General features: G+C 36.1%; 1 protein-coding gene across 23 annotated transcripts; it reads left to right on the forward strand.

Annotated features, from left to right (window-relative positions):
- Positions 1–7,062: 7,062 nt before the first annotated feature.
- On the forward strand, positions 7,063–102,011 carry LOC105492110 (C2 calcium dependent domain containing 5). Of its 23 annotated transcripts, none has more exons than XM_071072049.1 (30): positions 7,063–7,406; positions 7,639–7,757; positions 16,789–16,875; positions 24,752–24,923; positions 26,938–27,033; positions 28,020–28,175; positions 29,026–29,224; positions 34,486–34,637; positions 37,445–37,636; positions 39,225–39,310; positions 39,922–39,954; positions 45,456–45,564; positions 49,466–49,531; positions 58,878–58,992; positions 61,965–62,060; positions 65,680–65,871; positions 67,841–68,027; positions 72,057–72,221; positions 75,528–75,668; positions 77,624–77,687; positions 78,062–78,123; positions 78,349–78,447; positions 78,940–79,029; positions 79,518–79,605; positions 80,640–80,726; positions 91,065–91,115; positions 92,017–92,118; positions 93,465–93,655; positions 96,578–96,724; positions 100,712–102,011. In XM_071072049.1, exons 2-30 carry the CDS (start codon positions 7,668–7,670, stop codon positions 100,841–100,843), a joined length of 3,447 nt encoding a protein of 1,148 aa, XP_070928150.1. In that variant the 5' UTR covers positions 7,063–7,406; positions 7,639–7,667; the 3' UTR covers positions 100,844–102,011. The 23 variants fall into 23 exon arrangements, with proteins under 23 accessions (XP_070928150.1, XP_070928151.1, XP_070928156.1 ...); XM_071072050.1 differs by having other exon boundaries at positions 92,047–92,118; XM_071072055.1 differs by lacking the exon at positions 92,017–92,118.
- Positions 102,012–144,179: the final 42,168 nt, after the last annotated feature.

The raw sequence follows: 144,179 nt of genomic DNA on the forward strand, positions 1-144,179 counted from the left end.
TCTGTGCTATAAGTTCCAAATATTATGAGTAACATTCAATTTTTCATTTTTTCATCTAGCTATCCAGTTATCCCAACATCAATGATTAAGAAATGGAATATGGTGGTTTTTATGCAATTGAAATAAGACCAATATAGTTGGAATAGGGCAGTTGGAGAGTCCTGTGAAATAAAGCTAATAAAGTAGATAGGGACCAGATCATAGAGTCTTATGGTCTACCCTGGAAATTCTGGTTTTTATCTTAATAGCAGTAGACAGCCACTGAAGAGTTTCAAGCTAGGCAGTATGTATCAGGGGATGTTTGAGCAAATCTCCTTTAGCTGGGGATTGTAGGTTTATTTGCTCAAATATGAGGCAAGACACTGAGGGCCCGGTAACCAAGCCACAAGGGGCAGAAGTAATGACTAAAGTTCCAGGGTATGCATCTTTAGTATTAAAGATACTAAAGCCCCAATAGCTTTAGAATTAGAAGACCTGTATTGATTTTTCTCATTCTAGTATGTTTCCCATAAGTATTGCTACTTAGAGCTAAAATTTCCACTTCACCTCATCTGAACTGCAGGAGCTGCCTGCATGATGTGTGACCTGTAATGTGTGAAGCTACTCCTTCTGTGGGAAGCAACACAACCTGTAGCAAGTTTAGAATTCTCTTCTGCAGCTGTCTGGAACAAACTGGATAGGTGCCATATTGCGTGGGCTGTATAGGGACATTAGCCATGGATTCAGCTCACTTGCTCTTCCCATCAGTTGCAGTAATTTGTAACTGCCCACTTGTCAGCACTCCTTTAAATGACGCTAGTGCATAGCGAGTTCAGCTGAAGGGTCACGGTATCCTAGTCTTTACAGATTTAGCAAATATATCTAGCTTTTCTTTTCAAGGTACATTGGGTATGTTATTAGATTGCTCCTCTAACAACAGGGAAAGACTGGAAGTTAACAAGTGGGTTGGGAAATTACATGTCAATTTAATTAATCTAATTAACGTTACGGTTAGTGCCTCTGTGAAGATAATGGCTTATAGGACTATAAAAACTCTAATTATTAGTGCCATCTAATTGGCAAAGGGAAAGGGGTGTGCATAAGAGAAAATATGTAGTGTTGGATTAAAATTTTGGGGTTAAAAATTTTAAGAGTCAGGAGTACAACCTGGATCCCATGAACTGAGGTGAACTGGGACCTCCTTAAGTTTGTAGATAATGTTAAATTAAAATGGAACAATCTAGCACTAGGTGATAAGCTAATACAAGGTGGAGAAGCCATAGAGTTTAATTTTAATTTTATTTTTAAGTTTTTTTGAGACAGTCTCACTCTGTTTTCCAGGCTGGAGTGCAGTGGCGCAATCTCAGCTAACTGCAGCCTCCACCTCCTGAGCTCAAATGATTCTCGTACCTCAACCTCCTGAGTAGCTGGGATTACAGGTGCCTACCACCATGTCTGGCTAATTTTTGTATTTTTAGCAGAGACGGGGTTTTGCCATGTTGGTCAAGATGGTCTTGAACTCCTGATCTCAAGCGATCCACCCGCCATGGCCTCCCAAAGTGCTGGGAGTACAGGAGTAATTGGTCAGGGGTGAGGAAGAGTCAAAGATAAGTGTCAGTTCAGACTAGAGTTTCCACAAAGCCCTTATGTAGACATAAATGGAAAACCTGCAGGCTTTGCAGTACCAGCATGAATAAGGGGAACTTGTTTTGGTGCTAACACAATAAGGAAGTGTCTGCCTATTTATATCTCAGTACCATAACTCACTGAGTGCATTGATAGGCACTGATAAAAAGCAATGTGGGCCGGGTGTGGTGGCTCACGCCTGTAATCCCAGCACTTTGGGAGGCCAAGTTGGGTGGATCACCTGAGGTCAGGAGTTTGAGATTAGCCTGACCAACATGGTGAAACCCCGTCTCTACTAAAAATACAAAAATTAGCTGGGTGTGGTGGCAGGTGCCTGTAATCCCAGTTACTTGGGAGGCTGAGGCAGGAGAATCACTTGAACCTGGGAGGCAGAGGTGGCATTGAGCAGAGATCGTGCCACTGCACTCCAGCCTGGGCAACAAGAGCAAAACTCCTAAAAAAAGCAATGTCTTTCACTGTAATAATCTTCCAATTTAGAGAATATTTTACTTGATGTGGTCCTTATGCCCATGGTACATTAGGTATGCCCTCATGAGATATAAGGGAACTAACAAGATGATGAGTTTACCTAGATGCCTACTTATCTCATTTTTACTCCTTAATCAAAGCAAAAGTGGGCCACACGGTGGCTCACACATGCATTCCTAGCACTTTGGGAGGATGAGGCAGGCGGATCACTTGAGCCCAAGAGTTTGAGATCAGCCTAGGCAACATGGGGAGGCCTCATCTCTACCAAAATATAAAAATTAGCCAGATGTGGTGGTGTGCGCCTATAGTCTCAGCTACTCAGGAGGCTAAGGTTGGAGGATCCTCCTGGGAGGATTGAGGCTGGGAGCCTGGGAGATTGAGGCTGCGGTGAACTGTGATCTTGCCACTGCACTCTAGCCTTGGTAACAGAGTGGGCCCCTGTCCCAAAGGAAAAAAAAAAAATCAAAGCGAAAGTAACTGAACTGAGCCCAAGTTGTCATTTGTATAATTATACTTCTAATCCCAGCCCACCTTCAAACTTAAAATCAGTGAGTTTCTGGCTTGAGCAATTGACTATGTAGTTGGTGTTGCTGTTTAGTAGAAGACCACCAGGTCTTTTGTTGTTGTTGTTGTCATTGTGGTGGTTGTGGTTATGGGAAAGGCAAAGAAAATCACGTCAGTTTTGGACATCTTGACATTTGAGGTCACTTTGATACTACAAATGGAAATAGTAACTTGGCAGTTGCATATATGGGTCAAGATCCCAGAAGTGAGTTATAGACTAAAGATAACGATTTGAGAGTCCTTGGCTAAACAGATGGAAATTAAAATTATGAGCATGGATGAGATCACCTAGGGAGAGAGTACAGTTGGAAGAGAATAGAGACAAAAACTGAACCTGAGAAAAACACATATTTAATAGTTAAGGACAGGGAGTAGGCTGAGAAGACAGATGTATAAACCAGAATAGGTAAGAGAAGCTTGGTTTCTGAATACCAAAAGGAAGATTATTTTAAGGAGAGCGTGGTCAACAGCATCAAATGCTACTGAGAGTCATGTAAATAAAAAACTGAAGCCAGGCATGGTAGCACGTGCCTGTAGTCTCAGCAACCTGGGAGGCTGAGGCAGAAGGACTGCGTGAGCCCAAGGGTTTGAGACCAGTCTGGGCAACATAGCAAGACCCCATCTCAAAAACAAAAACTTAAAACTAAAAAGTGTCCATTGCATTTAGCAACCAGAGGTTATTGATGGCATTAGTGAAAGCTGCTTTTGTAGAATGGTGGTGGCTAAACCCAGATATTAATAGTTTTTGGAGTGCTTAGGAAGTGAGGAGAGGGCATTAAGTACTGACAACCCTTGAGAAATTTAACCTTGAAAGGATGGGAAAGATTAACAGGAACATTTTAGGAAGCCAGTAAAGAAGAGCGATCCAAGTAGTAATAGCATGCATATTAACTGTTAATTTAATTCCACAATAATTTGTTGATCACATGAAGGGCACAAGGCAAAGAACTGAGAATTGAGAGATGAGTAAGAAGCAATCCCTTCCCTCAGAGTGCTCGTGGTTTAGTGGGTGGGGGGGAGAGATGGATACATAATTATTGCATGGAAAGTATAATAATCAATGTATTAGATTTAGTAGTAGCATAGGTGAGAGTGAAGAGCATATTTATTAGGAAGGAGATCAGAGAAGACGTAGAAGTGACTTCTGTAAAAGGCAAAAGATTTATACGCTCTAAAAAGAAACAGAGGATTGACTTTTGAACTGAGTTATGAATTCATACGTGTTTGGTAGGATGACTATGAGAGAGATACTCCAGGAAGAAGGAAAAGTATAGTTTTTTGGAAAACTACATGTAATCTTTAAAGAGGTGGGTTCTTGGAATCACATTGTCTAGATTTAAAACCTGCCTCTATCATTAGCAGCTTTGTGACCTTGGGTAATCACCACAGCTTTGAGAACCCACAATTTTCTCATTTATAAAATGAAGGCTGATAATTCCTACCTCAGGATTTTAGGGAGCCTTAAAAGCTGTGAAACTGAATTCAGTAGCTAGCATGCAGCAAGCCAATAATACATGTTAACTCTTGTTATTGTTAATTTAAAATGCAAAGAGTGGCAGGGTATGAAGCTAAAGAAGGTAATCAGGAGTCACATTATGGTAGATTTGTCAGGAAAGTTAGCACTGTTCCCAGCATTAATTAAAATAAACGAGAACAATTATTAGGAAACAGTTCAACTGAAGTCAGGCTTAAGTCTACTAAAAATAGTTTTCAGGAAGCATCTTAATTATAATCTCTTGTTGATGAAGCCTAAGGCAACAAGTATGTACAAGTATCTAATTAGGAGGCTGAGATTGCTAACCTCTAATTGTGCAATTTGCAAATTTTTTTTACATTACATTTTGTAACGCAATGCATTATTTTCCATTAATATTGGTGCTAAACTTCATTTTTCTAGTTTTTTTTCTTTATACATTTCATATTTTTAAAAATGAGTTGGTAATATGGTAATACTTCGATTTTATCACAAAAACCATTTCAACCCTACCACCAAATACAACAAACAACACTGATCATGACGGGCAAGATGGCTCATGCCTGTAATCCCAGCACTTTGTGAGGCCAAGGCAGGAGGATGGCTTAAGCCACGATTGAGACCAGCCTGGGCAATACAGGGAGACTCCATCTCTACAAAAAATTAAAAAAACTAGCAGAGCATGGTGGTGTGTGCATGTAGTCCCAGGAACTTGGTGGGCTGAGGGGAGGATCGCTTGGCCCAGAAGATTGAGGCTGTAGTGAGCTATGATCCTGTCACTGCACTCCAGGCTGGGTGACAGAGACCTTGTCTCAAAATAAATAAATAACCTTGATCACACAGTGTAGCCAACCTTCAGAATTTTGGCAAGGGTATTTTAAGGGTAGAGTCAGACTCCAGAAAAAGCTGCAGGTGGACCTAAGGAAATTTGCATGGGACCTATGACCCCTATCCTTTGACATAGTTCGAATTGATAAAAGTTTCTCTAGTCCAAAAAGCAAGCGATGTTTTTAGATTTTTATTTTGAGGAAGTCGTTTTCTCTGTAGGAGTTCAACTTCTCACTTATGTGAACAATATTCCTGTCATAGAAGGAATTTTTGTCATGAAAAGATAATTCGGGATCACTACTGTTTGGAGTATTTAATCTACTCTATTGAGTATTTTTGAAGTTAAAAAGATCATACAGATATCTTCACTTAGGAATGAAAGGTTATAATCTTTCAGCCGGCATGAGCTCTGATTTTGTTGATACTGGGTATACTGTTAATGCTGATTTTGATATTTGGTAAGTACTGGTTTATGTTATATCCTGTGTGTGCCTCCATTTCCCTAATGTAGTCTGAGCCTGTAGATAACACCTTACTTTATGTCTAGTTGAGTCAATGCTTCAAGATGTTTAATGCTCTCCGGGTTCATTTCTTGTGCTTGACTATACTTTCCATGGTAGGAAGTACTGAACTTCTGCTACTACTGTAGGTCTTTTTTTTTTTTTTTTTTTTTTTTGGAGACGGAGTCTCGCTCTGTCACCCAGGCTGGAGTGCAGTGGCCGGATCTCAGCTCACTGCAAGCTCTGCCTCCCGGGTTTACGCCATTCTCCTGCCTCAGCCTCCCGAGTAGCTGGGACTACAGGCGCCTGCCACCTCGCCCGGCTAATTTTTTGTATTTTTTAGTAGAGACGGGGTTTCACCGTGTTAGCCAGGATGGTCTCGAACTCCTGACCTCGTGATCCGCCCGTCTCGGCCTCCCAAAGTGCTGGGATTACAGGCTTGAGCCACCGCGCCCGGCTTACTGTAGGTCTTATCTTTAGGCTTGCGGATGCTTAAGAAAAACACTGTGACGATCTAAGAGTGCAGGGCAAACCTCTTTTTTTAAATTAAAAAAGTTTCTTTTAAGAGACATGGTTTCACTCTGTTGCCCAGGTTGGGATGCAGTGGTGTGATGACAGCTCACTGCAGCCTCAAACTCCTGGGCTCAAGCAATTCTCCCAGATTCTCCCACCTCAGCTTCCTAGGTAGCTGAGACCACAGACGAACCACTGGCCCAGCTAATTTTTGCATTTCTTGTAGAGAAGGGGTCTTACTATGTTGCCCCTTCTCCATGTGGCTGGTCTCGAACTCCTGGCCTCAATCAATCCTCCTGCCTCAGCCTCCCACAGTGCTGGGATTACAAGTCTGAGCCACCGCACCCACCAGCAGAAACTTTATTTCAAGAGGCGACTTTGGATTTCAAGGTGACCTCCCCCACCCCGCCCACAGTAATATCTGTGACCCAGTAAACAATACAAGTGCCTATGACTGAATACAAAATTTCACCAAATAATATTTATTTCACTATTCGAGATGTGCCTGGTATCTCTATTTCTTTCTTTTCTTTTTTTTCCTGGAGACAGAGGAGTGATCTAGGCTCACTGCAACCTCCGCCTCCCAGGTTCAAGCGATTTTCCTGCCTCAGCTTCCTAAGTAGCTGGAATTGGAGGCACTTGCCATGACGCCCAGCTAATTTTTGCATTTTTAGTAGAGTCGGGGTTTCGCCATGTTGTCCAGGCTGGTCTGGAACTCCTGACCTCAGGTGATCCGCCCGCCTCGCATCCCAAAGTGCTGGGATTACAGACGTGAGCCACTGCGCCCCGCCATCTAACTCTATTTCATAGAAAACTGAAACCACCACACGCAACTGTACCCCTTCCAAGTAGAAACCAGCTAATTTGGTTTTACGAATCACTAAAGGGGTCACTAAACGCCGACTGAAAACGCTCTTCTAGCAGTCTTCGCTGCTACTCCATCTGTCACAGCCCATCCGAAAAGCGGCGTTAGCAGCTGGGAAGGCCGCGGCCGGAAGCTAAGTCACAGAGCCGCACTCGCGCTTCAGCCCGCAAGATGGAGCGTTTCCCTCCAGGGAAGCAGCGCCGCACCTATGCACAGCCTCGACTCGGTGGATGATGCAGGACTCGGCCCATTTCCCTGCCCTCCAGCTTTCTCAAAGTTAGCCCCGCCCCTTATCTTTCCTCGGCGAGTTTAGTTTCGCCCCGCCAAGTGGGCAGAGCGCCGAACGATCGATGCTTTCTTCAGTGCCCTGAGAGCCGCCATTTTTGAGGGCGGGGGAAGAGAAACAAGCAGCGGCGGCAGAGGCTCAATGGGATGCTGACTGGGTTTTGCTTCTCGTCCCAGCCCTGTGGGGCCGGGGCAGAAGAACCCATCAAAGCCCTTCCTCCGGCCGCCTCTTCGGAATGAGGTCTCAGCACCCGCGTGGGACAGCACCCTTCCTCCTGCCTGAGTGAGTGGCGACCTCCGGCGCGACTGCCGCGGGGGCCGCCGCGCGCCCCCGCGCGCCCCCGCGCGCCCCCGCGCGCCCCCGCGCGCCCCCGCGCGCCCCCGCGCGCCCCCGCGCGCCCCCGCGCGCCCCCGCGCGCCCCCGCGCGCCCCCGCGCTGTCAGTTACCCCGCGCGCCTCCGCCCCTCTCCCGCCGGCCTCGCGCTCGGCGCAGACTCGTTTGTTTGTTTCTGCAGGAGCCCAAGAAGAGGCCGAAACCGAGACCATGCCTGGGAAGCTGAAGGTGAAAATCGTGGCTGGGCGCCATTTGCCAGTGATGGACCGTGCAAGTGACCTGACTGATGCCTTCGTGGAGGTTGGTGCGGGGTCCTGCCCCTCAAAACACAGGGAGCGCCAAGCCCTGTGAAGGATCTACCCACCTCGCCCCCAGCCCCTCAGCCTATTCCCCCCTCGACTGCCCTCCCGTCGGCCGTGATTGTCCAGCTGTCCCACGAGGGATGACCGCCGAGACTTCAGTGCGTGCGATGGGTGCACGGCTTGCAGGCGTCCGCGGCACAGTCCGCTGCGCGGGGAGGCTTGTACTGTTCTGCATGCGGGGGTGACCCTGATGTCAGGACTCATTAACAGGCCACCTGCCACTCAGGAGATCCCAAGGCGTGGCCGCGCAGCCACCGACACACACACACACACACACACACACACACACACACACACACACACACGAATGCCGGGGTGACTCTGATGTCAGGACTCATTAACAGGCCACCTGCCACTCAGGAGATCTCAAAGTGTGACCCCACAGCCACTGAAACACACACACACACACACACACACACAGAGACAGACACACACCCCCTTGGAAGGGATGGCCAGAGTGGTGGACATCATGTTTAAGAAGGTGCATGAATCCCTTTATGAACACTTGGAGTCCCACAGTGCGTCCCACATGCCTAACATTTTGTGAATCTGCCGTGCACGTTCTAAAACACAACTGTAACACTTCCTGCTCTTGCATAGACTGGTAGGTCTGATGAGGTGTTTCAGAGTAATTTAGCGCCTTGAGGTAGGAAGTCAATTAATTGCCATGGACTTAAATTGCAAAATTGCTTTTTAAGTCTAATGATTAGTTTAAAAGTCATGCAAATTAGTAAAGGCCTAGGGCCGGGAAGGTAATAACCCAGAGTCTGAAAGAAGCCAAGTGAAGATTGTAATAAAAATTGGCGTGATGAGCCAGAGCATTAGAGCAGTAATCATTTGGGCTATTAGTGCTTCGAGTTGATGGATAGATATATCATAATATATAGCCCGATTTCATCTCAATATTCCTGATGTTTCCTAAGTGTTCTCTAACCTAATAATTGCAGTTCACTGCCCCTCCTCATTGTCATGGTGATTCTTAATCACTTCATTGGAGAAAGTTTTTGAGTGCTGTTGTGCCAGATGTTAGGTAATAGGAATCCACAAATAACTGAAGCGCATAGTGTTTGCTTTCCGGTAGTTCAGACATCGACCCACACAGCCTATTTAATAATTAATAGGTAACGTGTTGAATTTAATGATTGCCTGATCTGTGCTAAGTACTTTTAAATTCTTAGTTTTCACAACAGTCCTACTATAGGAGTATTGTTATTGTCCCATGTTACGGTTGAGGTAACTGAGGCCCAGGAAGGGTAAATAATTTGCTTAAGGTTACATAGCTTGCAAACCTCCATAGCCTGACAGTTTGTTCTCTTAACCGCTCTGCTAATACAGCCTCACCAGACAAAGTGATGAGTATTGTATTAGAATATGGAAACAATTGTCTCTGAAGGTTGAGAAAGGCTTGCTGTGAAAGTGACATTTGAAATGGGCCTTGAAGGACACCCAGGATTTTACCGGGCAAAGGGAACATCAAAGGCAGGCATAGGATGGAATATATAGTAAGTTCAGGAAACTGCCTTAGTTTGGTATGTGTCTGGAGGAAAGGGTATGAGATATGTGGGTAGTGGAGCTTGTTAAGGATGAGGCTGGAAAGCCCTATTTTCTATAAAACCTCCTTTTCTGTAGTATTTATAAGGAGGAATAAGGAAGCTTTTTTTTTTTTCTTTCTTTTTTAAAGACAAGTTTTATTCTGTTGCCCAGGCTGGAATGCAGCTCACTGCAGCCTCCAACTCCCGGCCTCAAGCCATCCTCCTGCCTCTCCCTCTTCAGCCTCCCAAAGTGCTGGGATTATGGACCTGAGCCACCACACCTGGCCAGGGGAGTTTTTAAAGCAGAAATAAAATAAGATCATGTTTGTATTAGTTTGTTTCTTTATAGGATGGCCTGAATGGGGATGCTATTGATTGACTAGACAGATGGGAAGTGAGGCAGGGAGATCGGTTAAGAAGGTGGTAAAATTATCCAGGTAATATGTGGGAATGTGCATAGGAATGGATTTGAACAGGAAGATTTGTGGGACATTTCTTAGGTTAAAATTGTCAGGCCTTGATAGTTACGTGGATTTTGCTGGTGATGAAGGGGCTGATTCACAGGTTACTTACTACTTCCTTCTTTGAACAAATTGAGTGTCGGCTGTTTGCCAGGCTCTGGGCTAGTCACTGGTCTAGCCAATGGATAAACATGGTGAGTAAGACAGACTTGGTTCCTGCTCTTAATGCAGCTTATATTTTAGTAGGAGAGACAGATAAATTTAAAGGTAAATAAGGTAAATAAATTTTAAATGTATTTAAAATTATTTAAATAAAAAGGTAAATAAATTATTAAATATATAGTTACAAATTGGGATGGGTGCCATGAAAGAGAACAATAGAAAGAGAACAACAGGGAACACCTACTTTAGGTTGAGTTATCAGAGGAGGTCCCTGAGAAAAGTGTTTGTCAACCCAGAATCTAGTGGATGAGAAGGAGCCTGCTGCTGAGGGAGCATATTTGCGTGTGTAGGGGAGTGGGTGGACAGAAGGCAACCCGGATATCTCATGTCGAGATTTGGTGTGTTTTAGGAAGTGAAGGAAGATGCCTGTGGCTGGCACATAGTCAGTGAAGGGAAGAGTAGTATAAGATAAAGTTGGAGAGTTAATCAAAGAGCCAGTCTTGCAAGGACTAAGGCCATGATTAACAGTTTGAATTTTACCCTAAATTCATTGAAAAGCCCTTGTTAAGATGAGCACTGTTGTTATATGGAGAATGGATTGAAGGGGAAAGAGTAGAAATCAGGCAGTTAGGAGATTCTGTAATAGTTCAAATAACAGGTGATATGGGCCAAGGTGATGGATTTGATAATGCAGACAAGTGGATGAATTCCAGGTGTATTTTGAAGATAGATTAAAAGATGACTCCTAGCTTTCTGAAGTATTGGGTTTTCTGAAACTCCATGGAGATGGTAAAGATTGAGGTGGATCATTTTCCATTTCAGCATGTTAGGTTTGTGATGTCTGTAGGGCCTTTAATTGGAGATGTTAAGGAAGTGATTTATGACTGTGGCATTCAAAAACAAAAAGGTCTGAGTAAAAATGAGGACACGAACCAGTGTTTCTCAAGTCCTGTGAGACCCAGGACTCCCTTTAGATAGCCGGTATTTTACCCTTTCTATCCTGGCATGATATTTTTTAGTTAATATATCCTGTGTATTCTTACAATTAAAAACAAACCAGTACCATGGTCTAACTATGACAGAGAAATAGAAGTTGTTGTTGTTGTTGTCATTATTATTTTTTTGAGACAGTCTTGCTCTTTCACCTAGGCTGGAGTGCAGTGGTGTGATCTTGGCTCACTGCAACCTCCGTCTCCTGGGTTCAAGTGATTCTCCTGTCTCAGCCTCCAGAGTAGCTGGGATTACAGGCGCTCGCCACCACGCCCTGCTAATTTTTGTATTTTTTAGTAGAGACGAGGTTTTGCCATGTTGGCCAGGCTGGTCTCAAACTCCTGACCTCAGATGATCCACCTGCCTGGGTCTCCCAAAGTTCTGGGATTACAAGTGTGAGCCACCGTGCCTGGCCTGTTGTTATTATGTTAATATGGAAGTACTTTTTCATGACCATAATAGAAAACATGAGGTAATCAGATGAATCAATGAATATTTATTCAGCCTTTGTATGTATTAGACACTACTGGATGCTGGGGCTATGGCAGTAAATTTAAAAGAACTTCAGTCATGGAACTTACATTTTAGTGGGAGAAGAGAGTTCATAAATAAGGTAATTAAGTAAAAGATATAGTATACTGGATCAATGAATATTTATTTGACCTTTGTATGTATTAGACACTGTACTAGATACTGGGGCTATAGCAATAAATTATAAAAACTTGAGTCATGGAACTTACATTTTAGTGGGAGGAGAGAGTTCACAAATAAGGTAAGTAAATAAAAGATATAGTATGCTGGATGTTGAGAAATGCCCCATATGGAGAAAATAAAGCTGGGACACGGAAAAGGCAGTGCAGCGCCTATGTGAAAATCACGTGAATATAACTGCTTCTCAAACAGAGCGAGACAGTTGTGTAGTTTTGGCATCTCAGATCTTTATTGCCATTGGTTATCTGATTTTTCAAAATAGTCAACTCATGGGAAAAAGCAGAGTTGCCTCTTGATTTACATGATGGTTGTAGTTCTTGACAATTATGTACACTGAAACCTGATTGTAATACTTTTATCTGTAAAACTGAGGTTCTAGGTAGGTTTCTTTTTTTTTCTTTTTCTTTCTTTTTTTTTTTTGAGACAGAGCTTTGCTCTTGTTGCCCAGGTCGGAATGCAATGGCGCTGTCTCAGCTCACTGTAACCTCCGCCTCCCAGGTTCAAGCGATCTTCCTGCCTCAGCCTCCTGAGTAGCTAGGACTACTGGTACACCACCATGCCTGGCTAATTTTTTGTATTTTTGTAGAGGCAGGGTTTCACCATGTTGTACAGACTGGTCTTGAACACCTGACCTCAGGTGATCTACCCGCCTTGGCCTCCCAAAGTGCGGGGATTACAGGCATGGGCCACCGCACCCGGCCTTCTAGGTAGGTTTCTTACCCATGTGATTGTCTAGTGGGACATTTGAAAATCATGACATGGTAAAAGTCTTCATTGTTGGGAACTCACTTGCATTGAAGAATACCTAGCATTTCTGGCCCTTCTTCACTTAATGCAATTACTATTTTCCGCAAAAACACTGCTAGAAATTTCTAAAGCTTCTTTAGGAGTTGGTTCTTTTTTGCAAACCCGTGACTTAGCGGAAGGGAGAGAAACAGGATGAATCCTTGAAAAAACTTGTTATTAAGAGGTTTATTAGAGGAGGAGGACTAGGGGAAGGAAACTGAGATTGTGAGCCAGTGGGTGGGAGAAAAATGGGGAACATAATGTCTTAGAAGGCAAAAGAGGAAGTTTCTTTAAAGAGGAAGCTCAACTGTCAGATGTTACTGGGGTCAAATAAGAAGATAGAAAAATTATTGGATTGGACAACATGGGGGTGTGACAAGAGGCATGATGAGGATGGAATCCCATCCTGTAGTGATTTAAAGAGAATTAAAGTACATGGGAAGTGAGGAAGTAGAAAGAGCATGAATAGGCAACTGTTTCAAGGTGTATGGCTATGAAGGGGGGAGGAAAAATAGTGTGGTATTTAAGAAGTAGTTTTAGTACTTAAAAAATAAATGAAAAGATACAGAAACTATTTGTGTGCTAATAGGAATAATCCCGTAGAAAGGGGAAAAATTAATGCAGGAAAAGGGGGATAATGAAGGATTACAATATGATAAAGGGAAAAATGCTTGATATAGACTAAGTTCATAGAAGAGGCAGATAATGAAGCATGGGCTAGTCATGAGAAAGCTTTATCCTGGGCCTGGAGGATGGTAAAATTTCCAAAGGCAGAGAGAAAAAGGAAGAAAAAATTTTCAGGTGACTAGCACAAACTTGATAAAAGCAAAAGAAGAAATAGGGTATGTATCGATGTAATTGAATGTATTTCAATTGAATGAATTTCATTCATATGTAATCGGAAGGAGGATTCTTGTTGAACAGAAGTGGGAAATAAATCTGGCTAGGAAAGGGGGATACAGATTACTGAATAGTCCAAAAATTAGGAGGAGAAGTCTATACAGTTGAAGCTGTCTTAACAACTTCCATTAACTGACTCATTGCAATCCTCAGTGCTCTGCATTCCTTCCATAAAGCGTATTCATAAATACTCCTCCGGGTAAGACTACTCTAGTGTGCCTGGAGTTTCCCATCAGTTGGCTGATATACTTTACCAAGAGGCAGTTGTGTTTATTCCCAAATCTGCTATGTCAACTGTATTTGTTACTATATTTTATTTAAAGCTTATATAAATCAGTGAATGTAAAGACATGGAAATGGTCACTAAAAATTGCTCTTGAATTAGGTGGATAAAAGATTGTAAAAAATAGAGGATTAGTGAATGTAAAGACATGAAAATGGTCACTAAAAATTACTCTTGAATTAGGTGGAGAAAAGATTGTAAAAAATAGAGTATTCTTTGTTCATGCTTTTTAAAGTATTTTATTTCCCAAACTGGAAATCAGAGATGACTGTGGCTTATGCAAAAAAGATGACTAAACGGTTGACTTTTACGCAAAGAAGAAGTCTTAGCCTTAAATTAAAAGACAGGAATGAATGTTTGTTTATATGTTTTATCTTAAAATGTTTAGTTTGTATTATTTTTAGTGATCCTCTAATTTAACCAAGTTATTTGATTAACTGATCAAGTATTGGTCCTGGTTGCATTGATTGAGAGAATTTCCACTATACATGATGTCAGGAGTGTAGGGACCCAGCGAAGACCAAGTAATACTTAAAGATGATTAGTCTTGCAGGAATCTCTAGAGGGAGATGGGGTTCTGTATAAGGGAAGTATTAATGGAAATATATCTCAATATTAACGTGTGTTACCAATTGTTTGGCCAAACTGCATTGTCATCTTGTGTTTTTCTAGGAACCTTTGAGGGAACAGGGAGAGGAAAATAAATATTTAATGAATATTTCCTGCATACATACATTTTGCTAGGTCTCTACATGTGTTATATCATGTAATGCTCACTTAACAATCCCACTTTTCAGAGGAAGAAGCCAATTTAAATAACAGATTAATAACTTTCTCAAGGTAATTTAGCTAATGAGTAGGTAAAGAGAATGCTTTACTTTACTGGGGGAGATCTCCATTAAAATCCCTGATGTTCTTTAACAAAGTTATAAGGCATTCATTTAATTGCTGAGTAATAAAATGTCCTTTTAATTAAATAAGACTAAGTGAACCGAGATTCTCCTGTGACAGAATGAAAATCATCTAATGTTGGCAAAATACACACTCCAGCCTTTTTCTTTTTGTTTCTTGTCCTTTATTTACTTGTTTGAGAGACTGGATCTTGCTCTGTCACTCAGGCCTGAATGCAGCCGCCTTGAACTCCTGACTTCAAGCAGTCCTCTTGCCTTAGCTTCCTGAGTAGCTGGGACTGCAGGCACGCACCACCTTGCCTGGCTGATGCCTTTTCCTTTTTTCTAAAGTCTTTTTTGTTTGTTTAATGCAGTTTGTGGACTATCAGATCTTTATTTAGAATGAACAGTTGCACAACAACAAAAAGGCACAGTATAGCGAAACTGTTATAGTGGGACAAAACTGTAGAGTGCTTTAAATTTGTCACTTAAAAAATCATGTGCTACTTTTGGCAGTTGAGCCAAAACCCTTAAGTATATTTGGCTTTTGAATGATTTTGAATGTTTTTATAAATCCTAACAGTATTTTACTTCATATAAAGCAACTTTAGATAAATTAGACAGTAAGTATTTCCATCATGCCTTGAATATTGAAATGGAATGAAAATTAAATTAGTAATTAAGCAAGAACCTCTATTCTCCCTAAGTTTTTCCTTATTAAGTTTCATTTCTTTATTGTTGTGATTTTAAAAATTATGCAAGTAATACTTGAATGCTCACCATTAAAAAAGATTCAAACACTCAAATATAACTTGAAAACCCCTTACTTTCTTCTTACAACACTGTACTCTATTCCCTACACCCGATCAGTCCTTTCTACAGAGATAATTGCTGTCAGTTCTTTGGTTTATGTTAATCTTTCCTTCATCCCCTTAAAAAAATACTTGTATATCTATATTGCATTTTTAGAAACAAATATAATCCTACTTTATATATTCTGCTACTTGTTTTTTCAGTTATTATGTAATTAATATCTTCTCATGACAGTATGTATAATCGACTCCATTCTTTATAGGGCCACATGATTTATTCAGTCACTTTCCTGCTGAATGACTATATTTTTGGTGGGGGGGGGGGGGCGGCTTATGTGAAAGTACTTCTGTAGGTTAAAATTCCTGGAAGCAAATCTAGGATTCTGCAATTTGAATGAACATAAAGTTATTGCCATTTGAATTTTAATTTTTGCTGTTTTTTAATTTTAAAATAATGCATTTAAAATAGGTAGTATCATGCATGGTTCAAAATTCAAAAGGTACAAAATGAGTCAGCTTCTCTCTCCCAGCCTTTCCTCTGCTCTTTCTAGTGACCACTGTTACTATTTCTTGTATATACTTCTAGAAATAATGTGCACATATATAGACATATACTTATTATATAAATTCTGTCCTTTTTTTTTTTTTTTGCTATAGAATGCCATATATCTGCAGTAGAAAGGTGTATCTTGGAAGTTGTTCCTTATCAGTGCATGGAGAACTGCTTTATTCTATTTAGTGCTACATTGTGTTGCTTTACCATAAATTTAGTTAGTTCCATATTAATAGATATTTAGCTTGTTTCCAAGCTTTTGCTACAGTAATGCTGCTGATATATGCCATTGTGTACCTCTGTGGGATAAATTCTAAGAAATAGAATTGCTAGCTTAAAAAGGATTTAAGGCATTTAAAATTTTGGTATATGTTGTCAAGTTGTTCTCTGTAGAGATTTTTCTACACTCCTACCAGCAAAGTATGACAGTACCTCACGAATTCTGTGTTCAAACCTTTTGATCTTTGCCAGCCTGATAAGTAAAAATATTTTAGTTTGTATTTCTTAGTGTGAATGAGGTTGATCATCTTTTGATGTGGTTAAAGACAGCTGTATTTCCATTTCTGTGACTTGTCTGATCATATCCTTTGCCTGTTTTTTCTATTGGGTGGTTGATCTTTTACCGCTCTGTACGTGCTCTTTAGAAATGGGGGAAGTTAGTTCTTTGTGATGTGTGGAGCTGGTCAAGCAGAACAGTGGGTAATCCCTTGTTGTAAGTGTAGTCTACAAGCTTACCTGGATCCATCTGTACTTTCTTCCCTTTGTCTCAGAGGATAATAATCTTTTGTCCCCTTTATGGTTAATCCTTCTATTGGTTGGCTGACATTAACATTTACTTTTATTCACATTTTTGATATTTATATGTGAATAATTTCTTATTCATTTTTAGGTAAAATTTGGTAATACCACCTTTAAAACAGATGTGTACCTTAAGTCACTCAACCCTCAGTGGAACTCGGAGTGGTTTAAATTTGAGGTAAGTTTTTAAATGTCAACATTTTTTAGTGTATTTTTTTGAGGTGAATCTTTTCCCTCAGGAATAATGAGAACCTTTTATTTCAGGCATAGTAGTATTTCTACATCATAAAAATATTTTCTTTTCTGCTTACCTAGGAATATTGAGTATAAAAATGTTATATTACATTTAAGAAAATATAGTATATGATAACACATGAACAAAAGAAGTCCTCAAATGTATTATATTATTATTATTATTGTAGTTTTCTCTAAATTTTAGCATATACCAAAAATGACTTAAGAATAATATATGGATTAAAATAAATTTTTAAAAATTATAGTACTATATATTGTGAATATTGCCATTTAAATCATTTGTAAGTGTACAGTTTGGTAGCATTAATTACATTCACAGTGTTTTGCTACCATCACCACTATTTCCAGAACTTTTACTTTACCCTAAATTGAAATTGTGTACCCACTAACCAATAACTTCCCATTCCCTCCTCTCCCTAGACTCTGGTAACCTCTAATCTACTTTCTGTTTCTTTGAATTTGCTTATGCTAGATATTTCATATAAATGGAATCATATAATACTTGTCCTGTTGTATCTGCTTTCTTTTACTCAGCATAATGTTTTCAGGGTTCATCCACACTGTATGTATCAGAATTTTATTCCTTCTTATGGCTGAATAATATCCCATCGTATATGTATGCCACATTTTATTTTCTAATTGAGTTATTTTTGTTGTTGAGTTGTAAAAGTTCTTTATATATTCTAAATATTAACTTATTATCAGATATATAATTTGCAAATATTTTCACTCATTCAGTAGGTTGTCTTTTTACTTTCTTGATAATTTTATTTGATGCACAGAAGTTTTTAATTTTGATGAAGTCCAATATATTTATTTTTGTTTTGGTGTGAAATGAAAGAATCCATTGTCAACTCTCAGGTCATGAAGATTACCCCTATGGTTTTTGTAAGAGTTTTATGGTTTTAGTTTTTATGTATAGGTCATGGATTCATTTGGAGTTACTTTTTATAATGGTGTGAGGTAAGAGGCCAGCTTCATTCCTTTTTTTTTAAAGACAGAGTCTTACTCTGTTGCCCAGGCTGGAGTGTAGAGGCGTGATCTTGGCTCACTGCAACCTCCGCCTGCTAGGTTCGGGTGATTCTCCTGCCTTAGCCTCCCTAGTAGCTGGAATTACAGGCATGTGCCATCATGCCTGGCTAATTTTTTTGTATTTTTAGTAGAGATGGCGTTTCACCCTTTTGGCCTGGCTGGTTTCGAACTCCTGACCTCAAGTGATCTGCCTGCCTTGGCCTCCCAAAGTACTAGGATTACAGGTGTTAGCCACTACGCCTGGCCCCAACTTCATTCATGTATGTCGAAATTCATACATGTAGAAATTCAGTTGTTTGGGCACATTTGTTGAAGAGACTGTTCTTTCCCCATTGATTGGTAGTCCACACAGAGACAGGAGGTGGTTATGTTCAAATGGCTCGTGGCCTGGTGATCTGAGGGGATTTCTCCAAAAGGGGAGCCTCCCATCTCCTCACCCAGGTCTCTTTTCATTCCTCCCATCTTCCCACTTGTGCTTCCTTCCTTGAGACACTTGAACGTAGAGGTCCCTATCACTCATGTTTTCCTCTTGTGCTCTTCTTAGGAAGTCCATTGTGTTACTGTTGGAATGTCTGTTTTATGTTGCACCCAGCCACCTCCCTGCAGTTTCTGCTCTCTTTCTCGCTATATCTGTTTATTTTTTCATGCATTGATTTGGTCTGTCGGCATGCCCCGATCCTCCAAGAGATTATAGGGACTTTACTAGGCTTTGGGATCAACAAGGTGACATACAAAAGGAGATACAATTCTCACTTACAGACTGCTTATTATAGCCCAGGCACTGGTGAAGTGCTTTACATGTGTTAACCTCATTCAGTTCTCACAATGCCGTGAAGGCACCTTTATTTACTTATTTATTTTTGAGATGGAGTCTCACCCTGTCACCCAGGCTGGAGTGCAGTGGCGTGATCTCGGCTCACTGCAAGCTCTGCCTTCCGGATTCACGCCATTCTCCTGCCTCAGCCTCCCGAGTAGCTGGGACTACAGGCACCTGCCACCACGCCCAGCTAAGTTTTTGTGTTTTTTAGTAGAGACAGGGTTTCACTGTGCTAGCCAGGATGGTCTCGATCTCCTGACCTCGTGATCCACCTGCCTCGGCTCCCCAAAGCGCTGGGTTTACAGGTGTGAGCCACCACGCCTGGCTGGCACCTTTTATTTTAAGATGACTCAGAAGTCCAACCCAGAGCTAGCTAAGTGGTAGAGTAAGGATTCAGACCGAAGTCGGCCTGACTCCAAAGCTATTACCAGATCACCACACCTCCATCTTACATTCTCCCTTTCTACCCACTCCCCTTCCCAAATTAAACATCCTTGTCAGTTATTGTTCCCTGTGCCAGCAGTGTTTTCCCTGCTTTTTTTATTCTTCACTACTATATCCTCAACCCCCAGAAGAGCATGTAATAGGCTTTCAGTAAATATTTGCTACACATATTGCCCATTTCTCTGATAACCACTTCCTTCACCTCTCAGCTGCAAGAGACATTTTCTTCTTTGGAATTTTCTTTGGACTACTTAAGAACCTTGTGAGGACCAGTTTGGTTTTTCCTCCCCTGCTATTTCATGCCAGCCCTTATATTGGGCAGCACTGTGGCTGCTGTGCCTTTTCTGAGGCCTCTTTCATAACCATTATGGAGCCTGGGTAAAGTTTAGCTCTTGCAGGGTAAGGTGTCATTCTTCAGTGAAAGAGAACAAGGGAAGAAAAGTATTGGGTTGCTTGAAAGACGCTTTGATCATGCTGGGGAACCTGCCAAACTCATACCTGAAGATGGAAGAAATAACACTAGGATGTTTAGGCACTGCTTTGCTTATGGTTTATGTTAGGACCGTGATCTTTCTTTTAGTTGGAAGGCACATTCAGTAGTGGTTGGGATACTGAGTAGCAGCCCTCTATTGGAAAAGCTTAAAGGTCTGGATTAAGAGAAAACACATTCTATTTCTGGTGCCTGCTAATTTGCAGATGACCTCAGACAGCCTTACCATTTGGAGCCTCTGTTTTTTTCAAATGTGAATCCTTTCCAGAGTAGTATAGAGGTGGCTATGAAGCATGTTGTATGTTAATATGAGTTGCACTAGTCAAAAAAAAGAGATTTTTGTGTATGTGTATGTGTGTGTATATATATGTATATATATATATATATATATATATTTGTTTTGTTTTTGTTTTTGAGATGGAATTTCCCTCTTGTTGCCCAGGCTGGAGGGCAGTGGTGCGATCTTGGCTCACTGCAAACTCTGCCTCCCGGGTTCAAGCGATTCTCCTTCCTCAGCCTCTCGAGTAGCTGGAATTAACACTCATGAGCGACCACATCCTGCTAATTTTGTATTTTTAGTAGAGACGGGGTTTCTCCATGTTGGTCAGACTGTTCTCAAACTCACGACCTCAGGTGATCCACCCGCCTCGACCTCCCAAAGTGCTGGGATTACGGGCGTGAGCCACTGTGTGCGGCCCAGGAATAATATTTTTAAATCACTCAGCATTTTGGATAGGCATTCGGTGTTTGGCAGAAAGTGGGTTTGAATATTAGCATTTTGGGGTATATCTTCTGTTCTTTCGTTAATGTATAGTTTAGTTAGTCTGAGTGGCATAGGTGTGCTAAAAAAATAGAACTGCAGTTTGAAAAGATTTTGTTACCAAACTTAATCTCAGTTTGTATAAGAAAGGTGTACCTCATCTGTAGACTCAGAGCATTTATGGGCAGTGACAGCTTTTATTTATTATCTCTGTGGAATATAACTGTGTTTCTCAAAATTACTACCTCATCAGAGTAGCTTGGCTGTGTCTCAGTCTTCTACCAAAAGGACTCAGTTATAGAAACTGTTATTCTTAACCTCCCAGTAGCTTTCACCGAAAGGTTTCCAAGCAGATGGATCTCTCTAAGGAAGATAATTCCTGGTTTCTGTAAACCCCTCCTCTTTTAAACTGGACTTCCATGTTATCTGCTAGAACATTGAACTGGAGGTCAGTAAATTTTTTAGGACTTTACCTTTGAGGCGAGTTAAAAAAAAATCAGTTGGACATAGATGTGAGGATTTATTTCTGGACTCTCAATTCCATTCCATTGGTCTATATGTCTGTCTTTATACTATTACCATACTGTTTTGATTACTATAGCTTTGTAGTGAGTTTTGAAATCCGGATGTGAGAGTCCTACAAGTTTATATTTTTAGTTGATATTTTCATCATGAAATATTTTGATTCTCTTCTCATTTTCTTTTATGTTATGTACAGATTTTTCTTTTAGCTGTTTCTAAAATGCCACTATGTATTTTGAAAGACCTGTTGCACATGTATTCAGTCTATTGTGACATTTTAAACTACATTATTAAAGGTGTGGAATATATGAGTCAAAAAATAATTGGAGTACCTTCCTTGTATGATTTCAGATGGAATTAGAATTACAGAGTCTATTTTCATTACCCAAGCAATACACTGGAATGTTTATATAGTTTATTTTGATGCCTTTCCCCCAACTATAACCTAGAAATTGTTAAAAACAAATAGTTTTAATTACATTGTTATTGAAATGGTGGGAGGAGGCAAGCTTCATATGTCGGAGTAATTTTCATGATACTAGGAAATATTAAAAAAGTGATATTTCATTTTAATGATGATGGTAATAAACTGATATTTTTTAAAGCCAATGAGTACTCAAGCAGCTTACTTAACAATTTGAAAAATAATATATTTATTTTCTGAAATAAGGGATTTACCAGGCAGTTCCCTTAAAATTTAGTAAGTTAGTGGCTGGGTGCAGTAGCTCACGCCTTATCTCGGCACTTTGGGAAGCCGAGGCAGGTGGATCACCTGAGATCTAGAGTTCAAGTCCAACCTGGGCAACATGGTGAAACCCCGTCTCTACTAAAATACAAAAATTAGCCAGGTGTGGTGGTGCGCATCTGTAATCCCAGCTATGTGGGAGGCCGAGGCCTGAGAATCGGTTGAACCTGGGAGGCAGAGGTTGCAGTGAGTCAAGATCACACCATTGCACTCCAGCCTGGGTGACAGAGTGAGACTCCGTCTTAAAAAAAAAAAAAGACATTTAGTAAGTTATTGTTTTGACTAGTCTTCCTGAATAATGTGTATGCTGTGAAAAATGTTTAAAACTTTGTGTTTACAGTTAACATTGATTATGTAGTCCTTTTTAAACCCTTTTTAAAACCCTGTTTATCAGTTGTTAATTGCATTCAGTTTTTTATATATATATATATTCAGTTGTATAGATATATACACACACAGTTGTGTATATATACAGTTTATATACACAGTTGTGTATGTATATATATACAGTGTATACAGTTGTGTATATACAGTTGTATATACATATACATATATATACAGTTGTATTATACAGTTATATATACACAACTATATATATACAACTGTGTATATATGTACAGTTATATATATACACAACTATATATACACAACTGTGTTTATATATACAGTATATATATACAGTTGTGTGGAGATCTATATATATATATATATATAGCACTCAAATAAATGTCTTAAGCAAAATAGATGTTTTTATCTTACATGAAAGGAATGTTGTACTAGGCAGTGTAAGGGTAGTATGGTTGCTCCACGCAGTCATTTTGGACTCCGTTATCTATACATAGCCTGTGGCTTCTCTTAAAATGATTCAAGGTCCTTTTGGCTCCAGTTTAGCACCTGGAGTTCCAGTGAGCACATGAGTATTCCAGGCTGGCAGAAGGAGCTAGAGTGAAGGGGAGTCCAGGAGGAGGAGCTGATGAGTTAACATAACACTTTCAGATGAGCAAGCCGTCTTTAACAGGTTTGCACCCTCCCTACCAAACTCTATGTAATGATTTATGCTTGTATCACATTTAGTTGCAAGGGAGGCTAAGAAATGCAGTATTTTAGCAGTGCATATTGCTAATTTAAACATTTAAAACATCTCTCAGAAAGTCCTAATTTATAATATTTTGGGATTCCAGAGAGGCTCCATTTACTCTACTAAATATTCTTAATTACTTCATTATAATTAATTCTTGAATTTCCCTATTCATATTAGTCATATTATTAGCTATCTATGTATGTATCACAAGCTATATTTAGTCACTTAGTTGTTAGTTTAGCGCCCCCTAATGTCAGGGAAGGGATACCTTAGTGTACCATGAGAAAAAATGATAATACTCAGGGGTGAATGTACAGGTGGTTAAATAAGTATATACAGAGAGTATTTTTAGTGGAGTTAGAAATGGGGAGAAATGTCTTGGAGTAATGGTTAGTGGTTTGTTTTATGATTCTTTCTCTTTTATTAAATGTATACGTAACAGAATAGTACTGGAGAGAATGCCATTGGATGACAGTTGATTCGGAATGGGTTGGGATTCAAAATGATCATTTTATTTTAACATTTCATTATGGAAAATTTCAAGCATGCATAAAGGTAGATTAGTATATTGAACCTCACCTACCTTTAACAGCTGTCTACATTTTACTGTTCTTGTTTTGTCTTTTTAACTCCCGCCCACCCCAGTTTTCCCTCTAGTGGGGATATTTTAAGGCAAATGTGAGATGTTGTATGATTTCATCTATAAATTCCAAATTATATACCTCTTATAAAGAAGGACCCCTTATAAATAAATAAAACCGTATCACATTATCACACTAATGATATCAGTAATTCCTTAATGTACTTTAATTCTTAAACTAATCTTCAGAGGCTGGATTATTAGCTTAACATGAACAAGAAATTAAATAGGGAATAGGGAAAGGCATAATGTTTCATATCCAAGTTTAAAAAACCAACCAAAGTATACGGGTTGTAGAGTTATCACTTGACTAAAGCATATGTAAGAGTGATACAGAGATTGTAGCCAACCACAGACTCAATCTTAATAGTATGGTATGTCTGATGTAAAGAAGAACATCCATAGACTGCATTTTAAAAGTGTAATTTTCTTATTATAGAAAATAATCCTTTTGCATTCTGTCCCAGTCTTAATACTGTCTATAATATGTTCCCTTCTGGCCACTATATTTGATGAAGGGGGCTGGCAAATTAAATAATGGCATGATATCCAGACGGTGGCAGCCAAAATAGTGAACGTGTCTTCCGTGAGGGAGAAATCGTTTTGCACTGTTCTCCATTGTAAATCCCTCCGTTGGGCACAGTGTTTGGCATATGATAATAACTCGATAATGACTAAATAAAAGGGGAAAGGGTAGACGTTTATATCATGAACTTAATTTGTGAACTTACTTAATTTGTGAATTTGTTACACATAATGTTAGTTATGTGTAACTACACATAACTTACACATAATGTTAGTTTCTTACACATAATGTTTCCTACACATAATGTTAGTTTTCCTTATGGTTTTGTTCTCTGAAATCACCCTTAGAAATTGTGGTGTCATTGTACTCAATTAGCATTCTTCTCTCTATAGATACTACATGAACTCTAATATGACATTCCTTAGGCACTTTTGCTGTATATCTTAGGCAAAGCTGTAAAACACAGAATGATATGTACAAAAATTGAGATATAACTTTTTCTGTTGTTAGTCATCCCACTCTTGTGCTGAGAGATAAACTTTTTTTCTTTAGAAAGATGGGATATTGTGTAGGAAAAGGAGCTATAACTTTTTGTGTGTTAATTCTTTTCTCTACTTTGGTGCTTAGAAATCTGTAAGATTTTATTTGCAGATGGTCATCCTTTTCATTTGATATAGGTGTACATTTGTGGTAATTAAGATTTAAAAACTATGTGAGATTTAATTTTAAGGTATGCTTTTAGGTGGATGATGAAGACTTACAAGATGAACCTTTACAGATCACAGTTCTTGACCATGATACTTACAGTGCAAATGATGCCATTGGTAAAGTGTACATTGATATTGATCCTTTACTGTATAGTGAAGCTGCAACAGTCATCTCAGGATGGTTTCCAATTTATGACACCATACATGGTAAGGAATAATAAGAAAGTATTAAAAATAGCAATCTTAATCTTTTTTACTTGTCTTTAAAGACATTTGTGCTATATTTGGTGGTTTAAAATAAGTATCTTTAGGCTAGGTGCGGTGGCTCTTGCCTGTAATCCCAGCACTTTGGGAGGCCGAGGCGGGTGGATCACCCGAGGTCAGGAGTTTGAGATCAGCCTGGCCAACATGGAGAAACCTCGTCTCTACTAAAAATACAAAATTAGCTGGGCGTGGTGGCTCATGCCTGTAATCCCAGCTACTTGGGAGGCTGAGGCAGGAGAATCGCTTGAACCCGGGAGGCGGAGGTTGCGGTGAGCCGAGATCACGTTCTGTGCAACAAAAGCGAGACAGTTTCAAAAAAAAAAAAAAAAAAAAAACCATATATACATATATGTGTGTATGTGTGTGTGTATATATATCTTAAGATGATGCCTTTTTAAAAATAAACAAATAATAGTAAATTATTGTTAGTAAAATTGTTGCTTCTCAACATAATTTGAGATAATGCTTGCTAAATTTGTACAGTATGGTAAGTAAATGCATGATTTAAAACTGATCTAGTGTTGATACTGTGTTTCTAAAACACATTTTCAAACTGATTAATACTGATTTTTGTGCTTACAAATTATTTAAAAGTTTTTTGTTGCCTGAAGCAGGACCTTCTGGGCAGTTGGGATTACAGGCACATGCCGTGACACTTGGCTGATTTTTAAATTTTTTTGTAGAGACACGGTTTTGCCATATTGGCTAGGCTGGCCTTAACTCCAGAGCTCAGGTCTGCCTCAGCTTCCCAGAGTGTTGAGATTTGCTTTCTTAATATTTTAGTAGGTAAATTATTGAGTCAGTTTTCTTAGGTCTTCCACCATAAGTATGAATTTGACATGAAGTCAGGACAGTCAAATGAAAATATTTAGTAAATGTTTAGAGATAAGAGCTGGGTCATTCTTATTTATCAGAGCATGTTTTGAAAACCCGTATTCTTGGAAATTTTTATTTACTTAATTTTTTTCTCGCTATGTTGTCCAGGCTGGTCTCAAACCCCTGAGCCCAAGCTGTCCTCCTGCCTTGCTTCCCTTTACAGGCATGAGCCACTACTCCTAGCTTGGAATTTTTTAGTTAGCTTACTTTAACTTATATTCATTGAAATGAATAAAACTTCTTTTGTTTTAAATCAGATTCTTGCATTACTTGTTAAGAATATATAATCTGGGATCATAAAGATCTGAATTTTAATCCTGGATCTGCCACTTAACAGCTGTTGACACTATGTTAATTCCTTCATTTTTATTAAATATTAATTTCTTCCTTTGTAAAATGAGGATGATGCTACCTTATTGGGTTAATGTGACCACTCTGAGATACTACCTGTAAAACATTTAGTACATCCTCTTTCACTGCTCAGCAAATGTTGTCACCATAATCATTACATCATCATCAATTCAAATGGGACTCCTTTCTAATTCGTCTTGGGTCAAAGTGGAAACTTGTGGTGAAAATGAAAATTACTCATTTTCTAATGCATACATGTTGTGCTTCAGAAAATATACAGAAACTACTGAGAATGAAAATAATTAGGAAACAAAGCTGCCATTACTATCATGATCAACACATTACAGATGCACCTTGATTTGTGATGGGGTTATATCCCGATAAATTCATCCTAAGTTGAAAATGCATTTAATATATCTAATCAACTAAACATTGTAGCTTAGCCTAGCCTATCTCAAATGTGCACAGAACACTTATATTAGCCAACAGTTGGACAGAATCAACTAAAACAAAGACTAGTTTTTAAATAAAGTATTGAACATCTCATGTAATTCATTGAATTCTGGACTGAAAGTGAAAAACAGAATGGTTTTGCACCCTGGTAAAGTTCAAAAAATTGTAAGTTAAATCATTGTATTTTAAAATCATTATTTAGCAGTAATTTGCTTCATTATTTAATTGTACATTACTTTCTTAAGGTAGAAACTTGATTTTCTTTTTAAATTTATAGGTATCCGTGGGGAAATCAATGTAGTTGTCAAAGTAGACCTCTTCAATGATTTAAATCGATTTAGGCAGTCATCATGTGGAGTCAAATTCTTTTGCAGTAAGTAAACACATTCTGTTACTCAACAGGAAATGTAATTAACTGTTAAATATGAGAAATCAAGTTAGCATTTCAGAAGGCAAGTAGAAAGGGTATTATACTTGGTTTTAATGCCAAAGAGAAAATTGTTAATTTTCTAGAATAGTTACAGTAGTTCTGATTTGAGTATAAATGGTATCTAGTTTTTGAACATTTATAGAAAGTTTTATTAGAAAAATCCAGTGACATTTTACTGTAGTATAGGACACTGAAAGAAAGGAGCAGAACACTACGGCTAAGCACTGTGGTGCTGTCCCAAAATACACAGGCTTCTATGGTTATTGGGTCTAGGGAACTCCATGAAATATATGGGTCTGAAATGGGCAGATCTTGGTGACTCACAGCCAGCCTGCAATAGTAGGATTGAAATCCCTAACTAGCTGACTTAGCTTCAGTGCACTAATGTTTATTTTAAGAGGCTAATTTGGTACAGATGTATTCAGGTTCTCTCCTTTTTGAATCTGAACTTGACTCCTCAGGTTATGTCAGAAAGGTAGTGGTTTGATTTTTGAAACTGTGCTATGTGGTGTACAGAAGTGCTTTCACAAAGGGCTTTGAATAATTGAAGATTTAAAAAAATTCATTATCTGCTTTCTACCTATTTATGTAATAATTAGCTAGCTGACCTAAATTTTGATTTTTTAAACTTTGTATTGAATTCTGTTTAAGGTCATCTATAGCTGTTTTCCAATTTATACAAATACAATTTATATTTACTTTGCTTACGTGAGAAAGGTGAGAGGCTCCATGAAAGAAAATAATTATTTCTAAAAATGAAATAGATCTTGGAAGACTGATTGGAAGTATTATTATAATTACATTGAGAATATTACAGTAAAAGATGTTCTTATATTATGTATCTAAAGGTCAGAAAACTGAGATGAACAGTTTTTAAAAACTGAGTTTTACCTTTTGATAAACAGAAGCATAATAATTTGTTTTAACAGCAACATCTATTCCAAAGTGCTATAGAGCTGTGATAATTCATGGATTTGTAGAAGAACTTGTGGTCAATGAAGACCCAGAATATCAGTGGATTGATCGAATTCGCACACCAAGGGCATCAAATGAGGCCAGACAGAGACTCATTTCGTTAATGTCAGGTATTTAAAAAAAATAACTTTATTACTGACTGATTTAATACTCTTAAATTTTTCACTTTCCTTTGCCATGCTACCTCAACTTTTACAATGAAGGGTATGAATTAGCAGTGACTGAATGCCTTCCCCGACCCAGCCTTCCTGAACACACTTGCATTGCCTTCTTTTAACAAGTGGAAATGCAAATCAGAAGCTTGTAGTAAAAGGAAATTGTGTTGATGAGGTAGTGTAGTGGAAAGAGCACTGAACAAGGGGGGTTCAGGAAGGAACCCTGAATGGGAACCTGGATTCTAGTTTTCCTCCCTCTACCATTTATTTGTCAGAGCTTAAGCAAATCACCTTCTTCTGTCTCTCATACTTTCTGTTCAAATGTTGCCTTTTCACAGTTCTTCCCTGGGTAGTGTAGTTCCCTCTACCCATTTGACCACTTTCCCTGCCACTCTGACCTCCTTCCCTTTTTAAATTTTTCTTTGAAAAACTTGTTTACCATTTTATTTAAAGTTTATATTTATATTAAGAGTTATATATGTATATGCATGAATATATATGCATACATATGTTTCACACAAAGTATCAATGTTCTATTTATATAGTAAATATGTATATTTGTTTTTGTTCTGTATATTTGTGCTGTATAAGTATATATTATATTTTATAATTATGCTATATTATAATAGAATTATGTTCTATATTCCGTAGAAGCTAAACCAGATTATCTTTTTAGTTTCCTTCAAGTTCTGAAAATCTGTGATTTTCTTGGACTTTTTTTTTTTTTTTTTTTACCACTACCATATCCAGTCTTATAGTATGTAATATAAAGAGAAGCAAGAATGAGATTTCCCACTTTTTGTAGGTGAACTGCAGAGGAAGATTGGCTTGAAAGTACTTGAAATGAGAGGAAATGCAGTTGTGGGGTACTTACAGTGTTTCGATCTGGAGGGCGAATCTGGGTTAGTGGTGAGAGCCATAGGAACGGCGTGTACTCTGGATAAATTAAGTAGCCCAGCAGCATTCCTTCCTGCATGTAATTCCCCATCCAAAGAAATGAAGGAGTAAGTATGAATCAATGAAATTGTTCTTGCTAAGATTTTTATCTTTTATCTATGCTTTTTCATTTGATTTGAAACATTTTAGTAGGGTGGTTCAACATTTTCTCTGTGATGATTTTTATTGGCAATGACTGTCAAAATTTAAAACTTAAAAATATTTAAATATTCCTAATATTTTATTTATACCATCTTATTTATTTGTATTTTTATTTTTTGAGACAGGGTCTTGCTCTGTTGCTCAGGCTGGAGTTCAGTGGCACAGTCTTGGCTCACTGCAGCCTTGACCTTCCAAGCTCAGGTGATCCTCCCACCTCAGCCTCCTGAGTAGCTGGGACTACAAGGGCACGCCTGCATGCCCAGCTAATTTTTGTATTTTTAGTAGAGATGGGATTTTGCCATGTTGCCCAGGCTGGTCTCAAACTCCTGATCTACCTGCCTTGAACTCCCAAAATGCTGGGATTTACAGGTGTGAGCCACTGTGCCCAACCTATACCATCTTACTATGAAACAAATTAAGTAATATAAAATTAAACATTCCAGATATTTAGACACTGCATATATGAAGCATAAAATGAATATTCATGCATTCTGTGGCACTTTATTTTCTGAGGAATGCTTAAAACCCTCTATCAGATAATCCAATTATACTTATTAATGGCCACATAGTATATAAAGCAGGAAAAATTGATTTGTGCGGAAGTCTTAAACTCAAATGTCTAGAGGCCAGGGAATTTATATGAATAAACTAACCGAGTGTAATTAAATAGAGTATACTACTGCCTGCAAAGCCAAGGTTGGCAAACTTTTTTTGGGAAAGGCCAATATTTTAGGGTCTGCCCATATGATCTCTTGTCTTTATTTACAAAAAAGGGAGTTTGCTGATCCCTACTAAAGAAATTTAGAGTCATACATTTTAGAAAATCTATGTGTGATCCTGCAAAACACTTCTGTTGACTTGATTTGGCCTGTGTGTGTCATCACTGTGTCAGAGGCAGAGATTTTCAGCATGATGATAGTGGTGACTGTCAATACAGAATGTTTGGAACAAGATTTTTCTGTCATAATGATTAGGGGGCTAGGTCCTGTTGGGGACTAGAGAGACTGACTATTCTGCAAAGCAAGGGACAACCCTATACAATGAAGATTTGTTCCATCCTAAATGCCTTTAGAACTTCGGTTGAAGATCACTCATCTAGAGATTCTTCTAAGTCAGGGGTTGGCAAACTTTGTCTGTGAATGACAAAATGTACAGGTAAATAATTCAGTTTTTGCCGATGTTGCTTCATAACTGCCATTGTAGCACAAAGGCAAACATAAACAGTATGCAAATGAATACAGTGTGACTGTGTTCAAATAAAACTTACTTACAAAACAGATGGCAGGACACATTCGGCCTGCAGTCTGTAGTTTGCGGACTCCTGTCCTAGATAATCAGGGAGTCAGAGTTGTATAGTCAGGAAACCTAAAATGTTCCGCAGTTCAGCAGTAGTCAGGAGGGGTTGAATAGAAAGGTATCGTAGTATGAAAAAACATATTTTTTCACAATCTTTTTTAAAATGAAATTTTCATCTTAAGTGCATTCTTTTTGTTTAGCCATTTTGTTTCTGCTGGCTATTAGTCATTTGGGTTGAATTTTATTCATAAGAGGAAGCACAGTGTTACATACTGCATAATTTTATTTGGAAACACATTGGCAAATGAAATAATTGTTTTAAATAAATTGAAGAATGAATTTGCTTTATATTCCATTTGAAATATCTCCTAGAAAGATAAGAATTGCCAGCTACCAGCAGTAGAGTCAGATTGCAGGTTTAGCTTTTTGAGTGATTCAGATTGTTTTTCCCTCTCTCTGTAGCAAATTTAAGTAAATATTTAGTAGCAAATTAAAGTGAAAGTTTAAGCCAATTTAAGTAAGTTACTTAGTTGAAAGAGAATGAGAAAGCTATATTACCTGTTGCTTTCTTAGAAATAAGGATAGCAGGGGTATATGTTTTGCATGCATTCAGGAAGAGTTCTATTAGCGTAAATCTTCTGGGATTGTATGTGTCTTCTCCTTTTCTAATCTTGTTGTAGCCTCATGATGAACCTAAGTTCCTTCCTTAGGATTTTCTGAAAGGCATCTTACTAATAAAGTCAGGTTATTTTGAAAAAACCCTCAATACTCAGGCTGTTTTATTTCAACTAGCTTCATTGTATTTTTGATAATGAAGCAATTTGGGTTCTATTTCAAAGCCTATTTTATGATTCAGCTGATTATAACTATTCTGGTATTTAATTATCATGTAATATTGTTAATTCTAGACAGGAATTTGATAAAAGGTTGTCTAGATTAAGTTATTGACTGACTGGAAAGGAATATTAATATTATAAATACCACAGGTTATTATTATGAGGCATCCTTTCATGCAGAGACACTGATCGAATTAGAAAACTCCAAGAATACATTATGGTGATGTTCCAGTGCATTTGAATTTTAATTTGATGCCATAATTTGAACATTTTACACTGTTCATTTTAGTTTTTCATTTTATGTTACCTATATTAATGGTGTGTTCTACTTCCTAAATTTGTTTTTTTCTTTTAGATGTTTAGTGTCATGCACACTATAAATCCCTTTGGTGTTTTCCAGCTTAACTCTCTTGACGATAGAAAGTGCTTTTAAGTATGAGTTATTGCTTCTTTACTTAAGAAAAGTGCTGAGAGACAAATTCTCCTGTGTATAGTACTGATTATAATAAATATAGCTTTGTTTATTTTTAAGTCTTGGATTTTTAAATTCTTTTTGAGAATTCTTACACTTTTTCTCACTTCAGCAGAGAAATAAAAACAAAAACAAAACCTTACCCATTTTTTTGTGTAAAAGTAGATCACCAATGAATTCTTTGATTTTTATCCATTGTAGTAAATATCTTTTAATTTCTATTAGCAACAAAAGTAGAAACATTTCTGCTATTGTAGAATCAGTAATATTTTCCGAAAGTAGTCTGTAGACCTTAGGAAGGACTATTATGATCAATTAGTGATAGCTCATGTTTGAACCTTGACAAATTGTGAATTGGGGATTGTTCTTGGGCAGTCAGTAATATAGCAATGGAAAAGAAAAAAAAGGTCAGGTAAAGTTGGGCTCTTGGCCTGCCTTTAAAGTGGGGATGATAGTTTTTCAGAGTGTACTCACTTATGATTCATATGGTTCTGTTTCCCTCATTGTGTGTAAGCAAAGGCATTGCACAATGAAATAATTGCTGATATTAAATTCAGGATTCTTATTTATGTTAATATACCTTTTTACAACATTCAGTGTAATCCTTTTAGCCAAATTTTTTCTTAAAAATTTAAAATGTTATATATCAATGTATTCTCGTATAACTGCTCCAAATATACACACACATAGATATGGTTTATTATAGGATGTAAGTTGATATCTTAGAAAATTTTGATTTGGAATATAGTTTATATAATATATTCTGTATGAGAGCCAAAGTTATTGACGTTGTTTTATGAAGGTGTCTTTAAAAGCAAGGTCCCCTTGTTTTGCTTCCAGTGTAACCTGATTTTAAGCTATATATTTGGTGTATAGAAATACTAGAATATGTTTATCTGCATATATGCGTTCAGTTCACTCATTTCTCTTTATGCCGTCATCTCTCATATTCTTAAGTACCCCATCTTAGTAACCTAGACAGTTATTTAACTTTCTTTATAGAAAATATAATTAATTATATCAGCAATTCATATCTCAGTTTCAAAGGTAATATAAGAACTTCATATTTGATTTTTTACTTTTATGGGTGTCCCTCCCCATAAATAGTGCATAGTGAGTTCTGTTGTGATGAAAATAATAACAAATATGTTAAGGAAACTTAAAATACAGATCTTAGTCTTGTTCTCACTTAATTTCATTGACTATTCTGCTTGCCATTTTCTTATTCACAATTAATAAATTAATCGCAATTAATTTATTAATCGGATACTTTAAAACTATGACTATATCCTAACAAATTAATATTGAGCTATTTTTCAATTTCAACTTGTTTTTTGCATGCTAGGGATTAAAAAAAATAAGTTCTCTTCCCTAACTAAAGCTCCTTTGAAATTATTTTAACATAACTCTGCAATCTGTTGTATGTATTGTTTTCTTTTCTTCCACTTTGACCGCAAATTCCCTCAGGTCTCCGCTGGTTCATCCTCCAAGCCATGGATGCCGCTCGACTCACAACAGCCCAATTCACACTGCTACTGGCTCACGACTTACTCAGAACTTCTCTGTGTCTGTTCCCACTCTCATCTATACTGGTACGAGACTGCTCAGACTCCAGAGCTGGGGAGATGCAGGCCACGGGCAGAGTGGCTGCAGAGGCAGGCAGGCAGGTAGTGTAGGCAGGTACCACAAGTCTTTGCTTCATCCTTTTCTTACTCGAAATCCAGCTGCAGTGAGGAACTTCTGTATTTAGCTGCCACAGAGTCTCTAACTATATGGAAGTGAAGGTATTTTTCCAGCTTCCAAAGTCTCTTCCACAGATCCTCAAATAATGCTATTTTGTGTATGTGTACTGTGAGTTTTGAGGCGAATCCTCCCATACATATTTTATAATTATTTCTTCATTTGCTTAAAAATAAAATTGATGATTAGATTCTAAATGAAGTAGCTGCCAAAGCTTCCAATTTGCTTATTTTCTTTATATACAAAACCTACTACAGTAGGTTCTATTTCATTCTGTGGAAGAGAGCTATTGGAGAACAGGTAAGCAACTATTCTGCATTAAAGGCAATGTTTCTGTGTAGCTGTATTCATTTTTCTCTCTGCTGTGTTTTTAGCTGTGGCACTCTTGCTGCTATAGGATAAGGAAACATTTTTTATTTTGAGGATATCTCTGTGTGTGTAAATATAAAAACAATTATGAATATTTACACACACTGCTTGTAGTTACCATTTTTCTTTTGTAACTTACAGCATTATTTGAAAATATTTTGTCATATATTCTTTTTATTTCTCCTTTTGATATTTTTTATCCCCTTAGTCTGTCATTTCATGCTTTTTTGCTTTTTCACTTGGCTTATTAACTGTTTCAATGCAGATAATATTTATCTGGAGAGTGATGAATGGTTAAACAGCAATTGGTTGTCTTTGGCCTCATTCCCAGCTCCACACGTAAGAAATGACTGCTGGCCCTGTCCCAATTCTTTCCTGGTGTTTGGATCATGCTGCCACCCGTCAAGCCCTTTGGCACATGATTACTTAATATTTCTCCACCTTCTTCTGGCAGGATTCCCTTCAATGAAGATCCCAATCCCAATACTCACTCATCAGGACCCTCAACCCCTCTGAAAAACCAAACCTATTCCTTTTCACCTTCCAAGTCCTACAGTCGACAGTCCTCTTCTTCTGACACAGATTTGAGTTTGACACCCAAAACTGGTAAGGCGCTTCCACCCACCTTTTGTTTTTTCTTTTTTAAAAAATTTGTTTCTATTTCTTATTAGCTTTCCATCCAAATCTTTCCTCTTGTTTTTGGCACTTAAGTTAAAAAGAAAATGTGAATACTGACCATTTTCAGTTACTGCAATTAAAATATGAAAATTTTGTATAATTCAGAAATTATCTTGTCTACATTTCATTGATTTAATCATAGTGTAGATATCAAAGTCCACGATTTATTTTGGCATATAGACATTTTTTATTTTATGCTCAAATTAAGAGGAATAACATCTTAAAACATTTGACTAAAAAGTAACACTAGTAGATTGTAATCAGTTGCATACAAGCATTTTTGAATTTATTATTTCTGCCTATTAATGAATATAATTCTAAGATTTTATTATGAAAAAACTTTTAACCACTGAAATGGTTGTATTAGAGTACATCTATCTATTAACTGGATATTTAAAATGTTTGGTTTTACTAGTCTTTCTAGGTTAGAAAATAGCATTTTTACTTATTCTTAAATTTTTCTGTTTATTAAATTTATGTCTTTTTCTTTTCTATTGTATTTTGATGAATGATTTCTGGGTTTTTATGAAAATGTTTTATGATAAAAAGTTGATGAAAAAATCAGATTAGTTCCTTATACCTTAGAATAGAATTAACTTATTTAAATCATTAAAGTATTATTGTTTAGAAAAATTTAAAATAAATTAAAACTTAATGGTGTGAAATTTTTATAAATAGTATTTTTGTCTGACAGTTTTCCCATCAGATGATTAAAAGTTATGTTATTTTTAATTAATATTTTTAATAGCCCTATTTGTATGTTAGAAATTTATAAAACAATCCTAGATTTTTTGAAAACAAGGAAAAGAAGTCTAAATCCAAAGCAGTGCTACTTCTAAGGAAAGATCATTTTTTAAAAAGGCTGTAGATTTAATTTCTGTTTTTATAAATGAAGTCATAAAATATAAAGATAAACACCTGTTTTCTTGAAGATAACAGTTTCATCTTTCTAGATAATTATGAATAATGTCTACACATAATGTAGTTATTTGATAGTAATATATGCTTTGGAATTTGGCACCTTACCAGGTTTATGCCGTAAAAACTGAACCATCCAGACTGTAGTGAAAAAAGATTTTTTTTTTTCAGATAAAGCGTAAAAGACTCTGGCCTTAAAATTCATGACAATCAAGACAAAGACTTACATTACTATTTGAGTAATAAGTTTAAAAAATATTTTTGAGACTGTGGTCCACTGACTGCATATTCCAAGCCTTTATTTATTTATTTTTATTATTATTTTTTATTTTTTTGCCATACCATAGATACAATTTGGAAAGCATTTCCTTGGTCTTTCTGTTTCTTTTTTCTTTCTTTTTTTTTTTTAAATTCACCAAAAAGGCCAAGTCTAAAGAAGATTGTCAAGTAATAATTATTAATGAACTTTTCATATTTTATCTTCTGGTTCCAAATTTTTAGTTTAAAAATTTTTATTTACAAATGGGGTGTTATTCCCATTTATTCCTGTATTTATAAGCTGCTTCTAAATAGTTTTGTTTTTCCTAAAATTATTTATTACTTCAATAGCTTATTTATATAACATTAGCAATTTTCAGCCCCTTGGCCTTATATTGTGAGTCCCTGAATCTCTCTGAATTGTCCTGAGGAACACTCCTATCTCATGGAGACTTCAAATGGAAAAATTGTGATTGTTATAAAAGTTCTAAAACTAAAATTTCAGCCTGTATTTCATGATTTTCTGCCTTCTAATTTACCTATATCAGAATCAGTGTCTTGAGAAATAATGGACAGACATAAGCTGATTATAATTTATTTGGGAATCCAAAAGTAGAATAAATGACATTTAGACAGAATTTTTTTTTTTTTTTTTTTTTTCCTGTTTGTAGTTCAAGCTACATTATCTTTTTCTGGTAGGTCTCTTTTAAAAACTTTTATATTTATTTCTCTAGATACTAATTTTGACATTTACAAGGTTTTATTTTTATATTTTTTCCCAAGTATTTAATAGTGGAATTTTAGATTTACTAGTGTTAGAATATTGATTTGATACCTGATTTTAGCTAATATTTTTAGCCAGTCTTTTAACTATGTATAGTTTTTACAGAGGGTGTTTGACCCTTAGGGTACTCAAATCTCGGTAAATGCAAATAATACTATGATCAGAGTAAAGTATTAAACATTTTAGAGGAAAAAGAAAAGCATTAATATGTATCTCAAAACTGGACAGAAAGAAGTTAATATTAAAATTAATACTGACAACTGTTTACCTAATCCAGTACTGAATATTTTTTATGGGTATTCAATTAAAGTGCCCATAAATGCTATCTAAAGTTAGTAACATTTGAAGTACTGCACCTTTATAACTTTAAATAAGTGTTTATATTTTAGGCAGCAAGTCTGGCTCTAAACATTTGAAAATGTGGTATATTTTAATCTTACAAATTCTTGAGCCAAAAAGGGCAGGCAAGTTAAGTATTTTGAAGACGTCAATTAAAAGTTATTAGAATCACATAAAATCCTAAGTTAGTGATTTAAAAAATTTTAGTGAATGTGAAGTTTGTAAAGGTTTTGTTAAGTTTTAGACTATGCCTTTTATTTACATTATGTGGGATAGATGGTCTTGCTAGTGACTTTTCATTTGCTTAGTGTAATTTGTCTGTACATTTTAAAGTTCATTTTTATTGTTATATTTTGCCTCATCATTGCTTTCCTTAGCTTGCATTTTTTGATCATCTTCTGAATCTGCATCTTTTCTCTGCTACTTTCCTCCACAGCACCTTACCCACAGGGACCTAGGATTTACCTGTGTCCCAGCTCCCCCTCTCTCTCTTGTGGTTCCCTTCATCTTAAAAAGTCCTGTCTCCTCCTCTCGGAATCTAGCCTTACCCCTCATCATTCTAGCCTTGTCAGCCCAGTTCTGAGGAAAAGTGTTTCTTTCAGTGAAGAGCTGTTCCTGGCTGCTTCTGGTAGGATCACATTATGTCAGCTTTTTAATCCCTTTATTTTTCATGCTGTAAAGAATTATTGGATATTTTATACAAGATGCCTTTCTATTATTTTTATTACTGGTAGACAGTTAAATAATTGGAATTATAAGGATATAATTGAGGATTACTTGATGGCTAATCATGAATATTCTGCCAAATTATTTTATATATTAAAAGATTATATGTCTGAGGACATAGATCTGGGTATTTCTAATATTATTAGATTCTTATTACTACAGTTTCTGTTTTAGATGCTTTACTTTCTTTCTCTTCATACCAACTCCATTCACATTGGACCTGTATCATCATGTTGCTAAACCAGTTGGTTACATTAGTAAATTATTCTGTTTGAATCAGTTTAAGTCTCATTTTGGTGGTATTCTTTCATTATCTTTTTTTTTCTGTCGCATTATTAAATTTTTCTGATATATTTTCTGATATTTCACTTATCACTACAAATTTACATTTTATTTTCTGGCTTTTAATATGCTTCATATAAAGATCTTAGTTTCATTTCTATGTTTAGTATTGTATAGTCTCTAAAAATAATGTTCAGATTACTATAAGAAAAATCTTTTTTTTTTTTTTTTTTTTTTTTAAGAACAGAATGGGACTATACATATGCTAACCTTTGTTTCCTTATCCAAGAACAGCTAAAAATGTAAAAGTTAGTTTCTTTTTAAGTCATTGTAGTAAATTTGGCTGTATGCATTTCAGTTTTGAAAGGGATGGGATTAACTCTAGTCTGTAGAGCACTGGCTTCTTACCTGTCCCCTGCTTTCTGTGATTCTTTGACCATAGTTGATCTATTGGCATGGTCAGAACAATAAAATAAGGTAGGGAAAGAAATTTAAAATGAAGCCATAAAAAATATATCTAAGAGCTTGGGAAAGGTACTTCTTTCATTCATAACTATGTACATTTGTGATGTGTCTATTACATGTCCGTGGTTTTTTGTTTATTTAAAAAAAGTTTATGTTGATTTTTGTGAATGAGTATTGACAAGTATGAAATTAATACTGTTTTGTCATGATATGTTTAGAAATGGGAAGTTATAAGAAAATAGATTTGACTATATTTCAAAATCACCTAAATTTTATGTTTTTTAGAGAATTTTGGAATATTTTAAGTGAGCACAAGTAGTGCTTTTGTCTCTATATTTACATTTAATCAGACATATTATATTTCTCATTTTTTAGTATTCCTAAATTGTTAGCATAGTAATTGTTATTATCTTGATTATTTTAATTAATTAAAAGACTCAGCTTTTAAAATGGAATATTATGGAAAGTTTCATCACCTTAACATAATTTTTCTTATAATTTTCAGAAAAAATTAAGTCCAAAACTAGCTGGGGTCCCTAGGGCTCTGACATCTTGCATCTAAAGAAAACTTTGTGAATAAAAGTAGAGTAAAATATGTGCTTTAGTTGTCATCCCCAGTGCTTTAAATGTTTCGATCATTTTATCACATTTCAACTCATGATGTTTATGAAGATGAATGCAGTTAAACTTTGTTTCTATAGTTGTTTTTTTTTGGTTGTTATTTATGTACTGATGTTCTGTAGGAATGGGAAGTGGTAGTGCTGGAAAAGAAGGGGGGCCCTTTAAAGCTCTTTTAAGACAACAGACTCAATCAGCTTTGGAACAAAGGGTAAGATTCACTTGATATTCTTTATTCTTACACTGTTAATATGACTTTGTTATCTTATGCTTCCATGTACTTACATGTTTTCATGAACTGTTTTAGTTACACATCTATAATATTGCAGTTTTGAAGTCCAAAATGGATTTAAGATGTCAAAGTAATTTGTTTATGGATAATTACCTTTGATTTGGAATAATTGCATAATAATAATTTTTGTTTTGTCATTTAATCTTTTATCAGAAATACTATTTTTGAGAATACCTATTGAATGCTGAAGTAATTTTCCATTACATTTATTATTGGAAAGGCGATGGTAAACATTTTTGCAGAAAAAAGTATTCCAGTAGCATTTTATTATATTAAAAATAGTTTCTTAGTATATAAATACATTTGTTTGCTGAGATTACTTTTATCATTGGCCAGTCTCTTAGGAATGAGAAATGTACAGATTCTGTATTTCTAAAGATTAATATAATGTGGTTATTCATTATAATGCATCTATTTTAGTTATTGTAAGTTTGATATTTAGCTATGTTTGTTGATTGGGAAAATAAGCAGTTACAGTTTTTGGATGATTTCTCTCTCTCTTTTTTTTTTTAATAAACTTCATTGCTAAGGGAGGATCGCCTCATAGGTTCTGTAGAAGGCGGGTATGTTTCCGAAAAATGTGTGAGAGCCTATTTCTTGTATTGATAGCTTTTCTAGTTTTAATCTTGGTCTTTTAAGTTTTATTTAAGCTTTTAGCAAATGTTGACAGCATTTGTCTTTTCATAATGCAAAGTTTTTTTTCTTTTTAAATTTAATAGCACTGTGAGGCTCATGTTCTTTTTTCTACTAACTAATATGGTGCATGTTATATATGTCATGTCAATAATTTTAAGACATAGTTCTATAGCTTTCATTATGTCTGATTTGGAAGCTATAAGCATTCACAGAATTTTCTTTTACATGTTCTATATTACACTAGCATTTGGGGGAAAAAAGGTGAAAGAGTAAATACCTGTAAAAGGATACATTTCATAAAACTAAACTATTTCTCCTCTAGAGGTTGGTACAATTTGTTTTCTAGACTTTTCCCTCCTTATGCTGACAGTATCTGTGTATGCACTGTTTACTTAGACAAGGCTGGAGAGAGCAGAGCTGAACTAAGCAATGATGAGGCTTTAGCTCATTTTTTGCTTCATGCTCTATCAAGCAGCAGTTACCTTCCAGCTACTCTTGCACCTTGCAGGCAAACCTACAACTGCCACCAAAAGGCCCACCTAAACATTCAAATCAACTATTAAAACCAAATGTAACAAAAGACTGAAAACATTGAAGAGGGTCAGAGTGAAGGTGTGTGTGTGCATTCACTTACCATTTTTTTTGGCCAGAATGCTCTTATCTTTTTCCCTGTTCCATTATTATGTTCTCTACAGAGTTTTTCACAATAGGAATATGCTTGCTTATAATCAAATTACCATTCCAGAATTCACAGTAACAGAAAAATGTGGGTTCCCTTGAAATTCTATATAATAAGATTTTACTTGTATGTTGTGCCTGTGACTTTACTGTCTGTACCAAGAATCTTTAAAAACCATCTCACTTTAAGGGAAAACAATATTAAGCAATGAAAACCATTTTGAATTTGGTTTGGATAAAATTTGTGTTTTCAAATATGCATTTAAACATTCTTAAAATTTTGGACACATTTATTCATTGGACATAGATTACTAAATAATCTTCATGGAGTTAACAGCAAAGGTGTAGAGAACTATAGTTTCATTTACAACTTTGTCAGTCCTGAGTTGGCAGTACATCTACATCGTCTAACCTCGAAGTAGCAGTTACTTAGGTTTATGAAACTACTTCTCTACCTTGTGTACAAAGTAAGCAGCAAAAGCATTATCATCTTTGGCTTTCCTATTCACTTGTGACTGCCATTAGTATGGCTTTTGTTTTGGGAAAAACAAGAAGTATGAAGAATTCTCCCCATATGTGTTCAGATATGACTTAATTCTGCTAACCTGAAAACTAGATTATGTCACTGACATGATCTACTTATATGATGTTTCATATTCATTTCTATCTCTTGGTAAACAACCCTTAATAAATTATATGGCTTTTTTTTTTTTTCCTTGAGGAAAGAGAAACTTTATTTGCCCAATCTCTTTTACGGATTATTCAAGTAGTAGTTATCAAAATTAAAAGTGTTATTCTTTATTCTCACAGAAGCATTGCCGGGTTTTTGGTAGATGAGAAATAGAGATAAAAGTTTTGTTTAGATTTAACTTCCACCTATGAATTTTTTGATGTAAAGTAAATAGATATTTAATTACTTAATTGGGAGAGAGGCTGTCTTTATGATGCCCAGGCTGGTTTCGAACTTCTGGGCTCAAGTGATCCTCCCATCTCAGCCTCTTAGAGTGCTGGGATTAGAGGCATGAGCCACTGTGCTCTGCCAGATGTTTTTCAATAAGACTTTTATTTTACCTGTGAGAAAATATGGGAGTACTTTTTTAGTTCCTTCAGTCAAGAAACCTAGTTAACTTAGTTTAACCTAGGATTTCCCAAGTACATTTTATTAGAACTTTCCTTTTAAAATACCTGTTAGTGAGGAATGCATTTTGGGAAACATTGATATAAGGTAAACTCTTGAAGAATTTTGATCTTTTTAGAAGTGAGAGTAAAATTGTACAATAAATCATGGTAGAAATCTGTTATTGATTTTATATCTAGAAAGTTTAGTCTTTTGCAATAATAAAGAGTATTTGATTTAAAGAATAAACTATTTAAATATCTCCTAAGAAAAATCCTATTTAAATCTCTTTTTAAAAGAATACTCCCATTGTGCTCTCATGATTTTTCAACTAACCTGTCTTTGAGCACACACTATTAAATATGTTTATGCTGCCTGCCCTTGGCTTATGTCAGATCATCAGCATGTAACTTTATCTAGGTACCACAGGGAAAGCTACTTTAAATATGAAGACTTTCTGAAGAAATTTCTTCTGCAGTTCCTGAAATTCACATCTAGGCGTTGAAAGCAGGATGTGCTTGGGCTGATCTTCAGGAAGCTATTCTTTTTTTTTTTTTTTTTAATTGAGACGAAGTTTTGCTCTTCTTGCCCAGGCTGGAGGGCAATGGCGTGATCTTGGCTCACTGCAACCTCTGCCACCAGGATTCAAGCAATTCTCCTGCTTCAGCCTCTCGAGTAGCTGGGATTACAGGCATCTGCCACCATGCCTGGCTAATTTTTGTATTTTTAGTAGAGACAGGGTTTCACTATGTTGACCAGGCTGTTCTTGAACTCCTGACCTCAGGTGATCCACGCACCTCAGCCTCCCAAAGTGCTGGGATTACAGGCGTGAGCCACTGTGCCCAGCGAAAACTATTCTTTTAAACAGAAGAAAAATCTATAAATTCATCAGGTGTAATAAAATCAAATCCTTAACTCTAAATGACAGTGAAACCAGATGATAAAGTTTGTTGCTCACAAAGAATCTAGGAATACAAGGCCCTCTTGAGTTCAGTTTTTCATATAAAAAATGGAGATAATAGTACTTCCCTCATATGGGAAGGGTTATAAAGCACAGACTACAGGGCCTGGCACTTGGAAGTACTTGACAGTAGTTGCTAGTTATGGTGGTGATGATAGGTACTTAACAATCTGCTATAGATTTCAGCAGTAGCTCTTCTAATAAGAATTGTATGAAGACAGAGTTTTGGTTAAATAACAATGAGATTTTTTATTTATTATAGGTTTAATTTTGTGTTTTAGAATGAATTGGTGTGCCGAGTAAGTGAATTGGGGACATGTAAGGTGGAGAGTGAGTTGTGGCCTCTTTGGGCAGCCATTGCCCTGTGTGTTTCTTTCTGACCAGCTCCACTACGATGCTTCCCCTCATTTCTTTACCCCAAACAAAGAACTTTGGGGAGAATGAACCCTGAATTGAAAAGTCATTTAGGTTCATTTATTCATACTTATATAAAATCTTATATGAAAATGTTTTCTAATATATAATGTACCTATTTAATTTCTTTAGAAGGGAAAAGAAAGTACTGTCTTCCATTTAGCTTACAAAAATGTTACTTTCAGTATCTCTTGTCTAGATATTTGAAAGATTTAAGTAGAAAGATTACATATAAAGTGATTTTTTATTCTGTGAGACCACCACATGCCTCAGATATTTTGAGGAAGTATTAAAATGTAAGTGATCCTAACACTGAACCTAACTACATTATTAATAATATAAGCTTACCTATACATTTCTCATTTAAAACTCACATTTATAAAATTCAAATGGACTTGCTCAGTGACTACCAAACTGTTTTCCCAACTTCTTTCTTAACACTTATATTATTGTGTAATTACCCCTGTGTGTGCTGTGCCTAACAATAAATCCATTCAAATATTTTTATGACTCAAAACTTCATTTACATTCAAATTTCTTAACAATAAATATGAATTCATTATGAGGTAATCTTCTAGTTTGCACAGTTTTTATTAGATTTCCAGGAAGAAAACTTGGAGGACAGAAAAAGAAGTTTAAATGGAAATAAGGATGCATTTTGACTAAACATATTATAATACATTTATTATAAGTGACGTACTCTCCTTCCATCCTCTTCCTTATCTTCCCTCTACCTGTCTGCTGGGCCAAACCTAACCACTTCCATAGAGTAGTTTTTTTACGCTTTTCTTACGTAGCCTAGATTTTTCTTTCTCTTGTTTAAAGATTACTTCTAAATTTGAACTGAATTTATTTCTAAATATGTGTGTGTGTGTACATGTTTTTTTATACTCAACCTTCATGGGTTACTGAGTGGCACAGGACTGATTGCTTTTGTGCTAAATGATTCCAAGTTGCTGTGCTTTGTGATCATGCTTTTGTGAGTTTGTATTTTCCATGCTTGAAGCAGCCAGTGAATAATTCTTGCTGCTTTTAATGTGCCTGCTTCTGGTGGTATTCTGTATCTCTTTACCAACTTTTATTTGTTGCATTTAATCTGCGGTGGTCTTGAAAATAAGATCATGATAAATTTTAGAATTGTTTGTTCTTAAGATAAAAATTTATAACTACTATAATATAGTATGAATATGATCTGTGGGAGTCTCCTATGAATAAAGTATATGAGCGTTAGTGCTTGAGACGGTAACAGTTCTTTTGACTGTTGAGAGCCCCGTTTTGCTTATTTTTCTCAATTATGCTCAATTATGTTCTAAATAGCTGAGGCTACTGGTAAGTGATTCCAGTTAAGTGAACTACATTAATCTTGCAGCCAGACAGGTCAAACATCAAGTTATCCTTACTTGCATCCAATTTGTATAATGTGAGGGGCCTCCATGTTTCCACAGGAGCTCTGTTTTCTTATTGGGTGCTATTTCAATGAATTTCCTTTCTCGGCTTTTTCATTTCTCTTTCTTGTGTTTCTCTTTGTCTCTAAGTTGATGAATTTTATGTCTTTAAGAGAGAAGGAGAGAATAAAGCGTGCAAGAACTTGTGGAGTTTTATTGCCTTCCTGTTATCTATGTACCTGTCACCTTTCCTTAATGTACCTTTATGCTCTTGTATTTGTTCCTGCCACATTGGTGTTGATAGAGTAACCTCAGGCAATGATTCTTTAACCACCTCAACTTGATATTTGCCCCTATCCTCTTTCTCTTAACCCACACTGCTTAGCCTCTCACTTACCCTCCCTTGGTCCCACTTTCATTTAGATCTCTTGGCCCCAGGTTTTTAGAGTCTTTACCAGTGTCTTATACTGGGTGTTCATGTGAAGGGGGTGTCTATGCCACTGAGAAATAGATAATGGGGTAGAGTGATAGGGCAGTTCCCTCATCTCATTGAGAAGTTCCATCAGAGTTGGAGATTCAGAGGAAGGAAGAGTATGTTTTAAATATCTTAAATTGAAAGAACACTTTTTTTTTCCTCATTGAGAACTGACGAAATGGGTCTTTGGATTCTGTATAACATTGTATATATGGGGAAATGGATTTGAAACTCTAAACATTTAATAAAATTTTTAATTACAAAGCATGTGTAATGTAGAATGGGTGGCCTTTTATTTCAAGGGATGTAATACATTTGCTTATGACAAGCTTTTTAATCAGCAAATTTTTTACACTTTACACACGGTAAGTTTATTTTTCCCCTATTCTTTCCACTAGGAATTTCCATTTTTCACCTTGACGGCATTTCCTCCTGGATTCCTTGTACACGTTGGGGGTGTAGTTAGTGCACGTTCTGTGAAGCTTTTGGATCGCATCCACAATCCTGGTATGTTCTTAAAAAGTTTCAATGTTTCCTTTATTTAAATTGTGATTATTAAAATTGATTTTCATGATTTTTTAAAGCCAAATCTATCTGAAAAGAGAAATGAAAAGAAAGTATAAACTAGCATGTTACTTTAATATATTTGTAGTGATCTTAATTATAAATAAACTAAGTGTATTTTAGTTACTTTTCTGTAAAAAACAAATCTTAATTTATTTTTGGTCACAATATCACTTTAAGGAAATCCTTAAATAACTTTTCTTTGACCCAGGGGAGATAAACATTTTTATAAATTGACCATTATGGCCATTAGTTTAAGATGTGAGTTCTTTTCATTAGCAGTAGCTCTTTATAGATTGCTTATTTTCATTTTTCTTAAAACAGATATTTTAAAAAATATAATGGTAAAGCTGGGCACAGTAACATGTGGCTGTAGTCCCAGCTACTCAGGAGGCCGAGGCAAGGAGGATCGCTTGAGCCCAGGGCAACATAGCCAGACCTGGGCAAGAGCCTGGGCAACACAACAAGACCTGTGTAAGCCCTGTGGGTGTCATAGGAACAGATAAGTAGCAGAGGGAACCAGATGAGTCCATGGGTCAGAGACCCTCTTCCTGAGCAGGCGACTGGAGCTGTCATTTCTGAGAGTTCATTGTGTAACTTGAACACACTGGGACTGTCTTTGACCATGGCCACCTGTCCCCTCCAGCCTGCCCAGGCAGCATTTAGGAGACACAGAACCCAGATCCCACCACTGTGCTGGGATTCCACTCTGTCATTGGTGGTGGAATCCAGCATGGGCTACAAAGTAATTGTAGACTTTGTCTAGAGTAGCTAAGAATTGAAAAACAGACAGACAAACTAACATCTGGTCCTCAGTTTCTTTTATGTAGCTATTTGTTCTGTTTAAGCAAACAAGTAGGAATAGTAGGTTACTTCTTTAAAACATAGGAACATAATTAAAAGCAAGTAGGCATCAAAGTCCTACTGGATTCAGGCCCTTGGATCAGAAATACTCTGGTGATTTTTCTGTGTCTAAAATAAGCATGATAAATAGTGGGAACTTTCCATATGGAATGTGTTCTTATATTTCTCGTTGACTAGATGCTCAATCAACATACATTGATCCTGAAGTTATATTAGTATTCCTATTTGGCATATAGACGTATATATTTTTGAAAATTTTAAATTGTCACATCCAGTGACCTCTTTGTGAGGCTTGTATTGACAGCTATAAAAAGAAGGGTGGCCGGGCACGGTGGCTCACACCTATAAAATACTAAAAATACAAAAATTGGCTGAGCATGGTGGCAGGCGCCTGTAATCCCAGCCACTCAGGAAGCTGAGGCAGAGAATTGCTTGAACCCGGGAGGTGGAGGTTGCAGTGAGCCAAGATCACTCCATTGCACTCCAGCCTGGGCGACAAGAGCGAAGCTCTGTCTCAAAAAAAAAAAAAAAAAAGAAAGAAAAGAAAAAAAGAAGGGTAAAATGCTTTGAAGTTATTGGACCAAAACATTGTAAATAATGACTATTTTTGAGGATACAGAGCATTACTATTTTAAAAAATTTTTTTAAAGTTTATGCCCTGTAGTTTGATGTCATTTGAGTTTATTTCAGAGAAGACTGGAATTCTCTGGACCCTGAATGAGATTTCAGAAAAACAGTGCAAGTCAGGATCATTTAACTCTAAAACTGGGCAAATACATCTTTTAAGCACTGGTTTTCTCTTTTTTTTCCCTTCTTTAGTTTTTTTTCCCCCCTGTTTCTTATTTTTGTGGTCAATATAAAATGTTTTCTCCATTGTGGTATTTGTGTACAGTACTTAAAGAAAAATTCAGACTGATGCCAGTTTAATATATTGGGATCTTGAAGACTATGCCAAATTCTACATCTTTGTGTTAAGGAACTTGAATTATTTGGAAAATGCAAGGAAGTACCGAGTTAACATACCTGACATCAACCTTGTAACCCAAGGCCAGTTACCTGTGTTTCTATGGACCATTGACTCAAATATTTTAATAGATGGCACCCACTGATCTAATGGTTCGAAACATGGTTTCAGGAATATATTTAATTACTGGATATCTTCTGCTTACTGAAAAACATTTTGGGCTGGATGCAGTGGCTCACGCCTGTAATCCCAACACTTTGGGAAGCCACTTTGAGGCGGGTGGATCACTTGAGGTCAGGAGTTTTGAGACCAGCCTGACCAACAAGGTGAAACCTTGTCTCTACTAAAAATAACAAAAATTAGCCAGGCCTGGTGGCAGGCGCCTGTAGTCCCAGCTACTCGGGAGTCTGAGACAGGAGAATTGCTTGAAACCGGTAGTTGGAGGTTGCAGTGAGCTGAGATCGTGCCACTGCACTCCAGCCTGGGCGACAGAATGAGACTCTGTCTCAAAAAAAAAAGAAGAAGAAAAACATTTTGATTTTATTTTCTTGCTTCCATGTACTCTGAGTAAGCTATAGAGTCTGGGAGAACAAGTGAAGTTTACTTAAATAAGTTTAAGTAGAGAGCTGTATTTAAAGTGTCACTACTTAAAAAAAAAAACTAACTGCATTTTGGGGTTTATTTTACCTGCCAGTTCATGCTAACTGTGCAAGAAATGTAAGAATCCAGGCCCAGGGAAGAAAAGAGTAATTCTTATTACAGAATGTCTTTGGGTATTGTAACTACCAGCTCACCCATTCTCTCTGCCTTTCCTCCCAGTTTAGAGTATTTTTTCAGCTCACATGTAGAAATTCTCAGTTATTAATGGATTATTTCCCAAAAGGTCATGGACATATACATATAAGTGCTTTCAAATGGTGTATGAGTTACATTTTCAGTTTGGTTTATTTTTAGTTAAATACATGTGATTAATCTAATGGTTCCAATATTATATTATTTTGATTTAAAGTATCACATTCTGACTAGGCATGGTCACTTACACCTGTAATCCCAGCATTTTGGGAGGCCAAGGCGGGCAGATCGCTTGAGCTCGGGAATTTGAGACCAGCCTGGGCAGCATGGTGAAACCCTCTCTCTACCAAAAATACAAAAATTATCTGGGCGTGTTAGCACACGTCTGTGGTTCTAAATACTTGGGAGGCTGAGGCAGCAGGATCACTTGAACCCTAGAGATGGAGGTTGCAGTAAGCCGAGATCATGCCACTGCACTCCAGCGTAGGTGACAGAGGGAGACTCCATCTCAAAAAATAAAATGTCACATTCTTTGGATTGTTTTATGTATTATTATACACTAAAAAGGAACATTTTCTTAAGAACATTTACTAATCTCCAGACCTTTTAAGTAATTATTTATGAAGAAATTTTAATATATTGAAGAAAAGCTGAATGTTGAAACAAAACAAAACTCTAGATTAACATCTACCATAATGATGATGTTTTAATTTTGTGACAGTTACTCTGCTGAGAGAAGCTTACGATGGATTGAGATGCATGTGCTAATGTTAAAAATGCTGTGTTTGCATTCTCAAATGAATTTTGCAGCTATTTTTTGACTAGTGAATATGGGAAATTTTTGTTTCATTCTCACTATAGAAGGGAAAAAATCTTATTTTAAAACCACTACCACCTGCTAACTATGGATTTTTATTTTGGAGGCTTTTTTAAAGAACATCCTCCTTTGGTAAAATTTGAGCAAACAGGTGACTGCAACAAGGGAAAGAATGGGGTGGTTTTAAAAATCAAGGTAATTCAATAATTAGATTAGTTAATGTTAGATTACTATAGCATGCTCCTTTCCCCTTTTCTATTTCTAGTTCTTATTAACTCTGCTGTCTGTGTCTTTCCAGTTCCTGTCGAGTGGTGTTGTCAATTGCGTTCTTGTTTGTAGTGTTTTTTGTTTTATTCCTACTATTCTGCACCTAAAACTGATCTACTAATTTGCTGTTTTGAACTCAGCCTTTGTCGGAATTATGGGTAACACAAGATCTTACAAACTGCTAGACTGGAATAGTTTCAATTCAGGTATTTTAATGGTCATTCAGTACTACATATGCTGACAAAAATTATGGCAGCTCAGTGAAGTTTTTAGAAATGTTCTAGATGAAGTAAGTTTAAGGTCAATTCAGTTATACAGATATATTCTGTGCTACGTATGTAATAACTCTTGTAATTTCAGTGGAAATGCAAATATAAAAATGTGTTAACTAAAATGAATTAATGAAAGCCATAGAAATACTATAAATTATCAATGACTTTTCTTAGGTAATTAACTTCAGAATGATCATTTAAAATTATATTTATTACGTTTTGGATGGTTTTCTATATCAGGTAAATGATGTAGGCTTTAGCTTTAAGATTAAGCAAGTGTTTGTTAAATATAAGTATTTAATGTTTCATAAATTAAAAATAAAGTATATTTAAATGCACATTTAGATTTGAATAGAATATATTTAGTGTTCTGTAGGATACTGTAAAAGTGTAACTGTTAGCATTTTTATTTATAATTCTAGAAGTGTTCCAAAATAGATAACTAAGAACAGACTTGGGGGATTAACAGCTTTCTTAAACTTTCCTCCTTCCCTTTCCACATGTGAATATAATTTTTAAAAAGTAATTTTACATATGAATGTAGTTTGTAGCTTTTAAATAAACCAGACTAAGATAGCAAGTTTTACAGCTGATGATGTGTTTTAGAGTTAAAAGCAATTTTTCTTTTTGATAAAAGCATAATAATGTACATTTCTAATTGTTTATATTTTTTAGAATGAAATAATACAACCATTTTGATTCAGTCAGAAGCTGGTATGTTGCCTAAAGAAACTTTTCAGTTATTTGTCTCAGAAAGTATATCTTACAGAAAAGCAAAGCACCAAGGGGCTCAGAATTTTAGATAATATCTCAGAATCTTTTCAATATTGTAAACATTTTTTGTTCTTAGGAGTTCAAGATATAAGTTTTGATGTAAGTAATGCACGTTTGACTATAAAGTAAATCATATTCATCATGTAGATTTACCTAAATTCAGTCTGGTAAACCATATGATAAGTCCAACATTTACAGATGCAGATTGATATCAATCGATAATCCATAGGGAAATTTCCTATCCAAGTTTTTACCAGCATGCTGTCACTGATTAGAATTAAAATGATCATTTGTTAGTGTAATATTTTATAATTGGTTTTTAGTGAGAAATTGAAAAATACCTTGCTAGGTTAATTTCTTAAAAATAAGAACTTTTAAAACATAGGCAGATTAGTATAGTGGAAAGATATATAGAAAAAGGACATTGAGAGCATATTCATCATTAATAATGTAGGGAACTGAAATCTTGTCAGGGCAAAGATGTTTAGGATGAGATGTGTGTTGGTCAAATCATAGAACAATCTTGGAAATGGAAATGGCAATAATTAAATCTTATAGACATAGTAAGGATATTGTCCCACAAAAGCAGAATTTTGGTTTGGCAAAGAGAAACATGGTTGAGGAAGCAGTATATCTTGCCATCACTTCAAAATAATGTCAGGTAGAAAGTGTATGAAGAAAAAAGGTGGATATAAGTCATAGAATGTTAACATAAATGATGACACCTCGTAGTATGCTTCTGATTAATTAGAATCTTTCTGGTAAGACCTAGTATATATTCAGAAACAACTGATTTTCATACTCGTTTAGGAAAAATAACTTGATAATTCTGAAGAAAAATTTGATATAGGTAAATATATGCAAATCATTTATGTATTCTTCTCTGTAATTTGAGAATATTTAGCCATTGCTCTCCTATGTAAAAAATCAAGAACTAACCGTGGTAGGAAAAGAATTGTTGATACCATTTTTATTAGGGCTAGAATTGCTCATTCACACTGTATTTCCTGGCTTCTTTGTACCATGTATTACATGAAGCATCATCATTTTAATAACAGCCTTCCAAGAGAAAATATACACCACCATATTAAATATAATTAATTATTAGACATTCTTATTTCAGAAACATTAAAATATGGAAAGATATGGGAAGATTATTATACAGTAATGTTGTATAAAATATGACAGGTCATGCAAGCTTATATCAGAATTTATTTTGTGCCATGCAATTTGCTAGGTGTTAGGGTGGAAAGATTGCCAGTCCCTCTGCCTTCATGAAGCTCATATTCTTGGAGGATAGAAAAACATTAAATAATTTACTGTGTAGTATGGTGTGATACAATATAAAGGTTAAAGAAGAAGGCTTGATTAACTCTGTATGAGGGAAACTTACAGAAGTTGTAATTCTTGAGCTCAGATTTGAAGGATAGTTGGAAGAATCACATAGATTTATATTTCGGTACCCATGTTTATATATACTTTGAGTGTGGTTCTGAAACTTCTAGCATTTGCAAAACAATGTCCTAGCCAGTACTCATTTGATGATGTTTACATAGTTAGTTCATGCTTACTAGGTTGCTTACCACAGAGTACAAAATATCTTGGTTAGTTTAGCTTTTTTTTTCTGTCTCCTTTTCTCCTGCTTTGCTACCATAGTTTGTGTTAACTACAGTGTTAGAATTTTTTTTTTTTTTTGGAGATGAAGTCTTGCTCTATCGCCTGGAGTTCAGTGGCTTGATCTCAGCTCACTGCAACCTCCGCCTCCCAAGTTCAAGTGATTTTCGTGCCTCAGCCTCCCAAGTAGCTGGAATTACAGGTGTGTGCCACCATGCCCAGCTAATTATTTTTTGGTAGACACGGGGTTTCACCGTGTTGGCCAGGCTGATCTCGAACTTCTGACCTCAAGTGATCCGTCTGCCTCAGCCTCCCAGTGTGGGGATTAACAGGCATGAGCCACCACACCCAGCCCTAGAAATGTTTTTATAGAGCAGGAAGAAGGGAACTCAATATTAGAATTTATTTTAAAAATATGTTACCTTTACTTATCATGCTGCTTATGTTTCTGGCTTGGTAACAGACTTTGAGAAAGGCCAGGCAGGTGAGTGTTGCTGCTAGGAAGCAGAATGCAGCATTTACATTACAGATCTTATGTGTGACATTCTAGGATTGGAAGTGTGTAAGAATAAGGGTAGCCTATGCTCACATTTGCATTCGATCATTGACTATAGGGTGGAGAATGGGCTTAAAGGCAATAAGACTATAGACAGGGAGACCAATTAGTATGGTAACCTTGGCTAAATAGGTAACCTAGGTTTTGGTGGTGATAGGAGAGCTACATTGATCGATAACTTATTATGTGCCACGTAGTCTTTTAAGTGTTTTGTAATAGTAGGCCATTTAATCCTCAAAACAGATCTCTGAGGTCGGCACTAATCCTGTTTTGTAGGTGAGCAAAGTGAAATAGTAGTTTTCCAAAGGTGAATAGTTAGAAAGTGGTTGAGTCACAGTTTGTACTTGCGTACTCTGGCTTCAGAACCTATACTCTTAACTATAGATTAATGAGATATTTTGAGTATAATAATAGCAGGACCTAGTAACTAGTGAAATGTGGCAAATGAAGCAGGCTCTTGTCTGCTTTCAATACAAGAGAAAGAAAGGGGAATTATCCCACATAACTACAGCTCTAAAATTATACATAGCAATTGGGTGCTACCCTTTGGAAACTCAAGTTTATTTGAGCGTTGAGATGGGAAAATGTTTACAGAGCAAGTTTTAATAGTCCTAACTCAGTTTTCAAATGAGTATGATCTTTTATTTTTTTCCCTTGAGTTACCACTAGAAGTATTTTTGAGTAGCTAACATACATAATTTTTAAATCAGTGATAATCTTGATAGTTGTGGATAATTTGCTATTTTTTCCTCTGTGGAGATTGCATGTCAGCTTAGATTTTTTTTTTCAAGAAGTGTCAAGAAGAAGTAAAGTAGTTATATAGTGTGGTATCAAAATGTAATTATATATTAGTTGGAGATAGTTTCCGGATGTAGACAAAATTTGTGAGTTGATATTTTAAGTCCTGAGTTAGTAAAACAAGTTGTTTAACACTAGATAGCCTTTTGTTTGTTTTTGAGAATATTTTTAAAAGGGTTTTAAACAGATTTTATTTTAGACAGATTATAGATCTTAGGACATATTATACTTAAGTTTTTCTCATTCATAAACTTCTACTAGTGATAAGGCAAGCTTTGGATTAATGGTTCAAAATTAGAACATATTAGTCTTTTTTGTTAGCCATCAGAATTATAGTTGTTTAGAAAATTTATTTTAGGAGCAAAAGTGAGTAGTTATGTCCTATAAAAATAAGTATGATAATTACTTTACAAAATATTTAATGGTAACAAAGTGTGAGTCAGCTGATTATATAAGGATATATTTACAGAATGTGGATATCAATCTGCTCATCTGAATGAAATTTTTTTTTTTTGTTTCAATTCAGTTAAGTTTTTCTTTGGTGGATGTTTGTGGAGTGCCTACCATGTGTTGAACACTGTGTTGGGTACTGGGAAAAAAATTGTTAAGCCAGGCAAGCATCCTGTCCACACCCAGTCTAGGGTAATTCTTACACTATTTGGTGTGTGCATATGTGTGTATTGGTTAAAGGAGATAGGTGGTAGGATGTCTTGGAACTTTAATTCTACTGATAATCTCAGCAATTATCATTTTCTCTGAGAGATACTTATAAGCAGATGTACAAAGTATACCTAAAGTAGTTATACAGCTTTTGGTTTTCAGTATTTTAATAAGGTTTTCAGGAAGTAGATAAATAAGTTCAAGATGCAAGATGGCATAAATACAGTATGTGTGACATGTGAGCTTTTCTATATTACCAGTAACTTTAGAATAATGAAAATCCAGTTACATTGTGTGTGCGTGTGTGCATGCGTGTGTGTAGTGAAATTTCACAATTATGGAGTAGACTACACATTTGACTTTCTAAATTTACAGATAGTAAAGACTCCAGTTTGGTCCAACATGGATTATATCTTAGTTTCCTCCTAACATCCCAAGTGACTACATCTTGATGTTTGCTCTGTATTTGCACATGACTTCCTCTATAATGAGAATCTTCTTCCTAGTCTACTGATCCCCACCCAGTTTGAGGTTATATACTCCTTTGAACCTGAACTCTCTAATTTCTTTTTCATTAGGGGAAATTTATCTTCTTCAAGAGGTTAGCAGTTGGAATGTTACTTTCAGGTATTTGGGAATACAGCTTTTTATACTGTCCGTTAACATGATAGATTATCATTGTGTTAACCTTTATTTGATCCAACCTAACATTTTATCTCCTTTTGTTGATTTATAAATTAGATTGAATAACTGTCCATTTTTAAAATAATTTTTTATTGATACATAATATTTGTTTTATTTATGGGGTACATGTTTTATTTTGTTACATGCATAGAATAAGTAATGATCAAATCAGGGTATGTGGAGTATCCATCACCTTGAGTATTTATCATTTCTAAGTGTTGGGAACATTTCAAGTTCTCTCTTATAGCTGTTTTGAAATGTACAGTACAATGTTGTTAACTATAGTGAATCTGCTTTAAAACATTAATTTCTTTTTTCTTTTAACCATATTAAAAGAATCTGCAAGGCAGAGTTATTCTCTTCCAGAGCTATATAAAAATGGACTGAACTTAACATTTCAGGTAGTTGGTGTTTCTTAGTTGCCAATTGTGTGAATGCCTAAAATCTCAAAGAGGTTGAGTTTAATAAGGGCATATCATGTTGAGTTGTTCACATTGTTATTTTCTGAGATATAAACTGCCATTTTAGAATTTTACCAGTTTCACCTGTACTTCAGAAACAAAGTGTTAAAAAGATGGCAAGATATCGAGCTGTGGCCATGCTCTAGGAATGTAACATAGTAAAAATGAATGAATTCTGATATCAACCTAAGTGTGCTGACATTACCCCTAAAAGAGACATCAGTGAGGATTGATTTAGGGCTCAGTTCATGCCTGCAATTAAAAGGATATATTAAAAGATTTGTGATATTATCTACAAAGAGTTTTGACCCATAGAAGAAAAACATAAAATAGTATAAAATATAATTTTTATATTAAACTTATATGTATAAAATATATAATTTGAGTATAAAAATATGTTAAAAAATATTAATTTGTATATAATTAAATTTTAAATTCTCCTAAAATAACTTTTATAATTATAAATAATTCTGTAGATTAGCAGAAGAAACATGGTGTTTAAGGTGAAGAGGTTTGTTTCTTAACTTCTTTGAAATGTTTATTAAATGTGACCTCACATCTCAGCTGTATATCCTTCAAATAACTAAATAGTATCATTTCATGTGTGGCATATATAGTTGCCACAAAATTTTAAGCCAGATTCAAACATGTTTGCTTTTATGTTAGTATAGTATCCTCAATTTTGTACTTTTGTAGGGTGAATAAGATAATTCAAATTCATTAGTGTATTTCTTGTAGGAAAACACAATACATTCCTGTAAGACTGTAGCTACCAGTTTTTAAACCTTAAACATTCTATTGTAGGGATTAAATGCTGTGATATCTCTGAATTCTTATTGGTAATAGAATAGGCGGAATCATAATTACTACTTGAAGATTCTCTAGCTCATGTGGCATGAGTATAAAATAAGCTTTGATGATAAATTTAACTTTACTGTTAAACAAATTAATCTTAATTTTGTTTTAATTAAACACCCCCTAAATTTAGTAGCCAAAAATTTTTCCTTTAGTCTCTTGCTTACAGTTGTAGATAATTGTTAGTATAATTACCAGTTTGTGATTAAGTGCTCCCTACTGTATGCTTGCCTTGCTTTCACCTAGAATTTAGGGCCATTACTTTCTGTAACCATTTCAGTGAGCTGCCATAGTTTTCAGTCTGTACTGTCACCTGATCCAAGCATGCGCCAAAATATCCACTGTTTCTGGCTCCTGTATGCTGAATCTGCTTTGCAAACCCTTCGTTCTTTGAGCTTTTGCTTTAGCCAAAAACCAAATTTAACAAGTTTTCTGGAGTGTGGACATATGCCATTTGCTTCCTTAGCTCCCATGTTATGTAACTCTTTAGCTTTGTATTAAACTTGTAAATACTTTATTAAATACAATAATGGCATCCTCATGTGCAATTGTGTGGCTCATGTGTTAAAATAAAGGCTGCTTGTGAATTTGTCAGAAGAATATGAATGCTCCACTTGTGCTGCATTCAGCTTTTTGTTTGTTTGTTTGTTTTTTGAATCAGCCATTTATTCTTTCATAGTGTTTGGTTTAATTATTTGATTATTTTATGTGTTATACTAAGGTAAGTTTAATGTAAATGAACTTTGTATTCTATGTGATATCTTGTAGGAATTGTTATAATATACTTCCCCACTTAGACATGCTGGCCTTTTAAAAATAAATATATGTAGAACTTAAGTAGCTTTCTCCATTTTTTATTAATTTTTAAAACACTGTTTATGGATTACTTTCTGTAAAGTTCATTTTTAAAACAGTAAAGCTACCATGTATTACTTGTGGTACATATGTAGGCAAACCTAATGTGAGAAAAATCTATTCTTATAAAAACATAGTACATAATTATTTGCTTTAGAAAATAATGTTGTAAACTTCTAGAATGGTTTAAAAAGTAAGTAGGTTTTATTAGTCAGCTTATGAAAAGTTAGACTTTTTATTTCATGCAATTTTTTGGGGAAATAGGTATTTTCTAAACTGAGATACATTTCTGTAGTTATTTGTGATAAGTATTTTCTCAGAATCATAGGTAATTTAATAGATTAGAGCAACCACTTGAATAATAGTTCATCTTATGATACAAAAATTCTCTTTTAGGAAAGGATGATATTAAATGGATGTTCAGATTGGTCCGTAAGTGTGTATGTCTTAGAAGAAAAAGAGAGTATGGATTTGAAAGTGTATTTTTGCTGTTAATATATATACTTCATTTGGGAATATTGAAGAAATTCTTTAACACAAGTAGTATTTGTGTAAAATAGGTTCACTTAATTGTTCACACATTTCTTAATTTATAACATTGATTGCTAATACCATATTGTAGTCTTTTCTATTTCTTGTCCTTATTTTATCTTGTACTTTGATGTTTTTCTCAGTTTCCTGAATTCTGCATTTCTTTCTTCTGAAAGAAAGTTTTAAGGTAGCTTTGTCTTGGAACCAAAACTTTAATTCAAGAACTGGCTGGCATCATTTGTAGTTCTGGCTTTTATCTCCTTAATTCTCCCTTTTGCTGATCCTCCTCCCTGTGGAGGAAACAAAAATTTCATCATAGGAATGTGAGCTATAACACGCCTCTTAACCTTTCTTTACTTTGCTGTCTTCACTATTTTACTAGTGAGTATAATTCTACTTATTCTACTAATTTTGAAAAACATATTTTGAAAATCAGATATATACTGCAATTCAAAAATAGAAACTTTGGATTTTTTGGTTTTTAGATTTATTAGTGTCTTCAAATGGAAAATTTACGATGAGAGCTTAGCATTCTATTTAGAGTTGATTTTTTTTTTCTATCTCAAGTTGTTCCCAAATGAGAATTGGCCACAAAAAGAAGTAAATTATGATATACTAATTATAGACTTTCTGTTTTTAACACGTTGTACATGAAAAGCTACTATAATTTGCAGCTGCTGTCACCAGTAGTTCGCAGCTAAATGCAAGTGATTAGGAAATATGTATGACAGATGCTCCACTTACAGTGCTCCATTACAAGCAATATTGGACTTCTCTTTGGTAATAAAATACAATTCTGTGATTCTAAATCATTTTTAAAAATTACAGACCAATACATGGAGTGTTATATCTGAAATTTTTCCTTATATACATTACCAAAGTATTTGAATTAATTTTTTAAGTGTGTTTGCTTTCTTTTTTTTTTTTTTTTTAATTAGTCTCTAATTTCTTGTATTTTGCCTGAAGACCCACATCTCTATAGAAGGATGGCTTACAGATGGCTTTCTCTCTTTTAACATTGACAAATCTTTGCCTTGGAAAGAATCCACAATATAGTGAGTTATAAAAAATAGGTACCAAGAAATGAAATCAGAATTTAAGTTAAATTTATGGATATAACACATAAGGTGTTCACTCAGTGAGGTGAGATGTAGGATATCCTCTTAGTCTAATTCTAAAATTCTAACCATAGCTAAGATAAGAATTTGGAAACTCTGGGTCTACATTTAAAATTATATCTAATCATATATTCCTTTAGTTATCTCTTAAAGTAATAAAGCAAATGCAGATAGGTGGTTTGTTTTCCAGCAATCAAGTTTAAAATGTTAAATTTTATGCCTTTTGAGAAGTAACATTTTAAAGATGGGAAGTTTAAAAATCCATTATAGAATAATACTTCTTTACTTCCCATAGTATGTTTATTTTAAACATTTCATGTTCATATAGATAATGTGCTGTTGAGTAATAAACTGATTTAAAATTTATTTTTCAGATGAACCAGAAACTCGAGATGCATGGTGGGCAGAAATCAGACAAGAAATAAAATCACATGCTAAAGCATTAGGCTGTCATGCTGTAGTGGGCTACAGTGAATCAACTAGCATCTGGTAAATGATAATAACAACTTGATTTTCTAGACACTAATTTAGACTGCCATCTGAAAGGGGAAAAGCTTTATGCAAATAAAAGAAAAGAGAATAGCGAAGTGGTCAGGAGCATGGGCCTTGGAGTACATTAGATTAAGGTTCGTATGCCGTCTTTGCCAGTTAATGACTGTGTAATTATGAGAAAGTTATTTAACTCTTCTGAGCCTCAGTTTGTACATTAAAATGGAGATAATACCACACATCAATTAATTGTTTAAATCAATATTAAATGAGAATATAATACTGGCACATAGCAAATATTAACTCTAGGCTTCCTTTATTCTACTGTGTAACTGTATTAACTTCTTTCACTGGAACCTTTGGAACCCTTAATCTACTGTAAATGAATTGCCATGTGCCTTTAAAGTTTGTCCACAAACTCATTCTGCCTTCTTTTACCTACTGTAATGTAACTTTCTCCTGCTAACAAATCATTCTTCCTAATACTGACAAATTAGGGAGGGGCTTTCATACTCTTGGTTCTCAATTCCTTTTTCTCCTTCCCTTCATTTGGACAATCTCCTTCTTTAAAGTACATGCCACTCTACTGTTCCATTATCTACTTCCAAAGCATTCTTTTGCCTATCTTAGTTACTTCTCTGTTCTCTCTTCCAGTTACACATGATTATGTTCATTCTAGCAGCTGGCGTTATAGTTTCTTATTCTCAAGTCCTCTGACCCCACTTAACTTTCAACCATATTTTGGACCTCAGTATCACTTGATACTGTTCCTCCTTAAAATTTTGAAACTATAAAATTTTACTCTCAGATCACAACTTAACGTTTTTCTACCAGTATCATTTGCTCTTTTATATCTAGTTTGTTTTGAACCGTACCTTAACCAATTGTTTTCTCAGCCCCTTACTTAGGTTCTGGCTTTTCTTGTTCTTTTGCCATCCTTGAACCCTACTTTCAGCCCCCTCAAAAGTTTACAATTGATATCATCTAGAAATTGTTTAACCTTCTGCTATCTTATTTTTCTACCATCTATTCTTAGATAATTCTTACTGTCAGATCCTCTGCTCTTGTGGTGATCCTTATTGTTAGGGAAAAATGATTAAACTGTAGTAAATGTGGGCATTACAGAGCCATATTATTTAATCTTCTGTGGCCTTTTCTTTTCCTTTGTAGATCGTGTGTTATACTCCTGGACTGTTTATTCCCATAGTAGCTGTTCTACTCTTGTTAACTACTAACTTTGTCATGCTCATCTTGCCTTACTCCCTGGTTGTCTTGCCGCATTGATGGATTTAATGTCATAAACTTTCAAGCCTCAGATAAATGATTTTTTTGTTTGTTTGTTTTTGAGACAGAGTTTCACTCTTTCACTCAGGCTGGAGTGCAATGGTGTGATTTCGGCTCACTGCAACCTCCGCCTCCCCGGTTCAAGTGATTCTCCCACCTCAGCTTCCTTAGTAGCTGGGATTACAGCTGCCTGCCACCATGTCTGGCTAATTTTTGTATTTTTAGTACAGATGGGGTTTCACCATGTTGGCCAGGCTGGTCTCAAACTCCTGACCTCATGATCTGCCCGCTGCGGCCTCCCACAGTGCTGAGATTACAGGCGTAAGCCACCATACCCAACCAGAGATATGGTTTTATAAAGAAGACATAGTTCTTGGTATCAGATTTACATTCTACTGGATAATTATGATGTAAAATAAATTTTAAAATTGAGATATAGATGCTTTGGGATCCTAGAGGGCTGAAAGCTTGAAGTAGAATTGGAAGAAAGTGTCAATGAAGTAACTGATGCTTGAGTTGGATTTTGGGGGATGAATATGAATTGAATTATATAAATAAAAAGAAAAGGCATAGGGAGAGGTTTCAAAGCTTACAAGATGCATTCGACGCTTAAAAGAGTAGCAAAAAAAGAAGGCCACAGAATGTAGACTCAGGATGGCTGAAGATAGGTCACAGTTGGAGGAGTCTGCAAATGAGTTCAGTTAATTTACTTAGAAGTTTGAGTACATCTGACAGAAGCTTTTTTTCCTTTCTAGACCTCAAAAACATCTATGTATTTAAATTTTTACTAATCTTTTCTGTTCCAGCCCATGCTACTTTCTGTTACTGGATTAAACTCTCTGAAATGCACTTCTGCTCTTACAACTTCTTGATTTGAAGGCATCAGTGGTTTCATGTTATTCCTTCTGACATCCTTAATTCCTACCTACGCTTTAAGCCTGGTCTCCCTTTGTTTATTTACAGTTCAAGTGACTGTTCCTTCCCTGTTCTCTTAGGCTTCTGTTTTATTTATACCTGGTTTTCAGCAGTTCATCCCTAGGTTGCTACTTTTCTCATTTGTTTAGGTTATCTCATTCAATAATTATGTTGATTGTTTAATTTTTTAGCTTTCAAATTGGGTGACATATAAAGAATTTAAAAATTATTTTGAATATCAGTTTTCTGTTATATGGTGATATAGTTTAAGCTTCATTTAGTATATTTTATGTATTGTTTCAGAAACCTTTATAATAATTTAAATTTAGATTAAGCTATATAAATCACCTATATAGAGATATTTAAATAGTTGTACTTTTAGAATAATTTTAATAAAACTTCATATACATTTAAAGAATATTTTAATATAATTTGATTCATTCTAGATTCAGCAATATAATTTATTACTGCTTATATATTTTGAAACATTTCATTCTTTCAGCCTTGCCATATTTTAAATGAAGTTACTGTCTTTAATATTAATACTTTATTTCAATTTTTAATTTATGAAGAATTCTTGTCCTCCATTCAAATAAAGTTACCTCTGTTTTCTAGGCTAGGTTTAGGAGTTAAACCTCATAAATATTAATTAATATTTAGTAGAGTCTAACTTGAACTTAAATTGTCACTGTTATAATTATTTTGATAGTTAGCATTTTCCAAAGTTACACTGTCTGAAAAATGTTGACTTATTTGTGTTTTTTCCTTTATAGTGAAGAGGTCTGCATTTTATCTGCATCTGGTACAGCGGCTGTACTGAATCCTCGATTTCTGCAGGATGGCACCGTGGAAGGCTGTTTGGAACAGAGGTTGTCATGGCAGCCTGGCTTATTTTCCATAAGGGCAGAGAAGGGAGAGGTTGACTTTTTTTCTCAGAGTTGGGATAATTCTTCTCTGTAGGGTGGCTTACAGTGGTACAGTGTAGAAATCAGGACCAAGCACTTCACTAATTTTTAACTAACCCGTAGTAACAGAGGAGTATTGGATTCTGTACTATATGGCAAACATTATTGTTTCTAGTATCTTGATAAGTGACATGTATGATTGCCAGTTGAAGAGTTTCAAGTGTACATTTTTTTTTGCTTCGTCATGATATAGAACTAATCTTTTGATTTTTGTCTTCCTTTCATTTCCCTGTGTCTCACCTCCAAAAATAGAGGTTATGAAACAATTTTTATAAAAACAGTTCTTAATTTACAAAATAATAAAAGTACTGTATTTTATCAAGATTATCTATAGATATAATATATATGGTCCTTCCCTGTCCATAGGGAATTGGTTACAGGACCCCTTGCAGATATCAAAACCTGCAGATGCTCAAATCCCTTATATAAAATGGTATAGTATTTGCATGTAACCTATGCACATTCTCCCCTATACTTTAAATAATCTCTAGATTATTTGTAATACCTGATACAATACCTGTTCATCATTTCATTTTCATGGATTCAGTGTAATGCTCAGCACGTGGCAAATTCATTTTTTGCTTTTTGGAATTTTGTGGGATTTTTAATTTTTTTCCTGAATATTTCAACCTGTGGTTGGTTGAATCCATACATGCCAAACCCATGGATACGGAAGGGTGACTGTATATTTAAATATATATACATATATATATATAGACACACACACACATATAAACTATTAGTTTGTTACCAGAGTCTACCTGGATAATACAGATTTTAATTACCCCTTATGCCACAGTGTGCCTATTTACTTCCCCCCCCCGCCCAGTATTAATATATTAAGCATATATTAAGAAAGGAAGCAAAGGTCAAGTGTGTGGTGGCTGACGCTTGTATTCCCAGCACTTTGGGAGGCTGAGGTGGTTGGATCACTTGAGGTCAGGAGTTTGAGACCAGCCTGGCCAACATGGTGAAACCTCATCTTCACTAAAAATACAAAAATTAGCCTGGCATGATGGCGGGCGCCTGTAATCCCAGATACTCCGGAGGCTGAGGCAGGAGAATTGATTGCTTGAGCCTGGGAGGCGGAGGTTGCAGTGAGCCAAGATGGCACCCCTGTTCTCTAACCTGGGCAACAGAGCGAGACCCCATTTTAAAAAGAAAAAAAAAAAAGGCAAAAAAATTCTGTACCTTGTCAAATTTAGTATAAACTTGCAAGCATTTAAGATATTCTAGTTCTGGTATTCACTAGAGGAACTTGGTCAGTTTCTTTGGTCCGTATTAAAATGGATATTGACTATTATAAATTCCAGAGCCTTAAAGGTCATAGTAAATAGGAAAGTGAAGGTGGGGCATTTTGAAGCACACTAAATAATTAGAATGTTGTGTTGAGAAACTCTCTTTGTCAGTGAGTTGTATTAGTGGTACGATATAGTTCTTACACGTCTGTAGATTTCATTCTTAAGTTGATAGGAAGCCTAATTTAACAAATAACCTTTTTCATGTAGCTTGTTTTTTTTCTGTATTGTGGCTTGGATGGATACAGTACATTCTCTTATATGGTAGTTCAGTACAATAGGTGCCACCCCTAGTTGTAAAAAAAAAAAAAAAAAAAAAAGAAGGAAAATGTCTTTTCTTTCTGCTATGAAATTGTTGTTGCTTATTAGAAAAAATTTAGAGAACGTAGGAGAGTAGAAGGAAAAAAAGATTCCTGATGATCTCACTATTCAGGGACAGTCCCTGTGTACATTTCATATTTTGAATGCTTTCATAAATTTTAATACTTTTATTTTTATGCCTTATATATACCACTAATGTTGACATTTGTGTGAGCCATTTAGTTAAAAATTGCTTCAGTTTTCATCCTTTTATACCCCCTTATAACACGGCTTTGGATTCAAACAAACTGAAATTCAAACATGAGGCCTGCTACTTAGTGCTTAGTGCGACTTAGCGAGTTATCTCAGGTTGGTTTCAGGCTAAGTGGAACTACTATTTGCTGCTATATGGTGAACATTATACTGTGTTTAGCTATAGTTTTCTTATTGAATCTCTAAAGAAACCCACAAACTTCTCTAGGTACATATTCTAGTTTTATAAAGGAGTTTCTGAGAGGTTAAGTAATTTTCTTGTTCAGGATCACACAGTTCGGTTCAGATGTCTGACTTCTCTGTTAGTTGTAATATACCAGAATGGCATCTTCACAGTAAAAGAATAATATCTGGGAGTAATTTAATGTGAGTTAGAGAGTTATGAAGATTCAGTTAAAAATTCTGTAGTCCTAGTTACTTGGGAGGCCGAAGTAGGAGGATCACTTGAGCCCAGGAGGTGAAGGCTACAGTGAACTATGATTGTACCACCACCACACTCCAGCCTGGGTGACAGCAACACCCTGTATCCAAAAAAAAAAGTATGTAAAAAATCTGCAAAAGTCTTGTTTCCTGGTATATATAATATGAATTTTCCTTTACTTTTTAAATCTGTCTGGTTGCCAAGTTTCAGCTTCTAATGGGTTCCTTTAAGTTAGGGAGCATTGAGACCCACATCTTTCCAGAGCTCTGGAGGATCTGGTTGTGTGAAAGTGTGGAGTCTTTTTGTGGAGCTTCTCTCTGTTTCCATCCTTATTGTGCCGACATGCTCAAATTTAATGAATGAAAAAAATGCTTAATCATTTTAGAATGAATTCACAAACAGCATAATACGACAAGCATTTTATAATGAGTGGGGAGGTTGTGGATGGTTCATTTGTGGTTTATGTATGATATATCATTTGTGAAATAGATGTTTTGGTTTTTCAAAAAAGTTAAAACTATCACAGGAAATTAGAAATCTTAGAGTATGCCTATTTTTGACTTACTATTTTTCTTTTTTAATACTTTTTACATTAAATTAAAAACTATTATGCTTGGATTTTATTTTTCAATTTTTGGGGGTACCTAGTAGCTGGTATATATTTATAGGGTACATGAAAATATACAATTAAATTATTGATTATAGTCACCCTGTTGTGCTATCAAACGCTAGGTCTTATTCATTCTTTCTATTTTTTTTGTACCCATTAGCCATCCCCACCTTCCCTCCAGCCTGCCACTACCCTTCCCAGCCTCTGGTAACCAAAATATTTTTTTTCTTTGGGAATTTTTTTGTGGTTATATTTGTCAACCAGTGGGAAAATGTCATCATCATCATCTAACCATTTTTTTTTTTTAAATGTTGTATCCCAGAGAAAAAACTTTGAGGTGATAGGGGTGTTTGTCAGGTGATAAGTCATCACACAAATAAATTGGTGCAAAGTAACTTTGCAGTTGGTAAGTCTTTTCTCTCATAGGAGAAATGCATGGTTCTGATTTCATGGTCGTTTTTAATTCTTATCAGTCATAGTGGTACTCTTGTAGCCTACAGTGGTAGAAGTTGGATAGTTCGTATACAAGTACTGTGTATGTAATATCACTTACATAATTATTTTTGAAAAAATTTGTATGTTTTTAAAGAATGTCTTTTTTTTCTTAATCTATTTATATAGGCTTGAAGAAAATTTATCTACACGTTGTGGGTTTTGCCATATACCATATGATGAACTGAATATGCCATTTCCAGCTCATCTCACATATTGCTATAACTGCAGGAAACAAAAAGTTCCTGATGTTCTGTTTACAACTATAGACCTCCCAACAGATGCAACAGTTATTGGAAAAGGTTGTCTTATTCAAGCAAGGTATGTTTGTGAAAACAGCATTTGGTGTCCCTGAAAAAGTATGATATATGGAGCGATAAACCTATTTTCAAGTGTCAGCTCTACAGTTTCCAACCTGTTTGATCCTGCACAAACTGGGCAATTCTGCTGGAACTTTGTATTTTATTGCATGTAAAAAAAAAAAAAAAAATCCTCTGTGTAAAACTCAAATAAGTTTTTATACAAAAGCAGTTTTTAACTTTTAAATTCTATACAAATATTTATCATTCTGGGAATTCTTAACCTGCCAAAGGCTAGGGATGTGACTAAGTATAGACTGCTTCAATGACATTCAATATGTAACACATTTTAGAAATTGACTCTCTTTTTTTCTTTTAAAGAATAGTGCCATGAAGTGTTTCTTTTACTGCTTTAATTAGCTGGTAAGAGTTCCTTTTAAAATGCACTGGAGTAGGAAATCCTAATTGGGACACTCATGACAACAGCTGCCAGGTTACCAAATCCATCAGGTACTTCTGTCCTCATCTTAGTTCTGACATCTCAGCAATAGTGACAGCATTATTTTCACCTTGAAATTCCTTTGATTTCATGATGCCACACCTTCTATGTTTTCCTACCTTTATGTGTAATCTTCAGCCTCCTTGTTGACTTCTCATTTCTTGATCTTTGAGAGCCATGGGTTTGGACCCTTTGCTCAAAGCTCTCTCCCTAGTTGAACTCATCAACTTATATAGATCTATATGCTATCTATGTATCTGTGACTGCCAAATTTATAACTCTAGTCCAGAACTTTCTTTTGAGCTTTAGACTTACATACCTGTCTACTTCTATCCCATTTTGATAAGCCATAGGCATCTCATACTTGTTCCACGTTGAACTGCTGATTTTCTCCACTTTTCTTATTAGCCTTTTTTGTTTTAATGGTACCTTTATCCAGTTCTTCATGCCAAATTTGGTATTCTTTGACACTATCCTCTTTTTCAACCTCCCTACATCAAATTTATTACAAAGCCCATTGATTTTTCTTCTAAAATGTATTTCTAATCCATTTATTTTTTTCCCTCTTGCATCTTAGACCTTCCATTTGGGATTGTTTTCCTTTTGCCTTAAGTGTGCGCTTTAGTATTTCTTCTGATGGATCTGCTGGTAGTGAACTATTTTTTTTTTTTTTGGTCTGTCTGAAAAATGTGATTATTTTACTTTTATCTTTAAAAAATATTTTGGGCTGGCAGCTGTTTCTTTACAACACATTGAAGATACTCTTTCACCACTGTCTTCTGGCTTTCATTGCTACTGTTGAGAAATAATCTATTAGTCTATTAGTCTTTGAATATAGCCTATGTGGCACAAAGTAGATGCTCAAATGACTTTTGTATTTTTTTAATGAATAACATTTTCTTCTGCTGTCCATTTATATTGAACACATGCCGTTATAAAACCTAAGATTTTAAATGATATTCTCTACTGATTTTGGTCATTATTTCATTTTTAGAGATTTTGAGATTTTTTATTTTTGTTTACTGAAATATGGTTCTTTAAAATATTTAATTTTTGTGGGTAAACAGGCCTATATATTTAATGAGATACCTGAGATACTTTGATACAGGCATGCAATGCATAATAATCGCAACGTGTAAAATGGGGTATCCATCCCCTCAAGCATTTATCCTTTGTGTTAGAAATAATCCTGTTATACTCTTAGTTATTTTAACTTGTACAATTAAATTATTGTTGACTGTAGACACGCTGTTGTGCTATCAAATACTAGGTCTTATTCATTCTTTCTGTTTTTTTTGTACCCATTATGAAATAGGATTTTTAGTGCAAATTTATACAATAACAAAAAAAAGAAAAGTTTATTGATATAACTCAGTAAGTCCATTAAAAACAAGTAAATGTTTTATTCAGCACACTTTTAGAAAGTTTTAAAAATTGACATTTTTAAAGATGGTACCAAGAATACTGTTCACTGACTTATTTTCATTTACAGGTTATGTCGCTTAAAAAAGAAAGCACAGGCAGAAGCAAATGCTACAGCTATCAGTAATCTGTTGCCATTTATGGAATATGAAGTGCATACTCAGCTAATGAATAAACTAAAACTCAAAGGAATGAATGCTTTGTTTGGACTAAGAATTCAGATCACAGTGGGTGAAAATATGTTGATGGGCTTAGCGGTAAGTTTAGATGTTTTTGGTTTTGTTTTATGATTTCTTTAATTATAGTAGATTCTATTTTATGTGATTCAAAGAGTCTTTTCAAAGACTTATCTAAAGACTTTGACATTAAGACCTTTATGGGATGAGGACATTTTAAGAAGTGAAATATCTGGTGATAGGTTTTCACATATTTTAAAGGGACTGTGATCATAACTTTAATAATTCTATTTCTAGAAGTTACCATTTGTCACTTGCTTAATAAGTTGTCCACAGTTTTTCTGGACTTTATTATTGTTTACATATTGCTGAAACAGGGTTCCCCCATCTTGGTACCAGGGCAGAATACCTCTTTGTTGCCGGGAACTGAGTTGTGCTTTGTAGGATGCTTAGCAGCATCCATGGCAACTCCCCACTATAAGATAGTAGCATCTCCCCAGTTGTGACAATCAAGAATGTCTTCAGAAATTGCCAAATGTCCCTTAGTGGGCAGAGCAAAATTACCCCAGGATGTGGATTAATCTTTAGTTTTGATGGAGAAGATAAAGCAAAACATGTGAGACACTATTAGACAGACAATTAAGCTTTATCATAAATGTGCACCTGTGGCCAGTGGTAGACTGTGTAATAAAATACAGGTGTTTCTGGCCAGGTGTGTTGGCTCACACCCATAATTCCAACACGTTGGGCGGCTGTGGTGGGAGGATCACTTGAGCCCAGAAGTTAGACCAGCCTGGGTGAGACTACTTTCTCTATAAAAAATACTAAAAATTAACCAGGTGTGCTGGCAGGAAGCTCAGGTGGGAGGATCACTTGAGTCCTGGGAGGTTGAGGCTGTAGTGAGCCCTGATCATTTCACTGCACTCCAACCGAGGCGATAGAGTGAGACTCTGTCTAAAACAAAAACAAAAAACAAACAAACAAAAAAAGGTGTGTTTCTTAAGTGCTGATGAAATACAAGAGAAGAAGAAACAGCTGTGTCTTAGCTGAAGGTTCATTTTGGCTTGTTAGCAAATAAATTCAGACTGGAAAGATGATAATGAGGAAAGCCAGTGCTGCTTCTGTAAGTAGTGTAGGACTCAGAGAACCAGGTGCCTGCAAAATGTGTATTGATCATATGGAATCTGATGAACTATGTTTATGGAAATTCTCTCATTTTCTAGGTACTTTGCTAACCAGCATTTTGTCTGTGTTACTGGCAGTTTTCAAATTTAAATTCTCTTGCCATCTTTTTGAGAACACATAGACATTTAATTTTAAGAAATTTATGGAATTTGGCTTTTTTGTCCGTATACATTTGCAGGTCGAATGCACATTTGTTCCCTGTTTCATCTTTCTCTAAGAGCAAATATGTAAATTTTTGTACGTAGAGGATAATTGTATGATGACGATAAACTAATTAGGTATTAACAGTTTTCTAACAACAGAAATTTGTAATAAGTAACTTGGTTCATGTTAAAATATTTGATATTTAGGCTGGGCATGGTGACTCATGTCTGTAATCCCAGCACTTTGAGAGGCTGAAGTGAGTAGGTCGCTCAAGCCCAGAAGTCTGAGACCAGCCTGGGTAACATGGCGAAACCCTATCTCTACTAAAAATACAAAAATTACCCAGACGTGGCAGCTTGTGCCTATAGTTCCAGCGACTTGGGAGGCTGAGGTGGGAGAATCAGCTGAGCCTGGGAGCTTGAGGCTGCAGTGAGCCGTGATCGTGCCACTGCCCTCCAGTCTGGGGACAGAGCGAGACCCTGTCTAAAAAAAAAAAATTCTCTTTTATACTTAGAGTAACTTGGGGAAAAGTAGTTATTTTAATTCAGTGGTCTAAAAATTTGTATGCTTAGTGAGGACATTACATAAATGTATAATTTGTGCTTGATGCAAGACTGTAATGATTGGTGGGTGCCTATGCATGTCAATTAAGAGCTGGATTCAGATTGAGGGGTTTAAAAAACATTTTGCTAGCTATAGCAAACATTTTTGATGATTGAGTCCCAGGAAACTAGTTTATGACACTGATGTAATTCAAGACTTGCCTCCAGTATTGCTTTTCTGATTCATACTAATCTTTTCCTTCTTGATCACTGGTGCTATTCACCACCACGGTTTGACATTTCATCTTTGTGCTTTGTTATAGTTTGTGCACTTAAATCGTGAAGTCTCAAGAGTAGCTTCTTTATGGGGTGATCTCTGATGAGTGCCGACTAGACGTTCGGCACTGTGCTATTCCAGAAGGAATGTGATATTATCTTCACTTTACAGGAGGAGAAAATGTGTGCTGTGATAGGTTGAGACTATAAAGTGATGTGGTTACATGTGTTAGAACTGGATTTCAAATCCAGGCCTATCTGATGCCAGAGTCTGTGTTCTCAGCCGTTCAGGGCTGTTGCTTCATTAATGAGGAGTTAAAACGCATTAGAAGTGGTGGACTAAGGCTTCATATGGCATGGCGAAGGGGCGTTCCCTGGTTGAGTATTAGAGACTTGGTCATGTATACAGTGATGGACACTAATGAACAAACCAGGAGTAAGCACTCTTGAGGAACAATTTCATCTACTATGCAGACTTCTTCATCAATCCCTTTTTAGGATTGGTGTTGAGTTAAAAGAGTTGTCTTTTCTCTTTCCCATTCCACCCTGTTGACGTTAACAATTTGATGTTTATACTTCTATTTTTTTGCTTTGCTTGTATTAGCATATTTACACATAAGTGCACATAAGGATAATATAAATGTTACCTTGTTTTGTATTTCTCATAATAGTTTTCCAGTAGTAATGATATGTAGTACTGTTTCAGAGTCAGATATTAAATAGTAATTTAATTAGATGATATTTAAAATAAATCTGTATCAAGTAAAAAATTTTCTCTGCTAATTAGGAAGGTAGGGCAATATAGTGAAATAAGTTTGGGTTTTGAAGTGAGAAACACTCAATCTAAATCGTTTGTCCACATTTACTGACTTGACTTGAGTGAGTTCCCTGTCCTTTCTGAATTTCAGTCTCTTGCCTTGCAAAAGTTTCCTCTTTACTTTTGCCACCTTTAAAGATAGAGCGTCTGCTCATTCATGAAAAATTTGGTTTTTAGCAACCTTTAATATTTTTTTGCTATTTTTAATTCTAATTGTATTTTTAAAAATGATGAGGTAGGTCAGGGCCCAGTGGCTCACACCTGTAATCCTAGCACTTTAGGAGGCTGAGGCAGGTGGATCAGTTGAGGTCAGGAGTTGGAGACCAGCCTGGCCAACATGGTGAAAACCCATCTCTACTAAAAATACAAAAATTAGTTGAGTGTGATGGTGGGCGCCTGTAATCCTAGCCACTCAGGAGGCTGAGGCAGAAGAGTCGCTTGAACCCGGGAGGTGGAGGTTGCAATGAGCCAGGATCGTGCCACTACACTCCAGCCTGGGCGTAAGAGTGGGACTTGGTCTCAAAAAAAAAAAAAAAAAAAAAAAAAAAGATTGTGAGGTAGAAACATAAAAAATATAATTGGGTATATAGTGAAAAGTAAATCCCCATTTCATAACTGTCTCCCACCTACCCAGGGGCCTCCCCAAAAGAAACCAACCCTTGTTACCAGTTGTTTTTGTGTGCCTTTCCAGAGATGTCCTATATATACCCTGATGCTGATTATATTCTTCCTTATACCACATTCTTGGTTTTTGTTTGTTTGTTTGTTTTTTCTTGTTTTGAGACGGTCTTGCTCTGTTGCCCGGGCTGGAGTGCAGAGGCATGATCTTGATTCACTGCAACCTCTGCCTTCCGGGTTCAAGTGATTCTCCTGCCTCAGCCTCCTGAGTAGCAGGGATTATGGGTGCGCACCACTACACCCAGCTAATTTTTGTATTTTCAGTAGAGATGGGGTTTCACCATGTTGGCCAGGCTGGTCTTGAACTCCTGACCTCAAGTAATCTGCCTGCCTCAGCCTCCCAAAGTACTGGGATTACAGGTGTGAGCCACTGCACCCAGCTGTTGACCACATTCTTAAATATGAGAACGTAAGGACTGTTATTCTGTAGATATTTTTTCTGATTATTTCGCCATTATTTTTTACAAGTCTGCCACAGGTGTATATTTAGCAGCTTTACCAACTCCTGGTGGTATTCAGATTGCCGGGAAGACTCCTAATGATGGCTCATATGAACAACACATCTCTCATATGCAGAAGAAGATAAATGACACAATTGCTAAAAACAAAGAGTTATATGAAATCAATCCTCCAGTAAGTAAAACAAACCTACATTGTGAATATATTAGTTATTATTTATTAGTATATTTTTAGGTTATCTTATTGAGGACATAAGATTTTTTTTTTCACTGTTTAGATTAGCTTTCCTTATTACTCATTCTTTCACCTCCCTTTATGTCTTTGCTCAACTGTCTCCTTTTCGGGTAAGCCTACTCTAACCATTCTATTTAAAAATTATGACTTCATTTTTGGCACTTCCTATCACCTTTCCCTCTTTTATTGTTTTCTGTAGCTCTTATCTTTGTGAGTGTGTTTGTGTTTGTGTGTGTGTGTGTTTTATTGGTCTATTGCCTGTTAGTACCAGTAGAATGAAGCTCCATGAGGGCTTTATTTCTATTGCCTAGAAAAGTTTCTCTTGGTATTAGTCTCTTAGTATTTGTTGAGTGATGAAATAAATGGTTTAAAATGTTCTTTGTTAGTAAAAAGAGATTCTTATCGGTGGTAAAAATGTGAAAGAATACAGTTTTTCAGTTACAGTTTCTTTTTTTACAATTTTGCTCCCAGTCATTTCCTTTAATCAGTCTTTTTACCAACTTTGCAATAAATATCACAATGCTTCCTCCTCTGTGGATGCCTAATGGCAGTAGTCTGAATTGAAAGAAAAATGTGTTGGAGTTAGAATGAAACTTTTTGTTTTTATGAGTCTCTGATAATAAAATACTTTCACAAAAGGAAATTATAACATCGTTGTTGTTTTTATTTTAAATGTCTTACCTAACTGGCTGATCTTCCGGAACAGTGTGTCTGGATTGTTGCATCACAAGTATAGCTTTCATCGTATTATTCTAGTATAGTTGTTAATTTGGGAGGAATTTTAAGGATATGACCTAGAGCTGCACTGTTCATTATTCACTGTGGGAGCCACTGGCCACATGTGACTTTTGAGCACTTGTAACTAGTCTGAATTGAAATGTGTAGTAAGTATAAAATATACACTGGATTTTAAAGATTTAGTGTGAAAAAACTCTGTAAAATATGAATATTTTTGTATTGATTATGTGTCAAAAATTTAATATTTTGGATATACTGAATGAAATAAAATGTTTTATTAAAATTGATTTTATCTATTTCTTTTTACTTTATTATGTATGTGGCTTGCTTTATATTTGTATTGAACAGTACTGACTTAGGGCTTCTTTAAAATGAATACAAATGTTGATGTGTTAACATATTTATATTTGAAAAATAGACTGTAAAAGTTCTTTGTGCACCACTTTACTGACTGCTTATTTTTATAGTACATTATTTTTATTTGATAGTTATATTTTGATATTTGAACATCTGTTTATAGTCTGCCACTTGGGAAAAGTGATTTGTAAAACTTTGTGTTAGGGTTTCATATATTCTTCATTTATTATTTCTAATGATATGAGCTGAACTCTTTTACTTAATAGTGTTTCTTACCTCTGGAAATCCATCCTGACCTCCCACAGGGAGAGTGGACTCTTCCTCCATTGTGTACTTGTTGTACCTGTATGTACTTGTATAGAAACTGTTACATATTATTATACGTAGTTTTTATATATCTGTCTTCCTTTACTGTAATGTAAGGTCTTTGGAGACAGGGATGTATTTAAATAAGAATATGAATTAAGTTACTTCATCCATTCAGTACTTACTGAGCTGCTACTGTGTGTCACACAGTTTACATTTAGAAGGAGGGAGTGAATCTATTATGATTTAAAAAATTTTAGTATATATGAATTTCATGTGTTGAGGATGACTGTATTTTCACAACAGTACTCATCAGTTTATGAATCTTCTAATATGTCTTTCCTTATTGTAGATACTGACTACATTATAGTCTTTTAGCATAATCTCTCAGCATTTGTTTGACAGTCAGTATACAGGGTTGATTACCAGGCCACTATATACATTACAGTGTTGTGTTATGTCCACCCTGAATATGTGGATCAGGGTGTTCCTTCTCTTGGGATGATAGCCCTCAATGAAATAAATGCTGCTGTTTGAATTTTTTCTCAATACATTAAAAAATGTTTCTAATACAGAGGTGTAGTACCACTTAAGCTTTCTGTAGATAATCAAAGGTATCAAAATAAGATGCATATCTCTTGGAATAACAGTACTAGTGATGAAATTTCAGTATGAGTGTAGAACGTATTAAATACCAGACAGTTATATTTATTAAGTCTGTGGCATTGTGAACAAAGGCATAACAGAATTTAAAACTACTTAAAATTATAAAAAGTTGTGTGGTATCTAATGGGAATAACGTTGCACTGTGTATCAAAAGACTGATCTAGACTGGCTCTACACTTTCTAGTTTTCAGATCTAGGCAGACTACTAATTTACTTCTGAATTACAGCTCTTTTCCATTTTGTAGTCATTATAATGTTAACTTTATAGAGGGCAGATTAATTTGGAGTACAAATAAGATAAATGGATGTGAAAGCGCTCCATAGATCATTACATTGTGAAATTGTGCAGTGGTAGCCTTTTATCTAAGGTATGTACTAGCAATGAACATTTAAAACTATATATTTTTGAAGAACTTTATGTACAATTTCCTTGTTTATTAAAAAGACAACTCTGTTGCATCAGCAATAGGCTATGCCTTTTGCTTTTGTTTTCACATATTCACATTCTTCCAGCATTCATTGTGGCCAACAGGTGCTTAGAACCTCTAGCGATCTTTGGCTATGTAACAGCAAAAAGCTCACTAAGCCATACAGTATTGCACCATACATTGACCTTAAAAGGATCATTATTGTAACTACCAAAGTTTATTTAGCTTAATAAATAACAAATACGTGCATAGTATATGTATATATATATTCATACTCATACATTGATCATATTCCACGTTTTGCTATGTGGAGCTTTGAAAAATTACCAGTGGATAAGAAAAGATATAAAAGATTAGAAATCTTTCTAGGAACGTAAGTCTTTAAATTTTTATGGCCTATTAGGACTTTCATAATGCTGAATAGAAAATATGCACACCCAGGAGTACTGGATTTCTGGGCTGTAAGGACTGCCAATTCCATACACATTGTAGTGTCCTGTGTGTACACTGGATGTCAGTTTTGTCTTGTTATGTCTGTGACAGTTATATATACTTTTCTGATTCGTGTATCATTAAGGCTGCCATATCCTCTATAAAAGTTTAGTTATAAAGGTTATACTTAAGTACAGACTTCACTGAGTATAGTTTACAGGCTTTTTCTCCACAGCTAGGTGTCTACTAATATAAAGATATAAAATTTAAACTGGAAAAGACAATCTCATTTAATATGAAACAATTATATTTCTTTTAGGAGATATCTGAAGAGATTATAGGATCACCCATCCCAGAACCTAGGCAACGCTCAAGACTTCTGAGATCTCAATCAGAAAGCTCGGATGAAGTTACAGAATTAGACCTTTCACATGGGAAAAAAGATGCTTTTGTTTTGGAGGTAATGTCACATTGGACTAATTTCTTAAAGGTTTTGGAAGCTAAGATACACATTTTTTCAGATGCTAAATTAATATACTTTTATATCATTGCAACTGTTATAAATATTTTAAAAATTAGTATATAAATTACAACAAACTTGAAAATAACAGAACTTGGTAACATATGTTTGTTCAATACCAGGTGACTGATACAATAATGCAGATGGTTCTGAAAAAGTTAATGTATGGGTTGAAATAATGATACAATAGTATTAAACCTTTGAAGTTATTTTCCTAAACTTGAATGAATTTAAATAAGAAATTAAAGTGTCATTCTTTAACTTACTATAATTATTACTTTTTTTGTATGTTACTATAGTTAGAACATTTTTTAATATAAACACTGTGAATTCTGAGTGTAGTATTTTCTTACCGAATTCAAAAGGTATAATTGACCCATCTTTATGAAAAGATACTCAGAACACTTCAGGAACTTTCCCAGAGAGTAAATATCACACGAAAAGTTGATGGAGACTCCTTCCTCCTAGATCTGCCTCCTCTGCACTCCCCTGTAGAATGGTTGGCTCCCAAAGAGAGAGATTTTTCTTTTTCATATCGAAGGACAGGAAAAATAAATGAGTAAGATGTAAATTGAGAGAAAAAAAAATCAGATGCTTTGATCTCAGTGTAGCAGGAAGCTGGTGGTAGAATAGTGTTGGGATGGGATTGGAGGTTTAAAGAGTCAGGAACAGTGCCAGTGGCTGTAACAAGGATCTATGAGAGACGCACAGGCCTAACTAAGGTTAGAGTGTCAATTTGTAGAAAACCCAACATATATGGTTATTTGTCCCCCACTTTTTCCCCACATTTCTCTACAGTCTGAGAATGGAAAATATGTTATGGAAAATATGCCAGGTCAAGGAGGCTAAAAGTTCCAGGGTACTATTTAGAACAATGCTGCTCAAAGTGTGATGTAACTACTTGTGGCGTCAGCTCTACCTGGGAGCTTGTAAGAAATGCAAATTCTTGGGCCCCTACCTCAGACCTAGTAGATGAGAATTTAAACGTGGAGCCCAGGAATCTGTTTAACAAACTTTCCAGGTGATGTCAAACATTACCTGAAGTTTGATATAGGGCATTATTGATATGTCTGATCTTGGGATCCTGGCTAAGTAGAGAGGCACTTGAGAACAAAGTGCTTCAAACATGGGCAGAGGACAGAGGGCAAGTAGAAGATCCAGTAAGAGAGGACAAAGAGACAGGACTGTAGTTGGAGAATGCTCGAGATCCTGGGTGTGGAGCATTTTGGGGAATAGTGGGTTGAGGTATGACTGTGACTGTGGGTAGCCACGTGAAGTGGAAGTGAAAGTGGTTCTTGAAGTCTTGAGGGTGATGTGGGAAGAAGAAGCTTAGCAAGTCTGCAGATTAGGACTTAGAAACTGAGATGCAGATGAATGTCAGCACCTGTCCAGCTGGGTAGTTTCCCTGTTTATTATTCACAGTGGAATACGGTGATATAAGAAAAATAGAATTTAGACCTATTTATTTTATTAGAAAAATAGAATTTAGACCTATTATTAAATATGTCTTTAAATTTATCTCTGCCTAATTCCATTGTAAAGCAGTTCTGCATTTAGTCAAAGGATTTGATTACACTTTATTAATTTAAACAAATTGGAATAATGATTGCTTATGACATCTTTGTAAGTCTTTAGAAACATATTCTCATAAAGGTTTGAGAAAGAGCTAGTTTTCTTTTTTAACTTAGTGTACTTTGTATGTAAAATATTTCACTTAGAAGTATTTGTGGTTATTACTGTGGAGGAATTTACTGATATTAGAATTTTCTTGTTACATATTTTTCCTTAGGGAAAAATGACTCTGCTTTTTCTTGACTCTATTAATAAATAGTCTTTTTAATGTGAAATAATTATGCATTTACTACATATATAATAGTTTTATTCTCTATTTTAAGATTGATGACACAGATGCCATGGAAGATGTCCATTCTCTACTTACTGATGTTCCTCCTCCTTCAGGTGAACAAAAAAATTACCTTTGAGATGAAACTAGTTTTATATATAAATGTTTTAGCTCATAATTGTTACAGTACTAATTTTACTTTAAAGGAAGGACTTACCACAGTGTCACAGCTTGTCATGTACTTTGCTACTCCAAGATAGAAAACATAACTTAGGTGGAAGTGATTTTTAGTCCTTTTATATTTATACATGGAAAAAAAAACCTATGATAATTTATTAGGATGGTTTAAAGTCTCCTGCAGGTATAATTTTAGAAGAAAAAAAATGAAGGGTTTTATAGTTAGAACTTCATGTAATAATTGAAAAGTGTCATTTAACACAAAAATCAATGAAATATTATCATATATTTTGATTATAATTTATTTTGACAGGCTTTTATAGTTGTAATACAGAAATTATGCCCGGTATAAATAATTGGACATCTGAAATACAGGTAAACCTTTTTTTCTTAATTTTAAGCAAATAACACATAAGTTATCTTAATAAGTTCCATCTAAATATTTGTTTTGTTTTTTTTTTTTAACCTCCTTATTGCAATTAAAATACTATCCTTATTCTACTACGTTAGTTAATATTGTTCATTATTTGGCAATTTATCAACTGTTAAAATATTTAGTTAAAAATAATAAAATGACATGTTCTGTCACCCCACATTTAGATGTTCACTTCAGTAAGAGTAATCAGATTAAGCAGCCTCAACCTGACTAATCAAGCTCTCAATAAGAACTTTAATGATCTCTGTGAAAATTTGCTCAAGGTAGGAACCTGCTGACTAAATTTTATATTCATGCGTCTAAGATAATGAAACTTTAAAAGTGTCTATATTGCTGTATTACCTGTAATACTTTACAGAGTTGTGGGCTGAATCACTCCTACCTCCTTATCTTACCTCTGTCAGCAGGTGAGATACTAAAGTTGTCCTGTCCCCCTTACTCTATCATACTATAAAAGAAATAGTTTGTTAGTTAATAGCTTTAACTTCCCTAAAAATCTAGTGTATATGTGTACATTAAAAAAAACTTACTGTATTGTTTTTTGTGACTTACTGACAAATGATTAAATCTTATTGTCTACTTAAATATTAAAAAGTATATCCTTAGTGTAAAAATACACACAAAAAAGTGGACCAGTTTTGTTGTAATTTTTTTTTAACTCTCCATTTACTATAATATAATGTACATTAAGAAAATCAGCTTTTATAAAGTTTTAAATAAAAAAGGTGACATTACTAATATTTTCTATTGTGTAGAGCCTGTACTTTAAACTACGATCTATGATCCCCTGCTGCCTTTGCCATGTAAATTTTACAGTATCTCTGCCTGAAGATGAATTAATTCAGGTAATTAAGATTTAGTCCATTATTAAAGAATAGTCTTTATCTGATCTATTATTTTTATTATCTATTTCATTATCATAATTTTGCCATAATTAAGTAACTTATACTAGTTTACCTCAGAGTATTACAAAATATATGTTAGTATGCATTAGGCCATGTGTGTTTCTTTTTCTGAACTTTAGTTATCTGAGGGAGTAAGTGCACGTATGCTCCAGCATGTGTACAGTAGGATCTGTACCCATCATGTGGGATTTTACCAGTTCCCATTTTTTAGAGAAGGTTCTTCAGCTCTTTCTGGAATATCGAGATTTAGGTGTAACTGTTTGGCATAGTTGTAGTTTGTGTATCTGAATTTATATATAATTCTGGTTGAGGATTTTAACCAGGAAAGGTATTTGGTATAGGTTGTACCATGGTACTGAAAAAAATATGTAAGAAACTTAGTTTTGGCAGTGATTATTTTGCTAACCATATTGTTTCTATAATTCTAGGTTACAGTCACGGCAGTTGCAATAACTTTTGACAAAAATCAGGCTTTACAAACCACAAAAACCCCTGTTGAAAAGTCGTTGCAAAGAGGTAAATCTTTACTGGATAGGAAGTTCAGTTTGTGTTTGTCTGTGTTATGGTTCAGTGATAAAATATACAGGACAGGTGGATTCAGTAAATTACTTGTTCCTTGAAGAATATTTGCTGCTTTTTCTGTTCATCTTTGTGAAGATAACTGTGTGGATAAGCATATGGCTGACTTGATATTTTTCATACATGACTAGGTGGTATTTGACTGATATTTACATAGGGAATGCTGCTGGGTTTTTTAGACTTAAATTATAGCATACTAATTCTGCAGTAATATAAGGGTTTCTGTACTACGATCTCTGGCAAGGTCTTCAAGGCATCTGAGGACCTACTGATGTAGTAAGCACAATTGTGTGCCTGTGTATTATTTTCAGGACAAGTTCCATAGTGTTCAACAGATTCACAGAGGTGGCCTTAATCCAGTAAAATTTAGAAAGTAGTATTCGTAATATATTCTGAAGAAATCCAAATTACTGGAAACTATGTGTTCTGAAAAACACATAATGAGGGATACTATACTTTCTTGTATAGTTCGAATGACTTACTGGCTAAATGAAATATTCATGATTAGTCCTAAACTTTTAAAAGTTGATTACATTCTACATATATAGCATTGATAAGATTTGAGCAGTGAGTTAATGTCAGGTAGATGTATTAAATGATTATGTGTTCCGATATTTGTCAAAGAAGACATGTAACCAGTTTAAGTGGCATAAAAACTAGTAATGGACAAAGTGTAGGATATTAATTATTATTATCTAGCATTTATTATTTGCAAAGCACTGTGCTAAATTACTTACAGATATTAATTTCTTAAAGCCTCACAACAGTCATACCAGGGAAGATAGCACCAGTCTCAGCATCATGTAGATGAAGGATTTCCATGGGAGAAATCAGGGAGAAAATGACCAGAATAAATTGGGGCGGGAAGGTGGAGCTGAGAATATGTATATGTATGTTGTCACAGATTCTTAATTTAAAAAAATTAATAATAGATCATTACTAAATAACTGGTATTTTTCTTGCCTTTCTAGCCTCTACAGATAATGAAGAACTTTTACAGTTTCCACTGGAACTGTGTTCAGATTCACTTCCTTCTCATCCTTTTCCACCAGTTAAAGGTTGGTTAAGTAAGGGAAAAAGCAAACACAAATCCTAGTTTCTAGTTCCTTTCACTGCTTCTTCATTATAGACAATCTTACTACCTTGAGGTGAAAATGTATCCTTCATTCCCTCATTATATGTTTCTTCATTTTCATAAAGGGGATAAATTAATGTTCCTCTTATTTTAATTTCTCAAGTAATTTCATTATAAGGTATTAAGGTAATTTTTCCTGTGATATTCCATTCTCATACCTTAATGTGTTAAAGCTTTATTTTCAAAGGTTTGGATTTCCCACTGTAACTATTCACACATAGAATACTTGATATTTATATTATATTTGGTAAGTTTTTTCCAGCAACAATTAAACCTTCACAAAAAGTTTTGGATTTTCCTGGACAACAGAATGCTTTTTTTTCAGAGGATATATGAAGAGGTTTTGAGTGGGAGTAGTACAAGTGAGAAAGGGATGAGCTTCCGGTCTTTGCTGTGGCGATAATTGAAGAACATTGTTATGTACTTATATAAGACACTGCAATTTTTTTTTTCCGGTGCAAATTGATAGCTCCTTACTTTAATAGCAATAAATCTATTTTGATCTGCATAATCTTTGGAGAAAAGTGGGAGGTATTGTTTTCCTTTCTCATCTGATTTTAGTATAATTTTTATTACAAAAAAATTAAAATTACTATACCTTATTTTGTAGCATTATGTATTAGATAAATATAGTATGTGTTTTTCACTAAGTTTGTTTTGAGAAATGATATAGTTATTTGAAATCAGCTATTCAACTTTTATGTCTTATAATACAATGGATATTATTTTATGATTCCTACTCGTTATTTGATACCAAATTATGTATAATACAGAATAGTTTTATATTCACTTTACGTATATGTCAACAGAATCTTTATTAAATCAGTACAAAGTCTGTTTAGTAGATAAATAGAACTTGTCTTATATTTCGAAGATGAAAAATAAGCTGCTTCCAGATTCTGAACTTTGTAACGTGGTAACTGTGATCCTTTTTCCTTTCTGTCATCACCTAAAATTCTGATTTAGAACTCCATAGAGAATTGTAGCATATCTCAATATCCTTGAAAGAATAGAGAGGAAAAATCAAATTCAAAGGGAATGTGAGTTCAGATTTATGAATTAAATACAGCCTCCAGGCAGAAAGCAGAACTGTCAAGAGTCTTCCTTGGGCCAGGCCTGTTGGCTCATACCTGTAATCCCAGCACTTTGAGAGGCTGAGGCGAGAACATTGCTTGAATCCAGGAGTTTAAGACCAGCCTGGGCAACATAGTGAGACCCCAACTCTACAAAAAATAAATAATTAGCTGCATGTGGTGGTGTACACCTGTGATCCTAGCTACGAGGGAGGATGAGGTGGGAGGATTGCTTGATCCCAGGAGGTTAAGGCTACAGTGAGCTGTGATTGTGCCACAGTACTCCAGCCTGGGAGATAGGGGGAGACCCTCTCTCAAAAAGAAGAAAAGTCTTTCTTGAACTCACTATACAGCAAGTTTCTTTTTTTCTTTAACATCTACTTTATACAGAAATTTGTTTTTGTTCATGGTTAGTTCCATATCACTTCTAGGTATAATTTCATTTATCCTTACATCCTTACCCTGCAATAGGGGCCAAAAAAACCCCCCAAAAACAAAAAAACCTAAAACCTAATCAACAAAGGTTTGATTGATTGTTATTCTGTAGGAAAAGGTATTTGTGGACTTGGGGTCCCTGTTAACTCTGTTTTACTATATTGTTAATACCTACTGAATTTTGCAGAAGATTAGATTTAAGCTTTCTAAGTTTGACTTGTCTATAAAGACAACTTTCCACTTCTGCAGTAGCTTTCAAAATGTTTTCAAAGGAATTATAACTGGTGCTTATGTGATCGTTAGTATGTGGTATGCAAAATGATACTTTGTGAACTAAAAAAACAAGAAAATAAGAATTTGAGTATAATAAGTCCTATTTGAACAGTACCTAAAATATTTGCAACTCATTTTAGGGAGAATGGAGAGGGACCATGAGGTAGGTTGGAAAAGCAACCGACCTGTGTTTTTCTCTCAGTTCTGCTGTGGATTAGGTGTGAGAACTTGGACCAATTGCTTAACCTCTTTGAGCCTCAGCTCCTCATGTGTAAAATGTGAAAAGATTAAGATTCTCTCTAACCTTTAAAATTCCTTGGGTTTCTGTAGTTTATGGTTCTTCAATTATTAACATATTCCCATTTTTGAAAAGTAAATCAAAAGCTAAATTAGTCCTCAAGGTCACACTGAGCTTCTGTAATTTACATGTGTTCAGCTGGGTGCGGTGACTCATACCTGTAATCCCAGCACTTTGGGAGGCCGAAGCAGGCGGATTGCTTGAGCCTAGGAGTCTCTTCTCTACAAAAAATACAAAAATTAGTCATGCATGGTGATGTGCCTGTGGTCCTAGCTACCGAGGAAGCTGGGTGGTAGAATCACCTGAACCCAGGGAGGTTGAGGCTACAGTAAGCTGTGATTGTGCCACTGCACTCCAGCCTGGGCGACAGAGTGACCCTGTCTCAAGAAAAAAAAATAAAATAAAATAAATAATGATTTCAAATAACTTTTAATCAATTAAACCAATAATTTTAATTTTAAATTCTGCTCCTCTGAACCATAAAGGTTTGTCAGAGGTACCTCATGGCCTTCCAGGAGGCAGGGTGAAAGGGAGCAGAGAAGGATGGGATTGAGGGTAGGTGTCTGGATCCCCTACTTTTCTGAAACAGCGGCTTTGATTCCATGTGTTTTTATATCCATCTTCCGTATGTGATTTCACTTGAAGAAAGGGTCTCAAAAAGTTTGAAAACCATTGATTGATCATGCCACCCTTTATTGTCATCATCATCATCATCAGACCATCACATCTAATACTAATATATGTAAAACTTTTTATACTAAGTGCTTAACTGTAAAACCTATGTGCTTTTCCTTGAATATTGCATTGTAAAATCATCAGTAAACACTTAAAAGTATATCTGTACCTTTCTGTCAATATTTCTGTAGTTTTGTGAGTTGTGGTTTATGTTCCATGCTTATTTATTGTCTTGTGCTTCCTCAAGTCTTTTCAGGAGGACATGGGCTAAATATAGTTTTTAAAGTTATCTCAAAATGTTTTGGAAAATTTGAGAGTAAGATAGGTTTTGAAAAGGCCTGAAAAATATAATAGAGTCTTAAAAATGGAGTAATCGAGTGTTGTAACATGACAGAAGGCAATGTCTGGAAAAATTTAAGCATTGCCATTTAGTGGAAATAGGCAGGAAGAGAGGAAGGTAAGAGTGTTAAGGATAAATGCTCAGAAGATTTGTCTGCTTTATAAAATATGCATCCATAAGAGGCTTAAAAGTCAATTACTAATGCTGATAAATAAAAGTATAGTTTTTAAATTGTTTTGTTAAGTTGAATAAGCTGATAGCTTTTTTTTTTTACTTTCAGTAACTTTGAATTCCAGTTTATATTTCATGTTTTTAATCACAAATATGATGATTGTTAAAATTTTTTATTTCCTTTTATATTGGCTAGGGGATTAGTCTAAGCATAGTGTGTTTATTAACACTTCCATCTTTTTACTTGTAGATAAACCTTTCATTGTCTTTTTGTGTTATTGAAAATGGGTGAATGTCATGTAAAGAAATGTTCAATAATGTGTATCTTATTTCACTGTGTAGAGTAAGCCTCGGCCTGAATTGTCCATCCATGTTCAATTTTTTCTTTCCATCATTTATTATATTTGGTTTTGTTTTTAAAGGTAACAAAGTAGTTTGATGTATGTCTCAAATTTATGGTTGATTTGGTGTTACCTTGCTGGTTATCTTGATTTTTCTGATTTGATATATTAACTGGTGCTGAGCTTAAATAATTTATTAAAGGATAGATGATATGATATCAACATAAATTATTTATGTTTATACAAGAGTGTGATATGAGAAAAATGATAGCTATAGCAAACTTTTAATACAATTTTCATGTTTTTTTCTCATCATTGATATCCAAACCTGAGTTTTTCTCTGAAATGATTTTCAAGAGACCTTAAAAATAATGTATGTATGTATGGATGGATGGATAGATAGATAGAAAGAAAAAAAGAATGAGCAAAATGGGGGGAGTCTGGGTTGAGGTAATCTGGGAGAAGAGTAAAAAAAATCGGCAAGATTTGTCTCATAGATTTCAGTTTATCTCAAGAATTTTATACATGTAATTTTTATAAAAGGTTAGCATATTACTTCAGAGAAATATCTAAAGGCTTACATCTTGAGCTATTAGTTGCTGTATTGTAAGGCTTAAGAACTTAGATTAGACAAGTGTGTATAAATCATATACCACTTTAAATATATTTCAAGTTCTTAAAAAAATATTACCTAAGGTAGGATAATAGTTTTCATAAAACACTGATCGTTTAAAAATTAAAAAGGTTTAATTAAGTCAATTTTAAATACCGTTGAGTGAAACTGTATAGAAGATATGTATATATTTTTAAATACCCATCTTGTTTCCTGCTTTCCTTTTGCTTTTACTAGAGTACTTTCCTCATGTTCAGTGGCATAAGCTATAGGCTAGCAGGAATACTCTATTCATTACATTAGCTGCTGACTGCTGTGGCAAGCATAGGTTAAAATTTGGATTTCAATATAAAAGAAAACAAGTTGGCTTATACCCACAATACATTGTACTTCAAAATTAGGTGTCTACATCAGAAGTTTTTTATTGTAGGCTAGAAGAGTTACTTTTTCTTTGTTAAACCAAATTAGATTTTTTTCTTTTTAGAGACAGTCTCTCTCACAGATTTGATTTTAAAATAGTTTAACTGTTTGAATTTAATGTCTTGCTCACATTATTTTAAACTAGCAATTAGAAGTGTACATTTGTAAAAAATACAGAAGTTATCTTTTACTTTTCCTACCAACTAATAGTTTGAATTCTTATGACTATATATAATTCCTTATAGTAATTAAAAGCATTTTTATATATTAATAGTCCATTGCATGTCTGTTGTTACTATTTAAAAAAAAAATACATTTTGTCACTATGACCAAGTGTCAGCAACAATAAAAAGCTGCTAAAATTCTTGATGTTATTGGATGGCCAAATAATCAATGGCAAGTTTTAAAAGGAAAGAGATGCTCGGGGGAAGAAAATGCAGAAACCAGAAACTAACTAGAGGAAAATGTGTGAAAAACTCATCCAAGAAATGGGAAGGAAGGAAGGAAAGGAAGGATGGAAAGGAAGGGAAGGGAGGGGAGGGGAGGGGAGGGAGAGGAGAAAGGAAAGGAAAGGTAAGGAAGGAAGGAAAAAAATTGATGGAGAAGTAGGAATAAAGAATCTTTATCTCAGTAGCTTCTTCAAGGCAGCTTGAGGACAGTGAAATCCATGGTTAGAGGAAGAGGGAGTAAAAAGCAAAGAAAAATTGCATTGAGTTGCTGACAGAAAACGGATTATGTGGAAGAGAAGCTATAAAAGATAGGAGTGAGAGGGGGATTGCATGCTTGGAAATGGAAGCAGGAAAATGTAAGAAGCAGATTGAAGAAGAAAGACAAGTGGTTTAGGATGTCGTACACCTTTAATTAGAAACTTAAATGACCCAAATAGGGAAGTTAATTGTCTTTGTTATCTAATATATGTACTACCGAGGTATCACAGTTGAATTTTTCCCTTGTAAACTGTCCAAATTGAAGCTAGTTTTATCTTTAGGTATGCCTTAGTAATTTGTAACTGTAATATGGCAGTTTCCTTATCAATTCATCAATATTTGAGTATTGTTATAGATCAGGTTGATACTGAATGTTTAGGTATATCATTTGTCTATCCCAGTCATGAAGTTAGATTTTATACTTATAAAGCATAACTAATCAATGCAGTATCGATTGATGGAAATTCCTAAAGAAACATAAAACCCAGGTTTGATCATAATAAAACTGAGAATGTTTAAATAGGAAAATAAAACATAAATTATAATGACTCTCAATTTTAATCTGCCAGAGAATCATTTGTAGTAACTGTAGTTAACTTTTGTAGTAACTAGTTAATCATTTATAGTAACTTTTTTAGTTTTAATAATTTTTAAAAGACATTCAGATAAGATTTTCTCAAATATTTTTTAATTATTTAGAGCAAAGATGATCTGTAAATTCTAATGATATAAAGTGGGTAGTCAAAAAAGGTACTGATCAGTATAGAAATTTATTACTGTATTTATCTTTGTTTGGTACTACTGTGACAAAACACTTGAGACTGTGTAATTTATAAAGAACAGGCATTTATTGGCTCTCAGTTTTGGAGGTTGGAAGTCCAATATCAAGGTACCAGCATCTGGCTGGGGCCTTCTTGCTGCGTTATCACAGGGCAGAAGGGCAAAAAGAGAGCACGAGGAGGTCAAACCTCCCTTTTTATAATGGCACTAATCCCATCCATGAGGGTGGAGATCTAGCCTAATCAGGCCTTAAATGTCCTACTTTTTTTTTTTCTTTCTTTCTTTTTTTTTTTTTTTTGAGATGGAGTCTCCCTCTGTCGCGAAGGTTGGAGTGCAGAGGCACAATCTCAGTTCACTGCAACCTTTGCCTCTCGGGTTCAAGTGATTCTCCTGCCTCAGCCTCCCAAGTAGCTGGGATTATAGGTGCCTGCCACCATGCCTGGCTAATTTTTTTTTTTTTTTTTTTTTTTTTTTTTGTATTTTTAGTAGAGACAGGGTTTCACCATATTGACCAGGCTGGTCTCGAACTCCTGACCTCAAGTGATCCACCTGCCTTGGCCTCCCAAAGTGCTGGGATTACAAGCATGAGCCACCGTCCGGCCTTTTTTTTTTTTGAGACAGGGTGTCACTCTGTCCCCCACGCTGGAGTGCAGTGCTGCGATCTTGGCTCACTGCAGCCTTTACCTCCTGGGCTCAAGCGATCCTCCCACCTCAGCCTCCTGAGTAGCTGGGACCACTAGCACCCCCTCGCCTTTCTAATGTTTATATTTTATCATAGTGATGGGGTTTCAACATGTTGCCCAGGCTGGCCTTGAGCTCCTGAGCTCAACGTACCTGCCCACTTCAGTTTCCCAAATTGCTGGGATTACAGGTACACTGCCCCTGGCCAGAATGTTCTACTTCTTAGTACTGTTACAATGACAGTTAAATTTCAACGAGTTTTGGAGGGCACATACATTCAAATAATTACTGCAGCTAACAAATACCTTTGCCATTGATTACGACAAGTTATTTAGAAGAATGGAAAAGTCTCAGACTTTAGATGCACTGGAGATTGTCTGTTTGAGGGAGGAAGAATCATTTTTGTCAATAATATGCTCATTTCCACTAAATTGCTTTCAACTTGGGTTAGTTTCCCTCTCACACCACTAGACACAGGGCTTGTTAAATATTGCTAGAGTGCACTAGGGGAATAATAAACCATAGCCCTGTTTTGCTTTGCTAAGTTTCTAGGGTCATTTATTTGGGGCTTGCAGGGTTATCACTTAATGGTGACTTTAAAAAAAATGCAAAATAATCTTCTTCTTGTATTAAATGGGAAACCAAATTATAAGAGAAGTGGACTGTTGTGTGGCTTGAGACTCTGCAGCTAGAAGGGAGATCTGACATGAAAAGCATTTGTTTCAGACTCTTCCATATAGATCTACAAATGGCACACAAGTGAGCACAACTCAACAAAGTCTGAAAGACTTGAGGAGATTTCTACCCTTGAATAATGAAATATGTTGTTTTTAAATTCGTATTAGCCTAGAGATTGCATATTGTTTTATTTCTTTTAAATCAGAACTCCCAGTTTGTCAGTGAGCCAGACTGCATGTATCTGCAGTACCTTCTCTTTTGAAAAGCCTATCATCTGAGAAGCCAAACTCTGATCAGGAGGAGCAGAGGGCCTGGGAGTTTGAGGTCATCAGACATTTGAGGTATTCAAACCAGTCCAAGGTGCTGATGTCTATCTGCTGCTGGGAGCAGCTGGCCTTGGGCCTCTTGGGCCTTTTTTTTCTGGGAGAAAAATTAAGATAGCAAGCATGTTAAAAGATGAACCTGCTCTCCCTAAGTGAAATCAAAATCTTCTCCCTTAAAAACTTTGGTTTTCAGATTTTTATTCAGATACATTCATATTTGAGGGCAGGGAATAAACATTTTCCCTCCCTTTTTTCCCTCTTCACCCTTTATAAATTTTGTGGGGTAAAAGTAATACATGTATATCATGAAAAATTCAAATACTACAAAAATCATATAGTCCAGAATAAAGCTCCCTTCTCCATTTTCTTCCCCAAGAGGCAACTACTTTTAACAGTTTGCTGTCTGTCTTTCAAAGATACTCTATTCATCCTTTTTAAAAAACACAAGTATTTTACATATCATTGTGTACCTTGTTTTTTCCACTTGATATTAGAGATGGGAACAGATACTTAATACATACTCAGGTAAGCTCTTTCTTTGTACATTTGCCATTAAAATATATGCAGTTCCTACTAGGGAATTCGATATTAATCAGATAATATCAAGGTATACAAAAGATTTTAGTTTTAGTGATTTTTCAGAAATTTTTAAGCCATTCCTCTTTCCCCTGCAGTTTAAAAAAATTGCACGGAATTCCTAATACCAGCTATATGTTCTGTAATTCTACACCAACCAAATCTATACTGCACAAGACATATGAGACCCTCAGGACCCTCTCGGAATATGTAAGTTAGGGGTAGGACAGTTGGTGTCCCAGTCTCTCCATTGAGTCTATTTCTGTGCTGAGTGTCCCTGCAGATCAGGTAAGCCTCTGAGTGTCAGCTCTGTGCTGGTCTTTCTGTAGGTCTCATCTCCTAGACTTCCAAAGTCCCTCAAGATCCTGAATCAGGAGGACTTTTCCTATCTAGATCTCCAGTCAGCGAGCATGATGGTCAGGGCATGTCCACAGCGTGGTATCCTCACAGGCCTTTCGTGAACTCCACCTGGTGATCCCTTTTATTTATCAGCTCTGTATATGCTGCAGTATTAGCTAGTGGTCAATTGCTTTATAAAAACTGTGGGCCAGGTGTGGTGGCTCACACCTATAATCCCACCACTTTGGGAGGCCGAGGCAGGCGGATTACCTGAGGTTAGGAGTTCGAGACCAGCCTGGCCAACATGGTAAAACCCATCTCTACTAAAAATATAAAAAAATTAGCCGGGTGTGGTGGTGGGCACCTGTAATCCCAGCTACTTGGGAGGCTGAGGCCGGAGAATCACTTGAATCTGGGAGGTGGAGGTTGCAGTGAGCTGAGACCGTGCCACTAACCTCCCACCTGGGCAACAAGACTAAAAGTCCGTCTCAAAAAAAAAAAAAAATTGTGTTGGTGGGTCGTGGTGAGATACTTGCATTGGATTTTCAATTAGCAGCAATATTCTATGGTAGAAACATTCTGTACAAATAATGTTTTGAAAAGTTTTTTAAATTAATTTCAGCATGTTATCAAATCAACACATTAAGTAGAAATTAAAAAATTGTATCTATCAATTTATCTATACTTAAACTGGCCAACCGAAATTATTCTCAGTGCTTTTCATGAGTTATTTCTAAATTGGCAACACTATTCTTTTAGTTGTAAAATTCTTTCAAACAAAACTTTAAATATTCTAATGTGGGTAGAACATGAGCATTAAAAATTATGAAGTTTTTTTATAGTGCTATTTAAATTTGTACAATACCTTAAATACCTGTAATAAAAAATATCAGGGAAAATTCTGGATGCTACTGTTATGAGGTTACTGGAAAGGGAGTGATACTGCCTGGGATTCCTAGTTATCTCTGTGATAACTCATTTTTTAGTTTTGCAAAGTCTTGATACCACCAGAGGGAGCTGTTGATATCGAAGTCCTTGAATGAAGAAGGTGGTGGTGAGGAGAGTTAAGACTAGGGAGCAGCTTATGCTGATCTATGAAGCATAATCATTATCTTGTCTGTAATTTTTAATCTTACAGGCTCTCCCCCACAGCAAACATTTCCCCTCTATGTTTCATTTCAGCTATTCTTCCCAACACATTGGCCCTTTTCTCTGCCTGGTCTCACATCCTGCTTTCATCATACTCACATTTGTTACTATGTTTATATTTTCTTGTGACTGAAGTTTCTGAAACTTTTTTTGTGTTATAGTAAGCAAGTAGTCTCCTTTGGCATGGTATTTATGAACTGAGCTAGTTTTCATGTGTCAATAGAAACTGCATTTTAAACCTAAATGCTTTTATTTGGTTTGCTTTTGCAATGAAGCCATAAAGATTTCCTCCTATTCTTCTGGCTTATAGAGGTATTAACAAATAACAAAGAAGAGGTACTGGCTTGTACTTAGCATCCGAGCTAATGTTGTTCATATTGTCTTATTAGAACACCTGGAGAGTGCAAGTTCTAACTCAGGTATACCAGCTGCACAGAGAGGTGAGTTTGTCTAATTAAGCAAATAGTCACCAAAGGTGTAAAATTCTAGTTTGGTGGTGCATGAAATTATAGACATCAAAGAAATGCACTGGACAATATGGCATAGACACCAAAATCTGGCTTTCTTTTTTTTTTTTTGTAGGTAGAATATGTTCTTTTAAAAAACATCAATTAAACTAATATTTAAATGTTTTAGTATGTTAATGGTTTCCCAGTTTCTAAGCATAAAATTTTAGCTCCTTAAAATTTCTTCCCAGCTTAGCAGTAGTAAAAGTTATTCTTTTAAAAAGGGGGAACTTGTGAGGCTCACACCTGCCCCAACCCCGTATTATCAGAGGCTTCATTGCCCAAAATCAGACATGGAAACAAAACATTAACAAAAATGGCCCTTTGGTTTTCCTCTTACTGACTGTAGAAGATATTTTAATAACAGATAAGTCAACTAGTAACTTTTTTAAATGTGTTCTTCAACATTTGATTCTCTCTTTTTTTAAATTTTAGGGTAAAACTAGGGAAATGAATTATTCACAAAGTTTTGATTATAAAATAGGAACAACTGAAATATTATAAATTAAGAAGAGTAGGAAATAAAGTTAGTTAAAATGCAGTATGTGGTCCTTTCACTGATATTTATGTTAGACCCCAATCAGGCTCTCCCTAAGAGACCACACAACTATGACATCACCAAAAATGCTCAGCCTGCTAACTGAGAACTTGGTTTTGGACAAATCAGTGTCTAAAGCTTGACTCTTTACTATCTCTCTTATCTGACTTGAAAAGGACCGTTCTTTTTCTGAGTTACAGTTAAATTACATCATCGAAAGGAGTGTTAAGACGAGTAAGAGACATCATCCATATTTTTTTCTTTGTTTTTTCTTTTGTTTTCTGTCTGTGTTTTCAGCAACGTCAGTTGATTACAGTTCCTTTGCAGACAGATGCAGCAGCTGGATAGAGCTCATTAAACTGAAAGCTCAGACCATAAGGCGTGGATCAATTAAGACAAGTAGGCGGATGTTTCTACCACATTATGATAATCTGAGAAACATATCCCTGATTTCCCAGTGGTAAAAGCTAGACCTTACTACCCAGTAATAACATTGCCAATCCATCATGTATTAGAGTGTGAAAGCTGCAGACTCTAAGGGTCATTTAGGAAAAGCTTTTGAAAGGCCTTTAGATTTATTAGTTTTACCTATAGAATTGTGTTTTTAAAATTTTCCTTTTTGTGCAGGCATTTTTAAAAGTATATAAATAGATATTATATTGTTCTAGTTGAAAATAAATTACCAACTCTCTTATTGAAGAGACATTCTTCCAGGACCCAAGGTACTATTTAGTATGTGGCATCTGTTGGTTTATTAAGTGTGATATGCAGAGGGCTAAATGAATAAAGAATTTCTGGAGAGAAAGTAGTTATTACCTTACTGCTAGAATCAGAATCATTACTTATATGTTATCTTTACCCCATGTGTTTTGGTAAATTTTGAGGTAAATGTATTTGAGTGAAAGAGCTTACCGTATATTAGAAGGGGAAAAAACTACATTTCACAGGAAATAACATAGGATGTGAAACCAGCCAGATCTGGTTCTGAATCCTAGAAGTGCCATTTTAATAGCTATCAGACCTTGGGCAAGTTACTTAACTTCTCTAAGCTTCCATTTCCTCATGCATGAAATGGGGATGATGATGATAGCCTATGTTTCTGGGTTGTTGTAAGGATTAGATATATATATGTCTGTCTTATGGCAGTTATTTAATAAGTGGTAGCTATTGGTTTTTTTTTTTGTTTTTTTTTTTTTTTTTACTTTATAAACAACCAGCTTTTAGCTAGCAGAGGTCATTGTGTTAAGCTTTTAAAACTATGAGTTGGTTTTCAAAAAGGTTTGGAAAAAGCAAATATCTTACAATTAGATAACATAAGGTTTATCTACAAGTTGACAATGATGAAGTCGTCTGAAAAAGATGGAAAAATTGCGCTGGGAAATATAACAACTTTCACACTCTCCTTGTAATAATTTGTTCCTACAGCAGATAATTTTAATGCTCTGCCGCTTTTTCTTTTTCTTCACTTTATAACCAATCATTGTGTGTGTAGCTATACTGCATCAACATTTTCTTTTGCAGGAATGCCATTTTTCTTCCAAAAGAATTCCATTCCAGCATTTCCTCTCATGTTTTTCTGTCTCTCTTTTTTAATTGCATGCAGTGCATGATAATTTCTTTTCTTTCATGACATGGCTTAGCCTCACAGACAGCTGAATGTTGTCACCACTTATTTGGAAACCTCAGGGAATAATTGTGTTACCAGCGTCTGTTCTGAATGTTTTCTCCTCTTTCTCCAATTTTAGCCGTGACAGTTGAAAAAGCAAGTCCAGTGGGTGATGGAAATTTCCGGAATCGTTCTGCTCCACCTTGTGCAAATTCCACAGTTGGGGTTGTTAAGATGACACCTCTTTCTTTTATTCCTGGAGCAAAAATAACTAAGTATCTTGGGATAATTAACATGTTTTTTATTCGAGAGACTACTTCTCTTCGGGAGGTAATTTTATAGAAGTTATTTCATTGTTTTTTTGAGTTTTCTCTGATTGAAGATTTAGTAACAAAACCAAACAAGTTTCAAATTGTTATGTTTTGCCAAAAATAACTTACAAATATTTATTTATATTTTAATAATTTATCTGGATTGAGTCTAGAGTTTATTTCATTTAGCAGCTAGAATTATCACAAGAATTATGTTAGTTTTAAACCTATTTATTGTTAAAAATCTTAGAACCTTATCATATAGTAAATAAAACAAATATCTGTGTTCAAATAGAGGTTTAAAATAGCCCTTAAAGAACAGCTTCATTTTCTCAGTAATTTAGCAACTTTTGACAGATCACATTTAGAAATAATAGAGGACTCTATTATGGATATATGTCTAAAGAGATACTTTATGTAATTTAGCTCTGCTGTTTCTTCCTACTGAGAAAGGAATGAAGCTGCTCATCTTTTACTCTCTCCATTAGTGTATGAGGATGACATTTCTTCAATCTTATCTCACACTGAGTATCATTAAACTTTAATTTGGTTTTTAAATAACAAGTTGTAATATTTTACTTGATGTGGAAAAAGTTCAGAATCAGAGTCAGCCTGTTATATCTTTTATAACACAGGAATTTAAACTTAAAAAAATTATATAATGTCATATGTTAAGGAACAGGGGCTGCCAAGCAAATTAATATTGTGAATAGGGAAATTTTTTAATTACTGAAGTGTGACGTCCAATAATCTTTTCAAATTTTACTTTAGCTGCAGTTTGTATTTTTAAAAAGTATATTCATTATAAAGACGAATAAGGCACACTTAGCTGTGCCCTTTTTCACCAGCAGTGTTTCTATACTTTCTTAGGAATAACAGCCTGCACGCTATCTTTAATAACATACCATCCTGCGCCTAGCACAGTAGCTGGCACAGAGTAAACACAATATGTTTTTGTGTAAATGAATGAATAGCTTCTGACAGATTATTTAATTACTTAGATGGATGTTTTCTTTGAGGTAAATTAGGCCAGGCATGGTGGCTCACGCCTGTAATCTCACCACTTTGGGAGGCCGAGGCGGGTAGATTGCTTGAGGCCAGCAGTTCGAGACCAGCCTGGCCAACATGACAAAACCCCTTCTCTACTAAAAATAGAAAAATTAGCCAGGCGTGGTGTCACATGCCTGTAATCCCAGCTGCTCGGGAGGCTGAGGTACAAGAATTGCTTGAACATGAGAGGTGGAGGTTGCAGTGAGCTGAGATTGCACCATTGCACTCCAGCCTAGGTGACAGAGTGAGACTCTCTCCTCCCCCAAAAAAAGATAAATTAGTTTTTATATCACTCTTAATTATGTTAAGATGAAAAATAAACTATCAAGATATTCTCAAAAACCTTTTGATAGAGAATTAAAATAGATGATACTTCTCTACATCCATTTACATTTGACAAAGATTTGGTGCGAAAAGCTGGCATGTATTATGAATTAACCTTTCTACTTGCTCTTGGTAGCACATGGATATTACACTATTTTGAATCCATAAAATTTTATTTCCTAAGCCTTCTTGATACTTAAGCTCCCATACCTCAAAATGTTGCTTCTTGGTGGATTTTCCATCAACAGAAACTTATAATATTAACTGTGTAGCACAATATTCCAAATGTGTTAATTGCCTGAGTTGTTTCCTTACAGTTAATTAATAGTTTTTAAATTAATCCTCTACAGAGCTACTGTGTCATCAGAATTTTTTGATTTAATAAACAGGAGGAAATTGATAAAAGTCAAAGAAAAATATACTGAACTGTGATTGAGTTGGAGGCAGGCTGAAGCAACTCCCTTAATTCCTTAACTACAAAAAGAGATATCTTTACAAAACTATATGTAGTATCCTCAGGCTTTTCAGAAAGATGGATTTTTCCCCTTCCAGTTTAAAGTTGGAAATTTCCTCCTAGACTGTAAATAAGTACAATAGAATTTGTGGAAACCTAGGTTGAAAAGCATTTGAAGCTATTGACTAGCCTTTGATTTCTGTTTTCCTTGTTTTTGAATATGGAAAAAGTACCCTGAACTACTGGATTTTATTTCCTAACAGTTATGTATAGAATTCTTATTATATGCACCTGTTGAACTAGATGTTAGCATATAGTTGTATGCAAAACAGATACAGTCCCTGACCTAATGGAACTTACAATCTAGTAGAACTGGAGCATGGTAGACAAAAACAAATAATCATAGAATTAGTATCTAATTACTAGGGAGAGTAAGTAATATAAAGAAATTGAACAGAGGCTATCAGAGAATGTAACAGAGGAATTCAACTTATAGTTCACAGTCAGAGAAGGTATCTCTGAAGACATTATAGGTAAATTGGGACCAAGGAGTGAATGAGTTGTTCTGTGGAAAAAACAAAAAAAAACCTGAGTGAAAAGTCTTCAGGAGCAACATGTGCCAGTGAGCCTGAGGTAGGAAAAGTGCTTGTGCATTTGAGAAACTGAAAAAAAGGCAAGTTTGATTGAACATGGTTCAGGTTCAGAATGAGAGATATGGATAGCAGGTAAGTTTTATTGTTTAGGCTTATCATCAATTTGTTTTAATGATGATGAGCATGATTTAATGGAGATGTTGAAGGTGGAGGCACAATTTGAATTCTTGCCCTGCCATTTACTTACTAGCTGTTTGATCATAGCTAGTCATGGGCAAGTTACAAATTCTCCGGGCTTCAGTTTTATCATCTGTAAAGTAAATGTAGTAAATCCTTGCCTGGACATGTGTTCAGTCAAGTTTGTTCATTCAGTAAATCCCCATTGTGAAGGAAGTTTAAGTTATTTGGTATATTAAGATAATTTAGGATGTTTTAATATATATTCTTTGACATTTTGCATATATTCCTATATCCATACACATGTATCTATGGTATGATTTTCCTGTGTGTTATTATTTAGGAAGGAGGAGTCAGTGGTTTTCTCCATGCTTTTATTGCTGAAGTGTTTGCAATGGTGAGAGCTCATGTTGCTGCGTTAGGAGGGAATGCTGTTGTCTCCTACATAATGAAGCAGTGTGTCTTCATGGAGAATCCAAATAAAAACCAGGTAAGATGCAGTTAAAAATTCCTGATTGGCGGGAACCTGAGAATTTCTTCCATGGCTTCCTACCCCTAACCCCCTCCAAAAGAGAATTGCTCTTTAGAACCCTTTGAGTCTAGATGTGTAAGACATTTTAATGAATTTCTTAATAACCATGGTCATACATAGTCACAAGTCAATACATGTTATTTCGGCATTTCAGGTAACTAGGTATTATTATTAATCACGTCTGGAATTTGTCCTCCTGAGTTACTGTCTCCACCCTCTTTTTGGTAAGTGTTTGGAATACAGTGATAGCTAACTGAGGAGAGCTAAAGATGTCCTTTAGTTTGGACTATGATGCTGTCCAGTTTTAGCTGCCTTACTAATGAAGAGTATATCATAGTGAGACCAAAGTGCTTGCTTATTTCTAATAAGTAGTGTATTCTGTTAATGGGGATGAAAGCAGTTAGTTTAAATCTTAAAATAAATTTCTAAATTTTGTGTTAAGATAATAACTCACTTAAAATTGTTAAAATTTTTAAAAAATTAATTAACTATACTAAATAGTGTGAAATACCTTAAACGCAGTTCTTCCCAACCTGCTTCTCTTGGCACACATCAAAAATCCTATTTCTGTGGTCCACTGGTATACTGTGGTAAATGCATGAAGCTGTATGTGGCTGCTGGTAATTGGCCCTGGGTTTCTGACCCAGGTTACTCCCCTGAGAGCAGAGGGGATCAATATCTTGGCAGACACAGAGCTTAAGAAGCTCTAATATAGACTAATTACTTATCATCTAAGCAGGAGTAAAAATGAATAGATGTGTGTGTATATATATATTTTTTGCCCTACCTGTACATCTGGATAATTGTAACCAAAGACAAATCATTTAAATTCTTAGTATCATTGTTTTTTTCATTAATAAAATTATCTTACAGTGAAAGTGAGTTGTTGTCATAAATATAAAAGCAGTTTGATAAGACATTATGGAAATGCAAAATTGTTTTAGCTTTATTTAAGAGATAGGGTTTTGCCATATTACCCAGGCTAAACTCGAACTCCTGAGCTCAAGCGATCTTCCCAATCTCAGCTTCCCTAGTGGCTGGGACTACTGGCACATGGCACCACACCTGACTGGTTTTAGTTTTATTTTGAAGTCATGAAGTTTAATCAATTTCTTCAGAAGGGTACTTCATTTACTAAGTTCTTTTCAGGTTTTCTTGATAGTTTACACATTTTCATAACTCATGGTATGTTAAACTTCATTAAGAAGATGTTGAAGAAAAATAGTGATAAACAAAACTATGAGACAACCTTCTGATAAATTTTGGCAATGGCTAAGGCACGTTAGAGGGAGAAGGGAAGTTATGAAACATCCTAGGAGGATTTTTGGTAGATAATTGGGGCATATCTAAAGCTCAGTGAGGCTACTGCAGTTCTGGATTTGCAACCAGCTTTTGATAAGATCTGGAGTGAAGGAGATTGTGTGGAGTGGTCAAAAGGGGTACATGGGGAGAAGAAAGATTGAGAAAGGAACAGTGAGAAAGGCAGAAGGAAAACCAGGAGCGCTGAGAACTACCTATACACAGATCATTTGAAAGTGGAAGTAGAATGGAAACCAGGCACATCCTGAGCAGGAGTGTTTGATACAATTTGGTATTATCTGGTCATAAAGAAAGCAGCTATTAGATCTTGAAATTATATTCAACTGGGTACTTCTTTGTAATAATTTATTTGATATAAGAGGATTTTCCCTAGTTTAAGAATCCTTTTTTGCTTCATTACTTTGTATTTGAGAATGAGATTTGTAGTTTTGGGTTTTTCCCAGTGTTAAATTTATACAACTTGTTCACTGACTTAATTAGCACCTTAACAAATGCCTCAAAATCAGCTTATCCAGAACAAAACTTCTATCTGTGCCTCAGTTTTCTCATCTATGACATTGGGATAAAAATTGGGGAAATCATGAGTTAATATATGTAATGTGCTTTGTGCCTGGTGGATAGTAAGCACTGTAAAGGTTGTTACTATTATCTTTTAAATGTTTGTCTTCAATGATTTCTCACAAGACAAAGTCATGCTTCTTAATATGTCCTACAAGGTCTTCCACGTTCTCAGGTCTTCTACCTTTTCAGATTCATCTGTTGCCCCCCTCACCTCTCCTAACATACCCAAGACGTAGATTGAATTGTTTGGTTTTCCAAATGAACTGTGCTTTTTTTTTTTTTTTTTTTTTCCTCCCATTTCTGGTACTTTGTAGTGTTGATATTAACTCCATTTTGTAGGTGAAAAAACTGAGGGTTAAAAAACTTAAGTTTGGTTTGAGGCTATAAATAGAAAAGCTAGAATATACCCAGATTTTCCACCACCAGCCCTCTTCCTCTGTACCTAAATGATAACTGTCAACGGCTGATTACCACTGAGGTGCACACATCATAGCAGGTGCCATGATTTATGTCATTAGCTTCTCCCCCCACTTTTATGTGAGATCTTGCATGTACACAAAAAATGTAGAGAACTGAACACAGACATTCTTACAACCCTCAGCTTAAGAAATAAAGTATTAAAAATATGGTTGAAGCCTCAGTGGGCCTATTTCCTCTTCAAACTGAATGAACTATCTTAATTTTGTCATTCCTATGCATGCTTTTATATCTTAAAACAATTAATTGTAGTCTTATTTTGTATCTAAAATGTTTTAATATATTTTTGAATAGGTAGCACATGATTAAAAATTCAAAAAGGTATGAATGGAAAAGTCTCTCCTTGTCTGCTATTCCAGCCAGTCAGTTTTCCTCCCCACATGCAACCAAATTTTTCTTTTTGGTAACTTCTAGAGATGTAACACTCCAAACTATGTAACCAGAGAGATTTTATACATACAAGCAAATATATATTCTTTTATTTTCCGGTTTAATATAAGTGATAGCTTTACAGTACATACTGCTTCTCAGCTTGCTCTTTCAGCTGATTTTTCTTGGCAAGGTTTTCATTTTAGGACATAAAGATTACCTTTATGTTTGTTACAACCACATAACACTCCATGGTATATGTCGATCGGAATTTCTTTAATTAGTCCCCTACTGATAAACATTTAGGTTGTTTTCAGTAAATGTTGTGCTAATACATACAGTGCTACAAAAACAATGTGATACATAAGTGATTAGCACAAGTGTGAGCATCTCTGTAGGGAAAATTTCTTAAAACAGAATTGCTAGGTCAAAAGTAGTACCTTTGTAATTTTCATGGAGATTTCCAAAGTTCCCCTTCATTGAGATATTTTGCACTTTATATAAATATATAAGGATATATATAGTTATGTAAATGATTTTATATTGTATATGTCATTTTGCAAATTGCTTTTGTTAATTCATCATAATATTTACCCATATTGATTGAGCTTTAGGTCATTTTTCACTTCCATATAGTATTTCAGATATGAATATTCCACAGTTTATTTTCATTTCCCTTTTGATGGGCATTTAGTTTGTTTCTAGTGTTTTGCTAAACATGATGCAGTGAAAAGTCACTTATTAATCTTTGTTGCATACATGTCCAAGATTTCTCTAGGGAACACATATACATGGATTTAATGGATCATGCAGTGTGTTCTTTTTCTGCTTTAGGAGATGGTTCTTTTCAGGATGGTTGCACTTCCCACTGCAGTGTTAAGTATGTTGCTGTTGTCCCGTGTCTTTGTTAACACTTGGTAACATCCAACTTTTACATTTTTTGCCAATATATATGAAGTGGTGTCTCGTCGTCATTTTAATTATGTATCTCTAATAGAGGGCTTGAATATGTTTTCATATGTTCACAGGAGCTCCTTGAGTTTTCTTTCCTGTGAATTGCCCTCTTGCCCTTTTCTCATTTTTCTGTTGGATTGTCTATCTTTATCCTAAAATTTAGAAGCCTGTGCTTTTTTGGCTGTACAGCACTGCCCCCTGTGTAACAGAAGAGTATGAATGTGTTGAGTATAACTGAACCTGTCCTGTTTATTGTTCTTATAGGCACAGTGTCTTATAAATGTAAGTGGTGATGCAGTGGTTTTTGTTCGTGAATCTGACTTAGAAGTGGTGTCATCTCAGCAACCTACTACCAACTGCCAGTCATCATGTACTGAAGGCGAAGTTACAACCTGAGGAAAATTAGGAAAAAAGAGTTCAACTAAATGAAATTCATCAATCTCTGTTATTTTGTCATTATCTTCTTAGACTTAAAATTGAACTTGAGATAAATAAGGAAGAATTGAGTAGATTTTATTTGCCTGGAGTCTTTTGGAGGCATGAGAATTTTCTAATCTTGACATTTTGTTTGCCTGTTCTAGACAGGCCCTGTGGGATCTTGACCCTTCAGTAAGTTAAGATAAATTTTTAAAAGAACTGTAGCAAAGATGGAACCTTTGTAATTTATGTTGATTTTAATAAAATCATAATTTAAAAAATGAAATGGGAAGATTGTCAGGAAATTAGGATAGCTACTGTAGTGTAATTTAGAAAAACTAAGCAAGAGATTCTCCAATTGTTAGTGAGTAAGCAGTCTGATTTGAGAAATGTGTGGGGACAACGGAGAAAAGTTTTCAAAAAACTACTATGTAGATTTCTGAATGTGTTTTATTTTGATGAGGAATTTGGTAACAACTGAAAGGGAAAAGTGCTTCAGCCATCTTTTGAAAACAAGTTAAAATTCTGGAACTTGTATCTGTAATACATCCTAACTCCTATAAAAGAAAATAATCTGTCATAGCTGGTGTCCTTTCACTGAAAGTTTTAATACTGTCTCTAAGGAGAGAGGAAAAGATTATTATATAATTTTATAACTGGCAATATTTGAGTTAGTATTCGGCTAAAAGAGACTTGACTTCAACTGGGATGAAAATGTCAGTGAATTTTGTTGAAGTAGTAAAAATACAGGTGACTTAGTAGGAACATAAAATTATTTTCTAATAAGATGATATTGCACTCCTACCAAATAAACAGGATTTTAGTAATATCTGAGGGATTTTTGATGGTGAGTTAGACTGTATTTGGCATAGAATTTGGAAATGTAACTTGAATGTAAATAGGCTGCAAAATGTTGAATGTATACATAGAAAGACTTCTTCTGTCGATGCCAAATACCTGTTGTAAATGAACCTTAAATATTACATTCCTCCTTTGCACAGTAATATTTCTTTATAACACTTACGATTTTTCCTCCCAGGACAACAAACAGCCCTTAAGAGTCATTTCTTTGTTATCACAGGTGTCAATATTTTTCTGTATTTTGTTTATAATTTTATTTTTTAAATAAAAAGTTTATAAAAATAAACTGGAATATTCCTAAATCTCTTTTTTACTTCCATCATATACCACTGTCAGTTTTCTGAATCACTTTCTATCTGATCATCTCCATTCATTTCTTCAGTCAACAAACATCTATTGAGCACCTATTAAATGCATGGCCCTGGCCTTAATTTTGGAAGGGGTGTGTGTTTGCAATTTTGGCTCTTTTATTGTTTCAGGTTAGGTAGGTATTCATTCAACAACTATTAAATGCCTGCTAGATGGTAGGGCACAGTTTTAGGCAGTGAATGAAACACAAAAGTTCTTCCTCTCATAGAGCTTAAAGTCAGTGTTTACACAGGTAAGTAATTTGTAAGATGTGGTAGTGCAGTATTTTAATAATTGCTAATATTTATTGAATGCTTACTGTGGGCAGCCAGTCTAATAAAGATGTTTTCGTATTAACTCTTTTAATCCTTATGGAAACCTTATTGTTAAGCACCAGTTTATAGTTGAGGAAGCAGAATTGAGAGTTTATGTGAGTTGCCCCAAAGACAGTAAATAGCAGCCAAGATTCAAGCACAGGCAACTTGGCTCTAAAACCTACACTAGTAAGTGAGAAAATGTGAGTGTAGCTTGAAATAGAGGTACTTCCCAAAGGAGACAGTATTTTAGCTCAAGTCAGGAAAAGTAGCTCACTGGAATTTGGTATTCCCAGTTTATTCATCCATCCATCCATTCGTCCAGCCATTTGTCCGTCGAGCAGCTGTTCAGTGATTGCATAGTGTGCTCTAGAGTCTTTTCTAGGCAAAGGAATAATACAGCCATTGCTAATTGGCTGTTTTGTGCCATGTCCTGTGTACGATAATTCATAAAACAAGCCAGGTGGGATTATCTCTATTTTAGTATGAACAATTGTATACTCATGGTGAGACCCAGACTGATTTCTGTCAAAGCTGGAGTTGCCTTAACCACCCAGACTTGCTGCGTATTTGCTCACATGGGCCTGTTTGCTCCTGTGGGCCACCTTTGAAGCACAATCATCTGGACCAAGATTGGTTCCTTCCAGAAAGGCTAATGTTACCCAACACCCCAAGAGCTGCTGCTCTTTCACTATGTGTAGATTATCCCTGAAACATGAGCATGTGTAATGGACATGCTAGGACTTACTCTTTTGGAAATAGGCCAGTTTACAGCATTTACAGCAGGTCTAACATGCCCTTCATCTTTCATCGCTGCTCCAAGGGGAAATGACTCAATTTAAAGGAACTCATTGTCCCACTTCCTCCACCTCCTCTCCCATGATCCATTATCATCTGGCTTTTATCACCTGTTCCGCCCCTGAATTTGAACATGCCAAAGATAGAAGTATTGGATTGCAGTATTAAGTATTTGGCAAAAGTTTTTTTTTATGCATACAGCTTTTTCATAAGTGCATAAATGGGATTATATAAACAATGTTTAGAGTAGTTTTATTTTTTACCTTTTTGCCTGGTTTTCTCTTCTTCCCTATCACATCCCTTCCAATCCATGTTAATAACCGAGTGTGTATCCTTACATATTTTGAAAAATCTGTTAGATATAATTTAAATTCAACAAAATTCATCTATTTTAAGTGTGTAGTTTGAGCTTGGCAAATATACATCATGTAACCAAGTATGGAACGTTTCCATCACCAATAAAGTTCCCTGGTGTCCCTCCTCAGTCAGTCTACTCCCTCTTCCATGTCAATGGGATCTTGTGCTCGGCAACTTTCGTTTGGCATAATGCTTTTGAGATGCATCTATGCATGGACAACGTTTTTGGCCAGTGGGAATAATCGAGTTACAATAATATTGTAACTTTTTACAATATCTATACTTTTTATTATGGACAGTGTGACCATCTTTCCTTCTTTCAGCTTCTTAATGAAATTGACCTCTATGGGGGCTGTCCTTAAGCTTCATCAATTTTCATACATCTTGAATTGCTCCTATGTCAGTATGTCTCTATCAGTAAAAATTTACTATGTCTTATTTCCATAAATGTCATTACTACTTAGCCAGTTTAGCTTGAGTCAGAAGTCTGGAAGATCAAAACCTATCCTCTTTCCAATACGCCACCGAATCTCATGGCACCAGGTGGTGCATAAAGACGTGGAAGCATAAAAATGTGTGTTGTGTGGAAGCAACACATCTATTTACAAACTGTCTTTTTTTCCTTTTTCCTTCAGAGGAGGGTCTTTTTCAGAGTACTTTTGATAATCTGATCTAAGCTCTGGACCTTTTTTGTCCCCCAAAATAAGCATACACATGAACTTTTGCATACTACTTCAGGAGGTTTATTGAAACCACTTCTTTGACCCCAGGATGAATAAGGAACCACGCTGAAGAAAATGTTAGGAATGGTTGGATAAATATTATCCTAAAAAGTTTGGTTTCTTTCTAATAGAAAAGTCAAGGCGCTATAAAGACTCAATCGCTCGCTCTCTCTTTTTATATATATATATATAATTAAATATAATATTTATATAATTAATATAAAAACATAGTTATATTTATATAATTCATATAAATCAACATTTATGTTTATAAATATATATATTTAGTTAACAGATTGTTAATTATTAATATATAACTGATATATAATATATATTTAATATTTATATATAACATAATTATATATATAAATTATATAGTAACATACCTATATTGATATCTGAATTTATATAAATTGGATATATAATTATATAATTTTTTGAGGTTTTTTAATAGAAAAGATTGCAGATATTAATCTACAACAGTTGTTTTAAATTATGTATACATTGTGGAATGATTAAATTGAGTTAACTAGCTTTTTTTTTATTAAATTGAGCTAATTCGCACTTTTTTCTTTTGTGGTGGGACCACTGAGAATCTACTTCTCTTAGCAATTTTCAAGAACGCAATACATTATTAACTGTAGTCACTATGTGTACGATAGATCTCTTGAACTTATTCCTCCTATTTAATTGGAATTTTGTATCCTTTGACCAACATCTCCTAATACCCCACCTCTGGCAACCACCATTCTACTATCTACTTCTATGAGTTCAACTTTTTAAAATTTCACATATACTATGTAAGATCATGTGGTATTTGTCATTCTTTCCTGGCTTATTTTACTTAACATTGTGTTTTCCAGGTTCATTCATGTTGTTGAAAATGGCTGAATTTCCTTATTTTTAAAGACTGAATAGTGTCCCATTGTGTATAGATACTATATTTTCTCTATCCACTTATCTGTTTATGGACACTTAGGTTGATTTCATAACTTGGCTATTGTGAAAAACGCTGTTAATGAACATTGGAGTGCAGATACCTCTTTGACATACTGATTTCATATCCCTTGGAAGCATGCAGAGTAGTGGGATTGCTGGATCATATGGTAGTTCTATTTTCAATTTTTTGGGAAGCCTCCAGACTCTTTTCCATAATGGCTGTACTAATTTATATTCTTATCAACAGCGTGCAAGTTTCCCTTTTCTCCATGTACTCTCCAACAAAGACTATATTTTTACATATAAAAAATAAAAATATAAAAGTGGTTCCTCTGCTTTTTGAAAGTAAGACTCTTGTCTGTAAAAATCCTTCTAAATAAACATTTGTTCACTGGAGTTTTTTTTTAAAGACTATATTTTTAAATATTAAAAAAAAACCTCAAAATAAGGAGAATAATGGACTCCCAAAGATGTCCCCAACTTAATCCCCTGTGAATATATTACCTAACATGTCAAAAACTTTGCAAATATGATCAAGGTTAAGGACCTTGAGATGGAGACATTATCCTGGTTTATCTGGGAGGGTCCTAGAATCTAATCACATGAATCCTTAAAAGTGGAAACAGGGTATAAGAGGTAAGAGAGATTCTATGTGAGTAGGACTGGACGCAACACTGCGACTTTGAGGCAGAGGAAGAAATGTGAGCCAGGTGCCGTAGCTAACTCCTGTGATCCCAGAACTTTGGGAGGCCGAGGCGGGCGGATCACTTGAGGTCAGGAGTTCTAGACCAGCCTGGCCAACATGGTGAAACCTTGTCTCCACTAAAAATACAAAAATTAGCCGGGCATGGTGGTAGGCGCCTGTAATTTAGGAGGCTGAGGCACGAGAATTGCTGAGGTGGAGGTTGCAGTGAACCGAGATTGTGCCACTGCACTCTAGCCTGGGCGATAGAGGAGACTCAGTCTCAAAAATAAAATAAAAAATATAAAAATGTGTGTGACCTCTAGACTCTGGGAATAACTCTCAGCCGACGGCCAGAAACCATCTCAGTTCCACAATACAAGAAACTGAATTATATCAGAAATTCAAATGAACAAGGAAGTGTGTTCTCCACTAGGGTTTCCAGAAAGGAACAGTCCCGCCAATGACTTGATTTTAGCCTGGTGAGACCCATGTCAGTTCTGACGTACCGAACTGTAAGGTAATAAGTTTGTGTTGTTGAAACCACTAAGGTTGCGGTAGCAACAGAAAACGAATACAAATTCCCATATAAGTTCAACTATAGAGATATATAAAGTGTAAAATTACCGTACAGCTGTGCTATTTGTGATAATAACATCCAATAGAAAATGCTTCACAAATTCAAGGTACACGCACTGTTATCTCTCTTATTTTTCCTAACAATTTTGTGTATACCCATATGAATAATTAGCAGAAGTCCAGAATCTCCTGCCTGTAAGCTCTTCCCTACTTCTGGAATCGTCCAGCAACTTTAAGGCTCAATGCAGTCCCCAAAGGGTTAACGGCTTCCACATCCAAGCGGCCATAGCGCAGGAACCTTCTCGGTTCACTCTTGCGTCTGCTTCTTGCAATCACACGGTGGCGCTGTTGGAATGAGTTCCACACAGAACAGGGCAGTAGCGCTTCAGGTGATGATGCAATACTAACCAAGACTCCTGCACGGGCTTCCCAGGGGTCTTTAGGCCATGCCTAATCTAGCCAAGAAAGTCCGCCCAGGTTCAGTTCCCAGTGCTCACCCCTCTAGTTCTCATTCACAGCTGCCTCTCAATGGACCAGGAAGCCCCAGGGGCTCCTTATCATAACTGGTTCTGGGGTTTGTCACTTCATAGCGATATCCTCAAGTGCTTCCAGGGACCTTTCCCTTATTCCCCAAAGGGAATCATGTCAGGAAATTCCAAAGTATTCGTACACATCCTTCTAAAGGGAGTTTAGCAATGTCAGGATGATTTTCTGGTAATAGAGGACTTGCTGATACCTCTCATTACAGTTAATCTTTTAGAGCATAATTCAACTTTTAAAATGATCTTTATATGGTAAAATTGATAATTTTGTCATGTTTATTTATTTTTATTTTTGTTAGTTTATTTTTCCATAAGTTATTGGGGTACAGGTGCTATTTGGTTACATGAGTAAGTTCTTTAGTGGTGATTTGTGAGATTTTGGTGCATCCATCACCTGAGCAGTATACACTGCACCATATTTGTTGTCTTTTATCCCTCGGCCCCCTCCCACTCTTCCCCTTGAGTCTCCAAAGTCCGTTGTATCATTTTTATGCCTTTGTGTTCTCATAGCTTAGCTCCCACATATCAGTGAGAACATATGATGTTTGGGTTTCCAATCCTCAGTTACTTCACTTAGAATAATAGTCTCCAATCTCATCCAGGTCACTGCAAGTGTTGTTAATTCATTCCTTTTTATGGCTGAGTAGTATTCCATCATATATATATATATGTGTGTGTGTGTGTGTGTATATATGTGTGTGTGTATATATGTGTGTGTATATATATATGTGTGTGTGTGTATATATATATATAACAGTTTCTTTATCCACTCGACTGATGGACATTTGGGTTGGTTCTACGATTTTGCAATTGTGAATTGTGCTGCTATAAGCATGTGTGTGCAAGTATATTTTTCAAATAATGACCTCTTTTCCTCTGGGTAGATACCCAGTAGTGGGATTGCTGGATCAAATGGTAGTTCTACTTTTAGTTCATTAAGGGATCTCCACACTGTTTTCCATAGTGGCTGTACTAGTTTACATTCCCACCAGCAGTGTAGCAATGTTCCCTGATAGCCACATCCATGCCAACATCTACTGTTTCTTGATTTTTTTATTATGGCCATTCCCCTGAGAGTAAAGTGATATCGCATTGTGATTTTGATTTGCAATTCCCTGATCATGAGTGATGTTGAGCATTTTTTCATATGTTTATTGGCCATTTGTATATCTTCTTTTGAGAATTGTCTATTCATGTCCTTAGCCCACTTTTTGATGGGATTGTTTGTTTTTTTCTTACTGATTTGTTTGAGTTTGTTGTAGATTTTGGATATTAGTCCTTTGTCAGACGTATAGATTGTGAAGATTTTCTCCCACTCAGTGGATTGTCTGTCTACTCTGCTGACTGTTCCTTTTGCCAGGTAAAAGCTCTTTAATTAGGTGCCAGCTATTTATCTTTGTTTTTATTGCATTTGCTTTTGGGTTTTTGGTCATGAAATCCTTGCCTAAGCCAATAGCTAGAAGAGTTTTTCCAGTGTTATCTTCTAGAATTTTTACAGTTTCAGGTCTTAGGTTTAAGTCCTTAATCCATCTTAAGTTGATTTTTGTATGAGGTGAGAGATGAGGATCCAGTTTCATTCTCCTACATGTGGCTAGCCAATTATTCCAGCACCATTTGTTGAAAAGGGTGTCCTGTCCCCACTTTATAGTTTTGTTTGCTTTGTCGAAGATCAGTTGGCTGTAAGTATTTGGGTTTATTTCTGGGTTCTCTACTCAGTTCCATTGGTCTATCTGCCTATTTTTATACCAGCGCCACACTCTTTTAGTGACTGTGGTCTCATAGTATAGTTTGAAATCAGGTAGTGTGATGCCTCCAGACTTGTTCTTTTTGATTAGTCTTGCTTTGGCTATGCAGGCTCTTTTTTGGTTCCATATGGATTTTAGAATTATTTTTTCTAACTCTGTGAAGAATGGTGGTGGTATTTTGATGGGGATTGCATTTAATTTGTGGATTGCTTTGGCAGAATGGTCATTTTTACAATATTGATTCTACCCATCCATGAGCATGGGATACATTTCCATTTGTTTATGTCGGCTGTGATTTCTTTCAGCGATATTTTGTAGTTTTTCTTGTAGAGGTCTTTTGACTCCTCTTTTAAGTATATTCCTATTTTATTTGTGGCTACTGTAAAAGGGGTTGAGTTCTTGATTTGATTCTCTGCTTGGTTGCTGTTGTTGTGTAGAAGAGCTATTGATTTGCATACATTAATCTTGTATCTGGTAACTTTATTGAATGCCTTTATCAGTTCTAGGAGCTTTCTGGAAGAGTCCTTGGGGTTTTCAAGGTAAACGATCATATCATCAGCAAACGGGGACAGTTTGACTTTCCTCTTTACTGATTTGGATGCCCTTTATTTATTTGTCTGATTTCTCTGGCTAGGACTTCCAATACTATGTTGAAGAGGAGTGGTGAGAGTGGGCATCCTTGTCTCATTCCTGTTCTCAGAGGGAATGCTTGCAATTTTTCCCCATTCAGTATTATGTTGATTGTGGGTTTGTCATAGATGGATTTTATTACATTAAGGCATGTCCCTTGTATGTTGATTTTGCTGAGAATTTTAATCATAAAGGGATGCTGAATTTTATCTAATGCTTTTTCTGCATCTATTGAGATGATCATGTGATTTTTGTTTTTACTTCTGTTTAGGTGGTGTATCATATTTATTGACTTGTGTATGTTAAACCATCCCTGCATCCCTGGTATGAAACCCAATTGATCATGGTGGATTATCTTTTTTGATATGTTGTTGGATTTTGTTAGGTCGTATTTTATTAAGGATTTTAGCATCTAACTTCATCAAGGATAACGGTCTGTAGTTTTATTTTGTAGTTGTATCCTTTCCTGGTTTTGGTATTAGGGTGGTGCTGGCTTCATAGAATGAATTAGGGAGGGTTCCTTCTTTATCTTGTGGAATAGTGTCAAAAGGATTGGTACAAATTCTCCTTTGAATGTCTGATAGAATTCTGCTGTGAATCCATCTGGTCCTGGATTTTTTTTGTTGGTAATTTTTAAATTACCGTTTCAATCTCACTGCTTGTTATTGGTCTGCTCAGGGTATCTAATTCTTCCTGCTTTAAGCTAGGAGAGTTGTATTTTTTCAGGAATTTATCCATCTCTTCTAGGTTTTCTAGTTTATGTGTGTAAAGTTGTTCATAGTAGCCTTGAATGATCTTTTGTATTTCAGTGGCGTCAGTGGTGTCAGTTGTAATGTCTCCTGTTTCGTTTCTTAGTGAGGTTATTTGAATTTTCTCTCTTGTTTTTTTGGTTAATCTTGCTAATGGTCTATCAATTTTATTTATCTTTTCAAAGAACCAGCTTTTTGTTTCATTTATTGTTTGTATTTTTTGTTTGTTTCAGTTTCACTTGGTTCTGCTCTGATCTTGGTTATTTCCTTTATTCTGCTGGGTTTGGGTTTGGTTTGTTCTTGTTTCTCTAGTTCCTTGAGGCGTGACCTTAGACTGTCTGTTTGTGCTCTTTCAGACATTTTGAGGTAGGCATTTAGGGCTAGGAACCTCTTATCACTGCCTTAACTGTATCCCAGAGGTTTTGATAGGTTGCATCATTTTTGTCATTCAGTTTGAAGCATTTTTTAATTTCCATCTTGATTTCGTTTTTGACCCAATGCTCATTCAGGAGCAGGTTATTTAATTTCCATGTATTTGTGTGGTTTTGAAGGTTCCTTCTGGACTTGATTTCCAGTTTTATTCCACTGTAGTCTAAGAGAGTACTTGATATAATTCAATTTTCTGAAATTTATTGAGGCTCATTTTATGGCCTATCATGTGGTCTATCTTGGAGAAAGTTCCATGTGCTGTTGAATAAAATGTGTGTTCTGAGGTTGTTGGATGAAATGTTCTGTATATACCTGTTAAGTCCATTTGTTCCATGGTATAGTTTAAATCCTTTGTTTCTTTGTGAACTGTCTGTCTTGATGACCTGTCTAGTGCTGTCAATGAAGTATTGAAGTCCCCCACTATTATTTTGTTGCTATTTATCTCATTTCTTAGGTCTATTAGTAATTGTTTCATAAATTTGGGATCTCAGGTGTTCGATGCATATATGTTTAGTATTGTGATATTTTCCTGTTGGACAAGGCCTTTTATCAATATATAGTGTTCCTCTTTGTCTCCTTTAACCGCTGTTGCTTTAAAGTTTGTTTTATCTGATATAAGAATAGCTACCCCTGCTTCCTTTTGGTGTCTATTTGCATGAAATGCCTTTTCCCACCCCTTTACTTTAAGTTTATGTGAGTCCTTATCTGTTAGGTGAGTTTTTTGAAGGCAGCACATGGTTGGTTGGTGAGTTCTTTTCCATTGGTTCTGTATCTTTTAAGTGGAGCACTTAGGCATTTACATTCAATGTTAATATTGAAATGTTACTTACCATTGCATTGATCGTGCTCTTTGTTGCCTATGTACTTTGTTTTGTTTGCTGTTTTTGCTTTTTTAACTTATACTTTTGTTTTATAGGTCCTGTGTGATTTATGCTTTAAAGAGGTTCTGTTTTGATGTTTTTCTAGGATTTGTTTCGGGATTTAGAGCTCCTTTTAGCAGCTCTTACAGTGTTTGCTTGGTAATGGCAAATTCAGCATTTGTTTATCTGAAAATGACTGTATCTTTCCTTCATATCATGCTTAGTTTCACTGGATTTAAAGTTTTTGGCTGATAATTGTTTCTTTTGAGTAGGCTGAAGATAGGGCCTCAATCCCTTCTAGCTTGTAGGGTTTCTGATGAGAAATCTGCTGTTAATCTGATAAGTTTTCCTCCATAGGTTACCTAGTGCTTCTGTCTTACAGCTCTTAAGATTCTTTCCTTCATCTTAACTTTGTATAACCTGATGACAATGTGCCTAGGTGAAGATCTTTTTGCGGTGAATTTCCCAGGTGTTCTTTGTGCTTCTTGTATTTGCATGTCTAGGTTTTTAGCAAGGCTGGGGAAGTTTTCCTTAATGATTCCCCCAAATACTGTTTTCCAAGCTTTTAGAATTGTCTTCTTCCTGAGGAACACGGATTATTCTTAGGTTTTGTCATTTAACACAATCCCAGATTTCTTGGAGGCTTTGTTCGTATTTTCTAATTCTTTTTTCTTTGTCTTTGTTGAAGTGGGTTAATTTGAAGACCTTGTCTTCGAGCTCTGAATTTTTTTCCCACATGTTCAATTCTATTACCAAGACTTTCCAGAGCATTTTGCATTCCTAAAGTGTGTCCAAAGTTTCCTGAATTTTTGATTTTTTCTTTAAGTTACCTATCTCCTTGAATATTTCTCCCTCCACTTCTTGTGTCATTTTTTGGATTTCATTGCATTGGCCTTCACCTTTCTCTGGCCCCTCCCTGATTACCTCAATAACTAACATCCTGAATTGTTTTTCAGATAAATAAGGGATTTCTTCTTGGTTTGGATCTACTGCTGGTGAACTATTGTGATTTTGGTGAACTAGTGTGATTTGGGGGCGGGGGGGTGGCATTGGTGAGCCTTGTTTTGTCACATTACCAGGATTGGTTTTCTGGCTCCTTCTCATATGGGTAGGTTCTGTCAGAGTCTAGGGCTGAAAGATGTTGTTTGGATTTTTTGTCCCATGGAGTGTTCCACTGATGTAGTACTCTTCCGCTTTTCCTGTGGTTGTGGCTCCCTGTGAGGTGAACTGCAGTGATTGTTGTCTCTCTTCTGGGTCTAGGCACCCAGAGAGTCTACCCAGCTCTAGGCTGGTACTAGGGGTTGTCTGCACAGAGTCCTGTGATGTGAACCATCTACGGGTCTCTCAGCCATGGATACCAGTGCCTGTTCCAGTGGAGATGGCAGAGGGTGCAATGTACTCTGTGAGTGTCCTTAGCTTTGGTGGTTTAATGCTCTATTTTTGTGCTGGTTAGCCTCCTGCCAGGAATTGGCACTTTCCAGAAAGCATCAACTGTAGTAGTGTGGAGAGGTACTGGTGATGGGCGGGGCCCTAGAATTCCCAAGATTATATGCCCTTTGTCTTCCACTACCAGGGTGGGTAGGGAAGGACCATCAGGTGGGGGCGGGGCTAGGTGTGTCTGAGCTCAGACTCTCCTTGGATGGGTCTTGCTGTGGCTGCTGTGGGGCATGGGGGTGAGATTCCCAGATCACTGGAGTTGCGTACATAGGAGGATTATGGCTGCCTCTGTTGAGTCATGCAGCTTGTCAGAGAAGTGGGGGAAAGCCAGCAGTCACAGACCTCACCCAGCTCTCACAGAAACCAAAGGGCCAGTCTCACTCCCGCTGTGCCTACCGCAACAGTCCTGAGTCTGTTTCCAGGCGGAGGGTGAGATGGGCTTGAAAACTTGCCCAAGGCTTTCTGTCTCCTAGCTGTGAAAGAAAAGGGCTTTAGTTCTTCCCCTGCCTGTGAAGTCTACAAGCCAGATTTGCACCCACCCCCAAGTTCTGGCCAGGAGGTTTCTCACCCCATTCAAATTGTTACAAAGTTCAGCCAGAGAATTCCTTCTCCCTGTGGAGTTTTACCCTCTGCTCTTCTGGCCACCCTCCTGATGGATCCCTGTGGTGCCAGGCAGGAATGGGCTGCTTGGGGACCCAGTGAGCTCCCAGGGCCTTTCAGCTGCTTTCTCTACCCCTGTATTTTGCTTGGCTCCGCTCTCTAACTTGACTCAGCTCCAGGTAAAGTTGGAAACTTCTCCCACAAACAGACCTTCAGCTTCTTCAGTGGGGGTGTGTGTTCAGGAGAGGAGGGTCTCCCTTTCCAACTTCCACAGTTGGGGCACTCACAGTATTTAGGGTGTCTCCCGGGTCCTGCAGGAGCAATCTGCTTCCTTCAGAGGGTCTGTGGGTCCTCGCAGGATTGCTGGTTTGTTCTTGCAGCTGATCTGGAGCTAAAATTCACAATGCAAGTCTCTGTACGCTGCTCTCTCCAGAGCTGCAATCCAGTCCATCCTCCCATCTGCCATGATCCCTACATGCTAAAATTTATTAATCTTTTAAGTATTTAATTTTGTATGTCTGTTGGCTTCTGTTTTAACAAATTCTTCCTTGCTACAAAGTCAAAATTTATTGGAGTATATTGAGGTCTAGTTATATGAGAAAAATTTTACCTGTTTTGTATGTGGAATTCCATAAATTTTGAAAAGTACTTGTAGTTGTGTAACCATCATTGTAATCAAGATCTAGAACATTTCCATCACCCAAGAAAGTTTCTTCCTGCCCCTAAGTAATGAATCCCCTCTACCAGCACCCAGCCCCTGAAACTGGTGATCTGTTTTTTGTTCCCAAGTTTACCTTTTCAAGAATGTTATATAAATGGAAAAATACGGAATGTTTCCTTTTGAGTCCAGCTTCACTCACTTAGCATGATATATTTGAGATTCGTCTGTATTGTTGCATGTATTAGCACTTCATTCCTCCCTTTATTTCTGAGTAGTGTTCTATCATATGGATGCAGCACAATATGTTTATCCACTCACCAACTGGTGTACACTGGGTTGTTTCTAGTATTTGGAGATTATTGATAAAACCCTACAAACTTTCATGTACAGGTCTTTTTGTGAGCATACGTTTCCATTTCTTTTGGATCAATACCTAAGGGAAGGATTGCTAATCGTATGTGTCATATGATAAGTATATGTTTAATGATATGAAATTGCCAAACTGCTTTCCAAAGTAGCTGTACCATTTTACATTCCCACTCACAATGTATGAGGGTTCTTTTTGCTTTGCATCCTCACCAGTGCTTGATATTCTCAGTTTGGTTTTAGCTATTCTAGTAGGTGTATCTCACTGTGGTTTAAATTTGCATTTTCCTAATGACTAATAATATTATGAGTAATTTTTCACATGCTCATTTGCTATCCACATTTCTTCCTTGGTGATATGTCTGTTCAAGTCTTTTGATTATTTTTGTATTTTAAATTGGTTTGAGTTTTGATTGAGTTCCTTGTATATTCTGTATATCAGTGGTTCCTTTTTTAAATAAGATATGTGTTTTGTGGACATTTTCTTTCAATCTGTGACTTGTCTTTGCATTCTTTTAACATTATCTTTTAAGGAACAGAAGTTTTTAATTTTGATGAAGTGATGAAGTCCAATTTATCATTTTTTAATTTTGTGGTTCATGCTTTTTGTGTTCCACCTAAGAAATGTTTGCCTAATGCAGATCACAAAGATTATCTGGAAGTTTCAGAGTTTTTAGCTCTACATTTAGGTGTGTGATCATTTCAAATTATATTTGTATATGGTGTCAGGTTTGGTCAAGGTTGATTTGTTTGTTTCTGCATATAATGTTCAGTTGCTCCAGCACTATTTGTTGAAATGAGCAGCTTTTCTTCGTTGAACTGATTTGACATCTTTGTTGAAAATTGTTTGGTCACATAGATATGAATTTATTTCTGGAGTCTGTCATGTGTTCTGCTGATCTACATGTCTACCCCTTTTCCAATACTGCACTGTCTTGATTCCTGAAACTTAGAGTTACTCTGCAAATAAAGGAATGTAAATCCTCCGACTTTGTTCACATTTTTCAAATAAATTTTTTGGCTATTCTAACTTTTTTTTGTGTTTTTTTTTCTCCTCCATAAAATTAGAGCAGGCCTTACAATTTTTATTTTAAAAAAGCCCCAAGCTGATATTTTTGATTGAAATTGTGTTGAATCTATAGACCAGTTGAGAGAGCATTGACAACTTAACAATATTGAGTCTTCCAATTCATAATCATTGTGTTACCCTCTGTTTATTTGATTCTATCATCAATGTTTTAGAGTTTTTAGCACACAAATCTTATTCATCTTTGGGGGCATTATACCTATTTCAAATTTATTTTGGTTTTCTTATAAATGGTACTGTTTTAGTTTTAATTTTAATTTCCAGAAATTATTTATTTTTAGTATATACTAATATAATTGATTTTTACATCCATCTTATATCCTGCAGCCATTTATTAATTTTAGTATCTTTTTGTAGAATCATTTCTGAGTTTCTATCAGTGGAATTACCCATTGTCATGATTACAAATGGTAACAGTTTTATTTCTTTCTTTTCAATCTGGATGATTTTTGCTACTTTTTCTTGTTTCTTATTAAATTGGCCATATTAATAATTATTTTAGTAAATTATTAAGTACAATGTATAGTGGTAAGAGTGGACATCCTAGCCTTGTTCCAGCTCTTAGGGGGAAGGCATTTAGTATTTCACCATTAACTGTGATGTTATCTGTGGGGTTTCCAAGAATAAACATTTTGTGAAATGTTTATTCTGCATCTATCAATGTGATTACATGGATTTTCTTCTTTAGTTTTCTTCTTTAGTTTGTTGATATCATGAATTACACTTATTGATTTTTAAAAACTAAACAAAATGTTCCCTCATCTTCTACTTTACAGAGGAGTTTATCTACAATTGACGCTGTTTGATCCATAAATGTGTGATAGAATTTGCCGGTAAAGGCATCCAACACTTGAGTTATCTTTGTTGGCAGGTCTTTATGAATTAAATCTATTAATATATATAGGGCTATTTAGGTTATCCTTTTGTTTTTGTATAGGCTTTGGCAGTTTGTGTCATCCAAGAAATTTGTCCCTTTTTTCCTAAATTGTTGAATTTATTGGCATAGAGTTATTCATAATATTATCTTCTTATTTTTTAAAATATCTGTAGAATCTGTAGTGATGTGTCTGCTATTATTCCAGATATTGGTAATTTGTGTCTTCCTTTGTTTTTTTCCTCAATCAGGTCAGTTTGGATAGAAGTTCTTTTCATCTATTGATCTTTTCAAAGTACTGACTTTTGATGTCATTGATTTTTTCCCTATTTTTCTCTGTTTTGGTTTTGTTTCTGCTCTTTTTTTAAAATTAAAAATATATTTAGGAGGTACAAGTGCAGACTTCTTACATGCGTCTATTGCATAGTAGTGAAGTCTGGGCTTTTAGTGTACCAATTACCCAAACAGTGAACATTGTACCCGACAGGTAATTTTTCACCCCCACTCCTCTTCCTACCTCCCACATTTTGTAGTTCCCAATGTCTATTATTCCACTTTCTATGTCCATGTACACCCATCGTCTAGCTCCTATTTATAAGTGAGAGTATTCAATATTTGACTTTCTGTTTCTGAATTATTTCACTTAGGACAATGGCCTCCAGTTGCATCCATGTTGCTGCAAAAGACATGATTTCATTCTTTTTTATTGCTGAGTAGTATTCCATGGTGTGTGTGTGTGTGTATGTGTATGTGTGTGTGTATATGTGTGTGTGTGTATGTACACACACACACATACACATACACACATATACACACACACACATACACATATATATACACACATATACACACACACACACACCCTGGAGATACATATATACACACACAAACACAGAGACACACACACACACACACCATGGAATACTACTCAGCAATAAAAAAGATGTATATATATAATATATATCCATATATATCACATTTACTTTATCCAGTCCTCCACTGATGGACACTAAGGTTGATTCCATATCTTTGGTATTGTGAATAACTGCTGTGATAAACATGAGTGCGGTGTCTTTTTGAATAATGATTTATTTCCCTTTGGGTATATACCCAGTAGTGGGATTGCTGGATTGAATGGTAGTTCTATTTTAAATTATTTGAGAAATCTCCATTCTACTTTCCATAAAGGTTGTACTAATTTACATTACCACCAACAGTGTACAAGCATTCTTTTTTTCTCCACATCCTCACCAACATCTGTTGTTTTTAGACTTTTTATAGTAGACATTCTGAGTGGTGTAAGATGATATCTCATTGTGCTTTTAATTTGTATTTCTCTGATGATTAGTGAGGTTGAGCAGTTTCATATGTTTGTTGGCTGAGTAATATCGGCTTTATAGCATGAATTAGGGAGAATTCCCTTCTCAATTTTTTGGAATAGTTTCAGGAAGGTTGGTATTAGTTCTTCTTTGTATGTTTTGTGGAATTTAGCTGTGAATCCCTCTGGTCCTGGGATTTATTTGGTTGGGAGTTTTTTTGTTTTGTTTTGTTTTGTTTTACTGATTCAATTTTGCTACTCATTATTGGTCTGCTTAGGAGTTTCATTTCTTCATGGTAAAATCTCAGGAGGTTGTGTATTTTCAGGGATTTACCCATTTCCATTAAGTTTTCCAGAGTATGCCTACTCTTATCTTTATTAATTCCATTTTCTAAATGCCTTTAGTTTAATTTGCTCTTTTTTTAAAGTTTCTTAAAGTGGAAGCCTAGAGCATTTATTTAAGGCTTTTCTTCTTCTCTAATGTAAGCATTTAATGTAATACATTCCCTTTTATATACTACCTTAACTAGAGCCACACATTTTGATACTGTGTTTTCTTTTATAGTGAATTCAAATATTTTATATTTTCCCTTTTAACTTTTGCTTTGACACATGGATATTTAAAAGGGTGATGTTTAATTTCCAAATATTTAGGTACTTTCCAGATATATTTCTGTTGTTGATTTTTAGTTTCATTTTTGTTCAAAGGACATACGTTTTATGACTTCAACTCTTTTAAATGTATTAAGACTTACTTTATGGCCTGGAATATAACCTATCTTATTGGATTTTCCATATTTTAGAAAAATGTTTATACTCCTTTTGTTGGATGGTGTTTTCTGTAAGTGGCAATTAGGTTAAATTAGTTGATAGTGTTGTTTAAGTCTTCCATAGTCTTACTAATTTTTTTTGTTGTTGAGATGCAGTCTTGCTCTGTCACCCAGGCTGGAGTGCAGTGGTATGATCTTGGCTCACTGCAAACTCTGCCTCCTGAGTTCAAGTGATTCTCATGCCTCAGCCTCCCGAGTAGCTGAGACTGCAGGTATGGGCAACCACAATTGGCTAATTTTTGTATTTTTAGTAGAGCAGGGTTTTGCCACATTGCCCAGGTTGGCCTCAAACTCCTGGGCTCAAGCCATCTGCCCGCCTTGGCCTCCCAAAGTGCTGAGATTACAGGAGTGAGCCACCGCACCTGCCTCTTACTAATTTTGTTTCTACTTGTTCTCTTGACACTGAGAGAAGAGTATAGAAGTCTGGAGAATAGTGGTAGTTTATCCTATTTCACTTTTCTGTTCTATTAATTTTTTGCTTCATTTATTTAGAAGCTCTGTTGTTAGATGCATATACATTTAGAATTATGATATCTTCTTGGGGAATTGAACCTTCTATTATTATGCTGTGTCCCTCTTTATCCCTGTTAATGTTCATTTTATAGAGGTCTACTTTTTGTGAAATTAGAAGAGCCACTTTAGCTTTTTTTAGAAAAAACAATTTATCTTTTTTTTTTTAATGTTTCTTTTTTTTTAGCCAATCTGTATTTTTATATTTAAACTTGGATTTCTTATAGACTGTGTATGGTTGGTTTCTTTTGTTTTTTCTAATCTGACAATCTTTGTTTTAGAAATAACCTAAAACAAAGGTTTTAAGTAACCTAAAACAAAGATTTTAAGATTAGAAAAATATTTATTTTAGTGTAATTATTGATAGAATTATATTAAACCTATATTTTAATGTAATTTAAACCATTTATTTTAATGTTATTAATAGGATTATATTAAAACCTACCATCTTGCTAGTTATTTGCTATTTGTTCCATATGTTCTTAGTTTCTTTTTATCCATTCTTTCTGTCTGCTTTCAAATCAATTGCATATTTTTTTTCTGATTTTATTTTATCTCCACTATTGGCTTATAAGTTGTGTCTCTTCTTAAGTAAGTTTTAACGGTTGTTCTAAGCTTTTCAACATATGCTTTTAATTTATCACAGTCTACCTTAACATAATATTACAGTACTTTGTACTTAAGCTAGCAGAATTAGTTTGTGTTTGTAGAATATTCTCTGAACGATTTCAATCAACTTTATTATTTACTTTTTACATTCTTCTTCCTTTAGATTTTATCAGTGTTTTTGATTCTAGCTTCATGGGATGAATGCTTAGTGTATTTATTGTCAGTCTTAGTTTCTAATAAGTATATTTGAAGTTATACATTCACCTACAATTTCCCTACTAGCATTCCAAAAGGTTTTTTAAAAACTTTTATTTTAAGTTCAGGGGTACAAGTGAAGGTTTGTTAGATAGGTAAACTTGTGTCATGGGTGTTGCTGTACAGATTATTTCATCACCGAGGTATTAAGCCTAGTACCCATTCATTGTTTTTCCTGATCCTCTCTCTCCTCCCCTTCTCCATCCTCTGAAAGGCCCCAGTGTGTGTTGTTCCCCTCTATGTGTCCATGCTGTTCTCATCATTTAGGTTCTACTTGTAAGTGAGAACATGCAGTATTTGGTTTTCTGTTCCTGTGTTAGTTTGCTGAGGATAATGACCTACAGTTTCATCCATGTCCCTGCAAAGGACATAATCTTGTTCTTTTCTGTGGCTGCATTGTATTCCATGGTGTATATGTACCACATTTTCTTTATTCAGTCTATTATTGATGGGCATTTAGATTTATTTCATGTCTTTCCTATTGTGAATAGTGCTGAAATAAACATATGTGTGCATGTGTCTTTATAACAGAATAATTTATATTCCTTTGGGCATATACCAAGTAATGGGATTGCTGGGTCAAATGATATTTCTGTCTTTAGGTGACTGGGGAATTACCACACTGTCTTCCACAATGACTGAGCTAATTTACACTCCCACCAACAGTGTATAATTGTTCCTTTTTCTCCACAACCTCGTCAGCATCTGTTATTTTTTGACTTTTTAATAGTAGCCATTCTGACTGGTATGAGATGGTATTTCACTGTGGTTTTAATTTCCATTTCTCTAATGATCAGTGATGTTGAGCTTTTTTTAATATGATTGTTGGCCACATGTATAACTTCTTTTGAAAAACGTCTGTTCATGTCCTTTGCTGACTTTTTAATGGGTTTTTTTCTTATAAATTTGTTTAAGTTTCTTATAGATGCTGGATATTAGATCTTTGTTGGATGCAGAGTTTGCAAAATTTTTCTCCCATTCTGTAGGCTGTCTTTTGGCTCTGTTGATAGTTTCTTTTGCTATGCAGAAGCTCTTTAGTTTAATTAGATCCCATTTGTCAATTTTTGCTTTTGTTGAAATTGCTTTTGGCATCTTTGTCATGACATCTTTGCCTATGCCAATGTCCTGAGTGATATTGCCTATGTTGTCTTTCAGGGTTTTTGTAGTTTTGGGTTTTACATTTAAGTCTTTAATCCATCTTGGATTAATTTTTGTATATGGTGTGAAAGGGGTCCAGTTTCAATCTCCTGCATATGGCTAGCCAGTTATCCCAGCACCACTTATTGGATAGGAAGTCCTTTCCTCGTTGCTTGTTTTTGTCAGACTTGCCAAATATCAGATAGTTGTAGTGTGCAGTTTTATTTCTGGGTTCTCCATTCTGTTCCATTGGTCTATGTGTCTGTTCTTGTACCAGTACTATGCTGTTTTGGTTACTGTAGCCCTGTAGTGTAGTTTGAAGTCATGTGGCATGACACTTCTAGCTTTATTCTTCTTGCTTAGGATTGACTTGGCTATTCGGGCTCTTTTTTGGTTCCATATGAATTTTAAAACAGTTTTTTCTATTTCTGTGAAGAATGTCAATGTCAATGGTAGTTTAATGGAAATAGCATTGAATCTATAAATTTCTTTGGGCAGTATGGCCTTTTTTTTTTTTTTTTTTTTTTTTGAGATGGAGTCTCCTCTGTCGCCCAGGCTGGATTGCAGTGGCCGGATCTCAGTTCACTGCAAGCTCCGCCTCCCGGGTTTAGGCCATTCTCCTGCCTCAGCCTCCAGAGTAGCTGGGACTATAGGAGCCCACCACCACGCCTGGCTAGTTTTTTTTTTTGTATTTTTTTAGTAGAGACGGGGGTTTCACCATGTTAGCCAGGATGGTCTCGATCTCCTGACTTCGTGATCCGCCCGTCTCGGCTTCCCAAAGTGCTGGGATTACAGGCTTGAGCCACCGCACCCGGCCCAGTATGGCCATTTTAATGATGTTGATTCTTCCTATCCATGAGCATGGAATGTTTTTCCATTTGTTTGTGTCCTCTCTGATTTCTTTGAGCAGTGTTTTGTAGTTCTTGTAGAGATCTTTCACCTCCCTAGTTAGCGTATTCTTAGGTATTTCATTTTTTTGTGTGTGACAATTGTTTATGAGAGTTCATTCATGATTTTGTTCTCCGCTTGACTGTTGTCGGTGTAGAGGAATAGCATTCCAAAAGTTTTATGCAGTGCTTTTATTTTTTTACTCAGAATACTTATAACTATCACTATGATTTCTTGATTAACCTATGAATTGTTTAGCAGTGTATTTTCAGTCTCCAAATGTATAGTTTATTTTTTCCACTTAGTTGTTTTTCTAATTAATTTGCATAATGATAGATATTGTTATCTAAATAACAATTTTTTTGAAAACTGTTGAAAATTTACTGGTGGTTTTTCTTTTTACTTTGTAATTTCAGGTATGTTTGAAAAGAAAATGCATTATTTGTTGCATGCAAAGTTATATATCTTTATCATCTATCATCTATCATCATGTATCTATATAATCAAGCTTGTTAACTATAATTAAATCTTCTATATTTTATCAATATTTTTGTCAACATGCTCTATCGATTTCTGAGAAATGTGAATGTAGTATATTAATTACATTGATGGTGTGGGGAAGGGGAAAAAACTTTTTTCTTTGGGTTCGGTGGCTGGGGCCCTCCAAATTAGACTGGCAAACCAGTATAATGTTCTGTTGTTAAATGCATTAAAAGCAGAAAAAGTTTGTTATTGCATATGCATATAGAGGCCATTATAGAAAATTAAAGACACCAAAGAAGTGATAGGACTGAGGGCTTATATACTTTTTTTTAACAAAGAATGATAAATTGTGGAAATGTGACAAGAGAAAGGAAAAGGAAGTTTGTGCTAGGAGAGGTAAACTGTGGGAAAGTGATTTGGAAATACATGGGGAAAGTAGTGGAAGACAAAGGTCATTTTAGTGAGATTTGTTTCAGCCTGATCTTGGTGTTGACTTTCTACCTTCTTCATGACTGTAAAACTCTCTCAAGAGAGGAGATATATGGTAGTCCTGGTTTCTCAAAGTTGCTGCTTTAGTCAGATAAGAAAAGCCTTGAAAGGGTTTCTATCTGTATCTGTTGGTTCTCATTTGCCTCCAACCCAAAATATTCCTTATACCGAAGTGGCATATTTTGGGGTGGCATATTCTAATTCTCTTCAGTGGCCCCAATTAAATGCCTCTGTAAAACCACGTGTTTAGCAATGTTACATTGCAGCTCCTGCTGTCAAGATGTGACATCAGTTTCCCCGCGCGTTGAGTTTGGGCTGGCCTTCTATCTTGCATTAAACGATAGAATACAGAGAAGTGATGATGTGCCCACTCTGAGCCTGGATCACAGAGGTATTGTGGGTGCTTTTGCTTTCTCTCTGGAACATCTATTATCTCATGCCAATCAGCCTTATCTGGTCTGCTCGAAGGGAAGAAACTTTGTCGAGCAGAGATAAGACATCTCAGTTGTGCCTATCTTACATTTGAATTAGCCAACTGATGAATAGGTGCTATGAACAAGAATAAATGATAATTATCTTAAGACAGTGAGTTTGGGGGTGATTGTTTTTCAATGAAGCAATAACTAACTGATATATTGCATAAAGATTTTCCACTCTAGTTATGCAGTTGTCAATTTGTCTTTATAATTCTGGCATGTTTACTTTTTATATTTTGAGACCATGACTTTAGATGCATGTAACTTTATAATTTTGATATCATCTTTGTTGTTTATATCCTTTAGCAATGTAAATGTGTATTTCACTAATGTTAAATGTGTTCCCGTTAATGCATTTAAAAGATCACCTTTTTTTCTTTTTTCTTTTCTTTTTTTTTTTGAGACAGAGTCTCGTTCTGTCTCTCAGGTTGGAGTGCAGTGGCGCAATCTCGGCTCAAAGCAAGCTCCGCCTCCCGGGTTCACGCCATACTCCTGCCTCAGCCTCCTGAGTAGCTGGGACTACAGGCACCCGCCACCACGCCCGGCTAATCTTTTTTGTATTTTTAGTAGAGGCGGGGTTTCACCGTGTACGCCAGGATGGTCTCGATCTCCTGACCTCATGATCTACCTGCCTCGGCCTCCCAAAGTGCTGGGATTACAGGCGTGAGCCACCACGCCTGGCCAAAAAAAAAATCACATTTTTATTTTGAGCAGTTCTATTATAAGCATTAATATACCAGTTTCCTTTGGAATAATTTTTTGCCTGGTACACTTTTTCTCCAACCAATTATATTTAAATTCTCTGTGGTTTTTTGTTCCAATTGTGCCTCTTATATTTTGTCCACCATTTCTTTTTGTCTTTTTTTTCTTTCTCTGTTTTCTGTTGAACTGATCAAGTTCTACCTTTGTTTTTCTCTTTTATCATTTGACAATTTAGGTTTCAAGAAAAGAATATGTAATATCATGCTTTTCCACCTGCGTGTTCTGAAGCAACTGAGAGATGAATAAGAGGGTAAGGCAGATAAAAATATCAAATGCCACCTTTATTATTAACAAAGACTTGGAGAATTTGACTTTAAGTCTATTATCCCTGAGTTTGGCAGACTTACTTAGTCACTAGCAGTGGTGAGAAATTGCAGGACTCCTTAGGGAGGAGCAGAGCAGAGCAGAATCTACATTCTCTGTTGGGAAGCAGATGCCAAGAAGAGAAAGGAGATCAGAAGAGTGTGAGCTAAGTGTTCAGCCGCTTCTCCCAAACTGCCATGTAGAGAAGCCATTTTGTTTCCCTCAGGGAAGAGTGAGAAGGGGTGGCCTGAGAGCCCAGAAGTACTACTTTAATAAAAATCCCACCTAGTGGGGGCATAAGGGTTCCATGAAAATATGTCATGTATTCTATATTTATTCTTCCAGTGATTACTCCACATTTTAAATATATTGTATTAGGTTCCTGTGGTTGCTGTAACAAGTGACTACAAATTTGGTCCTTTTAATCAAAGCACATTTATGCTTTTATATTCTGGATGCCAGAAATCTGAAAGCAATTTCACTGGACCAAGATTGGATGTCAGCAGGTTTGTGGTCTTTCCAGATGCTCTAGGGGGTGTAAATCTATTTCCTTTCCAGTCTCTAGAGCATCATTCCTTGCATGCCTTGGCTCGCTGTCCTTCCCTCCATCTTCAAAACCAGAAGCTTAGCATCTTGCCTCAGATGCGTAATCACATCACCCGTCTTTACTGTAATCAAATCTCCTTCTTCCTCCCTCTCATATGGATACTTGTTATTACGTTTAGGGTCCACCTAGATAATCTAGGGTAATCCCTCCATCTCAAGATCCTTAATTTAATCACAGCTGCAAAATCCTTTGCCATATAAATGTAAAATTCACAGTTTCTGGAGATTAGAACATAGATATCTCGGGGGGGGGGGTCATTATTCAGTTTATCTTGCATATAAAATTGTACATTTTTAAGGTGTGCAGCATGATACTTCCATATACGTATCTTGATATATCCATACATGGTGAAAGGATAACAACAGTCAAGCAGACAAACATACCCATCATCTCATATAAGTTTCTTTTTTCCTCCTGTGGTAAACGTATCTAAACTCCACTCTTTTGGCAAATTACTGGTATACAATACATTATTACTAACTATAGTTCTCATGTTGTGTATTAGATCTCTAGCCTTATTCATCCTACATAACTACAATTTTGTTCCTTTTGACCCACATCTTCCCATTTATTTTTAATATTTTGTCTAACAAGTTTTGTCTCTCTAACAACTTAGACTGTCTCTGTCTTCCCAATAGACAAACCCTTAATATTAAGTGAATACAAAATAACTACTATCAATTAAGAAACATTTCCACAATCCTAATTTAAATCTATATCCACTTCTTGAATTTGATAATGTGTTTGTCAAATGATTCAGAATATTTGATAAGGTTGGCTATGTGTTTCTCTTTGCTAAACACTGGAATCATTTTATTATGTTTCATCAACTCTTATCTGGGGAATTTAATTAGAGAAATTCAAAAAAAGTGTACTAAAAAAAGTGTACTGTCACAGCAAAAATACATACTGTATATTTGAAGACTTGCCTACAGTACCAATACAGTGCTTTTATAGTGATGGCTTTTTGAAGTAGATTCAAGTATAAATGGTTAACTGGAAAACTTGATATTTCCAGTAGTGACATTTTCTTGACAGGAAATTATTTATTTGAGATTGTTCAAGGGAATTGATGAAATCCCTAGAGAAGATGACATGTGAAGTTCAGAATGAATAATGCCCCAGCATCTATAATGATTAGAAAAGTTTTTCTCTTCCTTTTGTATTGCAGTCAGTCACAAGCAATATTTTATTCTCATGGATAAGATTTTCAAAGAAACTGCTAGAAGTCAGGTTGAGGGAACAGGATAAATTCTTTTTGGCATAAGGCTGCAGGTAACTATTCCATATTCTATGAGAAATAAGCGCACACACATATGTTTTGACAGCAGAGTAGCCTCATTTAGTTATCTTGTCTGCCTTAGGTGATCATTTTCTAGGCTTATTTAGAGAAACTGCCCTATTTACAGATGTTGTTCCTATCTTCTTACCACTGTCTGAAATTGAGGAAAAAAAAATTTCTACTTTTACCTCTTCACACTCAGTTATGCTGGATGGACCTCCTCAGAATTTAAACTGGTCAGTGTCTTAATTCTCCACTTTGAAATAAAGTACTCAGTCATTATTGACTCCCAGCATAGATATTAGAAATACTTAGTGGTCTATGAGATTTTACTCCACACATGGGCACAAATACCTCATTTACTGAAGTGGTTAGAATGAAGGAAATAACAGCTGAAGCTTCAATTTGTAATGGGTGGAAGAAGATGAGGAGGGACTGGGCTCAGTAGATTGATTGCTATTTGTCCCCTTGGGCGTTTTTCAGAAAACCTTTTCGTATTTATCCTTACCATGTTCCAGAGGCACAAATAAAGGATCTCTGCTTAATGGGTTCCAAGTACAGACCAATTTTCCTTGACTAGAGACTCACTGGAATGGACACAGGCACCACTTTACCCTCAGATTTTAGTTAGTCAACAATTAATAACCAGTTCATAGTTGGTTTTATATATTGTCTCAGTTGACCTTGGTGTATTAAGAAGAATTCGACCGCTACCAGCACAGAGATTGGTATGTAATAAGGGTGCTGTAAATATTTATAACATGTTATAAATAAAAGTTTTTCTTTTCTAAAAAAATTAAAATTCTTTATTTAGGGTTCAAGATAGACTTTTAAGCATAAAGCCTTTTAAGCTAAAAATCAGTTAATTCTCTTAATGTTTGTTTGTCTCTGATGGCCTGTTACCATTTTAAGATCATCCTATTTGAGTTTGCATTACATTGTTTGTGTGTATGTGTTGGGGAGGGTGTTTTGACATTTTATTATTCTTTGCTCCCTATGTTTTAGAATCTTTTAAAATTATATCATTTCTTTTTTAAATATTATTTCTTCTGGAATCTTGTTTTTTAGAATTACAACCTGATATTTTGAAACTAAGGTCACTGGCCATGAATCTTTTAACTAATCCCTTCACAAACTTTCTAGTTTTAAATACCTGCTATTTAAACAGCAATCAACCAGAAAAAAAATTCCAATGAGGTCAATTATCCCTTGGCCCAAATCCCAAATTGATACATTCTTCAATTCTAATGTAGGCTTTGTCTAATCATTTAATACTTTGGCAAAAGTTTTGAAGAGTAAGAAAGTTGACATTAAGCATTTATGGGTTTTTTTGTTTGCATTTCACAAGAATTTTTGATTCGTTCTCCCTGTCATTTATCAGATCAGAAGTTGGATGTGTTTTGTTGCATAAAATACTACCCACGTACGACAGTTACATTTCCATTTCAGATGACCAGATGAAAGAGTAGTTTCCTTCAAAGCCCACAGTCATTTTGGAATGGGAATTATACCACGAGTGAAATAAGACACTGTAAATAGGCTTTGGCACAACGATTGTACTCTCAGGCGCCAAGTTTTGTTGGCAAGAATTCTGGTAAGCAGGAGACTCTTGTAGTTCTGGCTCTTCCACTCATCTGGTATTATGACTTCTTCAGTTTAAAGTCACCTTTTCCAGAAAATGAGAACCTTGACAATGCAAGTAGCCACCCAGTCACTCTCTTTCACATCTCCTAATTTTAATTCTCTACATAGCCCTTATTGCTCATTACTGGGTATTTTTCTTGTTTGTTTCTTTTGATTGTCTTCGTAGAATCTAAACTTCAGGGACTTTACAAAGGAATATACTATGTCTCATTGAATCTAAGGTGACATCAATGGTGAGATGCATCATTATGTTGGGGATGTAAGACTGCAGTCACAGCTCATTGCAGCCTTGTTATCCCAAGCTCAAGCAATCCTTCCTCCTTAGCCTCCTGAGTAGCTGGGACTACAGGTGCACACTACAACACCTGCACCCAGCTAAATTTTGTATTTTTGTAGAGATGAGGTTTGGCCATGTAGCCCAGGCTGGTCTTGAACTCTTATGCTCAAGCGATCTGCTCACCTTGGTTTACCAAAGTGCCAGGATTATAGGCATGAAACACTATGCCCAGCCTCTTCAGCATTTTCAATGAAAAGTTGCCAATATATGGTATTTTCGACATGGTATCATTGTTTGTGGCATCAAGAGTATTGGTGAAGCTGAATTTCTGAAAATATTACTCCATTATTGTCTTTGACATTTTTTTCCCAGATGGTGACATTCCTTCTTTTAAGTTTTGATGCTTATGGGCCATCAATGTCTGGCAGACAGCAACTGTAAGACTCACCCTAATTTGAGATGTGGAATTGTGAAAAATTGAACATCTCAAAATTGAAAAAATAAGGGTTATAGGTACTGATATGGTTTGGCTCCATGTCCCCACTTAAACCTCATGTCCAATTGTAATCCCCACATATTGAACGAGGGGCCTGGTGGGAAGTGATTGAATCATGGAGGCAGACTTTCCCCTTGCTATTCTCGTGATAGTAAGTTCTCAGGAGACCTGGTTGTTTGAAAGTGGGTAGCACCACCCCCTTCCCTCTCTTGCTCCTGTTCCACCCATGTAGGATGTGCCAGCTTCCCCTTTGCCTTCTGTCATGATTGTAAGTTTCCTGAGGCCTCCCCCAGCCATGCTTCCTGTACAACCTGTGGAACCCGGAGCCAATTAAACCTCTTTTCTTTATAAATTACCCAGTCTCAGGTAGTTCTTTTTTTTTTTTTTTTTTTTTGAGATGGAGTTTCACCTTGTCGACCAGGCTGGAGTACAATGGCGCGATCTCGGCTCAGTGCAACCTCTGCCTGGCAGATTCAAGCTATTCTCCTGCCTCAGCCTCCTGAGTAGCTGGGATTACAGGCACCTGCCACCATGCCTGGCTAATTTTGTATTTTTAGTAGATACGGGATTTCACTATGTTGGCCAGGCTGGTCTCGAACTCCTGACCTCAGGTAATCCACCCTCTTCAGCCTCCCAAAGTGCTGGGATTACTGGTGTGAGCCACTGCACCTGGCCTCAGGTAGTTCTTTACAGCAATGTGAGAATGGACTAATACAGGTACTCAATAAATAAGTAATTTTCAAATACTTGAATATATGACTTTTGTCAAATCTATGTGTCCTTGGGCAAGCCAGTTTATTCCTTAAGCTATATTTTTCCCATTCAGAAAAGTAAGATGTTGGCCTAGAAGTCCTCTAAGAGCCCTTTTGGCTAAAAAAGAAAAAAAAAAAGTACATGCTTTGTAAATGGCTGGAGTTCATAAATGTGAGGATGTATAATTTTAGTGAACTATTAAAAGTATTCTGTCCAGTCTGGTCTTCAAGGATTTAAATTTCCTGGTCAAACAAATGAGAATACCACCCAGCTGTTCTATTAGACAGTTGATGAGGTGACAACTGAAGGGTGAGGATTCTTGCCACACTTAGCTGGCCCCTTTCTCTTTCCCTGGCTGCAGCTGGTTAGTATACAGTGCGCAGAGCACTGCCATTAGAGAGAGATAAAAACAATGAGAGGCTTTACACATGGGAAGAAAGGTATTCTTAGCCTCAATATGGCCCAGTTCCCAGGATGTGGGGAAAAGATAACCTCTGGACTCTTTGCCAAGGTGAGGCTCCAGTCAGAGAGCAGGCCTCTGGTTGCAGCCATGGTGGACTCTCAGGCCAACCGAGGAAGAGCTGGCCTGGCAGCAGGTGACCCAATGGGCAGATGTTGAAAAACCTTGTTTGCCAACTACCATCTATCTGTGCTCAGCCACAGGGTCCTATATCTGCAAAAGTGACTGAATGGTCACTTTCTAAGTGACTATTCATAGAATTGCTCCTTTATTTTTATTTCTTTATTTTTTGAGATGGACTCTCGCCCTGTAGCCCAGGCTAGAATGCAGTGGCGTGATCTCAGCTCACTGCAACCTCCACCTACCAGGCTCAAACAAGCCTCCCACCTCTGCCTCCAGAGTAGCTGGGACTACAGACGCCTATCATCATGCTTGGCTAATTTTTGTATTTTTAGTAGAGATGGGGTTTCACCATGTTGGCCAGGTTAGTCTCAAACTGCTGACCTCAAGTGATCTGCCTGCCTTGGCCTCCCAGAGAGCTAGGATTACAGGCACAAGTAACCACCCCTGGCCAGAATTGCTCCTTTATAAAGCCTTGAGTAAATGTCAAAAAACTTGGGGGGGGGGGGCGATTCCATGATTCACCAGATAACCCGTATAAATGCATACCATCTAACTAAAAATACACATTTTTAAGCCAGTTAATCTTCATGGCCTTCAATTTGCTATCCATGGACCTGTACTGTGTTTCAGAAGGCTCTATCTTGGATACAGTGACCTTCTGCACATCAGTGAAAGGACTGAAACTTGAAGAAGGAAAATTGGGATCCATGTCTACTTTGTTTCCCACATGTTACTCTGTTACCTCAAGTATCTGACTCCATTGTAATTCATTGCTTCTTGTCTGTTTCTTTCCCTAGGTTATGAGATGGTCCACAGAGAACTGAGTAAGAACAATGGTATACTTTATTAACTAAAATGATCACATCTTGCTTTATTATTTATTTGTTTCTTTTTTTAACTATCCTAGAACAGATAATGTATTGTAGTTTGTTGCCTCGGGAAAGATTTCATTCTGCTTACGTGACACAGAGAGAAGCTGGCTTAAACTTCCCTTGGATCCTTCCTATGCTTGGCTTTGTGCTAAAGAGTCACACAGTTGTGGGAATCTTGCAAGCATAATTTCAATTTCTACTTTCAGATCAGAATCAAGGAAGGATTAGAAAGGAGTCCATTTCAAAATGTATAGACCACTTCAGAAATACTTATTCTATCCTACCTGTTCTGAACGTATTAAATTTATTAAAAACGGTTAAGTACCCTGCCAAATTTTTTGTTAATATTGTAATCAAATGTACTTAGTTATTGGTGTCTCCGCAACCACTGAAAATGCCATGCGATTATAAACAGAATATGTTTTCTCATTTGAAATGGCAAAGCCCCAGAGGTTCTAATAGCTACCCTCTTACAGATACATTATTCATTGTAAACTAGCTTTCTAGAATCCTAGATTATGGAGAACTAAGTATCTTCTATATTTTAAACCACGTGTATGTTAATGTATATAATGAGCATTTCAAATAATCTTTTTGCTCCTGGTCAACTTTTAATTTTTATTGTTTTAATAATAAAGGCGGCCGGGCATGGAGGGTCACGCCTATTATCCCAGCACTTTGGGAGGCCAAGGAGGGTGGATCAACTGAGGTCAGTAGTTCGAGACCAGCCTGGCCAATATGGCGAAACTCCATCTCTACTAAAAATACAAAAATTAGCTGGGTGTGGTGGCGCACGCCTGTAATCCCAGCTACTCGGGAGGCAGAGGCATGAGAGTCGCTTGAACCTGGGAGGTGGAGGCTGCAGCGAGCCGAGATTGCCCCACTGCACTCCAGCCAGGGTGACAGAGTAAGACTCCATCTCAAAATAATAATAATAACAATAATAATAATAATAATGATATAGGCACTGAACATTTTGGAAAAAACTTAAGAAATAAGAAAAACAACGAGTTAGGGAAGTTTAACTGACAAAGCATTTAACACAATTCATTATAAGATGAATGACAAACAAGTAAAATGGAAGATGAATAAGAGATTTATTTAGTGCATCAACTGTTAAAATGCAGGTCTTTATGGCTTATGCTTCTGTATAGATGCTAGGCCCCAAAGGGAGGTCTATTTCCCAATTAAAAACATGAAAAACACCACTCATCAACTGCAGGGAATACTTTTGAGATTAGATGCTAGGCATTGCACAAATGGAAGCTTTCCAAAAGACAACATACTGAATGACATGTTGGGAGGGGGTTCAGGAGGTCACCCAGATCAGTCGTCCTTTGTTACAATTTTTAGGGAAGGATATTCCAAAACCGGTCTGACGTTTACGTGCCCAAAGACCATGAGAAATCTTAAAATTTTGTCACACAATGAATATAGAGAAAAGTTTTTAAAAAGTCCACAACAAAGTGGATACAATTGTATAGAAACATCTAGATCATAGAGCTCCCCAGATCAAGCCCTCTCTGTTAACCCCACCACCCCGTGTTTTCTCATTATGTTTAGACTGAAATTAAAATCCTGCAAGATCCTGTATGAATTAGCGCCTGACTCCTCTGACATCAGCCTCTTCCACTTTCTCCCAGTGTCCCAGTTTCCTCTGTTTCAAATACTGTGCGGTAGCAATAATGTATCTCTTGTTCATCACTGCACATCTACAAAATATCTTCACAGCAACACCTACATTGGTATTTGATTGGATATACCTCATGTTTTAACTGTTTGATAAATATTTCTACAAATTTACAAAAGATTAAAAAGTTATATATATATTTGAGTGGATATATATGTATATAATTATTGTAATAGTGATGTTTTATGTGCTTCAAAGTTCCTTTATATGTTTTTTTCCCCTTTCAGTTCTATCTTGTTTCCTAGTTTCTTGAAACTCCCACATTCTTGATATTAGATTACTAGAACACTAGCAGCGGATAGAAGTCATTGACAAAATAGATGAATCACTCAATGTGGCTTGGTACTGGCACTGAAAAAAATAGATTGACACAGCAATAGAAGGGAAGAATGTGTTTATTGCTGTCAGAAAATACCTGGAAATATCAGTTTTTCCAGTCAGAGAAGTCAGACTCCAAGTGAGTATTTCAGCACAGTCTTTCTGGAAGCAAGGTAATACAAGCATACAGATGCAAAATGGAATGACTCAGCAACCAAGATTCAATCAGCCTAAGGCATAGAAGCGGCATTTAGGGGAAACTGTGAATGACAGACACCAGCTCCAAATCAGAGCAAAATGATATGTCCTTAGACTGAAAAGTTTCTTGTCTTTTTTTTTTTTTTTTTTTTTTGAGACGGAGTCTTGCTCTGTCTCTCAGGCTGGAGTGCAGTGGCACCATCTCCGCTCACTGCAAGCTCCGTTGCCTCCTGGGTTCACGCCATTCTCCTGCCTCAGCCTCCCGAGTAGCTGGGACTACAGGCGTCCGCCACCACACCCGGCTAATTTTTTTGTATTTTTAGTAGAGACAGGGTTTCACCGTGTTCGCCAGGATGGTCTCGATCTCCTGACCTCGTGATCTGCCCGCCTTGGCCTCCCAAAGTGCTAGGATTACAGACATGAGCCACCACACCGGGCCAGTTTCTTGTCTTTTTAAGCCTCATTTGAGCCAAGGTAGTGATAGCACTTTCCATCATGGCACCACCTAAGGAGAGCAGAAACTCTGGGCTAATGTGCCATGGACAGGAAGGATAGTCAACATGTGCATTCAAATTCTGTTCACGCTTCTGCTTTGAACCAAAGTCATTTTCTAGGTTGAGTGAAAATGACCTTACCTGACTCGTCCTAGCTCTGATTCCAGCAAATGCCACAAGCTGAGTATTCTCCACCCAGGCTGAGCTCACTCACTCAGCTCTGAGCATTCTCTCCCCAACTTGTGATATAACAAAACACAGAGAGTGCCTATACTCATTTTACATATCTCTGAGGTTTAGGTGTGAAATGCAACGGTTTGGTTTCAAAGCCCAGATGACTGTTTGCAGAGTGTGACGGAACTGTGAGCAGCTGGAGGGTGATACATCCTTCTCCCCACCAAATTTCTATCAGCAAGCATTTAAAGGAGATACTGGCCTAGCTCACAACGCACTAACCTCCCATGATTTATTGTGCAGCAGACCGTTTTCTCCAAAATTGACAACACGATATTTTCAGCCCCACATAGTTTTCAAGAATCTCACCTTTGCCTACCAAGAAATGGACTAGGGCTCTTCCACTTGAAACTGAAAATAGAACGGAAAATAAAGGAAAGAAATGTTGCACAACTTCTGAGGCTAGGTCCTAGAAGATGATAGAGTCAGTTTCTCTCTCTCTCTCTCTCTCTCTCTCTCTCTCTCTCTCTCTCTCTCTCTTTCTCCACATTCACCTTGGAAAGCTATCCATCATGTTTTCAAGAAGCTCAAGCTGGCTTGTGTGAAGAGAACACACAAAGCAGCCGTCAGCTCCAGCCACAGTCTCAGCACACAGCAGCCTTGCTGCCAGACATGAGAGAGTGAATTCAGCTGAATCCAGCCCTCAGTCGGCTATGCAGCTATTGGGAACTAATACAGATTTCATGCTTTTTGCTCATTAACTTTCATTCTGGCAGGTTGCCATAGCCAAATTCTACAGAGTTTGCTTTGGGCTTTTGCCTGTGTCATGCACTCCGCTGGAGATGCTCTTTTCCTTTTCTTCTAAGCAAATACAAATTCTTCATTTTTACTTCTTAACAGAACTCGCAAATCTCTTCTGTAAGGACTGGTGCTGTTCTCTATATTCTGCATATCCCTACACACAGTGAACTCTTTTATATTGGACTTATTTGCATTCATGTGTGTTTTGTTTTTCTTTCTCTTTGCTTTTTCCCACAGGGCCACGTCTTAAATTTTTAATTAGACTGCTAATGACTGGAATTTATAGGAGGGGTAGTGTGGAGGTTGTGGGGTAAGTATTTGGTTCAAGGCCCAGCCTGCTCAGGTCCTTGTACTGGTTCTACCACTTTACTGGCAGCATGCCTGGAAACAAGCTACTTCGAAGATACTTCATGTCTCTAGGGGTCAGGGTTCTATCAGAGAAACAGAAAGGTAGGATATGTATGTGTAGTCCAAAATCTGCAGGACAGCCTGACAGGCCTGTAATGCAACCCACAGGCAGAATGTCTTCTTCCTCAGGAAAATCTCAACTGATTGGATAAAGTCTACTCACATTACGGAGAATAATTTTTTAACATCAACTGATTACAGATGTTTAAGCACATCTACAAAATACCTTCTTAGCAACACCTAGACTAGCATTTGATTGAATAGCTGGGTACTATAGCCTAGCTTAGCTGACTCATAAAACTCATAAAAGTCCATCACAGTATCTCTGTGACTAAATTTCTTCATTTGTAAAATGGGACAATTATAGTACAGGGTGACTATCCCTTACCTGAAATGCTTGGGACCAGATGTGTTTCAGAGTTTGGATTATTTTTGGATTTTGAGATATTTACATACACATTATGAGATATTTTGGGGATGGAACCCAAGTCTAAACATGAAATTCATGTATGTTTCATATACACCTTATAGGTACAGGCTGAAGATAATTTTATGCAATATTTAAAAATAATTTTGTGCACAAAAACAAAGTTTTATTTTTATTTTTTAATTTTTATTCTTTGTTTTTCAGACAGGGTCTCAGTGTGCCATCCAGGCTGGAGTTGCAGTGGTGCGATCATGGCTCACTGCAGCCTCAACTTCCCTAGCTCCAGCAATCCTCTCACCTCAGTCTCCTGAGTTTGGGACTACAGGCATGCGCCACCATGCCTCACCAATTTTATTGTGTTTTTGGTAGAGACAGGATTTTGCCATGTTGTCCAGACTGGTCTCAAGCTCCTGAGCTCGAGCAGTCCACCCACCTCAGCCTCCCAAAGTGCTGGGATTACAGGTATGAACTACCATGCCCGGTCAAAACACAGTTTTGTTTTGACCCATCACATGAAGTCAGGTGTAGAATTTTTCACTTGTGGTGTCATGTCAGTTTTCAGAAAGTTTCAGATTTTAGAGCATTTCAGATTTTGGATTTTCAGATTAGGAATGCTCAACCTGTAACACTTCATAAAGTGTCCTAGCCATATATGACAGTGACTGCCACATATTAAGTGCTATGTAAGTATTGGTTATTACTATTACTTCTTTGTATGAATAGTTAGTATGCTAAAATACTTGCAGTTTTCCTGATTAAGTCTTATAGTACTATTTCTTTAAAGAATGCTACTTCTGTTTTGCTGTAAGAATCTTGACAGACGAGTGTATAGAATTAACCCAACCCTGGTTTCCAAAAGTCATAACACATTTTTCTTTTATGACATATGTTTACAAGAACTTTTTACAGAAAGACTTCTTGAGAGCAGCTGAACCTGCATTGCCATAATAAGAGGATTAGCCATAAAGGATATAAAGAGATGTATGTTTCTAGCCACTCCTCGTTAAGGAGCTGTTCATAACCCTTGATCAATGAGCAAGGAAACTGGGACTGCTCTGGTCTAGATTTTTCTTCCAATTTTAGGTTTCCTCTCAGGGGTCCCACAGAATATTGAGATGGCTCCCTCTTGAATCCAAAAGCCTTATTACCAAGCCCTAATCTTTATTAATGTAAATATTTAAGTACAAATACAAACACTAAGTCTTTGTCAGATGATTTCTATGGAAGACTTTGCTTCACCCCAACTTGTGCTAATAAATCTAGGTTTCTTGCTTTCCAGAGAAGCCGAGATGGCAGCATGATGTCAATACTGTAGTTTAGTGCTTCTCTCTGGCACTGGGGCAATTTGTCTTATGTTTCTGTTCTTCCCAGCAGCTACTGTCTCCTTAGATGCAAGAATGAGATGAAGGCTTATAGCCCAACGGTCGGCAGAAATACGAACTTCCTCATTGTGGTACACACTGAAATGAATCCTTTATTGAGTTTACCACACCACATTCTCTGTTCTGTACTCACACCACTGTTGACATCTTAATTGGAGCCTCATGGTATATTACTGTTTACTGGATCATCTTCAATGATGAAACCAAAAGCAAAAAATGAAAAAAACACCAGATATGTCTTCAGTGCTTCTGTATTAAATATAATACAGACATGCAACTTTTTCTACCTGTGTTTACGAGTAAAATAAGCTCATACTGTTCCTGTTAAAAATTTGCCAGTAAGAAAAATAACTTAATATGATGGCTAGCTGTTTAACGTCTCATAAATATTAAGCAAGGATAATTGTCAAAAACAAATAAATTAAATAGATGTAAGTAAAATAAAAGTATATAAATAACATTTTCAACAGTAATTCTATCTACTTAAAAATAGTTACTCGAATATTTTCGTAACTTATACCTCTAAAGTTATATTAAGTGAAATGATGGATATTCATTCACGGTCTAGATCATTTCCAAATAAGATAAAATATAAAAACATTAATTGCTAAACATAGTTTATTTGCTTTTGGCTTTGAAGGAGTTCAGAATACACCACCCCCAAAATATGCTGAACTGGCATATTAACTATTTGAATTAAAGGCACATGAAAAATAGCATAGGTAAAAACAAAAACAAAAACACTCTGATTCGTCTTCTCTTTCTTTTTTTTTATACTTTAAGTTCTAGGGTACATGTGCACAATGTGCAGGTTTGTTACATATGTACACATGTGCCATGTTGGTGTGCTGCACCTATTAACTCGTCATTTACATTAGGTATATCTCCTAATGCTATCCCTCCCCCTTCCTCCCACCCCATGACAGGCCCCAGTGTGTGATGTTCCCCACCCTGTGTCCAAGTGTTCTCATTGTTCAGTTCCCACTTGTGAGTGAGAACATGCAGTGTTTGGTTTTCTGTCCTTGTGATAGTTTGCTGAGAATGATGGTTTCCAGCTTTATGCATGTCCCTACAAAGGGCATGAACTCATCCTTTTTTATGGCTGTATAGTATCCCATAGCGTATATGTGCCACATTTTCCTTATCCAGTCTATCACTGATGGGCATTTGGGTTGGTTCCAAGTCTTTGCTGTTGTGAATAGTGCCACAATAAATATACGTGTGCATGTGTCTTTATAGCAGCAAGATTTATAATCCTTTGGGTATGTACCCAGTAATGGGATGACTGGGTCAAATGGTATTTCTAGTCCTAGATCCTTGATGAATCGCCACACTGTCTTCCACAATGGTTGAACTAGTTTACAGTCCCACTGAAAGTGTTCCTATTTTTCCACATCCTCTCCAGCACCTGTTGTTTCCTGACTTTTTAATGATAGTCATTCTAACTGGTGTGAGATGGTATCTCATTGTGGTTGTGATTTGCATTTCTCTGATGGCCAGTGATGTTGAGCATTTTTTTTTTCATGTGTCTGTTGGCTGCATAAATGTCTTCTTTTGAGAAGTGTCTGTTCATATCCTTTGCCCACTTTTTGATGGGGTTGTTTGATTTTTTCTTGTAAATTTGTTTAAGTTATTTGTAGTTTCTGGATATTAGCCCTTTATCAGATGTGTAGATTATAAAAATTTTCTCCCATTCTGTAGGTTGCCTGTTCACTCTGATGGTAGTTTCTTTTGCTGTGCAGAAGCTCTTTAGTTTAATTAGATCCCATTTGTCAATTTTGGCTTTTGTTGCCATTGCTTTTGGTGTTTTAGACATGAAGTCCTTGCCCATGCCTATGTCCTGAATGGTATTGCCTAGGTTTTCTTCTGGGGTTTGTATGGTTTTTAGGTCTAACATTTAAGTCTTTAATCCATCTTGAATTAATTTTTGTATAAAGTGTAAGGAAGGGATCTAGTTTCAGCTTTCTACATATGGCTATCCAGTTTTCCCAGCACCATTTATTAAATAGGGAATCCTTTCCCCATTTCTTGTTTTTCTCAGGTTTGTCAAAGATCGGATGGTTGTAGATGTGTGGTATTATTTCTGAGGGCTCTGTTCTGTTCCATTGGGGTATATCTCTGTTTTGGTACCAGTACCATGTTATTTTGGTTACTGTAGCCTTGTAGTATAGTTTGAAGTCAGGTAGCATGATGCCTTCAGCTTTGTTCTTTTGGCTTAGGATTGTCTTGGCAATGCGGGCTCTTTTTTGGTTCCATATGAACTTTAAAGTAGTTTTTTCCAATTCTGTGAAGAAAGTCATTGGTAGCTTGATAGGGATGGCATTGAATCTATAAATTACCTTGGGCAGTATGGCCATTTTCACAATATTGATTCTTCCTATCCATGAGCATGGAATATTCTTCCATTTGTTTGTGTTCTCTTTTATTTTATTGAGCAGTGGTTTGTAGTTCTCCTTGAAGAGGTCCTTCACATATCTTGCAAGTTGGATTCCTAGGTATTTTATTCTCTTTGTAGCAATTGTGAATGGAAGTTCATTCATGATTTGGCTCTCTGTTTGTCTGTTATTAGCGTATAGGAATGCTTGTGATATTTGCACATTGATTTTTATATCCTGAGACTTTGCGGAAGTTGCTTATCAGCTTAAGGAGATTTTGGGCTGAGACAATGGGGTTTTCTAAATATACAATCATGTCATCTGCAAGCAGGGACAATTCGACTTCCTCTTTTCCTAATTGAATACCTTTTATTTCTTTCTCCTGCCTGATTGCCCTGGCCAGAACTTCCAACACTCTGTTGAAAAGGAGTGGAGTGAGAGGGCATCCCTGTCTTGTGCCAGTTTTCAAAGGGAATGCTTCCATTTTTTGCCCATTCAGTATGATATTGGTTGTAGGTTTGTCATAAAAGCTCTTATTATTTTGAGATACATCCCATCAATACCTAGTTTATTGAAAATTTTTAGCATGAAGTGCTGTTGAATTTTGTCAAAGGCCTTTTCTGCATCTACTGAGATAATCATGTGGTTTTTGTCTTTGGTTCTGTTTATAAGATGGATTACATTTATTAATTTGCGTATGTTGAACCAGCCTTGCATCCTAGGGATGAAGCCAACTTGATCATGGTGGATAAGCTTTTTGATGTGCTGCTGGATTCTCTTTGCCAGTATTTTATTGAGGATTTTTGCATCGATGTTCATCAGGGATATTGGTCTAAAATTCTCTTTTTTTGTTTTGTCTCTGCCAGGCTTTGGTATCAGGATGATGCTGGCCTCATAAAATGAGTTAGGGAGGATTCTTTTTCTATTGATTGGAATAGTTTCAGAAAGAATGGTACCAGCTCCTCTTTGTACCTCTGGTAGAATTCGGCTGTCAATTCATCTGGTCCTGGACATTTTTGGTTGGTAGGCTATTAATTATTGCCTCAATTTCTGAGCCTGTTATTGATCTATTCAGGGATTCAGCTTCTTCCTGGTTTAGTCTTGGGAGGGTGTATGTGTCCAGGAATTTATCCATTTCTTCTAGGTTTTCTAGTTTATTTGCATAGAGGTGTTTATCGTATTCTCTGATGACAGTTTGTATTTCTGTGGGACCGGAGGTGATATCCCCTTTATCATTTTTTATTGTGTCTATTTTATTCTTCTCTCTTGTCTTCTTTATTAGTCTTGCTAGTGGTCTATCAATTTTGTTAATCTTTTCAAAAAACCAGCTCCTGGATTATTGGTTTTTTGAAGGGATTTTTATGTCTCTATCTCCTTCAGTTCTGCTCTGATCTTAGTTATTTCTTGCCTTCTGCTAGCTTTTGAATGTGTTTGCTCTCGCTTCTCTAGTTGTTTTAATTGTGATGTTAGGGTGTCAATTTTAGATCTTTCCTGCTTTCTCTTGTGGGCATTTAGTGGTATAAATTTCCCTCTACACACTGCTTTAAATGTGTCCCAGAGATTCTGGTATGTTGTGTCTTTGTTCTTACTGGTTTCAAATAACATCTTTATTTCTGCGTTCATTTCGTTATGTACCCAGTAGTCATTCAGGAGCAGGTTGTTCAGTTTCCATGTAATTGAGAGGTTCTGAGTGGGTTTCTTTATTCTGAGTTCTAGTTTGATTGCACTGTGGTCTGAGAGACAGTTTGTTATTATTTCTGTTCTTTTACATTTGCGGAGGAGTACTTTACTTCCAACTATGTGGTCAATTTTGGAATAAGTGTGATGTAGTACTGAGAAGAATGTATATTCTGTTGATTTGGGGTGGAGAGTTCTGTGGATATCTCTTAGGTCTGCTTGGTGCAGAGCTGAGTTCAATTCCTGGATGTCCTTGTTAACTTTCTGTGTTGTTAATCTGTCTAATGTTTACAGTGGGGTGTTAAAGTCTTCCATTATTATTGTGTGGGAGTCTAAGTCTGTTCATAGATCTCTACAGACTTACTTTATGAATCTGAGTGCTCCTGTATTGGGTGCATATATATTTAGGATAGTTAGCTCTTCTTGTTGAATTGATTCCTTTACCATTATGTAATGGCCTTCTTTGTCTCTTTTGATCTTTGTTGGTTTAAAGTCTGTTTTATCAGATACTGGGAGTGAAACTTCTGCTTTTTTTTTGTTTTCCGTTTGCTTGGTAAATCTTCTTCCATTCCTTTATTTTGAGCCTATATGTGTCTCTGTACATGAGATGTGTCTCCTGAATACAGCACACTGATGGATCTTGACTCTTTATCCAATTTGCCAGTCTGTGTCTTTTAATTGGAGAATTTAGCCCATTTACATTTAAGGTTAATATTGTTATGTGTGAATTTGATCCCGTCATTATGATGTTAGCTGGTTATTTTGTTCATTAGTTGATGCAGTTTCTTCCTAGCATCAATGGTCTTTACAATTTGGCTTTTTTTTTTGTTTTTTTGCAGTGGCTGATACTGTTTGTTCTTTTCCATGTTTAGTGCTTCCTTCAGGAGCTCTTCTAAGGCATGCTTGGTGGTGACAAAATCTCTCAGCATTTGCTTGTCTGTAAAGGATTTTATTTCTCCTTCACTTATGAAGTTTAATTTGGCTTGATATGAAATTCTGGGTTGAAAATTCTTTTCTTTAAGACTGTTGAATATTGGCCCCCACTCTCTTCTGGCTTGTAGAGTTTCTGCTGAGAGATCCACTGTTAGTCTGATGTGCTTCCCTTTGTGGGTAACCCGACCTTTCTCTCTGGCTGCCCTTAACATTTTTTCCTTCATTTCAACTTTGGTGAATGTGGCAATTATGTGTCTTGGAGGTGCTCTTCTCGAGGAGTATCTTTGTGGCTTTCTCTACGTTTCCTGATTTTGAATGTTGGCCTGCTTTACTAGGTTGAGGAAATTCTCCTGGATGATACCCTGAAAAGTGTTTCCCAACTTGGTTCCATTCTCCCCGTCACTTTCAGGTACACCAATCAGATGTAGATTTGGTCTTTTCACATAGTCCCATATTTCTTGGAGGCTTTGTTTGTTTCTTTTTACTCTTTTTTCTCTAAATTTCTCTTCTCACTTCATTTCATTCATTTGATGTTCAATCACTGATACCCTTTCTTCCACTTGATCGAATCGGTTACTGAAGCTTGTGCATGCGTCATGTAGTTCTCATGTCATGGTTTTCAGCTCCATCATGTCATTTAAGGTCTTCTCTACACTGTTTATTCTAGTTAGCCATTCGTCTAATCGTTTTTCAAGGTTTTTAGCTTCTTTGTGATGGATTCGAACATCCTCCTTTAGCATGGAAATGTTTGTTATTACTGATCATCTGACGCCTTCTTCTCTTAACTCGTCAAAGTCATTCTCCATCCAGCTTTGTTCCATTGCTGGTGAGGAGCTGCATTCATTTGAAGAAGAGGCGCTCTGATTTTTAGAATTTTCAGCTTTTCTGCTCTGGTTTCTCCCCATCTTGTGGTTTTATCTACCTTTGGTCTTTCATGATGGTGACGTACAGATGGGGTTTTGGTGTGGATGTCCTTTCTGTTTGTTAGTTTTCCTTCTAACAATCAGGACCCTCAGCTGCAGGTCTGTTGGAGTTTGCTGGAGGCCCACTCCAGACCCTGTTTGCCTGGGTATCACCAGCAGAGGCTGCAGAACAGCAAATATTGCAGAACAGCAAATGTTGTTGCCTGATTCATCCTCTGGAAACTTTGTCTCAGAGGGGCACCTAGCTGTATGAGGTGTTAGTCGGCCCCTACTGGGGGGTGTCTCCCAGTTAGGCTGCTTGGGGGTCAGGGACCCACTTGAGGAGGCAGTCTGTTTGTTTTCAGATCTCAAACTCTGTGCTAGGAGAACCACTACTGTCTTCAAAGCTGTCAGATAGGGACATTTAAGTCTGCAGAAGTTTCTGCTGCCTTTTGTTCAGCTATGCCCTGCCCCCAAAGGTGGAGTCTACAGAGGCAGGCAGGCCTTCTTGAGCTGCAGTGGACTCCACCCCGTTTGAGCTTCCTGGCCGCTTTGTTTACCTACTCAAGCCTCAGCAATGGTGGACCCCCATCCCCCAGCCTCGCAGTTTGATCTCAGACTGCTGTGCTAGCAGTGAATGAGGCTCTGTGGACGTGGGACCCTCTGAGTCAGGTGCAGGATATAATCTCCTGGTGTGCTGTTTGCTAAGATGATTGGAAAAGTGCAGTATTAAGGTGGGAGTGTCCTGATTTTTCAGGTACCATCTGTCACAGCTTCCCGTGGCTAGGAAGGGGAATTCCCCGACCCCTTGCACTTCCCAAGTGAGGCGATACACTGCCCTGCTTCGGCTCATGCTCTGTGGGCTGCACCCACAGTCTGACAAGCCCCATTGAGATGAACCCAGTACCTCAGTTGGAAATGTAGAAATCACCCTTCTTCTGCGTCACTCACACTGAGAGCTGTAGACTGGAGCTGTTCCTATTTGGCCATCTTGGAACCTCCATCTTCCATTTCTTAAAAGCAGAAGATAAAATTCCCACATGAAAGATGTTCTCCCCTTATAAGAAGGGAAGTGACATTCGTGTCAAGGATGCAAAGTTGAGGCAAAGGAAAATCTGTACAAACAACAGTTTGATTCTCAGGCTCAGTTGAAAACTCTAAGAGGATAGAAATAAAATTTTGCTTCCTCTGCAGCTTCTTATTACAGAGACACTAAAGATATTTGAATTTGTAAGTAAACATGTGCCACATTTAAAAATTGTACTGTGCTTTCTCATAGTTATGAAATGGCATACTTCCTCATTTTAGCTGAAGATTAAGGTTACTAACAGCTAAGAATTAATTAATATATGTAATTAAGGCCACTAGAAATAATAAGAAAA

This window comes from Macaca nemestrina, chromosome 10 (assembly GCF_043159975.1).
Source record: "Macaca nemestrina isolate mMacNem1 chromosome 10, mMacNem.hap1, whole genome shotgun sequence".
Classification (NCBI taxonomy): domain Eukaryota; kingdom Metazoa; phylum Chordata; class Mammalia; order Primates; family Cercopithecidae; genus Macaca; species Macaca nemestrina.

What these genes read in the sequence shown, in the direction of transcription:
- LOC105492110 (XM_071072049.1), top strand. Translation starts at nt 7,668, where the DNA reads ATGCCTGGGAAGCTGAAGGTGAAAATCGTGGCTGGGCGCCATTTGCCA. An exon ending in AATTTATGACACCATACATG is followed by an intron (nt 24,924 to 26,937) that starts GTAAGGAATAAT and finishes TTAAATTTATAG; the next exon opens with GTATCCGTGGGGAAATCAAT. An exon ending in TATATGAAATCAATCCTCCA is followed by an intron (nt 72,222 to 75,527) that starts GTAAGTAAAACA and finishes TATTTCTTTTAG; the next exon opens with GAGATATCTGAAGAGATTAT.